Consider the following 144,179-nt stretch of genomic DNA (forward strand, 5'->3'; position numbering starts at 1 on the left):
ACTTATTGTAAGAATTCTTTCAACTCCTGATGAAGGAACAGCGCCCCGAAAGCTTGTGCTACCAAATAAACCTGTTGGACTTTAATCTGGTGTTGTGAGACTTCTTACTGTCCCCACCCCAGTTCAAAGCCAGCATCTCCACATCTTAATTTGTTGTGTAGGAGTTTGTTTCTTTAAATTGTAAGTGTTTTAATAAAGCTAAGTTTGAACCACAGTGCTTTACTTGTCTCATAAAATAAGACTACCTGGATTGTGATGGTGCAATTCTGAATAAGAAACTTGATGTGGAGATGCCGGCGTGGGACTGGGATGGGCACAGTAAGAAGTCTCATAGCACCAGGTTAAAGTCCAACAGGTTTATCTGGAATCACAAGCTTTATTTTTCTCATTCTCCCACTCACCAAATGAAGGAGCAGTGCTCTGAAAGTTTGTGATTCCAAATAAACCTGTTAACCTGGTGTTGTGAGACTTCTTACTGAATAATGAACTGGTCAAAGTGTCGGTTTCACATGCAACACTTTCCTCCTCACTCATCCCTCCCCTCCCTAAGTCATCACACCATCTTTGCCCTCACTACACTCAACTTCCTTTGCCGTTCTTCTACTCCCCTCCAATCCTTAAGTCTTCTACCCCCCGCCCCTTTCCTCTCTCCATTCCCTCTCCTCAGATGCACCATAGAAAGCATTCTTTCTGGTTGTATCACAGTTTGGTTTGGCTCCTGCTTTGCCCAAGACCGCAATAAACTACAACGTGCCGTGAATGTAGCCCAGTCCATCACACAAACCAACTTCCCATCCATTGACTCTGTCTACACTTCTCACTGCCTTGGAAAAGCAGCCAGCATAATTAAGGACCCCATGCACCCAAGACATTCACTCTTCTACCTTCTTCCTTCGGGGAAAAGATACTAAAGTCTGAGGTCACGTACCAACCAAGACCCAAGAACACTTTCTTCCCAGCCCCCATCAGACTTTTGAATGGACCTACCTTGCATTAAGTTGATCTTTCTCTACACCCTAGCTATGACTGTAACACTACATTCCCCACCCTCTCATTTCTTCTCTATGAATGGTATGTTTTGTCAATATAGTGCAGAAGAAACAATATTTTTCACTGTATGTTAATATATCTGATAATAATAAATCAAATCATATCACTCGCTGCTGTTCTGAATCATTTCTAACTGGAATTTGGTGACAATTTTTATTCTAAGAAAGATCTACAAAGAATTTAGGAAAAGTTTAAAGTGAGTCTATTAACAGATTATTTTGTCTTGTAAAGTCATCTTGTCCTGTAGTTCACCTAATTGAATTTTGGATTTTTCTTTACATGAACTATCCAGCCCATAGCAAGAGAACAGATGAAGTATTGACAGGTCCCCAATCCAGTGACCACCAACTATTCTTCCAAACACATCTCTCCTGTTCACTTAGTTTGGCTCTGAAAGGTCCGTACTTAATCAGGAGGTGAGGCACAACTGACATTGGTAGTTGAATTATGAAAGTAGTAACTAACCTGCCTCAGTAACAACGGGTCCCATTTATAACATCGTTCTAACCCAGTAAAACATCACAGAAATCTATTCAGGCAGAAATTTACATTGAGCCAAAGGAAAAGAAATTATTTTGATAGCTTGCTCAAAGAGGTGGACTGTCCTCAAGGAACAGAGAGGGGGGTGGTTGAGAGGCCGAGAAATCTCAGGAGGAAATTCTGCAGCTGAGACCAGAGTGGGCCAAATAGGAAGTGAGGGATGCACAAGAGGCCGGGAGCTGGGGTTGGGGGGGTGTGGGGCAAGGAACACTGAGATCTTGGAGGGTGGAGGGGGACGAGAGGCTATTGAGATAGGGAGGAAGAAGTCCATAGAGGGATTTGAATTGAAGGTTGAGAATTTTCAAGGCAATGCACTCGTGATTTAGTAGCTCTTAGACATTAGCGAGCACAGAGGTGATAGATAATTGGGACTTAGTGTCAGTTCAGATATGGGAGACACCATTTGAAATGAGCTCCAATTTTACAGGCTAGCCACACTGAGCCCCGCTGACAATGGCAGAGTCTGCAAGACATAACAGGACTACAAGATGAAGGCATGTAAAATAGCTGACTCCAAGACAGCCCTCCCTGATGAGCTCAATGCATTCTACGCCCATTTTGAGCACGAGGTCAGTGAGACCATGCCCTCCACCCTGGAAGCCCTGGAGTTGTGAGAGCAGCTTTCTCGAAGGTCAACCCACATAAAGTTACTGACCTGGATGGGGTACCGGGACGAGCACTCAGATCCTGCACGGATCATTGGTGGGAATATGCGCAGACATCTTCAACCTCTCTTTACAACAATCTGAGCTCCCTATCTGCTTTAAGAAGATGACTATCATCCCGGTACCTAAGTAAAATCAAGCAGTGTGCCTTAATGACTATCAGGCAGTGGCTCTGACATCCATCATTGTGAAGTGCTTCAAAAGGCTAGTCATGGCACGAATCAATTCCAGCCTCCGGGACTATCTGGATCCACTACAGTTTGCCTACTGCTACAACAGGTCCACAGCAGATCATACATCGCAATCAATAAGAACAGGCACCTCCCAAGAACATAAGAACATAAGAAATAGGAGCAGGAGTAGGCCATCTAGCCCTTCGAGCCTGCCCCGCCATTCAATAAGATCATGGCTGATCTGTCGTGGCTCAGTTCCACTTTCCCGCCCTCTCCCCATAACCCTTAATCCCCTCTCTTATCAAAAACCCATCAACCCGCGTCTTAAAAATATTTAGCGAGGCAGCCTCCACCACTTCAACGGGCAGAGAATTCCAGAGATTCACCACCCTTTGAGTGAAGAAGTTCCTCCTCAACTCTGTTCTAAACCGCCCCCCCTTTATCTTGAGGCTGTGCCCCCTAGTCCTACTGTCTTTTTTGAGCGGGAAGAGTCTCTCCACCTCTATCCTATCCATCCCATTCATCATCTTATACGTCTCAATGAGATCTCCCCTCATTCTTCTAAACTCTAACGAGTACAAGCCTAGTTTATTCAGCCTCTCCTCATAGCTCAACCCCCTCAACTCCGGTATCAGCCTAGTAAACCTCCTCTGCACTCCCTCCAAGGCCAAAATATCTTTGCGCAGGTGCGGCGCCCAAAACTGCACACAGTACTCCAGCTGCGGCCTCACCAATGCCCTATACAGCTGCAGCAAGACCTCCCTACTTTTATATTCAATCCCCCTCGCTATGAAGGCCAGCATCCCATTCGCCTTCCTGACCACCTGCTGCACCTGCAAGCTGGGTTTTTGCGACTCATGCACAAGGACCCCAAGGTCCCTCTGCACCGTCGCCTGCTGCAGCTTTTCGCCACGTAAGTAATAGTCCTTCCTACCATTCTTCCTACCAAAGTGGACGACCTCACACTTGCCAACATTAAATTCCATTTGCCATTTCCTGGCCCATTCGCCCAGCCTATCTAGATCCTTCTGCAGACTCTCCACACCCTCCGCACAATTTGCTGTTCCCCCAATCTTGGTGTCATCAGCAAATTTCGACACCCTACACTCGGTTCCCTCCTCCAGGTCATCTATATAAATGGTAAAAAGCTGAGGCCCCAGCACCGACCCCTGGGGCACTCCACTAGTCACCATCCGCCAATCCGAATAGCACCCGTTGACCCCCACTCTCTGCCTCCTATTTGACAACCAATCCTCTATCCACGCTAACACCCTACCCCCAACTCCATGCCCCCTGACCTTCTGCAATAACCTTTTGTGAGGTACTTTGTCAAACGCCTTCTGAAAATCCAGAAAGACCACATCCACCGGCTCTCCTCTATCCACTGCCCTAGACACATCCTCATAGAACTCCAGTAAATTTGTCAGACACGACTTCCCTTTAATGAAACCGTGCTGCGTCTGCTCTATCAAGCAATTCCCTTCAAGATGCCTCGCAATTTCCTCCTTAATGACGGATTCTAACATTTTACCTACCACAGACGTTAAACTTACCGGCCTATAATTCCCCGCCTTTTGCCTGGCACCCTTCTTAAACAACGGCGTCCTCCATGATCATTCTCAACACCGGTGCCCCACAAGGCTGTGTTCTCAGCCCCTTACCATACTCCTGATACACCTATGACTGTGTGGCCAAATTCCCCTCCAATTCAATTTTCAAGTTTGCTGGTGACATCAGCCTAATATCAGACAATGATGAGACAGAGTACAGGAATGAGATAGAGAATCTGGTGAACTGGTGTGGCGACAACTATCCCTCCCTCAATGTCAACAAAACAAATTGTCATCGACTTTAGGGGGCGTAAAGGAGAACATGCCCCTAATACATCAACAGGACAAAGTAGAAAGAGTCGAGAACTTCAAGTTTTTAGGTGCCCAGATCACCAATAACCTGTCCTAGTTCCCCCAATGCTGACACTATAGTTAAGAAAGCCCCTCAACTTTCTCAGTAGATTAAGGAAATGTGGCATGTCAGCTAAGACTCTCACCAACTTTTACAGATGCACCATAGAAAGCATTCTTTCTGGTTGTATCACAGCTTGGTCTGGGCTCCTGCTCTGCCCAAGACCGCAAGAAACCACAAAAGGTCGTGAATGTAGCCCAATCCATCATACAAACCAGCCACCAATCCATTGATTCTGTCTACAACTCCGGCTGTCTCAACAAAGCAGCCAGCATAATTAAGGACCCCACGCACCCTGGGCATTTTTTCTTTCATCTTCTGCCGTCGGAAAAGATACAAGAGTCTGAGGTCACGTACCAACCGACTCAAGAACAGTTTCTTCCCTGCTGCCATCAGATTTTTGAGTGGACCTACCTTGCATTAAGCTGATGTTCCTCCACACCCTGGCTTAAACTAAGACTACATTCTGCACTCTCTCATTTCCTTCTCTATGAATGGTATGCTTTGTCTGTATGCAAGAAACAATACTTTTCACTGCTCGCTAAAACATGTAACAATAATAAAACAAATCAAGTCAAATCAAAGTTAAGGGCTGTGCAACATAGCCGGACAGGAAAGTATTAGAATAATCAGGGGTTTGGAGGGTGGAGTGAAAACACGGATGCGGATTTTGGAAGGATTTCCCAAACAGCCAATGGGGTTCTTTTGAAGTAAAGTTGGTGATGTCAGAAACGCAGCAGCCAATTTGTGAACAGCAAGCTCCCACAAACAACAATGTGATAAAGAGCAGATAATTTGTTTAAGATTTTGGTTGAGGAATGAATATTGGTTGGTGGAACTTGAACATACAAGAGTGTTATTGAATGAGCCACATCTGGAATAATCTTGAAATGGGGAAGGCAAAATAAATACTGAAAAAAAGAATAATAATTCCCACTGTTTTTGAATTGGTGATGGGCTGTTACAAAATGTTCTGCCACAAAGTTCCTGTCCACCGTCTTGTCGTCAGGAATGTGATGGAACACACTCACCGGACAAGAGCAGCTCCAACAGCACTCAAGAAGCTGAACACCATCCAGATCAAAGCAGCCCACTTGATTGCTATCCCTTCCACTGACATTCACTCCCTCCACCACCGATGAACAATGGCAGCAGTGTGTACCAACTACAAGATTTATTGCAGCAACTCACCCAGGTTCCTTAGACAGCACCTTTCAAAAGCACTACCATCCACAAGGACAAGGGCAGCAGATACATGGAAACATCACCACCTGGAACTCCCCTCTAAGCCACTCGCCAACCTGACTTGGAAATATACTGCCGCTCCTTCGCTGTGATTGGGTCAAAATGCTGGAACTCCCTCCCTAACCGTGCAGCTCAGGGAATGCAACGGTTCAAGAAGGCAGCTCACCACCACCTAGGATAACTAGGGATGGGAAATAAATGCTGCATAGCCAGCAATGCCCACATCCTGTCAATTAATTTCTTTAAAAAAGGGAACTCTTCACCAAACTGTGGCCCGGTCTATGTCTCCTCCTCAAACAGTCTCGTGTTTGGTCTCTGGTCTCCAATGACATTCATGACTTGGGTTCAACAGCCAAGGCAAACAGAGTGAGCTGTGCTGAGCGGAATCCCAGAACAGACGAGCTTTATTCAGATTCCTTCTGTCAGTGTGAGTCCAGGGCTGTGAGTTTACTGTTCCCGTGTCAGCTTTGACAGATGTAGAAAGGGAAATTAGCTCCCAATAGATGCAGATTACGGGCATCACATCGGTGAGAGTAAACTAGCAGCAGCTGAATGCACCTGAGGTTCGGAACAACATCAACCTGCATTTATATAGCACCTTTAAATAATAGAACATCCCAAAATACTTCACAGGAGTGCTATCAGACAGAATGTGACACCAAAACATGTAAGGAATCTGGGAAGGGGTAAACTTTAAGCAACATTTAAAGGAGGAAGGAGAGTTGGTAAGCAGGAGCGTTTAGGCCATCGGCAGTTGAAGACACGATGGATAATGGTGGAGGTGGAAGAGGCCAGATTCAGAGGAGGGTTTGTGAAGCTAGAGGAACTTGTAGAGGTAGGAAGGGACCAACCCATGGAAGAATTTGAAAGCAAGAATACCAATTTTAAAATCAAGACATTGCTGTACCTGGATTATGTGACAGAATATGTGAATAACGCCTAGCTCATAAGAACATAAGAAATAGGAGCAGGAGTAGGCCACCTAGCCCTTCGAGCCTGCCCCGCCATTCAATAAGATCATAGCTGATCTGTCGTGGCTCAGTTCCACACTCCCGCCCTCTCCCCATAACCCTTAATCCCCTCGCTTATCAAAAACCCATCAACCCGCATCTTAAAAATATTTAGCGAGGCAGCCTCCACCACTTCAACGGGCAGAGAATTCCAGAGATTCACCACCCTTTGAGTGAAGAAGTTCCTCCTCAACTCCGTTCTAAACCGCCCCCCTTTTATCTTGAGGCTGTGCCCCCTAGTCCTACTGTCCTTTCTGAGCGGGAAGAGTCTCTCCACCTCTATCCTATCCATCCCATTCATCATCTTATACGTCTCAATGAGATCTCCCCTCATTCTTCTAAACTCTAACGAGTACAAGACTAGTTTATTCAGCCTCTCCTCATAGCTCAACCCCCTCAACTCTGGTATCAGCCTAGTAAACCTCCTCTGCACTCCCTCCAAGGCCAAAATATCCTTGCGTAAGTGCGGCGCCCAAAACTGCACACAGTACTCCAGCTGCGGCCTCACCAATGCCCTATACAGCTGCAGCAAGACCTCCCTACTTTTATATTCAGCTCAGTGAGACTATTTCCCCTGGCAGGACAGTCCAGGATATGTGGATGCCTGGGAGGTTTTGTGGCACAGAGCTAGCATCCTTATCTTTGGATCTGAAATCTTGGGTTCAAGTTCTACTTCAGAGATTCATGGCTTCGGAAGGTAACATGGCCAAACAGGTTTATTATCGGTCTGAAAATCTGCCTGATAACGTGTAGCAAGAGTTGGCAAGTTTTCTGGTCAGGCACTCTGCAGAAGGCAGTGGCAAACCACTGCAGTACTCTGCCAAACAGAACGAAAATAACAAATAGAATATTGATTAATGGTCCCATACACACAGACCAATCCAGTGGAAGTCCACAGTTGCCAACTCCCTCTTAGGGCCTGGTACCTGAACAAGGATAGAGTTGGTCATTTAGTTGAGGTGAAATGAATTGGGGAAGCAGGGGGTTGTTCACCTAGAACCATAGAAAATTACAGCTCAGAAACAGGCCTTTTGACCCTTCTTGTCTGTGCCAAACCATTTTTTGCCTAGTCCCTCTGACCTGCACTTGGACCATATCCCTCCACACCCCTCTCATCCATGAACCCGTCCAAGTTTTTCTTAAATGTTAGAAGTGACTCCACATTTACCACTTTATCCGGCAGCTCATTCCACACTCCCACCACTCTCTGTGTGAAGAATCCCCCCCCTAATATTCCCTTTAAACTTTTCTCCTTTCACCTTTAACCCATGTCCTCTGGTTTTTTTTCTCCCCTAGCCTCAGTGGAAAAAGCCTGCTTGCATTCACTCTATCGATACCCATCAAAATCTTATACACCTCTATCAAATCTCCCCTCATTCTTCTACGCTCCAGGGAATAAAGTCCTAACCTATTCAATTCTCCCAACCAATTCTCCCTTCGAGAAGGTGTTTTCAAAATGATGAAGGGTTGAGAATGAGTTTTATAAAAATTCATTTTATGGGTGGTGGGTGTCGCTGGCTGGACCAGCATTTATTACCCATCCCTAATTGCCCCTCAGAAGGTGGTGGTGGTGAGCTGCCTTCTTAAACCGCTGCAGTACATGTGGCATAGGTACACCCACAGTGCTGTTAGGGAGGGTGTTCCAGGATTTTGACTCAGCAACAGCGAAGGAACGACGATATATTTCCAAGTCAGGATGGTGAGTGCCTTGGAGGGGAACCTCCAGGTGCTGGTGTTCCCATGTAACTGTTGCTCTTGTCCTTCTAGATGGTAGTGGTCATGGGTTTGGAAGGTGCTGCCTAAGGAGTCTTGACAAGTTCCTGCAGTGCATCTTGTAGATGCTGCACACCACAGTTCGCCGATGAGTTGGAATCGAATATTTGTGAAAAGGTTGCCAATCTAGTTGGCTGCTTTGTTCTGGATGGTGTCAAGCTTCTTGAGTGTTGTTGGAGCTGCACCCATCCAGGCAAGGGGAAGAATATTCCATTAAAGTCCTGATTCGTGTCTTCTAAACGGTGGACAGGCTTTGGGGAGTGAGTAGGTGAGTTACTCCCTACAGGGTCCCTAGCCTTTGAGCTGTTGTGGTAACCACAGCGTTTATATGGCTAGTCCATAAGCGTAGAAAAGCTATTTCTCATGGACGAAGGATCGATAACTGGGCAGCCATACATTTAAATTGCTTCACAAAAGAACTGCAGGTGACTGGAAGAAAAACTTAGGCGAGTGATTTGAGTTTGGAATGTATTGTCTGAACATGGTGGAAAATCAATTGTCATCTCCAAAAGGGAATTGGATAAATGTTTGAAAGAGAGAGAAAAAAATACAGGGATATGGAGAAAGAGCAACTGGAGTGACATTAATTGGATTGTTCTTTGAAAGAGCTGGTGTGGACTTTAATGGACTGAATGGCCTCCTCCTCCAGTCTATTCTATGATTTTTCTTCATTCGGAAAGTTGTGAAGAGTGCTCAGTGGTTGAGATTATTCTTGACTGAGACCAATTGATTTTAAAGTACAAGGAGAATAAGGGGAATGGGGATCGGGTAGGAAAGAAGAGTTGAGGAGGGTAAGCCATGGCCTTATAGGGGCAGGCTTGAGGGCTGAGATGGCCTACTCCTGCTCCTATTTCCTCTATGTTTCTTCCCAGCTGAAACTCTCATTCCTGCTTTTGTTACTCCAGGTTCTCATGGCTACCCTCTCAGCTTCTTGTGAATGTTTCTTGCATCTTCCACAGTGCCTGTGTATCCTTTCTGCAAAATGGACACCAGAACTGTGTATAGTCATAGAGGTTTTCAGCGTGGAAACAGGCCCTTGTCTGTGCCCCCCAGTTTTTACCATTAAGCTAATCCCAATTGCCTACATTCGGCCCATATCCCTTTATATCATTTTACTCATGTAACTGTCTAAATGCTCTTTAAAAGACAAAATTGTACCCACCTCTACTACTACCTCTGACACCTTGTTCCAAATATTCACCACCCTCTGAGTGAAACAATTGCCCCTCTGGACCCATTTGTATCCCTTCCCTCTCACCTTAAACCTATACCTTCTAATTTTAGACTCCCCTTCCTTTGGGAAAAGAGGTTGACTATTTATCCTATCTATACCCCTCATTATTTTATAGACCTCTATATGTCACCGCTAAGCCTTCTACGTTCCAGGGAAAAAAGTCCCAGTCTATCCAGCCTCTCCTTATAACTCAAACCATCAAGTGTCCTGGTAGCCTCCTAGTAAATCTTTTCTGCACCTTTTCTAGGATTCTAGAACAGGACTCCAATCGGAATCTAACCCAGGTACACTGTCACTGGACTGATAATCCAGAGGTCCTGCCTAATGCCATGGGGAAGTGAGTTCAAATCCCACCACCGCAGCTGCTGAAATTTAAATTTGGTGAATAAATCTGGAAAACTAGCCTCTGTAATGACCATGAAACTGCCATTGATTGTTGTAAGGACACATCTGGTTCACTAATGTCCTTTAAGGAAGGAAATCTGCTGTCCTTACCCGGTCTGACCGACATGTGACTCTAGAGCCACAACAATGTGGTTGACTCTCAGCTGCCCTCTCAAATGGCTGAGCGAGACACTCAATTCATAGGCAATTAGGGATTGGTGACAAATGCTGGCCTTGATAGCGATGCCTACATCACATGAAAGAATATTTGATTTTGGATTTCCACTAGCTGTAGGTGCCAGTATTGGTTTTTCTGTCTGTGCTGTAATTCTAATCGACCAAATAAAAAATGTTTATGACTAATAGGCAGATGGAGCAATGATTTCTGACGTAAAATATGGCACAATTCTAACCCTCCGGGGTTGAGGCTGCAAGCAGACCAGTTTCTGAATAATTCCATCCAGTTGGAAGCAGAACCCTAACACAAGACTTCTTGTCAAAAGTTAATTGCAAGCTGTAAGCCCTTTCCTCCAATGACCACTTGGTGAGTTGCAAATCATTCCCAGATGTTTATTTATCCTATTGAATTAAAGGCGTGCACTTGGACCTGTTTCCTAGGCAACCGGTGAACTGCAGATCCTCAAGGATTCTGATACCCTGAGTCAGAGAATCTGCTTCCAAGCACAGCTGGAAAGTTGCCCCTAGTGTGGAACCATTTACAGAATTTACTTCATAAACCTGATTTTATTACTGAAATATCCAATTATTTCTTGGCTTTTTCGAGGTTTGAAAATGTAGATTTACAGATCTGTAAAGTTGATGCCAAATTTTAGGGTTTCAAAACCACAAATGTGTAAATTAAAAAGTATTTATTTCCCAACAAGCTAGGGTGGGATTGTGATTCATAATCAATGGATTACTCATCCAACAAAAAAATATGCATTTCTAACACACTTTTCATAACCTTAGGGAGTCGTCAAGTGTCATAGAGTCAGAGTCATAGAGTTTCACATCATTTGGCCCATCTGACTGTGCAGGCCATCAAACACTAATTGATTCTAATCCCATTTTCCAGCACTTGCCTCTGTAGCCTCGTGCTTCACAGCCAATGAAAGACTTCCGAGGATAAGGAGTAAACCATTTAGAACTGAGGTGAGGAGAAATTTCTTCACCCGGAGGGTGGTGAATGTGTGGAATTCACTACCACAGAATGTAATTGAGGCCAAAACATTTGATTTTAAGAAGAAATTAGATATAGATCTAGGGGGCTAAAGGGATCAAGGGACATTGTGGGGGGCAGGGGGGGGAGGTGGAGTCAGGATCAGGATACTGAATTTGATGATCAGCCATGATCAAAATGAATGGCGGAGCAGACTCGAACAGAATGGCCTTAAGGGAATTAAGGGTTATGGGGAGAAAGTGGGAAAGTGGGACTGATCCACTTCAGATCAGCCATGATCTTATTGAATGGCGGGGCAGGCTCGAAGGGCTAGATGGCCTACTCCTGCCCCTATTTCTTATGTTCCTCCTTCTTCTAGTTTCTATATTGAGCAGTTTAGCTGCTATTGTAATGCATGAAATGTGGTGGCCAATTTGGACGTTGCAAGCTCTCATAAGCAGCAACATAGTAAATGAGATAATCCAGTTGAATGATAAGTATACAGCCAGGACACCGGGGAGAACCATCCTTCTACTCTTCGAAACTTTGCCCTGGGATCCCGGGATTATTTATGCCCATCTGGATGGGTTCTAGTTTAATGTTTCATCCAATCACCTTTACTATTGTATCAGCCAGGCGAGCAGAGTGAACTGGCTCCGCATTTTAACCATCTGGTGGTCACAACAAAGGTTCAAAAATTTATTTTCCCCATAAATGCATTTTCCAATCTTGTTAATAAGAAGCCAATCAAACCAGGTTTTCATGAGTCAAAGAAATAGTGAGTTTATTTGTTTCTAAAAAAAGACACACATACAAATATCCAAAGATGTGTAGGTTAGGTGGATTGGCTATGCTAAATGTGCAGGGTTATGGAGATAGGGCAGAGGGGAGGTCCTGGATGGGATTCTCTTTTGGAGAGTTGGTGCAGACTCAATGGGTTGGATGGCTTCTTTCTGCACCTTAGGGATTCTGCAGTTGTGTGATTTCACCACCTCAGTGTTGACAGACTCAAAGCCTTATAACCAGGCTCAGATGGACCACAATTTCCCCCACAGTTAAAGACTGTTAAAGGCAGAAGCCGTTGTCTGGAGCTTCCTTTGAATTGCCACTGACTCAAACCCCTCTCAGCAACATTCATAGCTGGGGGTCCCTGGACAGGGAATATGTGGTGTCTGAGGGCACTGTTGAGACCTTCCATGTTCATTGGACACCACAGGGACTGGTGTGTGTTATTGACCCCTTCAACCACATTTTGATTTAACATTTTAAATTTCCTTTCTGCTTTGTCTTTTGCTTTGGACAGTTCCCTTTTTTGGGGGGGACTGCCCCTTTTAATTTATCCCTCAGTTTGTTTGATTAAGTTTACTTGGTTTGCCAAAAAGAATTACTCCAATCCCTCTCCCCTTTCTGGTCGATGGAAAGGTGGTAGGACTGGAGGGTCACAATGACATTATTGTTACTAGAGAGGCGGTGCTCGACAGACTGGAGGGACTGATTGTGGACAAGTCCCCAGGACCGGATGGAATGCATCCAAGGGTTCTGAAAGAAATGGCGGAGGTGATAGTGGATGCCTTAGTGGTTATTTTCCAAACGTCGCTGGATTCCGGGGAAGTGCCGGAAGATTGGAAAGCGGCTAACGTTACGCCGTTGTTTAAGAAGGGTGCCAGGCAAAGGGCAGGGAATTATAGGCCAGTTAGTTTAACGTCTGTTGTAGGTAAAATGTTAGAATCCGTCATCAAGGAGGAAATAGCGAGGCATCTTGAGGGGAATTGCTTGATAGAGCAGACGCAGCACGGTTTCGTTAAGGGGAAGTCGTGTCTGACAAATTTATTGGAGTTCTATGAGGATGTGTCTAGGGCAGTGGATAGAGGAGAGCTGGTAGATGTGGTCTTTCTTGATTTTCAGAAGGCGTTTGACAAAGTACCTCACAAGAGGTTATTGCAGAAGGTAAGGGGGCATGGAGTTGGGGGTAGGGTGTTAGCGTGGATAGAGGATTGGTTGTCAAATAGGAGACAGAGAGTGGGGGTTAATGGGTGCTATTCGGATTGGCGGTTGGTGACTAGTGGAGTGCCCCAGGGGTCAGTGCTGGGGCCTCAGCTATTTACCATTTATATAGATGATCTGGAGGAGGGAACCGAGTGTATGGTGTTGAAATTTGCTGATGACACCAAGATTTGTGGAACAGCAAATTGTGCGGAGGGTGTGGAGAGTCTGCAGAAGGATCTAGATAGGCTGGGCGAATGGGCCAGGAAATGGCAAATGGAATTTAATGTTGATAAGTGCGAGGTGGTCCACTTTGGTAGGAATAATGGTAGGAAGGACTATTACTTACGTGGCAAAAAACTGCAGCAGGTGACAGTGCAGAGGGACCTCAGGGTCCTTGTGCATGAGTCGCAAAAACCCAGCCTGCAGGTGCAGCAGGTGGTCAGGAAGGCGAATGGGATGCTGGCCTTCATAGCGAGGGGGATTGAATATAAAAGTAGGGAGGTCTTGCTGCAGCTGTATAGGGCATTGGTGAGGCCGCAGCTGGAGTACTGTGTGCAGTTTTGGTCACCGTACTTATGCAAGGATATTTTGGCCTTGGAGGGAGTGCAGAGGAGGTTTACTAGGCTGATACCGGAGTTGAGGGGGTTGAGCTATGAGGAGAGGCTGAATAAACTAGGCTTGTACTTGTTAGAGTTTAGAAGAATGAGGGGAGATCTCATTGAGACGTATAAGATGATGAATGGGATGGATAGGATAGAGGTGGAGAGACTCTTCCCGCTCAAAAAAGACAGTAGGACTAGGGGGCACAGCCTCAAGATAAAGGGGGGGCGGTTTAGAATGGAGTTGAGGAGGAACTTCTTCACTCAAAGGGTGGTGAATCTCTGGAATTCTCTGCCCATTGAAGTGGTGGAGGCTGCCTCGCTAAATATTTTTAAGACGCCTGTTGATGGGTTTTTGATAAGAGAGGGGATTAAGGGTTATGGGGAGAGGGCGGGAAAGTGGAACTGAGCCACGACAGATCAGCCATGATCTTATTGAATGGCGGGGCAGGCTCGAAGGGCTAGATGGCCTACTCCTGCTCCTATTTCTTATGTTATGTTCTTATGTCACTATCTCAGCTGGATTCAAACTGTTAACAACCACAGCAATATTCTGGGCGGAGTTTGTGACCTCACATCCTCTATCACCAAAACTACTTCCACCTCCATGGCATTACCCATCCCTGCTCCTGTTTACATCTGCCCTCATTTATACCTTTGCCCGCTCAGGCTAATGCTCTCCTGGCCAATAACCAATTGCCATCTATGAACCTTAGCTCACGCAAATATCTGCTGTTTGCTCAGAACACTATTCCAGAGATTAATCTTTAATTTCTGGAAATTGTCAGACAATCCTGGCAGGGTTGGTGCCGCTGTTGGAAGCCACAAGCAACCTGCTTCAAACTGCTACCTTGACAATTCTCCAACCAGAGCCCTATCTGCTCAGTTCATGTACACATCTTATTCCCTAATCAGTTTAAAAATTAATTTATGGGATGTGGGTGTCATTGGCCAGACCAGTATTACTGCACGTCCCTAATTGCCTTTGATGAGCTCTCCCTTGCCAATTTAGTTAATCCAGTCAACGTGCATATTAAAAATCACCCATGATTATTCCTGAACTTTTCTTACAAGCCCCGAGTATTTCCTGGTTTGTAATGTGCCTGACTACTGAACCGTTTGGGGACCTACTCCCACCAGGGACTTCTTTGCTATTTTTTATTCCTGTCCAGACTGATTCCAGATCTGGATCTCCTGTACTTTCATCATTTCCCGCTGCAGCACTGATCCATTCCTTCACTAGCAAAGCTACACCACCTCCTTTTCCTTTCTGTCTATCCTTCCAAAATACTGAGTGAGCAACTTTGGGTATTCAATTCTCAGACCAGGTCACCTGTAACAATGTCTCAATAATCAGCACCAAATTAAACCCCCTTGTCTCGATTGGTGCTGTTAATTCATTAATTTTGCTTTGTGCATTCAGCCCACAAAGCCTTTAAGTTTGTTCTATGCGGCTATTTCCACTCCCAGCAGTGATGGCCCCACGTCTGACTCTCTCATTATCCTGGTCCCTGTAGTGTGTCCTTCACAGGTCCGTCTCTGCTCTCTAGGAGGTAAGTGAAGGTCTCATGCCTGGCTCTCTACTTATTCTTTCCTCTGTACAGTGTGTTCCTTGTAGGTATGGCTATCTCTGCTCCTGAGATGATAAATACCTTTTGTTCTTAACATCTGAAATCTCTTGACGCTGTCAGAGTGTGCCATGACAAAACATTTCCTTTGGTTTACCTGCAACTTTAGAGGGCTTGAATCTAGATGACTGGAAATAGATCCTGGTGCAGAGGATGACCAGGACGTCTTCCACGTCTTGTGCTCTATGCATTCCACAACATGGTACTGACCCACTAACAAGACTGTTAGGTTTTGGATTAGTCTCATCTGCATCAATTGCCATATGCCAGAGAAGACAATTCCCCAACTCATTGAGGATAGGCTACCCAATGGCTACTCTGACATGGCTTGGCCAACCATCAAAAGCAGTTTGCCAGGGTTTCCCAAGGTGAAACAACGGGAGTCACAGGTGAGAACTGGGTAAAGGAAAAGAATTAAGAATGAGCGACTCCAAACTGTGCAGTGAACCCACCTGTGACAGGAGCTACCCCTCCCTTACATTCCCAAGGTTACAGGTAAGCATTCAGTTATTAAAATGTAAATTGGCTATAGAGACTAATGGGTATCAGTCTACGGTGAAACTCAAAGCCGATAATCTGCACCGATCACACAAGAGAAATTTCAGGATGAGCTGGTATGGAACATAAACAAAAAAGAGTCCCACTGTTACAGTGAAGTTTGAGGGTGGTTTGGAGCACATTGTTGAACTTTGCTTTGCGTTTGGATTATAGAATCATACAGTGCAGAAGGAGGCCATTTGGCCCATTGAGTCTGCACCGACTGCAATCCCACCCAAGCCCTACCCCCATGAACTCATGCAATTATCCTAGCTAGTCCCTCTGACAGCAAGGGGCAATGTAGCATGGACAATCCACTTAACCCGCACATCTTTGGACTGTGGGAGGAAACCAGAGTACCCACAAGAAATCCACTCACATACAGGGTGAATGTGCAAACTCCACACAGACAGTGGCCCAAGCTGGGAATTGAACTCGGGTCCCTGGTGCTGTGAGGCAGCAGTGCCAACCACTGTGCTGCCCAAGGTGGCACAGTGGTTAGTACTACTGCCTCAATGTTCATTGCTGACACTATACCTGAAATGGGAACACAAATACCAGCTGTAACAGCCCTCAATTTGATTGGAAGAATGTAAGGAATCAGCTGCTTCAGAACCCAGCGGTGTGATATGCTCAGAAAGAGCCATGGGGAAAGAACAGAATGGGTGGGGCTAATTGGATAACTCCTTCAAAGGGCTGGCATAGGCAAGATGGGCTGAACGGTTTCCTGTGCTGCAAGACGCACCTCTTGGAAAACAAAATGAACATGGAAATCTACAGTTTAAAAGTTAAAACGCAGGGAATATACAGCAATCACATGACCATCTAGAAATAGATTAGAAGATTTGCATTTTTGGTGAATTCATTAGAACCACTCATGGCCAAAAGATTAAGCTGTCTGTTCTGTGCCGATGATACCTTGTTTTTAAAGTTTAATCATCAGTGTCACAAGTAGGCTTACATTAAAACTGCAATAATGTTTCCACACTCTGGCGCCTGAGGGAGAATTTAGCATGGCCAATGCACCTAACCAGCATGTCTTTTGGATTATAGGAGGAAACCGAAGCATCTGGAGTAACCCCCATGCAGATGCGGAGAGAACGTGCAGACTCCACACACACAGTGACCCGAGCTGGGAATCAAACCCAAACCCTGGCACTGAGGCAGCAGTACTGACCACTGTGTTGCCCTTGGCATTTCTGATTTCTTTTCTGCATTTCTTCTCCAACCTATACCAGTGCTTTCAACATCATTGGAGTCCAGGAGTCAGTGCTGTCGCTCTGTGCTTTAAATGCTGTGAATTGAACCTCCGGCTAATAAGCGAAACCCATGGATCCTTGCAACACCGACCGACAACAAACTACACAAGACACATGTTTCAATCCATTGAATATCTCGAGAGATTTAATCTGTCAAAGTTTTCTACACACAGAGAACAGATGAGAAGTAAAGAGCTGAAACTCTACCCAGACATTACACAGATTGCTGTTACAAGCCGCTATTAAAAATTTCCCCATCCAAACGGATTTATCTCAAGCCTCAGAAAAATTCAGCTGTTTCAAAATGAAAGTCTTTGCAAATCTCTCGCTGCTGCATATTTAATAGGGATGGGCTGATTAGCCTTTGTGAAGGCTTTTTAATCGTCTGAAGTCGGGATGACTATTGTTGCTCTCTCACTGCTGTAGCAGGCGAAGGCATCAAACAAGCGTTTCCGCAGGTCACACATAAATCACTGCCGTCGAGAGATCAAAATCATGGAATGTAGGAATGGAAACACCACTCCAGCTTTAGTACTTGGGCCTCTTCACCTCAACGCTGTCAGACAAAACAGATAGCAGGATTAATCCTCCATAACTCAGCAACTGCAAAATCATTAAAAATATAACACGCTTCGAGACCTCATGGGGATACGCAGACTTGTAACAAAAACACGCATCAGGAGCAGGGGTTTAAAACAAGGGATGAATTAACTCATAAAAATAGACAATTAAATTTAAATATCTAAATTAAAACTTTGAACAAATCAAAGTTTTAGATAATCAGAACATTTGATGGTTGACACAACAAATAAATGAGAAGTTTATACCTGTGGATGTTGACTGTGCACGGATAGAAGTGAATTGGATAATGGGAGTTGCGGCTCACATGGATGAAAAGGGTGGGGGGAGGGTGGGTTGGGCACAGGTTTATGGTGATTAGTAGAAGGATTTATTAGGAAAAATATCCCAGAGGGTGGTAGGTGCCTGGAACTTGCTGCCCAGATTGATGGTTGAGGCTGAAATTCTTAACTTATTTTAAAAAGGATCTGGATCTGCGCCTGAAGTGCTGTAACCTGAAAGGCTATGGGCCAAGTGCTGGAAGGTGGGATTAAAATGGACAGCTTATTTTCAGCTGGCAGATATGATGGGCTGAATGGCCTCTTCTTCACTGTCATCTTGGAATTAAAGTCATGCGTTCAAATCCCACTCCAATGGCTTAAGCACAACAATCTAGGCCAACATTTCAAAGATATCACTGCTAGACAAAGGCCCTGTTTGTTCTCTCAGAGGGATGTATAAGAACCCACAGAGCTAATGGAAGAAAAGCAGGGGACATCTCCCCAGTGTCCTGGCTAATATTCAGCCAATAACACCATAACAGACTATCTAACCATTATTGCATTTTTTTAATGGGAGCTTGCTGTGCAAATTGATGGCTGCATTTCCTGCATTACAAAAATAAACGAGCTTCAAAAGTACTTCATTGGCTGTGTCTGCAGTGACCTGAGGTCACAAAAGATATTCATCAATGCAATTCTATCCACCAGTGGACTCATACATTTAATGATTCCTCAGTGTTGTATGCTTGGTAAATTAAAGTGCCATTCTAAAATAAATTTACACAAACGCACACACCATTTTCCATTCTGCGAAAGGGATTTTATAAACTACTTCAGGGAAAAGGTGCAATACTAGCGTCTTTAAAGGACAAGCACATTTAATTTTATTTTAAGGCTTTTACTGATCACTGATTTACTGTATCACAGCTTGGTATGGCTGCTGCTCCACCCAAGACCTCAGGAAACTACAAAAGATTGTGAAGGTAGCCCAATCCATTACACAAACCAGACTTCCATCCATCGACTGTCTACACTTCCTGCTGCCTTGGCAAAGCTGCCAGCATAATTAAGGACTCCCTGCACCCCGGGCATTCTCTCTTCCACCGGGGAAAAGATACAAAAGTCTGAGATCACATATCAACTGACTCAAGACATCTTCTTCCCTGCTGCCATCAGACTTTTGAATGGACCTACCTCGCATTATGTAGATCTTTCTCTGCACCCTAGCTATGACTGTAACATTACATTCTACACCTTCTCCTTTCTTCCTCTATGAACGGTGTGCTTTGTCTGTATGATGCGCAAGAAACAATACTTTTCACTGTATACTAATACATGTGACAATAATAAATCAAATCAAATGATGGGAAGCATTACATGTGGAGCCATATAGATCACAAAAGAACAGAGGATAAATCTTCAGGCTCTGGTGGGACAGTCAGGGCAGCATTAAGGCCCTGAAATTACTGCAATAGAGGCAAAACTCCTGCCTCTCACCATGATTCCAGTGGCTGTTGCTGGAATGGGGGTTTGACTCATTATCTGAAGTAGACAATCTACATGAGGGCAGGGATGGGGTGGCAACAGTGCGGGATGCTGAGTAACTAGTTTCCAATCGCTCTGGTGAAGAGGCAGCACAGACATGAGTGGGCTGAATGGCCTCCATCACAAGCCTGTATGGCTCAATCTGTTGACAAGCTGTATGTATTAACGGTGGGATGTCAGGCTAGGCTGTATTGCCACCTTTTGTGAAGAAGTCATCAACATTTGCATGCACAACCAGCCACTTGGGCTAACCACAAAAGGGAATCCAACACCTGAAGATTCAGAACGGAGCAAGAATCAGCAGCTTAAAGGAATGAAGTGTGGAAAATAGAATTTTAAGGATGACAGCAGCACTTACCCATCCGCCTCCAACTTCTTTCTCTTTTCAATGATCTAAAAGTGAAACAAAAAGATAGTTGCAGCTTTTATTTTACTTTTGTAGAGTCACAGAGGTTTACAGCATGGAAACAGGCCCTTCAGCCCAACTTGTCCATGCCACCCGTTTATTTTAACCCCAAAGCTAGTCCCAATTGCCCGTGTTTGGCCCATATCTCTCTATATCCATCTTACCATGCAACTATCTAAATGCTTTTTAAACAACAAAATTGTACCCGCCTCTACTACCTTTGGCAGCTCGTTCCAGACACTCACCACCCTCTATGTGAAAAATTTGGCCCTGCTGGACACTTTCGTATCTCTCCCCCTCACCTTAAAACTATGCCCTCTAATTTTACACTCCCTTATCTTTGGGAAAAGATATTCCCTATCTAGGGGTGATTGAAGGGCGACCTGATAGAAGTCTACAAGATTATGAGAGGCATGGACAGAGTGGCTAGTCAGAAGCTGTTTCCCAGGGTGGAAGGTTTAAAGGAAATGTACGAGGCAGATCTTTTACACAAAGAGTAGTGGGTGCCTGGAGCTTGTTGCCAGGGGAGGTAGTGGAATCGGATACGGTGGTGACTTTTAAGGGGCATCTTGACAAATACATGAATAGGATGGGAATAGAGGGATATGGGTAGGGAGTTTTAGTTAAGTTGGGCAGCATGGTCGGTCAGGCTTGGAGGGCCGAAGGGCCTGTTCCTGTGCTGTAATTTTCTTTGTTCGTTGTAGAGTTTGCACGTGTGATACTGTCAATGCGAAACAATACAGTGCTGAACTGGTCCGATGCTGGTGATCATGAACTACAAGATTTACTAGAACAATAACACGAATGAGGGATGTAAGAAGTTATGCTAAAATCAGTTTCACTGGGAGTACTGCCCCAATTTTGAACATTATGTTTTAGGAAGGATGCCAAGGCATTTACTAGAATGCTACCAGGAATAGGAAACTTCAGTTATGTGGAGAGCCTGGGGAAACTGGAATCACACAAACAAGTAATGTGGTGTATGAGTCTCAATGTTGGTGTGATGCCAGGTATGTCAGCTGTATGTCGCATTGACTGGTGGATTGTATCAAACAGTATGCCCCTCCGGCTATTGGCAACCAGCAAAAGTACTGGCCACAGCCAACCAACTCATGCTTACAAAACACAGTGTCCAACATTAGATGTGAATGCAAGATTGGATTGCAGTTGCTAAACAATCCTGATTGTGGTAAGAATTACACTAACAACCAATTTAAGATCATCAGTCACTGCTCACTTGTGTTCGAAACTACATATATCCATACTTAGGGCTCTGTCCTTTGCAGACAGAAGGAGCACGGCAATGAATCCCACATTTTTCAACTAAACTAAAGCAATTTCCTGGTTCATTCCCATTGCCTCTGATTAATCCGGGCATTGCCAATCTGCCTGATTTGAATTTAACAAAAGTTTGGTAGTTAACTATTCTTGCATTCTTCATTGCAATGCCTTTATCAGAGTCCATTTGCCAATGAATCAACTCTCTCTTCTCATGCAATATAAATGGCTGTTCCGTTTACAATTGGTGTTCTTGTGAATCTGTCCTGATGAGTGCAAGACTAAAAGCTTTAACAACATGTCTCTTTTTTCAACAATACTCAAGTTCTGTACTTCCAAGTGATTATTTTGTTTTTGGTTTCCAGCCAGTTTGTTCTGGTTTTAGGATGCTCAGTAACCTAGCTGAAGAAGCTGAGTGCAGACCTCATGCAGTCAGACTCCAGTGCTGTACTGTACACTGGTCCGGTTACAGTTGGAACACACTGTTCAGTTCTGCTTCAAAGCACACCAGGAAGCAGCCAAGCTTGGGAAGTAAGCAAAAGGTGGCCCACAATGTATTAGGGCTGAAGTTACACACAGCCACAAAGACAGAGAATGTTTGGTATATACATGAAATATCAAGAGTTAATCCTGAAGGCTATTTAAAGTTTATCCGGATTTGTAGACTAACAGTCATATTGGGCAAAATGACAAGGAAAGCCAGGAAAGAATTAATGTTTTTCTCATTAATTCTATTTAACCAAAAATGGATTGACAAAATACAGCGAATATGCACTAATGTTATAGCCACTAATTACATCACGACAAACTTTGGATGTCACACATGTATACTGTTGGATGAACTGGATGGCACATGGCAACCCAATAATAACCGACTCCCCAAAGCCTGTCCACCATCCACAAGTAACAGGTCAGGAATGTAATGGAATATCCTCCATTTGCCAGGATGAGTAGGTCATAGAAATCCTACAGTGAAAAAGGAGGCTATACGGCCCATCAAGTCTGCACACCCTCTCCAACAGAACATCCCATCCAGGCCCTATCCCTCACATTTATCTTGTTAATCCCCCTAACCCACACATCTTTGGACACTAAGGGCCAATTTTACATGGCCAATCCAACTAATCGGCACATCTTTGAACTGTGGAAGGAAACCACAGCACCTGGAGGACACCCATGCAGACACAGGAAGAACGTGCAAATTCCACACCGTTGCCCAAGGCTGGAACTGAACTCAGGCCCCTGGCGGTGTGAAGCAGTAGTTGGAGTACAGCTCCAATAACACTTCTTAAGAAGCTCAGTACCATTCAGGGCAATGCAGCCAGCTTGATTTTGCACCCCATTCACAAACATTCATTCCCTTCACCTCCAATGACAATGGCAGCGTCGTGTACCATTTTGAAGATTCACTGTAGGAACTCATCTAGCCTCCTTAGACAACACTTCCCAAACACATGACTACTACTATCTAGAAGGACAAGAGCAGCAGATACCTGGAGACATCACCATCTGGAAATTCCCCTCCTAGCCACTCACCATCCTGACTCGGAAATATATTGCTGTTCCTTCACTGTCATTAGATCAAAATCCTGAAATTCACTCCCTAACAACACTGTGGGTGTATCTATACCACAGGGACTGTGGTGGTTCAAGAAGGTGGCTCACCACTATCTTCTCAAAGGCAACTAGGGATGGATAATAACTGATGGCCAGCCAGTGATGCCCAGATCCCTTGAATCAATAAACTAAACTGGTCAATACAGAAACCAGATCCGTATCAGTATTGCAATAATAGACAGTTCTTTGACACATTTCACTTTCTAGCCCTCCCTGTGTATTAAATTACTGATCTTTGCATAAAATATTTTACTAAAATTGCACTGTTCATTTTAGTAACATCTCCAAGCCAACTGTGAAGCAATTCTAAACAGAAAAGCAGAGTAAGTGATTTCTGCTCATTTTTAGCTGATCCCAGGGTTCCAGCTTTGTGTGCGGGAAAGACTGAGGATAGTACATACCGCACTGATCTTCTTCCACTGACGATCCAGTTCCGCCTTTTCATTCGTTTCTTTGAAACGTCGAGTTTTGCGTCCCTCCGACATTTTGATGCCATACTGGAAAGCAGCTCTGGAGAAAGAGAACGAGAGAGAAATTTATTTTCATTAAGGACAGATAACGCTGATAGCAACTTATCAAGGCTGCTTCGATAGCACTTTCCAACACCTCAACCTCTATCATCTACAAGGACAAGGCTGTAAATTCAAGAGGACATCACCATCTACAAGTTTCCCACCCAAGCCACTCACCATCCTGACTTTATAATAAAATCGCTGTTCCTTCACTGTTGCCGAGTCAAAATTCTGTAACTCCCTTCCTAACAGCACGGTGGGTGTTCCCAAAACACATGGACCGCAATGGCTCAAGAAGCCAACTTCAAGGGCATTAGGAATGGGCAATATATGCTGGTCTAGCCAACAACGCTCTCATCCTATAAATGAATAAGAGGAGTACTAACATGTAGGACTGACTTGATACCAGACATTCAGTTGGTAACATTCTTAGCTCAGCTAGAATGTTGTGGGTTTAATTCTTACTCCAAATACTGGAGCACAAAATCCAGACTGACGCTCTGAAAGGGTTAATAAGTCACACAAGTTTGAAAATCTCACATTGGAAAAAAAGCAAATTACTGAGGATGCTGGAATCTGAAATCAAAAGAGAAAATGCTAGAAACTCTCAGCAGGTCTGGCAGCATCTGTTTTGACAAAGGGTCACCTGGACTCAAAACATCAGCTCTTTTCTCTCAAAGAACAAGGAAAATTACAGCGCAGGAACAGGCCCTTCGGCCCTCCAATCCTGCACCGACCATGCAGCCGACTGAGCTAAAGTTCCCTACCCTTTATTCCCATCCTAATCATGTATTTGTCGAGACACTCCTTAAAAGTCACTATCGTATCTGCTTCTGCTACCTCCCCCGGAACAGAGTTCCAGCACCCATCGGCCTCTGTGTAAAAAAAACTTGCCTCGTTTAAACCTTGGCCCTTACACCTTAAATCTATGCCCCCTAGTAACTGACTCTTCCACCCTGGGGAAAAAGTTTCTGACTATCCACTCTGTCCATGCTCCTTACAGACACTGCCAGATCTACTAAGATTTTCCAGCATTTTCTCTCTTTGGGTTAAAAATCTCAGGCTGAAAACTAAGGTTTTCTTGTAAGAGCCTTCATAGACAGACACCAAGGCCATTAGTCTGGCAAAACACATAAATCAGACATCAGTAAGTGGGAAATGGGAGTAATCCATAGATGCAGAAGTAAGCTGTACTATGACATTGTTACACTAATTGGATATTATAACAAAGTGATTGTGATTGGTTTATGTTAATTACTTGTAATTGATTTTGAAAACTTTAATTGCCTTTGCATCTTGGAACACGCCATTCTGGCTAGTTACAGGGATGCGATTATAGCTTCCCAGTGTCCTTGCTAACGCTTGTAATAAAACAGCTGTTTAAGACACTTTGTTTAGTTACTTGAGCGGTAAAGTTGTGATCAATTAAAAGGCTGATATCAAAGCCCAACAATTTGGCAACAGGGTGGAATGTCGCTCAGGCCAGCTGGGAATAGCGGTGAGTATGAATCATCTGATTGACACTCTGAGCTGAGCTATTGTAAACCTAACAATAGGAGCTGATTTAACGAGTGAAATCCGAGCCCAGAGTAAACCAGACAAAGGGAGTTTTATGCAGCAATAAAATGTGATTGCGCAGAGAGGTCAACAGACCATGGGCCCTGGTGAAACTAAAAAGGTGGTAAGCTGAAAAGGTATTATCTCAAGAAATGGGGAGGAAAAACAGCTTGTCCTTAGACAATTTTGACTAAGCTACACCATAGTTATAAGATCAATAAAAGTTTAAAGATAACCAATGAGTCCAAAGGAAAATTCGACTGTCTTAAAAATTTGGAACTTTGTGTTGAAGGTTTGAATTATTGATATAGAAGTAAATCAGACACTGGAAATCAGCTTAAAAATAACTTGCGTTGCTCTGTCACTTTAAGAAGCTGGAAGTGAAAGCGACTGGTTTAGAATTTACGAGCTGCAGTTATCTCCATATCGCACACTATGTTCTGTTTGGGGTCTGTAGAAAAGTTGGATATTCCAGCAAACAGTTGATTTGGTTTTAAATTGCTCTGAAACTCATGCCTGTATTAGTTTATAATGACAAATTAACGAGAAGCAATTAAACGTGCAAATTTTAAGCACTGGCTGGCGGAATGTGGAATAAGGGTGAAATGTGATAGCCTTAGTTGTAGATTAAAATTTGGGAAATTTGAAGTGATTATGAAAAACCTGTGTTGGATTGATCTCGGATCAAAACTTCTCGTCGGGTTAAAAGAGATATTCCTGATACAATTGGCAACGAAAACGTGGGGGCGATTCTCCCATCCCCACGCTCACATTTTTCGGCACATTGGGATGCGAGAATTGTGTGTCAGCTATTTCGCGGGATTCGCGTATGTGTTCTCGACACGAGACCGTGCTGGAAACCGGCAGGGAGAGGAGTTTAAATCTTTTTTTAATGTATTTTAGCATCTAGAGGGTTGGGTAACGGCGGTGGGGTGGGGGCGTGGTGCCCCCTGGGCATGAGGACATTGGCAGTGCCAGCCTGTGCCCCCATCACTGCCCAAGGGCCACCTTGGCACTGCCCAGCGGACTAAGAGTGCAGCATTGCGAGGGCCCTGGACTGGCCAGCAAATGGGGAGGCTGACAGATCGGGGCCACTGCGCAGGACTGGAACTTCAGACTGTGGCGTGGATAGACCCCGCCCCCCACCTCGCGAGCTTCTAATGAGATTCACGACTGTGACTTCTGCTTGGCACAGAGCGTGGACATTCGGGTCTGAAGTTGAACTGAAAAAAGTCGTGATTTCGACGAGTTTCCTCACCAATTCAGCACTTTTGAGAGAATTCTAGAATTAATTCTGAGAAAGGAGTTAGTCCTGATCATCCAAGAGCCAAGAAAGTGTTGGCATGATATTGAGACACTGTTCAAGAATGCACAAATTACATATGAAGTAACTGATATGCAAGAAACTAGGCTGACATCAAAGCCCGCAACACACTCCAATGCAGTACTCATGGATTGCTGCACTGTCAGGGGTGATACCTTTTGAATGAGACATTAAGCCAAAACACAGGCAAAAAGAAAAAGGTCCCAGACACTACGACAGAACAACAGGAAGATTCTCCCCAGTGTTCTGGCCAATTTTCAACTCGTAACCAAAGCTCACAAACAGATGTTCTGGCTGTTTATATTTAATTATTCATAGAATATGGGCATCACTGGCTAGACTAGCATTTATAGCCTACCTCTAACTGTCCTTGAACTGAGTAGCTTGCTAGACTGTTGCAGAAGGCATTTAACGTAAAGTCACAGACCAGGAAAGGAGAGCAGATTCCTTCTCTTTTATCATCACTGGATGAATGATTTCCATCTAAGTTAGGCTCCTAACCATCTGCCCACCTTGGACTTTTATTTGATGAGTGTCATAGTTTTGGGAGGTGCTGCCAAAGGAACCTTGGTGGTTTGCTGGGGTATATTGTACAGATAGTACACACTACAGCCAAGGTGCACAAGTGGCAGAGGAAGTGAATGCTTAAGGTGTTGCCTGGGGTGATTTGGCTTTTGTCTTGGATGATGTTGAGCAGCTGCATTCATCCAGGCAATATGGACAGTATTCTATCACACTCCGGACTTGAGCCTTCTATGCTGTGGAGAGGCTCCGAGGAGGCAGGTGAGACATTCACTGCAGGATTCCCAGTCTCTGACCCTTTGTAGCCATGGCATTTGTGTAGCTGGCCCAGTTCAGTTTCCCCGGAATGTTGATGGTGCAGGATTCAATGATGGTCATGGAATATCTGGAGAAAGTGATTAGATTCTCCCTCATCGGAGATGGTCAATGCCTGGCCCACACATGGCACCAATGTTACTGGCCACTTATCAGTGCAACTTGAATGTTGTCCAGGTTTGAGCAGAGCATAACAAGAAATGAGAGATTTGGTCTCAAACGGAATGGACTTCAGGGCTGTCTGAGACCCATGACTTGATGTTTTGACACTCTACAGTTACTATGTTCAACTTAGTAATATTTAGGATTGCTTCATAACTGATGGCAACCTTCCTGCAGCAATCAGTAAGATAATGAATCTTCTGAAAGCACTGTGTACTTACTTTGGTAATGCCTCTTTGTTGTTCATGTATTCACTGTATTCCTCCTGTGTGTCAAAATCCCAGCGCCCAAGGGGCCCTTTCTTATTACCCTACAGAAAAAAGGAATAGAAATCAAGAATTTGCTTAGCTTTCTCAGGCATTTCCATAGAGCTTGTTCCACAAGCACTTTAGCCAGCGCAGAAGGTATGCAGAGTCATAGAATCATACAGCACAGAAGAGGTCCTTTAGCCCATGGAGTCTGTATTGACACATTAGAAACATCTGAACTCCTACCAACTTCCATCTGCCAGAACATGGCTGATAGCCCTGAATGTTACAACGTGCCAAATGCTCATCGAGTACTTTTTAAAGGATGTGAGGCGACCCGTCTCCACCACCCTCTTAGGCAGCACATTCCAGACCGTCACTACCTTCTGGTTAATAAAGCTGTTCCTCATATTCACCATAAACCTCTTGCCTCTCAGCTTAAACCTATGTTCCCTCGTAACTGACCCTTTAACTAAGGGGAACAGCTGCTCCTTGACAACTCTGCCCATGTCTCATAATCTTGTACACCTTGATCAGGTCAGTCTTCAGTCTTCTCTGCTCCAATGAAAACAACCCAAGCCTATCCAACCTGTCTTCATAATTTAAATGCTCCATCCTAGGCAGCATCCTGGTGAATCTCCTCTGCGTCCCCTCCAGTACAATCACATTCTTCTGATAATGTGGCGACCAGAACTGCACATAGTACTCTACTGTGGCCTCACCAAAGTTCTATACAACTCCAACATGTCTTCCCTGCTTTTGTAATCTATGCCTCGACTGATATAATCAAGTGTCCATGTGCCCTTTTCACCACCCTACTAACATGCCCTTCTGCTTTTAGGAGACCTGTGGCAAGCGAAGGTCCCTTTGTTCCACAGAACCTCCTAGTATCCTACGATTCATTGAATATTTTCTTGTCAAATTACTCCTTCCAAGTGCAACACCTCACACTTTTCAGGGTTAAATTCCATCTGCCACTTATCTGTGGGGAAGGTTACAATTAATTCTGTACTGAATGAGCCAACCTGCTGAAAATATACATATAACTGAGCATTAAACAGGTTAACACACCAATAAAACATAAAGGAATTCTACGCAAGTAAATAATATTTAAATAGCATTTTAAAGTAGTTAAACATCTCAAAGTGCTTTACAGGAATGTAACCAGACACTGAGCCACATATGGAGATATTAGGACAAGGTCAAAGTGGTGGGTTTTAAAGACCTGCTTAGTTACTGCTCTGTGATTGTATAAGTGATTCTTGATATTTGCTTCTGTAAAGCAGTTTGAGGCATTTGCCATATTAAAAACATTACATAGATGAAATCAGTTATTGCTGCAAAGATTAGTTACATTTACAGTTCTCACAATGGAAACTCATCTGACTGTGTAATGTTACTGCAGAAACCTGTTAATCCCTGGAATACAGCACCATTTGGCGCTCGGACTTCAGTTGCCATTTCTCACCTGATCCATTTTACTGTAATCCACCTCTTCATCACTGTCAACAGCCATATCATCCAGCCTGTGACATGAGAAAATACTGACGTTAATAATACAAGTGATTCAACTGCATGGTCCAGTGATGATGTCAAGATGCCAGTGTTGGATTGGAGTGGGCATAGTAAGAAGTCTCATAACACCTGATGAAGGAGCAGCACTCCGAAAGCTTGTGATTTCAAATAAACCTGTTGGACTTTAACCTGGTGTTGCATGGTCCAGTGAGGGGGTGTTCAACACAATACAGGTGACATTGCATGCACTGCACATCATTTGATAAATTTATCCCATTTTTGATTTATGAGGCCGGTTTGCACTCATCAGATTTCATAATTAAGGAACGGGGCGGGTCTGGCCATCAATGTCTGTACTGGCTTTTTGAAAGAGTTGTCTAGTTTATCTCACTACCCCCGCTCTTTGCCCAAAGCCTTGCAATCTTCCCTGTCAGTATTTGATTAATTTCCTTTTGAAGTTTATTACTGAATCTATGTCTGCCATCTTTCAGGTAGTACATTCCAGAAGACAACAAGCCTCAATGTAAAAACATTTCATGTTCTCCCTTCTGGTTCATCTTTTGATAATCTTAACAATGGGATATTTGATTACCAACCCACCTACCATCAGAAACATCTTGCTCTTTCTATTAAAACTATTGATGCACTGTTATTTGGTGTTGCACATGAAGTTTACTCCAGAATTTGGAGCATCACTGGTCTATAGTTTTAGGCCAGGGATTTCTAACACTTACGTGGCTGGGTAACACTCTGCATAGCTGTCAGATGTTCCAAAGAAGTCTCCAAGACGTTTCTTCTCCTCTTGTCTCTTTGCCTTGAAACTCAGTTAAGGAAACATTGATACTGCCACTTGTACTCCTAAGTGCAACTCTACAGGGAAAGGGCTACATCATTTATCTTAGGCACAGCATAATTTATCTTAAATAAAAATTTAGAAGAAAAACCACTTTAATGCTCCATGATTTCACCAATCTATTTCTTTGGATATTAATAAGTTGGAAGTCACCGCTTGCCCATAGTCCAATCAAGATGGAAACGAGAGAGGCCATTCAGCACATTCCAGCTTTTTTCATTCAGAAAAAATCACTAGCCATCTCTATTCAAACCATAACATTTACTTAAAGGGATCAAACACTGAATTTGATGATCAGCCATCATCAAAATGAATAGTGGAGCAGGCTCGAACGGCCGAATGGTCTATTACTCCTGCTTCTATTTTCTATGTAACTGCTTCTTAAATCACTTTCTGTTTCCAGTTACACTATCCAGAAATTCATTCCATATGTTGATTTTTCCTGTGTTAAGATCAGTGTCTTGATGCCCAGTGCACAAGGTACAGAATAAGTTATGCACACTGTCTGGTGTTCTTCTCCTCACATTGAGTTTCTACAGTTCAGCAGCTTGGGGAAGATGCAGAAACAGTTGAGAGTGAAAATACCAAACACTGCATCAGGGTGAAAGTGCAAAGATTTGGCCCTCTTTGTATACTGTATTTGCTATGCGTAATGTGGTCTTCTCTACACGGAGGAGATTGGAAAACCATTTAGCTGGTCACCTCTATTCAGATGCTGGGCTTGACCCTAAGCTTCCAGTCATTGGTCATTTTAAGTCTCCATCCCAATCCCACTGTCCTCAGCCTCACTGTTCCTGTGAAGCTCAACTTTCTCAGAAGACTAAAGAAATTTGGCGTATCAGCTACGACTCTCACCAACTTTTACAGATGCACCATAAAAAAAGCATTCTTTCTGGTTGTATCACAGCTTAGTATGGCTCCTGCTCAGCCCAAGACCGCAAGGAACTACAAAAGGTCATGAATATAGCCCAATCCATCATACAAACTATCCTCCCATCCATTGACTATGTCTATATTTCCTGTTGCCTCGGCAAAACAGCCAACATAATTAAGGACCCCACACACTCCGGACATACTCTCTTCCACTTTCTTCCGTCAGGAAAAAGATACTAAAGTCTGAGGTTAAGTACCAACCGACTCAAGAACAGCTTCTTCCCTGCTGCTGTCAGACTTTTGAACAGACCTACCTAGCATTAAGTTGATCTTTCCCTACACCCGAGCTATGACTGTAACACTACATTCTGCACTCTCTCGTTTCCTTCTCTATGAACGGTAACTTTTGTCTGTATAGTGCGCAAGAAATAATAATTTTCATTCTATGTTAATGTGTGTGACAATAATAAGTCAAATTCCATCTTTAAATTAAGAACTTTACACCCTTCTGGATTCAATGTTTTCAACAATTCCCAGGTGCTGGCAGAGATTCTGCTGTCCATTTGATCTCCCCTGCCCTCAATCCTATCACACACCTTCTCCCTTTTGTCCTACCTTGCCTCCCCTACTTGCTTAAAACCTGTTACATCTGCAACACTGCTCAGTTGTGAGGGTCACCAGCCTGAAATGTTAACTCTGCTCCTTTCTCTTGACCTGACCTGTTGAGTATTTCCAGCATTTTCTACTCACATTTCAGATTTCCAGTATTAGCAAAATTTGACCTTTGAAAATAGAAAACACTTGGTCTGGATGGGTCTTAAAAAGTGAGGCAAAAAAAGATAAACACAGATATGAAATGACAGAGGGATCAATGGGCAACATTTGGGGGTAGAGAGATTCTTCCCCCTTAGAAAGGATAGCAGGACTAGAGGACACAGCCTCAAGATAAGGGGGGGGGGGGCAGTTTAGATCAGAGTTGTGGAGGAACTTCTTCACTCAAAGAGTGGTGAATCTCTGGAATTCTCTGCCCGTTGAAGTGGTGGAGGCTACCTCGCTAAATATATTTTAAGTCACGGGTAGATAGATTTCTGATAGACAGGGGAATTAAGGGTTATGGATTGAAAGCGGGAAAGTGGAACTGATCCACTTCAGATCAGCCATGATCTTATTGAATGGTGGGGCAGGCTCGAAGGGCTAGATGGCCTACTCCTGCTCCTATTTCTTACGTTCTTTCTTAGTCAATGCCAGTGACTGGGTAAATACCAAGCTGCCTGCAAGTCCTGTGACGTGTTAGGTGAACACTGATCGTACAAACTTAAACACAGCAACCACAGAACATTACCTTACAATCACTAAACACACTCTCCTGAAAGTCACCTGTCCGATATTGTGCATTTATTTAGTTTTTCATGTGATGTGGGCATCACTGGCTGGGCCAGCATTTATTGCCCATCTCTAATTGCCCCAGGACAGACCGACTTGCTCGGCTGCTGCAGAGGACAGTTGAGAGTCAACCGCATAGTTGTGGGTCTGGAGTCACATATGGGCCAGACCAGGTAAAGATGGCAGATTTTCTTTCCTAAAAGGACATTAGTGAACTAGATGGATTTTTAATTACAATCGATAATGATTTTGTGGTCACCTTGCTAAACACATTGAGAGTTATTCTGACAAAACTGTTGCTAAATTAACGCAGAGGAATTTGAAATTAGTAAACATATTCTTGTATTTTTTGGCTCACTCGAGACTTGGAGTATATAAGCCAGGTTGACAGACTCCCAGTGCAGTACTGAGAAAGCACTGGGCTGGTGGAAGTGCTATTTTTCAAATGGGCTATTAGAACTGTGGCCTCTATACCCTCTTTCTGGTTAAAGATCCCCGATGACACAAATGTGTCAGCGAATAGGGGACATTTCCTCAGAGTCCTGGCCAATACCTATCCCTCAAGCAGGTTTTCCTCAACGTTATTTAATTTCAAGCTGTGTAAACATGGGCTCCTGTTGCACAGAAAAGATATGATTCAGCGCCCTGCCATCCTCCAGCTCCTGCAAACTTCTCATTGATTGATTTAATCAGATCCTTTGCTGAGCCAGGACCTGTGTGAAACAAAAAAAAACTCATTAGTCAAGTCATAATACATTAGGGCATAGGAATCAGCGCTGGAAATGGAACATGTTTCAATTTTCAGATAGTCTCCATTGGCATCAAGATATAACAGGGTTAGATAAGGAGTAATCGCTTTTACACTGACCCCACAATATGTCGCAATCCCCAAGTTGGAGGGTGCCTGCCTCCCGATCACCAGTAGTAGGCCCTATTACTCTAAGAAGACACTTTTCCAGTGTCTCTCTCTGAGCAACCAACATATTTATTCATTCTCAACACACACTGACAAGACTAGCACTTAATGACCCATCTTTCATTGCCCAGTGATGGACTTTTTTCAACTGAGATGTCACTTCAAGGGTTAATTAAGAATGAAGCACGTTAGAGTGGGACAGAGGTCACATACAAACTAGAACAGGGTAAGGAGATGAGCTTTCTTTCCCTAAACCAGCTGGATTTCTACAACTGTCAGCTTCATGATAACTTCTACCAAGACAAGAAATTTGAAAAAAAGCAATTCAAATTCTCCACCTACTGTAGTGGGGAAGGAATTGAGCTCACATTCACAAAAATCATAGAAACCCCACAGTGCAGAAGGAGGCCATTTGGCCCATCGAGTCTGCAACCAACCACAATCCCACTCAGGCCCTACCCCCATATTCCTATTTACCCACTAATCCCTCTAATTTATGCATCTCAGGGCACTAAGGAGCAATTTTAGCTTAGCCAATCAACCTAACCCACACATCTTTGGACTGTGGGAGAAAACTGGAGCACCCAGAGGAAACCCACACAGACACAAGGAGAATATGCAATCTCCACACAGACAGCGAAGCCGGGAATCGAACCCAGGTTTCTAATAGACAGGGGAATTAAGGGTTATGGGGAGAAAGCGGGAAAGTGGAACTGATCCACTTCAGATCAGCCACGATCTTATTGAATGGCGGGGCAGGCTCGAAGGGCTAGATGGCCTACTCCTGCTCCTATTTCTTATGTTCTTATGTTTCTGCAGCTGTGAAGCAGCAGTGCTAACCATTGTGCTACCACACCGTCCAACTGTTCTCCAATTAATGCGGGATTCAAGATGTGTGCCCAGTGACATCACCATTACACTCTCACTCCTGCTGAACAATTTGCTGCTGTGCATACAAGGCCACAGTGACCTGGATCAAACTTGCTAAAATTCATGTTGCAAAGAATGTTACAGTGAGCACACAGAGGAGACATTCATTCCATGATCAGGCGCAGTTGGGTGTGAACCCAAAGGTAGATGAAAAGAATCCTGTGTGTAGTATCAAATGCTAAAAAAACTCTGCTGCTGGGGCAATTTTACAAAATATTAAACAAATTAGATAATTATCTTGCTAACTTACATTGTGAAAAAAATACATCCACAGTGAATGTGATTTGCAATAAAACTGAAACATTAAGTGTTCAACCACTGTTGCTTGCCATAGGGTGGGTATAAGGGATTTTGTCCCTAAAAGGGTATGGGGTTTGAGTTCAGTCAGGCAGCGTGGTTGGTGCAAGCTGGGAGGCCCGAAGGACCTGTTCCCGTGCTGTAATTTTCTTTGTTCTCTTTACTATTGCCTCTTGCTGTGGTACACCATTCTAAGATGCTAAACTACGATTCTATGATGGAAATGGTGCGACAGGGCAAAACAATAAGGGGAAAGAAGGAGAGAAAAATATTCAGAGAGAACTGTCAAGCTAGGACCCAGAACTCTACTTGATCTATGAATTAACCAGAGACGCCAGAAATGATAATTCAACCTCCCCCTAAAAAAAACACTACTCACCAGCCTCCAATTCTGCTGGCTATTTAAAGAAAAGAAAAGTGGAAACAAGTTAGTATTGTCACACTCATAATAACTACTGACATACTGCATGCATGCTAACTAACAAACTACAATTGCAGATTAAAAAAAAAACACAATTTAAACTACACACAGTGAAAAGGCATCATTTTGTAAGAAGCTCTCGCTCTGTTATTCCCAAGTGCTTGACACTTTGAAGGAAAAACAACACATTTATAATTTATTAGCGTCGCAAGCAGGCTTTCATTAACAATGGAATGAAGCAACCTGAAAATCACAGCAGTGGTTCAAAGTATACCTTCCGGTGACAGTATAAAACTAGAAGGGCACAATTTTGTTCAAACTTTTTAAACATTGAGTCAAACAGACAATCTGCATCACAGATTAAATCACCTTTGCCCCTTTCAATCTTTATTTTGCAGCTTTCTTTTTCTTTAAGCAATCTCAAAATATTTTGAAATTAGTCAATTTTTGAAATTTTTTGTTAGCAAAGACCCTGAAAAGTATTAAAAGATTATAATTAAAAACCTGCTATGTCTGGACAGATACTGATCTAAATAGCAGTGGCATCAAATTAGGTCTTGTATTTCGATGTATCTTGATGGACTGCAAACATTAAATGAGGAACCCACACTTGGGAAAATACTCTAACAGAAATGTCATGTCAATGTCAGGACCCATACATTTACTGTGGTCTTCACGTAAGCCCAATGCAGACATTTTTTTCAGAAGTAGCAATAGCAAACCGGCACGGTGGCACAGTTAGCACTGCTGCCTCACAACGCCAGGGACCCGGGTTCGATTCCGGCCTCGGGTCACTCTCTATGTGGCGTTTGCACATACTTCCTATGGTTTCCTCTGGCAGCTCAGGTTTCCTCCCACAGTCCAAAGCTGTAAAGGTTCGGATCATTGGCCATGCTAAATTGACCCTAGTGTCAGAGGATTAGCAGGGTAAATACGTAGGGTGACAGGATAGGGCCTGGGTAGGATTGTGGTTAGTGCAGACTTGATGGGCTGAATGGCCTCCTTTTGCACTGTAGGAATTCTATGATTCAAAAACATATTTATTGGATCCAGTTCAGATTAGAATGTCAATTTCTTTCAATCTGTTTCTCTCCTAATGCCTTCAGTTTGGCACAACACAGGAAACTCTGCTTCTTTATACCCAGAGACATTAATTTCAGAGACTTCAGCCCTAAAGGAAGGAACATAGGAGCAGGCCATCTGACCCATCAAACCTGCTTTGCTATTTACTTAATCCTGACCGACCATCTACCTCAACATCGCTTTCCTGCGCTGTTCTCATATCTCTTATGTCATGAGTATCCAAAACTCTACTGATGCCATGAATATGTGCAGTGACCTTGCACAGCCCCTCTGCTTCAGAAAATTCCAAAGATTCACCACCTTCTGAGAGAAGAAATACGTGATCTCAGTCCTGAATGGCCTGTCCCTTATGCTGAGATTGCACCCACTGGTTCTGAATCACCAGCCAGGGGAAACATCCTACCCACATCTACCCTGTCACATCCTGTAAGTTTCTAGGCTGATAGTGGTACCAGGAGAGTTCTGCGTGATCAGAAGTGCTGTCCTTAAATCGAGGCCATCTCTCCCTGATCTCAGCTGGATGATTAAGATCGCAATTTGCAGAAGAGCCTCCTCTCTTGGCACAATTGGCAGACTATCCCATTGCTGTTTGAGACAGTTTGTTGTGTGGAAACAGATTGCCATGTTTCATGCATAGAATAGAGATTACAATTGAAGAGGTACTTTATTCATTGTAAAGCACTTTAAGAGCTATGGTTAGGGGTGTAGGAACAGGAGTAGGCCATTCAGCCCCTCAAGCCCATTCCGCATTCAATAAGATTATGATTGATCTGTGGCCTAACCCCATGTAACTGCCCTAGTCCATATCCACCAATATCCCTGCTGAATGGAAAAATGTTTCTTGTAGACTTAAGCCTAACAATTGGACTAGCATCCACTGTTGTTTGAGGAAGAGGTTCTGAATGTTGCTATATATACACAGGTTCTTTCTTTCAAATTCATCTTTATTTTCAATTTATTTACAAATCTGTCCACTGCCTCATTCCTACCTACCTGCCTTCACCCTGCAATCTCTACCCATTGCCACTGTTATTTAGACTCTACTGCAATTTTCTGTGGTTGCCCAATCCCTGTTCTCCCTGCTTCGGCTATACCATCAGTGGGCCAGCCTCCAGCCATTGCACCCCACAGAACCCCTATAGCACAGGAGTCCTTCTGGCCCAACGAGTCTGCACCAACTCTCTGAAAGAACACCTTGCCCTATCCCTGTAACCCTGGGCGTTTTATCATGGCTGTCCATCTAACCTACATATCTTGGGACACTAAGGGGCTATTTAGCATGGTCAATCCACCTAACTTGCATATCGTTGGACTGTGGGAGGAAACCGGAGCACCTGGAAGAAACCACGCAGATACAGGGAGAAGGTGTCCACACAGACAGTGACCCAAGGCTAAAATCAAACCTGGATCCCTGGTGCTGTGAGGCAACAGCGCTAACCTCAGAGTCAGTGTGGTTGATTTAACCCCTTCCTAGAATTCTTCCTCCCCACGTCCTTTGTTGTGGGTCATGATCTATTTTCGTAAATGTCTGTCATGGCTGATCAGTCTCCTTTCTTGCTAACCTCCATTTCCAATCCATTACAGCCCACTCTTCCCTCATTCCTTTGTATTTACCCTGATTTAAGTTCAGCACAGGTATTTCTGACCCAGGTTTCTCACTTTCAAACTGAATGTAAAATTCTATCACATTATGGTCACTGTTCCAAGGGGATTTTTACTCAGAGACTGTTTATTAAATCCAACTTGTTACACATTAACAGCTCCAAAATAGCCTGATCCTTGGTTGGATCCATAACATATTGTTTTAGGAAACTGTCCCTAATACGGTCTATGAATTCTTCCTCGTGGCTACCTCTGCCAATTTGATTTTCTCAATCTAAATGAAGTTTAAAGTCACCTGTGATTAACGTACCGCTTTTTTGTTTTACGTGCCCTCATTATCTCCTGAGTTATTCTCCATCCTATAGTATCGCTATTGTTAGGGAACCTATTGACTACACCCACCTGTCTTCTTCCCCTTGTTATTTCTTATCTCCACCCATTCGGATTCTCCATTTTCTCATCCAAGACTATTCACTGCTATCGTACTTATTCCATCTTGTACTAATAAACCACCCACCATCCTTTCCTTCCTGCCTGTCCTTACGAAAAGTCATGTATTTAGTTCCCAGCTTTGATCTCTTTTTGACCACATCTCTGTAATGGCTAGAAAAGCACAGCCACTAACCTCAACTGATGCTGTGAATTCATTTAATTTGTGCCAAATACTACTTGCATTTAAATAAAGGGCCATTAATTTTTACCATTCCCTCCCCCCCCATGACCCTATTTACTGCTGATTTTTTTTTTAAGTGGTTGTAAAGTCAATCTCTGTCACACTCATGGGTAACATTACCTAAATAGCTGCCTTGTAACGCTGCCATATCTTTTAAATTGTAAGCCTATATATCCTCTCCACAGAACCATCCCCATTTCTATATAGTTTAAAGCCTTTTCTACTTCCTCAGTTATGCGGTTTGCAAGAATACTGGTTCCAGCACAGTTCAGATGCAGGTTGTCAATATTTTATATTCTCATGTTTTATTTTTTCATTTAGAACGAGGCCATTCATTTCCTACCAGCTAACAGTGTCCTTTATAGTTTACACATAGCTACAACTTAATCAAATGTATCCATAATTCATAGATTCTTGGCATAACTGCTGCTTTTAAAATGATTAATTTGACCTCAAATTTTGTCACACAGATATGGCTGTTGGAAAAACACAAACTAATTTGCAGATTTTACAGAATGTTTTTGTGTTTGAAAGATAAATAGACAAAATTCTATTCATTTTCATTATAGCTCTGTAACAAAAATGACACTGTTGGTCATTAAGTTTCTGTCAAGCGCACTCAATAGTTCCTGCCCTTAGGAATGTGACCAACATGCTGTCTGATGGGGCATCAATCCCTGCATGGGGGGAAAGGTTGGGGTGTTGGTGAACATTTAGCCCCTTCTGATAACAGCATTCCCTTCCCTGGCTTGTTTTTTTTTAAAAAAGTAAAAGCACTGAGTGTCTTTGACAGGATCAAACCCCACACCTGACAAACAGTGAATCAAGGCCCAGAAATAGGGTGGCACATTGGTTAGCACTGTTGCCTCCCAGCGCCAGGAACCCAGGCCCAATTCCAGCCTCGGGTCACTGTCTGTGAGAAGTTTGCATGTTCTCCTCCTGTCTGTGTGGGTTTCCTCCGGGTGCTCCGGTTTCCTCCCATAATCCAAAGAGGTGCCGGTTAGATTGGTTGGCCATGGTAAATTGTCTCATAATGTCAGGGGGAATGGTAGGGTAAATACATGGGGTGAAAGGAACAGGGCCTGCATGAGATTGTGGTCACTGCAGACTTGATGGGCCCAAATGGCTTCCTTCTGCACTGTAGGGATTCTATGAAACACATGGAGGGTCCACTAGATCAGTTGCTGGCCACAAATGGAGGGACAGCTAAGGTATGAATGGCTACTGGACCACATTAAAAAGCTTCAGTGCCAAAAGTTAGAATCTTGCAGCACAGTTAACACCGAGTGATCCAAGCCTACCTCATCGTCCACTCTTGGCTTCTCGAAGTAGTTGTGTCTGGACTTTTTCTCCTCATCCCTTTCTCTCTCCCTTTCTCGTTCCCGTTCTCTCTCCCTTTCTCTTTCCCTCTCCCGTTCCCGCTCACGTTCTCTCTCCTTCTCACGGTACTTTTCACGCTCCTTTTCGCGAACAACCTTTGCAGTTGTTGGGACATAGTCACCAATGTCATCAAAGATGCTGGAAGTAAATGTTAAAAGGTAAACATGCACGAACTCACAATGCTGTGTAAAAAGTGAAGTAAATTTCTCTTTAAAAAAATTGCTACAATGTTATACATCATTATGCAAAATGTCCTGCCATAATGTGGGTCAGAGAGTGGGGGAAAAGAGATGGTTCAGCACTCAGAAGCTGTGGACAGAGAGGAGGTAGAGGGGATGGGAGGCGAGGAGCAAAGAGTGTGTGAGTGAGGAAACAAATCTTGGTTTGAGAGGGCTGCACTCCCTCAGCACTAGGAGGGTGTGCCTCGATTGTCTCGAGATAGTCTCTGGAGTAGAACTTGAACACTGCCTTCTAACTCAGAAGCGAGTGCATTCCTCATAGAACATCAGGATTGATGTTTGGCATGGTTGCCCACAATAGAGTAGAAATGGTTCAGTTAGCTTTGGCCAGAATTGTTAAAATTCTGTATTCTGGACTACAAGCATTTCCGTTCCAACTAGCTCCAACACATCGTTCTCCTAATTATTCATGAGCAATTTCCTGCCTGTCTGTATATCACACTGAAGTGCTGTCAGTATTGGATGCTCCCCAGTTACAGCTACTTGCACCATTAGTAAACCGTGGATGTAATACATTTACTTGACTGTCATTCTTCTCCTTGACTTCTCATAGGATTTATCTATTATTCTGATCTCCATGCATCCTCTGAACTTTACCCTGAGTCGAAAATCTTTTACAACCCCCTCAGTTTTTTAAAGAAAGAGCAAGTGTTGCAAATAAAAAACTCATATTTGAAGGGTTAATTCCAACAGTTGTAGAGACAGTACTGGGTGGGCTGGAGCACACAAACCAGACAGAAGTGAAATTATTATTTGGTCAGCGGCGCTGCCTTTCCAGACATACTGAACTGAGGCACTGCCCAAAGATCCCTTGCTGACATTCAAAGGGGAACAGGGAAGTTCCCCTGGTGTTCTTGGCTCCTGTTCTTCCTTTTGCCAACACCAATGAAACAGATGATACGGTCAGTCGTTGAATTGCTCTTTTTGTTTGCTCCTTTCCTGCATAACTGTGACTGCAATTCCAAATTAAGTTATCGTATCCGTCTTGACTCAGCAGAAAGCATTCTCACCATAGTGTCAGTAGATTGAGAGTTTTAGTCCCAATCCAGAGAATAAAGGTCAGAATTTAAGCTGATGCTCATAATGCAATAACTGAGGGAGTTGTTGCACTCTCAGGGTTGCTGCATTTCAGATGAGACTGACAAGGCTCCGTCATTCTGCTCAGGTGGACATAAAAAAAATCCATTTTGAAGAAGACAGAGAAATAGAGTTAATGTTTGAGCTCATCTGACTCTTCTTCAGAACTCTGAAAAAGTCCTACAGGCTCGAAACATGCTGTAAGAAGTCTCACAACACCAGGTTAAAGTCCACTAGGTTTATCTGAAATCATGAGCTTTTGGAGTGCTGCTCCTTCATCAGGTGACTCGTGATTCCAGATAAACCTATTGGACTTAAACCTGGTATTGAGAGACTTCTTGCTTTGCCCATCCCAGTCCAACACTGACATCTCCACATCATGGCTACTTTTGACTCTACAGGTGGTGTCAGACTTCTTGAGTTTCTCCAGCATTTTCGTTTTTTATTTCAGATTTCCAGCTTTTATTTGAGAGTTCTGTCTAGAGTCCTAATCAATACTTATCCCTCATTCAACGTCACAAAGCAAATTGTTTGGTCATTATCACACTGCCTTTTGTGGGAACATTGTGTGTGCAAGTTAGCTGTTGTGTTTCCTCCAGTAAACAGTATACTTTGAAGTCACTTCATTGACTAAAGCACATTGGACAATCTAAGGTTGTGAAGGGTGCTATAGAAATGCACATCTTTTATTTCTTGATGTGGTTTTAAAGTACTTTGGGTATCCTAAGGATATGAGAAAGATTATAAAACTGATTTTTTCCTTCATGTGGCAGTGTTCGGTAATACAGTCACACTAGTCTTGTTGCAGGCTTGTGCTCACAAACATACTATTTTTAACATACACTGATCACCTTGTTGAACTAATGACAATATGTGCTACTTGCAGTCAGTCACTGGGAACTTTTAACATATCTGTCCTTCAGCCCATAAAGATCTCTCCTTCACCAACTCCCCACCCCACAACAAAAATAAAAAGGTACCTTATATCAGCCTCTGGTGGTCTCTTTTCATCACCCCCCAATTTGCCTGAGAAAAGAAAGAAAGATGAAAATTAAATCAATGACGACTCCCTGTCACGACTTCTGGAAATATTTTCCCCTTTGCATTTATAAAACAAGAGGTTCAGATGGCACTGATCTGGGGTGAGATGTGCTATTAAGCTACATGGTTAGGTATATGATCCAAGTCTCTACACTGCTGAACTGGTCAATACACCATGTGCGCTTATACCTTCCTGCAGCAGCTGAATATTAATCATTCACTGCTGTTATAGGGTTTCAGTAAATTGTAATGGTGTGCGACTGTGTGAATATTTTGAACCATTCTTCGTGTACTGTGAATAACACATAGCGATAGAATTTTGTTTCTTGTTCAAATAGATGTGGCCCATGTCTGCAGCATGCATTTTAAACTAAAATCACAATGGTGAAGGACTGCTTGCTGCCTGTTCATTTCTGATTATATTTTGAGCTAAACTAGGAAGCGTAGGGGAAGTCACAAGTCTCATAACCAAGGTGTGAAGAAAAAAATTACTGTTCCTTTTTTAAAAACAGAACCTGGAGGTCACAGTCTGAAGATTCAGGGTAGACCATTTAGGACAGAGATGAGGAGACATTTCTTCAACCAAGAAGTGGTGAGCCTGTGGAATTCATTACCACAGGAAATGGTTGATGCCAAAACATTGAATGTACTCAAAAGGTGGCTGGATATAGCACTTGGGGTGAATGGGATCAAAGTTTATGGGGAGAAAGCAGGATTAGGCTATCGAATTGGATGATCAGCCATGACTGAGATAAATGGCAGAGCAAGCTCAAAGGGCCAAATGGCCACCTCCTCCTACTCCTAGCCCCAAAAGCTAGTGGCGTTTGCTACAAATAAACCTGTTGGATTTTAACCTGGTGTTGTGAGACTTCTTTCTATGTAAAAACAACTAATTTAAATGCTTTATATTTATAAGGCGAGTTAAAATAAAATCTATACTATAGGGTTAAGCTCAAAGCCTCATTAGCAAGATGAACCGATCTTAAAAATGAAATCTTGTGGATGAATCTAGAACTGAGGGGCACATTTTCGAACAAGGAGCCTCCCATTTAAGGTGAAAATGAGGAGGAATTTCTCCTTTTCAAGGATTGTTCGTTTTTGGAATTTATAAATCAAGGCTGAGTTAGGTAGATTTTTGATTGATAAGGGAAGGCAAGGGTTATGACAGGAGTTAAGGCCACAATCAAATTAGCCACGATCTTAGTGAATAGCAAAGCAGGCTCGAACGTGACTGTTCCTTCCTATTTATTATGCTTTTTAAAAATTAAGTCAATGAAAACATAGTTCAGGCTGCATTCTCAGTTTAGCGAAGGTGTCTGAATTTCCAACAGCCACTTAGAGTTAAGCTTTATAATGAATGCGAGGCGAGTTTTAAAACAGGAGCTACAGAAACTGATTAAAAACATACAATCATTCAACACAGGAGACCACTGGGCCCTTCATACCTGGGCTACTTGTTTGAAACAGCAGTCATATGCAGCCTGCCACTCTCACTTTTTGTCTGAAACCCTACAATTCATCGAGCAACTGTCCAACTCCCTTTAAAATTATTTATTAAATTAGCTTCAGCCACCTTTTCAGGTGAAGTATTCCAGATCCTAACAGATCCCAGTGGAAAGATTCCTTTTCATCTCAATCTTTTGCCAAGGTTTTTAAATCTATGACCCCTGGTTACTGATGGAATAAAGCTTTGACATCTTTCCTGAAATGCAGTGCTCAGAAAGGTTGAGGTTTTCAAAGCCTACCAGCAACATCTTGCTTTTTGCGTTACCTTTATCCTTCTTTTTCAGCTTCTTGTTCCGAGTACCCTGGCGCAGGTAGGACAGGATCTGAGTCAGTTTATTGATTACAATGTCATTCGTGGTCAAGGTTGTCTGCGCCTGGGAAGGAAGCACAGATTGATCGTGACAAGGTAACATAAATTTCGCCAATGGTACAAAGTAACTAAAACCAACATAATGCACAATCCCATGGGGCTCAAAACCTCCTGCAGCAGGGCATCTCGCAGACTGTATCTTTAAATGTTTCCCTGAACCATGCAGCTCAAATATAGTCTGCACTATAACTTGCTGGAAATGCAGCGCCGAAAATGGCCTTTCAGGACCTGAGCTCTTAGTGAACGATAGCATAAACAACGATGGATGCAGCAGCAGATGGACCTGGGTGCATGTTTGCATAAATAATTGAAGGTGGCAGGACAGGTGGAGAGAGATACATACTGTATCCTGGGCTTTATTAATATGGATCTAGAGTAAAGAACAAGGAGATTATGTTGAACTCATACACGTTGCTGGCTGAGTATTACATCCAGTGCTTGAACATGTCACCTCAGCTAGGGTACTCCACCCAGTTCTGGGTGCCACATTTTAGGTAGGCATTAAGACAGGAGTATCAAAATGATTCATGAGACTAGTTCCAGGGATGTGGAACTTCAGTTATGATGATAGGTTTGAGAATTTAGGCCTGCTTTCCTTGGTGATAAGAAGGCAGAGAGGAGATTTGATGTAATCAAAATCATGAGGCATCTGACCAGTGCAGATAAGGCAAAATTGTTCCCAGTTGCGAAAGCATCAAGAACAAGATGGCACAGATTTGAAATAATTCATAAAAAAGATAGGAGGATTAGGATTTCACATAGCCAATGTTTCGGGTCTGGAATGCACCGCTTGAGATTGTGGTGGAGGCAAGTTCAATTGAAGCATTCAAACAGGAATTAGACTGTTATCTGGAAAGGAGGAATGTTCAGGGTTTTGGGAAGATAGCAGTGAAATGGAATTAGATGAGTTGTTTATTCAAAGAGCAGAGGCAGACATGATGAGCTAAACGGCCCGTCCTGCATTGTAATAATTCTGTGAATATATCTGCATCAGTTCCATCCTGTCTCTGTTGTTTATATTTTCATAACTGGGTCTCTGGATTTCACATCAGCCAACAGGGGACAAAGAGCCAGATGTAAACCCAATAGCATGATTCAGACACATCGCTCTCCCAAAACCGAGCATTAAAGGGAAACTCCCCAAGGTTTTGAGGCTCCTTTAAAGCACGCCCAGACAAAGGAAAGTTGCCTATTGTACAGCTAATCTTCACCTCCATGGTGGGACAGTCAGCTTTGCTCCTGATTAGAGTTGTAGGTACATCGGTGTCTGCATACTCATCATCCAGATCCACAACATATGCCATGCGCCCTGGCAGAAACAGCTCGTTACGCTCTTGGGGTTTAATTTTAAATAGGATACGGTATGCGTTACGCCCTGGAAAGGAACAGAAGATCAAGGCTGAGTTGTTAGATCAATACTAAACCATACTGAATTCCTAACATGATTAAAACATTGCCTTTATTCGTCTTAATGTTGAGACAATGGCATCTGTCCACAACGAACACAGAGCGATTGGGATGGGGTCATTACTGAACATAACCAGCATAGGGAACATCGTGAGTTTGTTGTGGATAGATGTGTTCATAAGTTCACAAAATATAAGAGCAGAATTAGGCCATTCACCCACTGAATCTGCTGTGCCATTCAATCATGGCTGATATGATTCTCATCCCCATTTTCCTGCCCTCTCCCTAAAACCCTTCAACCCATTATCAATTAAAAATCTGTCTAAATCCTCCTTAAATTTACTCACTGTCCCAGACGGTTATTGAGGAACCAGCCTGGGTTTCCAATTGTAACACTCATGGTGACTGATTAAAAAGAATGGATTGTTATTAGGAAAAGGAGGAGGCTGTTCAGCGTTGAGCCAGTTCCATCATTTAATTAGATCAAGGCCAAACTCTCTCTTAATCCCATCTACCCCTTAGTTCCATACTCCTTAATACCTTTGCCAAACAAAAATCTAACAAACAAGGCTTTGACATTTTTATCAACTTCACCCAGCCTCAAAGGCTTTGTGGTGGAGACAGTGTTCCAGATTTCCACTACCCCGTGTAAAGAAATGCTTCCTGACATCTCCCTTGAACACTCATTTTAAGGTTATGCTCCGTCGACACTGCCACCTGAGAAAACAAATTCTATCCACGCTTATCTAATCATCTTAAAACACTCAAATCGGAGTTTCACCCTCTCAATTCAAAGCCTTGACTCTATGTGAGTGGAATAATTTAACTCTTTTTGTCTCATTTAATATTGTTGGCAATACAACTAGTGAGCCAAGGCTGCATTCTGCAAAGTGAGCCATGGAGTACACAGCTTAATGATCTGGCTAGTAGACTGGATACGACACAGGATCATTTATGAAATGATCAGGAGCACTAATAACCCAATTGCCAAGACATCCAAAGCTATCGCTGCTTACCTAAACGTGTCTTAAATTCAATTTTGTTTTCTGGGTCTTCATCTTTTCTGAAAAATAAGTTTAAAAAATTGGCGATTAACATCCTTAGTGAAAGCTCTTGGTGATGATTCCCAGAAAGGAACATTTCAAATTAAAAAGCAAAGATAAAACTAGCTCCAACTGAATGGTCTTATTAAAAACATTCAAATGCTATCCAGCTCTCTCTACAGTTTGATCACACTCACGTCGACAGATTGGGTCAAACTAAATTTATGAAACTAAAACTTATATGTAGCACTGAGTGATTAGTGTAGACAATTCCTGATGTGTAGTATCACAGGAACAGTGAGAAGCTATTTAGCTGCTTGAGCTTGTTTCACCATTCACTCATATCATGTTAAATCTGTGTATTAATTTCATTAAACCACCTTGGTTCCACATCAACAATCTCAATTTTGAAATTTTCAGTTGACCCACTGAGATAATTCCACATTTCCATTGCTCTTTGTGTGAAGAAGTGCTTTCTGACATCATCCCTGAACGGTCTAGCTCCAAATTTTAATGTTATGCCCCTTATTCTAGACTCCCCCCTACTAAAAGAAAATGGTTTCTCTCTACCTACCTACCTATCTAATGAAATAATCCAGTTTATCAGTAAACTTAGTTTACCCCTTACTCAAAATTCGAAGGAATACAAGTGGATGCAACTTATCTCTTGTAACTTAATGCTTTAACTCAACCTTTCCCCTCAATGTACTGTTTTTTTTAAAGAAGTTTATTAATTAGTCACAAGTAAGGCATACATTAACATTACAATTAAGCTACTGTGAAATTCCCCTACTTGCCACACTCTGGCGCCTGTTCGGGTCAATCCACCTAACCAGCACGTCTTTCAGGCTATAGGAGGAAACTGGAGCACCCGAAGGAAACCCACGCAGACACGGGGAGAACATGCAAACTCCACACAGACGGTGACCCGAGCTGGGAATTGAAGCCAGGTCCCTGGTGCTGTGAGACAACAGTGCTAACCACTGTGCTGTGTAATTTTAACAGATTCTTTAAACTGTCAATGAGCATCAAGCAGCTTTCAGTTTGGTTAAACGCAAATCCATTTTTTAAAAAAGTAAACAAAATTACAGGGTGCAGGATCAGACTGACACATTGAATTTCTCCTCTCCAGTTAGCTATTGGAAGTGTTGATTGGCATGAAACATTGACATGTTGTTCACATGTTCCCTTGTGGATACTTGGTACAAAACAGTTTCCATTTTGTGCTTATCCTTAGTTTCAAATCAACTGCTATCTTTTTAAGGCTTTAATCACCTCGATTGTTTTCTTGCTGTTAAAATACAGAGAAGATTTTACAAGTCCACCACTGAAGTTCTGGAATTCTGCCACTCCTTATTCGTTTAAAAATCACCTATTTTAAAAGTTACATAGACGATTCTTGACTCTCATTTGAAATAATGCTGAAGTTGCGATAATCTGTCTTCCGTGACTACCATTTTTTCAATTAAAGGCTTTAGAAACACCAGATCAATGTTACACACTGCTGCTCATGGTTTCCTTGACAAACAGTGACATGAAGTGGTCATGAGTTCCATTAATCAATTCTGACTTTAACCACTTGTGTTTCTCCCCCAGTTTATATTTAATTGATTGAATCTGCTTATTAAAGCAACTATGTTGCTCTCAAATAACCTTTCTTGTTTCCGGCAGTCGATAGTATATCCCTCATGTTCGTCTACCTTTTTTACCTCCAACATGAGCCTTTCTGTTGGGATGGTAAGATGAAGTTTAATACCAAATTCATCAGTTCTAATGTCTTCCATCGCTGTCAATACTTGTATTGGACAATGGAAATTGAAGGAGGAAACGGAATGGACTGAGGTCAGCATGGACTCAACAGGCCAAACGATTTCCTGTGTCATACTGACTTTGCCCTCTTGCAAATTTTATCTTGCTCAAAATATTCTCAATACACGAACAAAGTTTGCACAGCCAAAGTCAATTAAATGCAGTTCTGGATTTTCCTTTCATAAGACGTAGGAGCAGAGGTAAGCCATTTGGCCCATCGAGTGTGCTGTGCCATTCAATGAGATTATGACTGATCAGAAATGATAATCCTCAACTCCACTTAACCTCCTTATCCCCATAACTGTCAATTCTTTTATGGCTTATAAATCTGTCTATCTCAGCCTTGAACATACTTAATGCCCCAGCCTCTACACCTTCTTTAGTAAAGGAACTCTACAGATTCACTACCCTCAGAAGAAATTCCTCCTCACCTCCACCTTAAATGGGCAACCTTTACTGAGATTATGCCCTCTGGTCCTCGACTCTCCAACAAGGGGAAACCACCTCATGTGACCTACCCTGTCAAGCCCCCTGAGAATCCTACATGTCTCAGTACAATTACTCTCATTCCATTAAACGCCAATGAGGACAGACCCAACCTACTCAACTTTTCCTCATAAGAAAATCTCTCACACCCAGGACCAACCCAGTGAACCTTCCCTGGATGGCCTCCAATGCCAGTATCACTTTCCTTAGAATGAGGACAACAAAGATTTATGAAGTAGTGTGATATCAGACTTCAACGTCCAATTCTTCCTTTTCAACACTGTAATTTCAAATCACTTACTTCACTTCTTTCTGCACTTTCTCAATCATATCTTCTTCTTCTCTCTCTTTGCTGGTGATTTCTGCACGGACCTATTAAAAACATTGGGTGGAATTAGTTAGCCCGGCTTGAAACGTTTCCCAATTTGATCACTAAAAACATGCAAGAGCCAGATGCACCAAAGGGTGGAAATGTCAGCGAACAGATTCATTAACTCTTACACTCCCAGCAGCTGAAGAAACCTAGCTCTGTCAAAATGAAGGCTCCCTCTCCCAATTAAAAAGATAGTGAGATACCGGGGGGTTATTCCCGTGGTATACAAACATCCTGATGGTCAGGATTGCCAATATCTGGTGCTGGAAGAGTCTTCCAGCACTGGATGGGTGACAGAATGAAGACTCAGATGACAAAGAATGAAGAAAATTACAGCACAGGAACAGGCCCTTTGGCCCTCCAAGACTGCACCAACCATCCTGCCCGACTTAACTAAAACCGCCTTCCCTTCTGGGGACCATATCCCTCTATCCCCATCTCATTCACGTACTTGTCAAGACATCCCTTAAAAGTCACTACCATGTCTGCTTCCACTACATCCCCCGGCAACAAGTTCCAGGCACCCACTACTCTCTGTGTAGAAAAGTCTGCCTCATATCTCTGTTAAACATTGCCCCTCGCACCTTAAGCCTGCGCCCCTTAGTAATTGATTCTTCCACCCTGGGAAAAAGCTTCTGACTATCCATTCTGTCCATGCCTCTTATAGACTTAATCTTGTAGGCTTCTATCAGGTCTCCCCTCAACCTCCGTTGCTCCAGTGAGAACAAACCAAGTTTCTCCAACCTCTCCTCATAGCTAATGCCCTCCACACCAGGCAACATCCTGGTAAATCTTTTCTGTACCCTCTCCAAAGCCTCCACATCCTTCTGGTAGTGTGGCGACCAGAATTGAACACTATATTCCAAGTGTGGCCTAACTAAGGTTCTATAAAACTGCAACATGACTTGCTGATTTTTAAACTCTACCCCGGCCAACGAAGGCAAGCATGTGGTATGCCTTCTTGACTACCTTCTCCACATGCATTGCTACTTTCAGTGACCTGTGTACCTGTATACCCAGGTCCGGGTATCAATACTCTTAAGGGTTCTGCCATTTACTGTATATTTCCTATCTGTATTAAACGTTACAAAATGCATTACCTCACATTTGTCCGAATTGAACTCCATCTGCCATCTCTTTGCCCAAGTCTCCAACCGATCTATATCCTGCTGTATCCTCGAATGGTCCTCATCACTATCTGCAAATCCACCAACCTTCGTGTTGTCCGCAAACTTACTAATCAATCCAGTTACATTTCCTTCAAATCATTTATGTATATTACAAACAGCAAATGTTCCAGCACTGATCCCTGAGGAACACCACTTGTCACAGCCCTCCATTCAGAAACACACCCTTCCACTGCTACCCTCTGTCTTCTTTGACTGAGCCAGTTTTGTATCCACCTTGCCAGTTCACTTCTGATCCCATGCGACTTCACCTTCTGCACCAGTCTGCCATGAGGGACCTTGTCAAAGGCCTGACTGAAGTCCATGTAGATAACATCCACCACCCTACTCTCATCAATCATCTTCATCACTTCCTCAAAAAACTCAATCAAGCTTGAGAGACATGACCTCTCCTTCACAAAACCATGTTGCCGCTCACTAATGACCATGAGAAACAAGGTTGAGAACTCATCCCTAGTAAAATTCTCCTTCATTTCCTTTCCCAGGTTTACTCTAACCAAAAGTTGGATCTCATGACAGTTCACAGCAACAGAAAGGTTTGCATCTATTGAGCATCTTTTGTCACCTCAGAATGTCTCAACACACCTGGCAGCCAACAAATTACTTTTGCGCCATAGCCACTGTTGTAATTAAGGGAAAAGCAATAGTCAATTTGCAAGTCCCCACAAACATCCACATTCAGACAATCAAATTTTTTTTCTGGATACTGGTTGAGGGAGAAATACTAGGGCCAGGACAATGGGAGGAACACTCCTACTGTTTTCTGTGATGGAGTCTTTTATGTTCACCTGAGGGCCTCAGTTTAATTCATCCACATCCTCAGGGCAGAACCTCTGATAGGACAACACACCCTCAGTACTGCATGGAAGATTATATACTTAAGACTCTATAGTGGAATTCTCAACCTTCTGACCGAGGCATAGCGGACACTTAAAGAACAAGAGATGCAAATAGTTTCCCTTTCCAGTGCAGCTGATGGAAGAACTGCATCTGATACGTCAGCCATACCCAGAAGGTATGTGAACACAGTTCCTTTCCCTGGGCTTTAGCTGGTATTTCTCTCTCCAAGTGGAAGGGTGCTAACCTTTTGCAGCAGGGCGAAGTCCAATCCTTTCACCAAGTGAGTGTGCTCCATGTCACCACCCAAGAACTTGGACTCCTGAATCAGTTGGCGTCGCTTCTCAGCAGCAGATTTATCGCTGTGTCAGAAAGAAAGGAGAAAAAAAAATGAACTGATGTCTTTCAGAACTTAAAAAGGGCATAATCTTTGTTCAATGTGTTTATAAATGCAAAAAATAATTATCTTACAGATATGCATACCTTTAAAAAGAAAATAATAATTTTATAATTGCCACTGTAATATTCAAAGTTGGGTCCAGAATGTCCCAGAAAGACTGAGAGTGAACAATTTTAAACCACCTTAGGTGTAAACAAACTTTCACCGGCCCCTTTTCCACACATCTAGGAAGCTTTGCCATCCACTTGGGCTATAGATGTTCTCAGCCATCAGCGGTCACTGTCACGGTGGAGATGTCGGGGTTGGACTGGGGTGGGCACAGTCAGAGATCTCACAACACCAGGTTAAAGTGCAACAGGTTTATTTGGAATCACGAGCTTTTGGAGCACTGCTCCTTCATCAGGTGATGAAACACTGCCTTTGTTCCACAAAAATCACAAAAGCTTGTGATTCTAAATAAACCTATTGAACTTTAATCTGGTGTTCTTATTCTGCTCACTTTAAACAAGAAACAGCTGTACCGTGAGGGACCTTATCAAAGGCCTTACTGAAGTCCATGTAGAAAACATCCACTGCCCTACCCTCATCAATCATCTTCATCACTTCCTCAAAAAACTTGATCAAGCTTGTGAGACATGACCTCCCTTAAAGCAGGTTTGTGCAAAAGTGATTTAACTCCTAGGATTTCTAGAGAACAGCAATGCTCCTCAGTAGAATGACCGTTTGCCCAATTATTACAAGTTCCATTCTGACTTGCAGCTTTATTCAAACCAGCCAGTAACAACCACACCATTTCCAATGAGAAATCAAAAGGGCCTGGACACACAAGAGGCAACTAAACACTAACAAGGTGATTTTTACACATGATTGTCCTTGCATTTAGTGCATCTTGATGGGATGGGGAATTAGTTGTATGAGCACAGCCATTTCTGCTGATGTGTCACACAATTGAAGACTCTGAAACTGACATTAGTTCAAATGGAAATCTGTTGTCACTTTCTGGTTGATATAAAACCTATATTAAGTGGCAAAGACCAATGTACGCTGTAAAATGTCTTCTTATTCACAGCCAGTTTTATTCAAGGCACAGTACCTTTACATTATTTTTACACATCATTTAGCACAGTAAAATATCTGCACATGGTGCTTTTCAGGTTGCTACATGGATATGTAGGTGAGCAATTCAGCAGGAAGATTGCTGAGGATTATGTCAGTGCTTTGACAGAGTTAATGGAATCAGTAATGTTTCTATACTTACGCCTCAGCAGTTGGCCCCACTGCTCTGTAGTTTGCTGTTGTGCTGATAAGCTCGGTTTCTTCATAATCTTTGTTCACACCATCTCGTCGCTCCCTTGCTCGATCACGGTATTTCTCTGCTAGCTCACGCTCCCGTTCCAACTCCTGCTGTCGTAGCTTTGCGTAATAGCTGGAAGTGAATCAGACGAAATGTCTTACACACAGAGACTTCCATCTCTTTGACCATGGCCCAAATTGAGCTCAGCACTCTGGAGTGAAAGTATTTCCCCCATCTGCTAGCTACAAGAGTACTAAACCAAGTGCGTTCGTACAGCATCCACCTAGTTTCAAGTCAGGGTGATGGGTAGCTTGGAGGTGAACTTTAAAGTATTGGTGCTCCCATGCACTGTTGCTCTTACATTTCTATATGGTAGCGGTCGTGGCTTTGAAAAGTGATGTTGATGCAGCCTTGTATATTTGACACACAGAACAGCTTATGTATTTTACACACAGCTGCCATTATGTACCGGTGTTGGGGAGAGTGAAAAGTTAAGGTAGTGATTGGGGTGCCAATGAATCAGACAGCTTTGCCCTGAATGGTGGCTAGTTGTTGGAGCTGCATCATTCCAAGCAAGTGGAGAGTATTCCATCACACTCCTGACTTGTGCCTTGTAGATGATGGGCAGGCTTTTGGGGATCAGGACGTGAGTTATGCGCTGCTTGAGGGGAGACACTGGCATAATGGTAATGCCATTGGACTAGTCATCCAGAGGCCCAGAAAAATGCTGTTGGGATATTGGATTCAAATCCCACCAGAGCAGCTGCCGGAATTTAAACACAATAAATAAATCTAGAGTTGAAAAGCTAGTCTCAGTAATGTGACCATGAAGCCATCATTGATTGCCATAAAAATCCACCTGATTTGGTAATGTCCTTTAAGGAAAGAAATCTGCCATCCTTACCCAGTCAGGCCTAAATGTGACCCCAACCTCACAGAAAAGTGGCCAACTCTTAACTGCCTACGAAACGGCCTAGCAAGCCACTCAATTCAAGAACAAGTAGGGATGGACACAAATACTGGCCTTGCATTTGCTTGTGACCCCCACTTCCCATAAAAAAAATTCTCAGTCTGTGGCCTACTTTATTTAAATTGCTGATCTGGTCCAGTTCAGGTACTGTCCAATGGTAACTCGCAAGATGTTCATACTGGGAGATTCAGTGATGGTAACATTTCCCTCAATATTTCTGTCTGCTTCCAAGGTCAAAGATTGACATTTCCTAACCACTGCCCTCCTGATCTATATCCATAGAACCATAGAACACCACAGCACAGAAACAGGCCTTTTGGCCCTTCTTGGCTGTGCCAAACCATTTTTCTGCTAAGTCCCACTGATCCCACACTTGGACCATATCCCTCTCATCTATGTACCTGTCCAAGATTTTCTTAAATGTTAAAAGTGAGCCTGCATTTACCACTTCACCTGGCAGCTCATTCCACACTCCCACCACTCTGTGTGAAAACCTCCCCCCCCCAATTATTCCCTTTAAACTTTTCCCCCTTCACCCTCAACCCACGTCCTCTAGTTTTTTTTCTCCGCTAGCCTCAGTGGAAAAAGCCTGCTTGCATTCACTCTATCTATACACATCATAATTTTATAATCCTCTATCAAAGCTCCCCTCATTCTTCTACGCTCCAGGGAATAAAGTCCTAATCTATTCAACCTTTCAATATCCCCATTCACGTTCCCCTAATCTAGCTGGTGCCCTGCACTCTAGACCTTTGACTTTTTACCTATGTTGCTCACTGCAGGGAGTGGGTGGGAAATCACCATCAGCGTAGTGTGTAGATGTGAATCTTTCCAAATAACTTCTCACACTCTATGGGAATTTCTTGACCATACACAACTGTGAGGGGGAGGGAGAAAGCTCAGCGTATTCCATCAAGCATACCTTTTCTTTTTCCTCCTGCGAGCAGCTGGATCGTCCTCCTCATTGTATTCTCTTGGCATCCTGTAGCAAGATATTAACCAAGTTAGATCACAAACGTGTAGCATATGTTCACCTTATCCATCAGATTGATTAAACATCAATGGGAAACGGTCAAAGTAAGATCCCAGATCACGTTATAATAGAATTCACAGGGCCACTTGTCCCAACTGGTCTTTTCTGATACTTATTCTCCACAACAGCTTCTTCTCTCCTCTCTTTATCTAACTCTATCAACATGTCCTTCTGTTCCTATTCACCACAATCATTTGCTGTGGTACAGAAGTTCCCATTCTGAGTAAAGAGGTTTCTCCTGAATTCCTTTTGTTAATTAATTTAGAAGTGGCTGTATTTCTCGATTGCTATCTAGTGCATGCTGATGTCTGGAGTCTTGTACACACCTCATGGGCCTGCCTGTGGTAGAACCTTCCCAGGCAGCTGACCTTAAGTGAAGTGGAGACTATGACTGAAGTTGCAATTTAATGAGAGTCCATGGTACTGCTCTCTAGGTTTGTCTGTGACGAAACCCTGTATTTTTAATGCTAGCTACTGCTAATATCTGGATGATTCTGGGTGGATAAGTTTGACAAATTATGGTTAACACTAAAAACTCCCACATCATCTTCAAGACTTGAATCCCTTACTCACAACACTGAAGCAGAAGGACCTCACGGATTGCAGACATCGTGTTGCTTGCATCCAGATTTCCAAGATGCTCTCCAGGAATACCAAGTGGAGAAGCTGAAGGGTTTCTACACTTCACAGAATCTCTACAGTGTAGAAGGTGGCCATTTGGCCCATTGTGTCTGCACTGAGCACAATCCCACCTAGGCCCTAACCCCACATACTTCCCCTGCTCATCCCCTGACAACAGGGTCAATTTATCCTGGCCAATCAACCTAACTCGCACATCTTTGGACCATGGGAGAAAATGAGGGGGTGATGGGGTGAAAAGGGGAAGGGTCTGTACTGCTGACCCCTTTTGCTGGACTCCTTCCTTCCCTCCCTCCCCAGAAAGGGGTGGAAATTCCTCACAATCGGTATTCCCTTCACAGCAGCCTGTCAGATTGGGCAGCAGGACGGGATGAGGACGATTATTACCTCCTATGGAGAGCTTCAACCCAGGCTTCATGTGAATCCAATCCCAGTGTTCAAACTGGCGCTTTACTCAGCCAGAATCTCCACCTATTTACTAATCCAGTCCTTCAGATCTAGCCCATCCCTCACAAGGACGGGATTAAAAACCTACAGGACTAATAATTGCACATTTTGCTGCAAGTTAATCATAAATGAACAACTATTACTTTGAATCCCCAAGTTAAACCCAAACGCAAGTTTCTTCACCCCTTCACTGTTCCATTGTACTCACTCATGTTGGCGGGTTTTCGAAGGTGGCGCTGAAGATGGCGTTGACCTTGGGGTCATCAACAACTTTCGGAAGTCCTCATTGGTTAGCTTCGATCTATGAACGGCAACATTACAATTTAAATAACAGTATAACAACATTCTGCCGTGTAGGTGACATCCCGTAGTTAGATCAACCATACCACCCTATACAAACAGGTACATACGCTTAGCTAATCCCACCCTCTAGCTCTCAGTCCCTGGCGCTGTGAGGCAGCAGTGCTAACTACTGTGCCACTGTGCTGTGTAATATTAACAGATGCTTTAAAAAAAATTAGGAGCCGGTTCCATATTTCAACCAAATATTAATCAGTTCCTTCTTTCTGTTACATATACTATGTATACTGAAATCCATCCATTAGCTTCTGGGATATATTGTTTATAGTCAAACAGACCAACACCTTCAGAGGTAGAGGTAATAATTCGCAAATGAACTAGAGGGGAGATAAGGATTTTTTAAATGATGATTTGGAAGGCATTGCCTTTAAGGCAGATTCAATAATAACTGAGAAAAGTAGCTGAATGGGAAAATAAACCTGAAGGAGTGTGGGTCAATTAGGCAGTTCTTTCAGAGAATTGGTGCTGACACACTGTTAAATTACTGAGCTCTTTGTCCAGCTGTGGCTAATACTCACTGATTCAGAGATCGAGTATCTTCTATCTCATGCGAATCTGGAGCCAGAGGATTCGAAAACGGTTCACCTGTGGAAAGAAATCAGGTAGGGTTTTTTTTAAGAACAATCCTTTCTATTTCTGCTTATGGAGGACTAGGTCTAAACCCATGCTGGAGGAGCAAGTTTCGGCATGGGGGGACTGTCACAGACAGATGGTTAAAAACATCCTTTCCGATATATGAACATTTACAGCAGAGAAGGTGGGGACAGGGCTTTCCAATCTAATCTCACCCTCTAGCTCTCGGTCTGTAGTCTTTTGTACGTAATGGTTCCTTGAGTGCATCGTGATGAGGGTTTCTGCTGCTACTACCCTTTCCCGACAGTAAATTCAAAACTCTTGCCACGCGCTGGATGAAAACATTACTCAATTCCCCTCGAATCCTCTGCCAATATTTTAAATTGATGTTCCCTAGTTATTAACTCAGGGAAATGGTCTTTGGAATCTACTTGGTTCAGGCCACTCAATTCTATATAACCAATTCAATCTCTCTTCAGTTTCTACTTTCCAAGAGAAACAAACTCAGTCCAATCTTGCTTCATGGATAAAATCCTCCATTCCTGGCAATATCCTCCTAATTGCCATCTGTACTCTGTCAGGTACAATCACATCCTTCCTATAATGCAGCAGCAGAACTGTATGATGTGCTTCACTTCTCCTTATAGTCCTTATACACTGATGACTGTGTGGCCAAATTCCTCTCCAATTCGATTTTCAAGTATGCTGATGACACCACTGTAGTAGGTCGCATCTCAAACAATGATGAGACAGAGTACAGAATGAGATAGAGAATCTGGTGAACTGGTGCGGCAACAATAATCTCTCCCTCAATGTCAACAAAATGAAGGAGATTGTCATCGACTTCAGGAAGCGTAAAGAACATTCCCCTATCTACATCGATGGGGACGAAGTAGAAAGGGTCAAGAGCTTCAAGTTTTTAGGTGTCCAGATCACCAATAATCTGTCGTGGTCCCCCCATGCCGACACTATATTTAAGAAAAACCACCAACACCTCTACTGTCTCAGAAGACTAAATACGTTCGACATGTCAGCCATGACTTCACTAACTTTTACAGATGCACCATAGAAAGCATTCTTTCTGTTTGTATCACAGCTTGGTACGGCTCCTGCTCTGCCCATGACTGCAAGGAACTACAAAAGGTTGTGAATGTAGCCCAATCCATCACGCAACCAGTCTCCCATCCATTGACTTTGTCTATACTTCCCGCTGCCTTGGCAAAGCAGCCAGCATAATTAAGGACCCTACACATCCCAGACATTCTCTCTTTCACCTTCTTCCTTCAGGACAAAGATACAAAAGTCTGAGGTCATGTACCAACTGACTCAAGAATAGGTTCTTCCCTGCTGCTGTCAGACTTTTGAATGGACTTAGCTTGCATTAAGTTGATCTTTCTCTACACCCTAGCTATGACTGTAACACTACATTCTGCACCCTCTCGTTTCCTTTTCCATGAATGATATGCTTTGTCAGTGTAATGCACAAGAAATAATACTTTTCATTGTAATGTTAACACATGTGACAATAATAAATCAAAATCAAATTTCTTTAGATCGTTATCTCCACTTGAAGGCAGATGGTACCTCACTTTAAAGTTTCATCTGAAAATTAGCACTTCCAAAAGTGAGGTGCCCCCTTTGTACTGGCCCTCTGACAGTGCAACACTTTATCAGTATGACCCTCTGACAGTGTTTTGATTTATTATTTGTCACATGAAATAGGATACAGTGAAAAGTATTGTTTCTTGCGCACTGTATAGACCAAGCATACCATTCATAAAGTACACAGTGGAGAAGAAAGGAGAGGAGAGAATACAGTGATGCAAGTACAGGTAGGGCAAAGTGAAAGTTCAGCTTAATATACAGGAAGACCATTCAAAAGTCCAATGGCAGCAGTGAAGAAGTTGTTCTTGATTAGATGGTACACGATATCAGACTTATGTATTTTTTCCCAACGGAAGAAGGTGAAAGAGAGTACGCCTGGGGTGCGTGGGGTTCTTAATTATGCTGGCTGCTTTGCCGAAGCGGTGGGAAGTGTAGATGGAGTCAATGGATGGGAGGCTAGTTTGAGAGATGGACTGAGCTTCGTTCACGACTCTTTGTAATTTGTTGTGGTCTTGGTTAGAGCAGGAGTCACATCAGGCTGTGATACATGCAGAAAGGATGTGTCCTATTATGCATCTGTAAAGGTTGGAAAGTTTTGTAGCTGACATGCCAAATTTACTTCGTCTCCTGAGAAAGTAGAGGAGTTGGTGGGCTTTCTTAACTGTAGCACCAGCGGTCAGAGACCAGGACAGATTGTTGGATTTCTGAACACCTTGAAATTTGAAGCTCTTGACATTCTCCACTTCACCCCCGTTGATGTAAATGCATTATTTCCTGCATTACGCTTCCTGAAGTCGATGGTTAGCTTCTTCATCTTACTGACAGTGAGGGAGAGATTATTGTCGTTGCACCAGTTCACCAGATTCTCTACTGCTTTCCTGTAGTACTCCCTCAGCACCGACCCACTGGCAGTGCCGCACTCCCTCAGCACCGACCCACTGGCAGTGCCGCACTCCCTCAGCACCGACCCACTGGCAGTGCCGCACTCCCTCAGCACCGACCCACTGGCAGTGCCGCACTCCCTCAGCACCGACCCACTGGCAGTGCCGCACTCCCTCAGCACCGACCCACTGGCAGTGCCGCACTCCCTCAGCACCGACCCACTGGCAGTGCCGCACTCCCTCAGCACCGACCCACTGGCAGTGCCGCACTCCCTCAGCACCGACCCACTGGCAGTGCCGCACTCCCTCAGCACCGACCCACTGGCAGTGCCGCACTCCCTCAGCACCGACCCACTGGCAGTGCCGCACTCCCTCAGCACCGACCCACTGGCAGTGCCGCACTCCCTCAGCACCGACCCACTGGCAGTGCCGCACTCCCTCAGCACCGACCCACTGGCAGTGCCACACTCCCTCAGTCGGGCTGTCAATCTGGATTTATTTTGTGCCTCTGCTGTGGGGCCGATGATCTTCCCCGAGAGTAGGGAGAGGGTTTCTATACTGAGCAGGAAGGGGAGATGAATTGGCGCCGGCAGCAGCCGCTGATCCCGGGCCTAATGGAGGAGACCGCGGCCACTGTCCAAATCCCAGGCCCAGGCCCAGGCCTCAGGCTTTCCGAACCGCTACACCCAGCGGGAAGCCGAGCCCTGCGCCGCTAGTCACTTACTGTCTCTCTCCGGCATCTTGGACACGGTGCCGACCCCCTCACTCACAACAGAATTATACTTTGTCTATCCCGAGAAAAGGATCACCAAACAAGACAAACTGCAGAACTCCTCCCAACTCTGTAACTATCCCACAATCCCCAGCGAGTCCTCCGTGTCGAATCCAAACATCCCAGCGAGCCCTCCCAACTCCGAACCTATCCCACAATCCCCACCGAGTCCTCCCAACTCCGTACCTATCCCACAATCTGCAGCAACTCATCCCGCCTCCATCAGCACACGATTGGCGAAGCATGGTCAGGTTCCCCATTTCTATTGGTGTATGCTGGTATCAATCATCAACTGATGCTATTGGTGCTGGTGCCCCGCCCATTCTCTACGTCCATTGGTTATCTGCACCGTCAATCACGGTACATGTCGCGCCCCTGCCGCCCATAGGCTGAGACGGTGACCTCACCGCTGCTGACTGGCTGAGTTCTGCTGTCAATCACCCGGGCGGCTGGATCGGATTGGTGGAGGTGCCGGGACCAGCCCAAGGGGAGCAAGATGGCGGCGGCTGGTGCTGTGGTCAGAGGTATCGGCTCCAAACTCAGTAAGAACCTACGGGAACTCCGTATCCACCTGTGCCAGAGCTCGCGTGCCAGCCAGGGCACCAGGTCAGTGGCAGCGGGGCCTCCGCGGGAAGGATGCAGCTCCTGGGGTCCGGGCAGGGAGGAGGCTGTGTCTGTGAAGGGCACCGGGAGGGTGATGGAGTCCCAGTGAGGAGCAGAGCAGCCGGCTCCAGCTCCGGGAGAATGAACAGCCCCGTCTAAAGAAATAAGCGCAACGATTCCAGGCTGACAACGTTAAGGGAGTGCTGCACTGTCAGAGGGTCAGCGCTGAGGGAGTGCCGCACTGTCAGAGGGTCAAGGTTTTAGAAAAAATTATTAGGGATAGGATTTATAGTTATTTGGAGTGTAATGAATTGATTAGAAATAGTCAGCATGGTTTTGTAGCAGGTAGGTCGTGCCTTACTAACCTTATTGAGTTTTTTGAGAAGGTGACCAAAGAGGTGGATGGGGGCAAGGCAGTTGACGTGGTATACATGGATTTTAGTAAGGCGTTCGATAAGGTTCACCATGGTAGGCTTCTGCAGAAAATGCAGATGTATGGGATTGTGGGTAATCTAGGAAGTTGGATCAGGAATTGGCTATCAGATAGGAGACAGAGGGTGGTGGTGGATGGTAAATATTCATCATGGAGTGCAGTTACGAGTGGTGTGCCTCAGGGATCTGTTTTGGGGCCACTGTTGTTTGTAATTTTTATTAATGATCTGGATGAGGGTATAGTTGGGTGGATTAGTAAATTTGCTGATGACACCAAAGTTGGAGGTGTGGTAGATTGTGAGGAAGGGTGTCATAGTCTGCAGGGAGACTTAGATAGGTTGCAGAGCTGGGCCGAGAGGTGGCGGATGGAATTTAATGCGGAGAAGTGTGAGGTAATTCACTTTGGTAGGAGCAACAGATGTGTCGAGTATAGGGCTAACGGGAGGACTTTGAATAGTGTGGATGAACAGAGGGATCTAGGTGTGTGTGTACATAGATCCCTGAAAGTTGGGAATCAAGTAGATAAGGTTGTCAAGAAGGCGTACGGTGTCTTGGCGTTTATTGGTAGGGGGATTGAATTTAGGAGTCGCAGTGTAATGTTGCAACTGTACACTACTCTAGTGCGGCCGCACTTGGAGTACTGTGTGCAGTTCTGGTCCCCGCATTACAAGAAGGATGTGGAGGCGTTGGAGAGGGTGCAGAGGAGGTTTACTAGGATGTTGCCTGGTATGGTGGGGAGGTCCTATGAGGAGAGACTGAGGGATTTAGGGTTGTTTTCGTTGGAAAGAAGGCGGCTAAGAGGGGATCTTATTGAAACATATAAGATGATTAGAGGTTTAGATAGGGTGGATAGTGATAGCCTTTTTCCTCGGATGGAGAAAGCTAGCACGAGGGGGCATGGCTTTAAATTAAGGGGGGGTAGCTACAGGACGGATGTCAGGGGTAGGTTCTTTACCCAGCGGGTGGTGAGGGATTGGAATGCCCTGCCTGCTGCAGTTGTAAATGCGTCTAGTTTGGGGGCGTTTAAGAGATCTCTGGATAGGTTTATGGACGAAAAGGGATTGGTATAGGCTAGTGGGTCATTGTTTTTGTAACTGGTCGGCGCAACATCGTGGGCCGAAGGGCCTGTTCTGCGCTGTAATGTTCTATGTTCTATGTTCTATGTCAGCGCTGAGGGAGTGCCGCACTGTCAGAGGGTCAGCGCTGAGGGAGTGCCGCACTGTCAGAGGGTCAGCGCTGAGGGAGTGCCGCACTGTCAGAGGGTCAGCGCTGAGGGAGTGCCGCACTGTCAGAGGGTCAGCGCTGAGGGAGTGCCGCACTGTCAGAGGGTCAGCGCTGAGGGAGTGCCGCACTGTCAGAGGGTCAGCGCTGAGGGAGTGCCGCACTGTCAGGGGGTCAGCGCTGAGGGAGTGCCGCACTGTCAGGGGGTCAGCGCTGAGGGAGTGCCGCACTGTCAGGGGGTCAGCGCTGAGGGAGTGCCGCACTGTCAGGGGGTCAGCGCTGAGGGAGTGCCGCACTGTCAGGGGGTCAGCGCTGAGGGAGTGCCGCACTGTCAGGGGGTCAGCGCTGAGGGAGTGCCGCACTGTCAGGGGGTCAGCGCTGAGGGAGTGCCGCACTGTCAGGGGGTCAGCGCTGAGGGAGTGCCGCACTGTCAGAGGGTCAGCGCTGAGGGAGTGCCGCACTGTCAGAGGGTCAGCGCTGAGGGAGTGCCGCACTGTCAGAGGGTCAGCGCTGAGGGAGTGCCGCACTGTCAGAGGGTCAGCGCTGAGGGAGTGCCGCACTGTCAGAGGGTCAGCGCTGAGGGAGTGCCGCACTGTCAGAGGGTCAGCGCTGAGGGAGTGCCGCACTGTCAGAGGGTCAGCGCTGAGGGAGTGCCGCACTGTCAGAGGGTCAGCGCTGAGGGAGTGCCGCACTGTCAGAGGGTCAGCGCTGAGGGAGTGCGACACTGTCAGAGGGTCATGCTGAGGGAGCATTGGGGGATGAGTGTTGAAAGGATTTTATAGGTTGTTTCTCCAAGGCATGGTGCTACCTGCTGCGTCTCAAGGTCTCTTATTGATTCAATAACCTTCCTATTTCCTTGTCATGTTGCTGCACTTTCTTCTTGGGAAATTGTGGCTCTTTGGCTGATTTTTCCTCCATGTGATTGAAGGTGTAATACGTTTTTGGTCTGACGATGGGGGGCAGGTTTCCTTCATTTGACTAAATACCATCAAAGACCCAACCTAAATACTAAAGGAACATCCTGGTCTAAATATCCAGTGTGGTAGGGAAAAAATAAATAGGAAAACACAAGCAAAGAGCAGGGAGATGTTTACTATGAATTATGTTTGTTCTAGCATGAAGTTAGTTGAGTATTACTCAGTACTGTAATGTCAGAGTTGCTAGCTTTTGAATGAGACAATACACTGAGGCTCCATCTGCCCTTTGATCTGGATGTAAAAGATCCCTCGCCCGTTATTTCGTAAAAGATCTGGAGAGCTCTCTCTGGTGTTCTGGTGTCAACATATATCCCTCAACAAGCACCTTACAGGCTACATGGTAAAGATGAGTAAAATCGCCAGCAACAATGCACCCCTCTCTGATGAGCTCAACGCATTCTATGCTTGCTTTGAGCAAGAGGTCAGTGAGAGGATGTCATCCTCCTTGTCAACCTCAGTTGAGCCAGTATCTGAGGTCACCATTTGCAGCTTTCAGATTGACCTTCTTGAAAGTTAACCCAGGTAAAGCAATTAGCCTGGATGAGAATGTAGATCCTTCGTGAACTAGATTGTGAGGATATTCGCACACATTTTTAACTTCTCCTTACACCAATCTGCTTCAAGAAGACAACCATCATCCCTGTACCAAAGAAAAGCCAGGCAGTGTGCCTTAATAACTATCGCCCAGTGGCTCTGACATCCATCACCATGAAGTTCTTCGAAAGCTTAATCATGAAGCATTTCAACTCCGGTCCCCCAGGTTGCCTGGATGCACTACAGCTTGCCTATTTTCACAATAGGTCCCCAGCAGATGCCATCTCCCTGGCCCTACATTCAATCCTGGAATACCTGGACAACAAGGACTTATGTCAGACTCCTTTTCGTTGACTACAGTTCAACCTTCAACACCATTATTCTTACAAAACTCATCTCCAAACTCCATGGCCTGAGCCTCGGCTCCTCCCTTTGTGACTGGATCCTAGACTTCCGCACCCACAGATTGCAATCAGTAAGGATAGGCAACAACACCTTCTCCATGATAATCTGCAGCATGGGTGCCCCACAAGGCTGTGTCCTCAGCCCCTTACTATGGTAGTAATCTCTCCCTCAATGTCTATTAATGAAGGAATTAGTTGCTTCCTGAAGTTGACATAGTGCTCCTGTCTACATCAAAGGGGATGAAGTGGAAATGGTCGAGAACTGCAGTTTTCTGAGTGTCCAGATCACCAACAACCTGTCTTGGTCCTGCCACACTGACATTATAGTTAAGAAACCCACCAACGCCTCTACTTTCACATAAGGTTCAGGAAATTTGGCAAGACCGCTACGACTCTCACCAAGTTTTGCAGATGCACCATCAGAAGCATCCTTTTTGGATGGCATGGCTCATGCTCTAACCAAGACCATAAGAAATTACAAACACTTATGAACGTAGACCATCATGCAAACCAGCCTCCCATTCATTGACTCTGTCTACACTTCCCGCTGCCTCTGAAAACCAGGCAGCAATAACCAAGGACCCCAGACATACTCTCACCCATCTTCTTCAGTCAGGAAAAAGATACAAAAATCTGAAAACGCATACCAGCCGACTCAAGAACAGTTCCTTCCTTACTGCCATCAGACTTTTAAATGGTCCTATTGTATATGAAGCTAATCTTTCTCTTCACTCTATCTGTAACTGCAACACTATATTCTGCACCCTATCCTTCCCTCCTCCCTTATGTACTCTATGATGCTTTGTCTGAAAGTGCGCAAGAAACAATATTTTTCTCTCTATCTGAATACATGTGACAATAATAATCAACATTACTAAAACAGTTAATCTGATCAGTATCTCACTGCTGTTTGTGAGATATTTGAACATAAATTGCAGCATTTCCTAGAATTGAACAATGTGGTGTTGAGAATTGGCTGAAAAGAAGAATTGAGAAGGGAGATCTAGAGGTGAACGCTGAGAAACAAGACATGAAACTGGCCCTGAGGACAAATGATTGCTATAATGCACTTAACCAACACATGGCCAAAGTGATTGAGAAAATGTTTGTGTTGCAGCACCTTTGGATTGATAATTCCTGTGACAATTTATCAGACCATTGCGATATTAGCTGCAGTCAGCTGTTCTGTCATTTGAAGAAAGGATGAATTCCTTGCCAGTTTAAAATTGCTATGAGAGATGTGTGGATAATATTGTTCAGAGTTTAGCTTTGCCAGATTTGCAAGTGTTAGTAGTGGCTCGGTTAATAGCGTGCGCTGCACTTGAGTCAGGCTGCAGGTTCAAGCCTGTGCTTTGGAGCAGATAATTTAGGCTAACGCTTGGTGCAATGCTGAGGGAGCCCTGCAGTGTCTGAGTTGCTGTCCTTCAGATGAGAGGTCAGTCTGTGGTGCTGTCTGCTCCTCCGGGGGGACGTAAAAGATCCTATAGCAAAATTCAAAGAGGAAAGGAGTTTTACCCTGTGACCTGGCCAATGTTTATTCCTTAACCATGACCTAGAATAATTGATCTGGTCAGATAGCTCATCGCTATGAGAGAAATAAATAATTAACAGAAAGCTACCAGACAAGGTAAATGGGATGTTGGCCTTAATTTTAAAGGGAATGGAATATAAAAATAAGGAAATCTTGCTAAAGGTGTACAAGGCATTAGTTAGACCACACATGGAGTGCTGTGAACAGTTTTGGTTCCCTTATCTGAAGAAAGATACACTGTCATTGGAGGCAATCCAGAGAAGGTTCACTAGGCTGATCCCAGGCAGGGAGGGATTTTCTCATGAGAAACAGTTAAGTAATTGGGCTGTCCTCCTTGGAGTTTAGAAGAGAGGTGACTTTATTGAGACATATCAGATTCTCAGGGGGCTTGACAGGGTAGATGCTGAAAGGTTGTTTTCCCCTTGTGGGAGATTTTAGGACCACAGGGCACAATCTCAGAGTAAGGCTGTCACCCAGTTAAGACAGAAATGAGGAGGAATTTCTTTTGAGGGCAGTGAATCTGTGTAATTCTCTACCACAGAAGGCTGTGGAGGCTGGGTCGTTAAGTATGTTCAAGGCTGAGAGAGACTGATTTTTAATCAGTAAAGGAATAACGGTTATGGGGCTAAGGCAGGAAAGTGGAGTCGATGATTACCGTATCAGATCAATCATGATCTCATTGAATGGTGGAGCAAACCCGATGGGCTGAATGGCCTAACTCTGCTACATCTTATTGTCTTTCTTTGTGCACGTTGGCTGTGAGGTTTTATGAGTTATGCAGTTCAAAAGTTTTAGGAACTGTAAAGCACTTTGGGATGTCTTGAGGTTGTGCAGACATGATGTGGAGATGCCTGCATTGGACTGGGATGGGCACAGTGAGAAGCCTCACAACACTGGGTTAAAGTCCAACAGTTTAGAGCTTTCGGAGTGCTGCCCTTTCTTCAGATGAGTGGAGAGGTGGGTTCACAAACACGGCATATATTGACAGAGACTCAATTGCAAGATAATGATTGGAATGTGAGTCTTTACAGGTAAACAATTCTTTACAAGTAGAAAGCGGAGAAGATACGACATCTTCTCCGGAACCTTCAACATGTCATCGGTGAAGACGAACATATCGTCAAGGCCATCACCACAACCGCACAACCTCAAACAGATCATTGACTGCAGCAAACTACCCAGCCTTCAGGAGAACAGTGACCATGACACCATACAACCCTGCCATAGCAACCTCTGCAAGATGTGTTGAATCATCTACATGGATACCACCATCACATGTGAGAACACTACTCACCAGGTACACGTACGTACCCTTGCGACTTGGCCGATGTTGTCTACCTCATATGCTGATGTCCTGAGGCATGGTACATTGGTGAGACCATACAGACGCCATGCCAATGGATGAACAGACACTGCACAACAATCACTAGGCAGGAGTGATCCCTTCCTGTTGGGGAACACTTTTAACAGTCAAGAGCATTCAGCCTCAGACCTTTGGGTAAGCGTTCTCCTAAGGTGGCCTTCAGCACACGCAATGCAGAATTGCCGAGCAGAAACTGATAGCCAAGTTCAGCACGCGTGAGGAAGGTCTCAACTGGGATCTGGGTTCATGTCACTCTGTGTAAGCTCCCCATCCCCCCATTTGACCTGGGCTTGCAAAATCTTATTAACTGTCCTGGCTTGAGACAATTCACACCTCTTTAACCTGTGTTTAACGCTCTCTCCACTCGCATTGTCTGTACCTGTAAAGACTTGATTACCTGTAAAGTCTCACATTCCAATCATTACCTTGCAATTGTATCTCAGTCTACATATGCAGTGTTTGTGAACCCAACTCTCCAGTCACCTGAGGAAGCAGCAGCGCTCCGAAAGTTCGTGATACCAAATAAACCTGTTGGACTTTAACCTGGTCGTGAAACTTTTTATTATGCAATCACAGGGGATAACACTGTCTCTTCGAGCATAGTGTTAGTTTTGGGTGTTTTAAACCATCACAAAAACAAGTTAAAGGAATATTCAACACAGATTTCAGATAATTAGTAAAAAAACCAGAAACAACATGAAAATGAAAATATTATGCAGCAAGTTATAATCTGGGATGCAGTGTCTGATTGGGTAGTGGAATAAGACTCAAATACTTGCAGGATGAAAACATTCAGGGCTTTGAGGGAAAGAGCTAGGTGTGAAACTAATATCTCAAAAGAACTAGTATATCATTCAGTGATCCTGTAGAGTGACTGTTGGTGTCTTTGGTTCAATCAGGGAATTCATTGAGCAGAACTATGTGGCACTGAAGAAGGCGAATCCAGAATTTCCTATTCTCATCCGGGAGTGTGCCGGTGTACAGTCTAAAGCCTGGGCTCGATATGGTAAGGAATTCTGAACTACAGATCCCATACAAAAAAGTACCTTAAATCGGGCAAATGGATTGATGTGGCTTTAGACTATTTATTTTGCTTCCAGAGTTTCAATCCAGCCCTGACTGAGGGGAGAGTGTGATTAGTTAGATAGATCCTGGTTGTCTGCTGTGCTGTCAGCTTGTATAACTCTACTCTGCTGGCTGGGTCGTCCAATTGTAATGTATTTGGGTGGTCTGATCCAACTGGATGGGATCCAGATCTGTCTCATATTTATCAGGGATTTATCCCTGACACCACAGGATGGCTGAAATGGGAAATAAAACAATTAATAAGATAGGCACTTTTGAGGTGGGAGTTAAGAATTTGGTGGAAGTGATGTGAAGGTTACCTCTATCCCTAACCATAGCGTATCTGCACAACTTGCGGTTACCCAAAGTGTTCCACTCCCCAGCAGTCATCACCCTCATCCTAATATTCGGTTGTCAAATTACTAACAAGTTTCATCACCACCACCACCTATCCTTGTTGACCCACACTGGCTCCCAGTCCACAAACACCTTGATTTGCAAATGCTCGTTCTTGTCCCTTCGTGACCTCGCTCCTCTCCATCCCTGTAAACTCCTCCAACCTTTCAAGTTCTCTGCACTCCTTCAATTCAGATTTCCTGCAGCTCCCTGATCTCAATAACTCCACTCTGGCTGTGATTTTATGTGGCTAAGCACTGGAATTCCCCCCCTAAAGCCCTTCTCTTCCTTTTAAGACATGTTTTAAAACCTTTCTTTTTGACCAAGCTTTTGGGTATTTGGTTATTCTATCCTAACAGCTCCCTGTGCATCTCTGTCATGTTTCATCAAGATTCCCTTAACTACCTTAGGGGTTATATAAATGCAAGTTATGACTTATTACTCATTTGGCTTATCATTCAGTTTAGAATATTTCTTCTAACAGATGGGGAAATGTCTTGTTTCATACAGATTTCAGCTACAATCTATCAGTAAAGTTGTAAATAAATTTTTATCCAGATGTTGGGGGCAGGTTTCCTTCTAAGTAAATAACCATCTAAGGATCCAGTCTACATGCTACAGAAAGTTCGGGTGGAACTGTACAGTGTAGAAGGGGAAAAATAAATTGGAAAACACAATTAAAGAACAGGAAAATATTTATTTTGAATTATATTTGCTTTACCATGCAGTTGGTTTGAAGTAGAGTACTGCACTCTCAGTTGACATCCTTTAGTATTAAACCTACCTTCTCAGACTGACATTAAAGATCCCTCAACCAATATGTTTTGCAGATCTGGGGAGTTCTCTGTCGTATTTGTCCCTCAATCAACATCACTAAACTGGATAATCTGCTCCATATCTCCATACAGTGCAGAAGGAGGCGATCCAGCCCATCAGGTCTGCACCAACCACAATCCCACCCAGGACCTACCTCCATAACCTCATGTATCTATCTTAGCTAGTCCCCCTGACACTAAGGGGCAATTTAGCATGGCCAATCCACCTAACCGGCACACCTTTGGACTGTGGAAGGGAACCCACGCAAACAGCAGGAGAACGTGCAAACTCCACACCGACAGTAACCCAAGCTGGGAATCGAACCTGGGTCTGTGGCACTGTGAGGCAACAGTGCTAACCACTATGCCACCAGCTTGTGTGATATTTGTACATAAGTTGTCATGCGCTTCCTATATTTGAAGCGAGAATGCTGTTTGAAACTGTGTCATTGGCTGTAAAATGCTTTGGGACATCATGAGATCATAAAAGATGCTGTCAAAACACAAGTTCCTATTCCATTACCCCCCTCCCCCCATTTCCACACTATAAACAGAGGGAAAATGCAGGTAAATTGCTATTTCTTCCAAGCGTGACACTTCAGTGAAACTGCTTGACTAAACACCAAGCTCTGCAATAAATGAGATAACAGCATTGAGCTGCTCACGATGCTTGTTTTTCTTTATTTCCTTCCTGTTCCAGAGTTCGGAAGAGAGAGAAATGTACCGTTGGATAATTTAGACTCCGAGCAGGTGGCAAAGGCACTTGAGTCTCTGATTACCAAACCGTGAACTGTGGAGCAATTCAACTGTGAAGGAAAAAGCTTAATAAAAAATAATAGCATGGGAATGTTTCTCTTCCACCGTCTTGCCTGGTTTCCCAGTGGAGAGATATGCAACTGTAAAATAAATCTAAATTAAAATGCATTCGAGTCCTGTGCGCTGTGTCAGTTTCTATGGTCGTTTTCCAACTGCTACCGACTTTAACATCATGCTCATAAGCAAACTGAAGCTGGATAAAATATTCAACTTGTCCCCACTGGCCTGACTATATATACCATGATTGCTTTCATTGCTGCAGTTTCCCATTACTGGTGTCAGATTTAAAGCCAATTTGTGTTGTGAGTTGCATTGGGATTTCTCAACCTCATTCCACTTAGTTTCTTTAATGGGTTTCAGAGATCTTTATCCCAGTTGCCTGGAGTGGATTGAAAGTTAGTTTAACTTCTTTCATATCTAAAAACTGAAATACTAAACACTCTCGGAAGTAATTCCAGTGGTGAAGATGTCTCAGGGGCCTAACTCTTACACTGCACAGTTCTTGTTTTGAGAGCTATCACCTCTATTTAATACTATATTTTTAATACAACTGTGTACACCCAAAAGCCTTAGATGAAGCTTCTTTGCCTACTTGTGTTTCTGAAGGTTAGTAATGCAGGCCCACTAGTCTTGCTTGGTGGAAACTGAGGAAACACAGAAAAAAGTAGGCCATTCAGCCCTTTGAGTCTGCTTCACCATTCATTTCAATCAGATTCAATAGCCTGATTTCCCCACCCACCCCAATCTCTCTAGATCCCTTTAACCCTAAGAGCTATATCTAATTATTTCTTGAAATCACACTATGTTTTGCCCTCAACTACTGTGGTAGTGAATTCCACACACTCTCTGGGTGAAGAAATTTCTCCTCACCTGAGTCCTAAAAAGTTTACCCCTTATTCTCAAACTATGACCCCCACCATCAGGAACATTCTTCCTGAATCCTCCACTCTGTCTAACCTGTTAAAATTTTATAAGTTTCTATGAGATCCCTTCTCACTCTTGTAAACTCCAGTGAATATAATCCTAACTGACTTAGTCTATCCTCATAGGACAGACCTGCCATCCCAGGAATCAGCCTAGTACACCTTTACTGCAGTCCATTATGGCATTGGTGTACCTTTAGGAGATGTTTTAAGATCATTGTTTCTCAGCTCATAACTTTAGCTGATGTCATTATGGCACCAGTTTGACTGGAGATGTCCTTTTATTGCTGATTAAATAGGTTATTTTTACATACTTTATGACTCCCCATTGTTACAGGAAAAACTGATTAGCGGGTCAGGTAGTAGTAGTTTCTTATTTTCAGTTTGGAGTGGTAGTTTTGAGTTTTTGAAGGGGGCATCAAGTTGAAAATAAGTCTCTCCCCAGTTTTGGAAATTTTGTTGGTGATCAGAAAGGAAGGCCTTGCCTTTATGAACAGGGGAATCTGCTGTTGGGAGCTTGCCTAGAGTGCCTGGTGTTTTGAGAAGCTGTTCTGATGTCAAGCTGTTCTGAGTCTATCCAGAGAACTGCAGACTTCATCGAAAGGACTCAATTCCAGTATCACGTGAGCATTAGTCAATGCTGTATTAAATCTGTTTATGGAATTAGTTTGATTAGGATAGCTCCTATATTCATTAAGGGTTATACATTATTGTGGTTGTTTGTAATAGAAGTTTTTGCTGATATTCTTACTATATATGTTAACTATATTCTGAAATAAACTTTGATAAAAGCTCCCTAGTGGGTCATTTGAATCATACTCGAGGTGAAATATATCATGACTTATCCTAGCCAAATTCAAGCAAAACGTATGATTCAGACAGCCTCCATAAAACATTTCGGAGTTTTGATCTGACCTATAACATGGAGATACCGGTGTTCGACTTGAGTAAACATGATAAGAAGTCTCACAACATCAGATTAAAGTCCAAAGGTTTATTTGGTAGCACAAGCTTTTGGAGCATTGCTCCTTCTTTAGGTGAGTGAAGAGTTGTGTTCACAAACAGGGCACACAAAGACACAGACTCAATTTATAAGATTCCAACCATTATCTTATAAATTGAGTCTGTGTCTTTTTATGCCCTGTTTGTGAACACAACTCTTCACTTACTTAAAGGAGTAATGCTCCAAAACCTTGTGCTACCAAATAAACCTGTTGGACTTCAACCTAATGTTGAGACACTATTTACTGTGCTGACCTATACATCACCTATAGCAAGGACACCCTTCCTCGGATAAGGACACCAAAACTGCATGCAACACTCCAGGTGTGGCGAATCAATGCCCTATCTGATCGCAGCAAAACATCCCTATCCTCAAATCCTCTCGCTATGAAACTGCTATGGAGAATATCACCCCATTCCCTGTAGCAGCAATAGGTGAAATCTCAATCACGACTTTTAAACACCCACCACGACTTCAGAGCTGGGTTATTCTCAAGATCGATCCCCCTTGCGACTGCATCTTACACAAATTGTAACTTCATTCAGAACACTGCTGCTTATTTTCTCTACCAAACTCCATTAGCTTCCTGCCCTCAGGATAGCAGCTTCAGAAATACTTAACCTCAAAATCATTACAGGATCTTGCCTGACCTGCTGCACAGAATCTGTCTCCTCTAGTTGGGGCCCCATCTTCCAACCAGCATAAACTCAAACTCATCTAGAACTCTGCTGCCTGAATCCTAACTTGCACCACGTCCCAATCGCTCATTATCCCTGTGCTGTATTGATTCCTGGTCTGGCAAAAACTCTTATTAAATAAGAAAAATCATCATTGTTTCCTAATCCCATCGTAGCCTCGCCCCTTTGTAACCTCCTCCAGCCCTATAGCCCTCAGATCTTGGCACTCCTTCAACTTTGACTTGATGGGGAGTCAATGAACAAAGAAAATTACTGCACAGGAACAGGCCCTTTGCCCTCCAAGCCTACATCGACCATGCTGCCTGACTGAACTAAAACCCCCCCTACCCTTCCAGGGACCATATCCCTCTATTCCCATCCTATTCATGTATTTATCAAGACACCCCTTAAAAGTCACTACCATATTTGCTTCCACTACCTCTCCCAGCAATGAGTTCCAGGCACCCGCTACTCTGTGTAAAAAATCTGCCTCATACATATCCTTTAAACCTTGTCCCTCGCACTTTAAAGCTATGCCCCCTAGTAACTGACTCTTCCACTCTGGGAAAAAAAGCTTCTGACTCTCCACTCTGTCCACGCCTCTCATAATCCCTAAGTTTCCTCACTTGCTGCCTTAGCCTTCAGCTGCTTGGGTCACAGGCTCCAGAAAACCGAACCAGCGGAGTGCCTCAAGGATCTGTTCTGGGACCCTTGTTGTTTGTCATTTTCATAAATGACCTGGATGAGGAAGTGGAGGGATGGGTAAGTAAGTTCGCTGATGACACGAAGGTCGGTGGTGTTGTGGATGGTCTGGAAGGATGGCAAAAGTTGCAGCAGGACATAGATAGGATGCAGGACTGGGCAGAGAAGTGGCAGATGGACTTCAACGCGGATAAATGTGTAGTCGTCCATTTTGGCAGAACCAACGGGATGAACGAGTACACTATCAAGGGCAGAAGTCTGAGTAGTGTTGAGGAGCAGAAGGATCTTGGGGTCCGGGTCCACAGGACTCTTAAATCGGCCTCGCAGGTGGAGGAGGTGGTCAAGAAGGCGTATGGTGTACTGGCCTTCATTAATCGAGGGATTGAGTTTAGGAGTCGGGAGGTAATGCTGGAACTTTATAAGACCCTTGTCAGGCCTCATTTGGAGTATTGTGCGCAGTTCTGGTCGCCTCACTATAGGAAAGATGTAGAAGCTATTGAAAGGGTGCAGAGGAGATTTACAAGGATGTTGCCTGGACTGGGAGGCATGCCTTATGAAGTTAGGTTGAGGGAGCTGGGACTCTTTTCCCTGGAGAGACGAAGGTTGAGAGGCGACCTGATAGAAGTTTACAAAATGTTGAGAGGAATAGATAGGGTGGACTCTCAGAGGCTATTTCCCCGGTTTGAAATGGTCGCTACGAGAGGACACAGATTTAAGGTGCGGGGAGGGAGGTTCAGAAGTGATGTTAGGGGTAAGTTTTTCACTCAGAGGGTGGTGAGTGAATGGAATCGGCTGCCGTCAGTGGTGGTGGAGGCGAACTCGCTGGGGTCTTTTAAAAGACTTCTGGATGAGTATATGGGGTTTAATGAGATTGAGGGTTATAGATAGGTCTGTAGGTTGGTAGGTGATGTGATCGGCGCAACTTGTGGGCCGAAGGGCCTGTTTGTGCTGTAGTGTTCTATGTTCTATGTTCTAACCCAGGCTGACATTGCAGTACTCCCTCAGCTTGGTGCTGGATGGTCAACAGTGCCACCTTTCAGATGGGACACTAAAACATGGCACCATCTGCCCTCTAGTGAGCACAATCCCAGGACACTTATTCCAAAGAAAAGCAGACATTCCCTCCAGGCTGTTGGACAATACCCATCAAACAACACAAAGCATTAACTCAACGTTATAGAATCTCACTGTGCACATATTAGCCATTAGGCTTCCCTAAACTACAACAGCGACTGCACTTCAAGAATGATGCATTGGGTGTAAAATGATTTGGGACATCCAAATTTGGGACGTCAAAATTACTACATAAGTGCACAATCTTTATTTCTCTCCGATCTTTTGTTCAATATCCATTACATCAACATGAAAATGCCATTGGACATTTTATTCTGTGAAAATCAGGGCATTAACGGTAACTTCTCGTCAAAGCACAACGATGGCCATTGTTTGAACGACAAAAGGCCCGACATTCAATATTCAGATGTCCAAAATTAGCCGAAAGGGAAAGGATATTGACAGATTCAAGAACTTTCCCATCTCCAAACATCTTGGCGCCTGTAATAAAAAAGAATTGCAAACATTTACTTTATTAAATAAAGAAACTGCCATGATATATCTCTGAATGACACTCATTCATTTGATGATTATTTCATGGAACAAGGGATACTGAAATGTTATTGCAATCTACTAAAATCACACTCAGATCTTTCTCGCTGGCTTTTGGCATTTTAACCATTCAATTTGTGGGTTGGGGAGGAAGTCTTCGGTTCCCTGTGCAGCTCCACATTAACAGAATATATAAATATCAATTTTGTTGCCATCATCATCATCAAGCAAGAGTCTGAAAAAGTACTCTGTTGATGTTCAAGCTATCTCTAGAATATGTAGAATCATTCGAGTAGGAAATGGACTGTGTCTCAAGTGTTGCAGTGGGGACCATTTCTGAATGTGCAGCATATTGTTAAAGCATAGAGAAAAGCTTTACTCTGTGCTACACCAGATGTGGGAGTGCTTGGAATTTGATGCACAGTCACCCAAGGCCAGAACTGAACCTGGGACTCTGTCACTGTGAGGCAGCAGTGCTAACCACTGTGCCACCCATTATCTACCAAGCTGTCCTGCCAAGTTCCCTGCATAAAGCCTTTCCAACTTTGATGATAGCTCCATAAGTAAGCACAATAAGAAGTCTCACAACACCAGGTTAAAGTCCAACAGGCTTATTCAGTATCACGAGCTCCTTCATCAGGTGAATGGGGTTCACAAACACGGCACATATAGACACAGACCCAATTGCAAGATAATGGTTGGAATGTGAATCTTTACAGATAATCAAGTCTTTCCAGGTACAGACAATGCGAGTGGAGAGAGGGATAATCACAAGTTAAAGAGATGTGAATTGTCTCAAACCAGGACAATTACTAGGATTTTGCAAGCCCAGACCAAATGGTGTGGGTTACATGTAGTGTGGCATGAACCTAAGATCCCGGTTGAGGCTGTCCTCGTGTGCGGAAGTTCTTGCAATCGAGTCTTTGTCTATATATGCCGTGTTTGTGAACCCAACTCTCCACTCACCTGAGAAAGGAGCAGTGCTCTGAAAGCTCGTGACACCAAATAAATCTGTTGGACTTTAACCTGGTGTTGAGAGACTGCTTACTGTGCCCATCCCAGTCCAACACCGGCATTCAACATCATGACTCCATAAGTGATTCTTCTTAAAGCTGAACTCATAATTTAGGCAGATTAAATTGTTATGTTTCTAAATATCAGATTCCGCATTGATTGGCTTTGAAATCCTGTTTCTGGTCAACACTGCCCTAAACGTTTTAAAATGTCTTCCCGCCTGGGAAGTACAAGTCTCTTAAATTTTAATACTGAGACTTTGGAGGTTTGTAAACTTCATTGATGCTTTTGGCACCCACTGACAGGATCAGGGTCAGTTGCATATCCACTGATAGCCACAGTGCAGATCAAGAACACAAGTACAACTGTTCTGGAAGCCTTTCTAGTCAGCAGCGGGAGTCACTGTTAAATAAGGAATTTCCTAAACAGGATTTTGGTCGCCGTTATTTCGCAACGATATTTTGGCCTTGGAGGGAGTGCAGAGGAGGTTTACTAGGCTGATACCGGAGTTGAGGGGGTTGAGCTATGAGGAGAGGCTGAATAAACTAGGCTTGTACTCGTTAGAGTTTAGAAGAATGAGGGGAGATCTCATTGAGACGTATAAGATGATGAATGGGATGGATAGGATAGAGGTGGAGAGACTCTTCCCGCTCAGAAAGGACAGTAGGACTAGGGGGCACAGCCTCAAGATAAAGAGGGGGGCGGTTTAGAACAGAGTTGAGGAGGAACTTCTTCACTGAAGGGGTGGTGAATCTCTGGAATTCTCTGCCCGTTGAGGTGGTGGAGGCTGCCTCGCTAAATATTTTTAAGACGCGGGTTGATGGGTTTTTGATAAGCGAGGGGATTAAGGGTTATGGGGAAGAGGGCGGGAATGTGGAACTGAGCCACGACAGATCAGCCATGATCTTACTGAATGGCGGGGCAGGCTCGAAGGGCTAGATGGCCTACTCCTGCTCCTATTTCTTATGTTCTTATTATTTGGTATTGCTGCATATGGAAGTGGAATGATCCAGTATTAAGGTCAGTAAATGAGGTAACTGATGATTTCCACACATCATGCATTAATTCTCTCTCACCTGGTCACTGGAACTATGGTGGACTGAGTTATGGCTTTCACAGCTGGTCTGGGACATGCACACACAGCAAGGGATCTGCCACATCTTGAGAGTCAGCAGGACAGATACCAAGAAAACCACTTTGTGACAAGGAATCCCCAAGTTCCCCAACTCAGATTCCTGCCCATAAGTGGACACAGGCACTGTTGTTTTCAAATCCAGCTTGCCCCTCAGAGACTTGGTTGGGTACAATTGAGTTTGGTATTCATTGTTTTAATATTGTAAAACTTCAATAGACAAATTCATACAAAATAGTATTTACTTTGTAAACAACTATTAGAACAATTTATATTTACATGATAAAAGATTTCAACGTGCTTCACAGGAGCTTTACAATACAAGACACATCTCGATTAGAAGCTTGGTTGAAGAGGTAGGTTTTAAGGGTGTCTTAAAGGAGAGAAGTTAAATGAAGAGGTGTGTATGGGAATTGAGCAGGTAGGGTCAATGCAACTAAGGATACCCATCCATGGTGGGCAGATTCATAAAGCCAGAATTACATCAGCCTAGGTATTGGAGATCTAGAAACAACTATAGCATCTCGGTGCACAGTGGTTAGCACTGCTGCCTCACAGCACCAGGGGCCCCGATTCAATTCTGGCCTTTGGGTCACTGTCTGTGTGGAATTTGCATGTTCTCCCCAGGTCTGCGTAGGTTTCCTCTGGGTGCTCTGGTTTCCTCCCTCCGGGTTAGGTCGATTGCCCGTGCTAAATTGCCCCTTTGTGTCGGAGGACTAGCAGGGTAAATACATGGAGTTACAGGTATAGGGCCAGGGTGTGATTGTTGTCAGTGCAGGCTCGATGTGCTGAATGGCCTGTGTCTGGCACTGTTGGGATTTGATGAGATAGGGAGAAGTGAGGCCATGGAGGGATTTGAAAACAAGGACGAGAATTTTAAAATCACAATTTAGCTTGATCAATGTGGGTCAGCTAACACAGGATGAGAGAGAGGGGAATAGGGCTAGGGGAATTTTACAATAACTTAATTGCAGTGTTAACGTAAGCCGACTTGTGACTAACTAACTTTAATTTTTACTTTATTTGATGTGGGTTAAGACTCACACAGTGGAGTTTTGGATGACAGAGAGCAAAATGTGGGACAGCTGCCAGAGTGCATTAGGACAGTCAAGTGTAGAGGCTACAAAGGAAGGATTGAGGGTTTCAGCAGCAGATGAACTGAGGCAGAGGTGAAATCGGGCAATGTTGTGGAGGTTAAAATAGACTGCTTTGTGGTGGCATAAATTTGTGGTTAGAAAATCATCTCCAGATTCAAAGAAAGAGTCTGGTTTAGTCTGAGACTGTTGCCATGAGAGGGATGGAGTTGGTAACTGGAGACAGAGTGGGAAGAAGCCAATTCATCAAGAGGGCACAAATCATTTCTGCAATCTATACTGGGACTCCAACATCCTTGGGATTTACCAGCATTGGGTTGAGGTTGAGATTTAGTATCTGTGTGACCTGTTCTCTCTCAGTTTTGTGTGGAATACTGACTAAAGCCCAGTCAAGTACAAGTGTTCAAGCGTCTGGTGGAAAATCCAGCTTTGTGGTACATAAAAGATTCCGACGGTCATTTGAGCTGAGTTGTACAAGTTCCTAGGTTTGACTCCCAGCTGAAGTGAAGATCAATTCAGCCACAATCGGCCCCCGAGATGGAGGCGGGAAAATCAGTCCGGACGCTACATACAGATATTCAAAAAAGGCCGATGCAGTTGAGGGCCTGGCACAGTCTCCGGCAACAAGCCCCAGGGAGTAACGGGCACTTGTCAAGGCTGCCCAGGCTAGACCCCGGCACGTATTCAACGTCCTCTTGGAATAGCGATGTTGGAGGAGCCGGGGGTAAAGGAGATTGACCTGGAAGATGTGACAGGTAACGAGGTCTCACTTTCCATATTCTGCCAGTAAATGAGCTTCATTACTATTCTGGCCAATCCCAACAGCCTGGGATGATGTCAAACAGCCTGGAGAGAAAAAGGAAATAATTAGTCGGAAGGCAACTGAATGGAATGTTTAATGACTGAAGTTTATGTACTATCAATGAGTTTCTCATCTGATAACTGGTTGCCATGGATACAACAGAAAGGTCTTTAATCTCTGGCATTCGATAATCCCCTTTTCAGTTTCCCACTCAGGACTGTGCCTTAGTGTTGCAGTCCCCGAGGGACCGTGCGGAGAATGCAGAGAATCATTTCACTAGAAAGGTACCAGGGGTCGGTCAGCACGGCAGCAAAACGCAGCCCCAAACAGATGGGATGAAAGGCTTCTCGAGCAGCTGCCAGAGCGAGAAATCTTTCATCCCCATCTGTCAGCCTTCACTGCCAACAAATCACCCACCACACCCCCCCCCTCCTCAAAATTACAGCATTGCTTTTTTTTTGGGAAATTGGCAAGAATTATGCTGCGAGTTCCTCACAATGCTTTACTCTCCAAACACATCCCAGCGTTCCAGCTGCAGATCCAACACCGAACACCAGGAAATAGCTCAGTCGTATAAGAGAAAACACAGCGGCTCTCACTACCTCGGGTGCAGAGCGCTTCAAAACATTGGCGGATGTACTGTTTAAATTGTAGCCACAAAGAAAATGTGGCACTCAATTTGCGCACAGTGCAGCGCAGAGGTGGGATGTTATATTTTTCTTTACACGACAGAGACACTTCCCACTGTTCAGCAAATAAATTGCCCCCTACTGTCAGGATGAGCTAGAGTAAGCACATGGAGTTATGGGGATAGGGCCTTGGTGGGATTGTGGCCAGTGCAGACTCGATGGGCCGAATGGCCCCCTTCTGCACTGTAGGGATTCTATGTGACAATAACTGCAGTTAGAAAAAAAATGTTCCTTTCTCACATGTTTGAAGAGTTGAAACTCCCACAATCAGCAATGTGATAATGACCGTGATGTTGGATGAAGGATGGCCAGAACGTCAAGGAGACCCTGCTCTTCAAAATGCAAACTTTCACAAGAGCCCGAGAGGGGCAGGGGGGACCTCAGTTTGCCTCATATGAAAGGTAAAACCTCAGGCATGGTAACGCACCCTTCAGTAAGGCACTGGAAATGTCAGCCTGGGCTACACACTGAAGAATCTGGAATGGGATCCTGAACCCACAATCTTCAGATACAGAGGCAAGAGAGATCCCACTGAGCACAGCTGATGGATCAGCATATTCCCACATGGACCCTAACTTTACTGGAATGAAAAAAAGAGAGAAAGTGCTGGAAGCACTCATCAGGTCAGGCAGCATCTGTAGGGGGAGGGCAAGGGGAGAGAGGGCTGGGCTGGGCGAGGCGAGGGGAGAGGAGAGACCGAGCGGGGAGGGGGAGGGGGAGAATAAGCTGGTGTTTCAGTCCAACGAGTACTCCCTCTTGAGGAAGGTTTTATAAAAGCTGCTTAGCATTTCCAGTTTTGATTTCACATTTCCAGCCTCAGCTGTATTGGACCTTGGATTAAGCTGACCGGGTTTAGGGAATGTGCCCCTATTTCAAGCACTTATTTGGAGTCAAAGAATTGACTCTGCTTGAGCTGATCATTAAAAATGCTAGACATCACAGTGGTTAGCACTGCTGCCTCATAGCACCAGGGACCCGGGTTCGATTCCTGGCTTGGGTCACTGTCTGTGTGGAGTCTGCACATTCTTCCCGTGTCAGTGTGGGTTTCCTCGGGGTGCTCCAGTTTCCTCCCACAGTCTGAAAGATGTGCTGGTTAGGGTGCATTGACCCAAACAGGCGCTACTAGGGGAATTTCACAGTAACTTCACTGCAGTGTTCATGTAAGCCTTACTCGTGACCAATAAATAAACTTCACTTTTTAGATCCTGTGCTTCTCTTCCTGTAATGGTTAAAGGCTGATTTGATCAAACTTTTCAAAATATTAAGGAATAGATAGAGAGAAACTATTTCCCCTGGTTGGGGAGTCTGGGACCAGGGGAACTGGCCTAAATATCAGTGGCAGATCTTCTCGGAGTCAGGGAGGAGCGCAAAGAGTAAACTTGGTAGATTTTTGTTAACCAATGGTATTAAAGGATCTGGAACAAAGGCAGGTATATGGGGCTCGGTTACAGATCAGTCAGGGTCTCACTGAAAGGTGGAACTGTCCATCAGACTCACCATGGACTACTCCCCAGAATCAGTTGCATTCTTGGACACACGCATCTCCATTAAGGACGGTCACCTCAACACCTCACTGTACCACAAGCCCACAGACAATCTCACAATGCTCCACTTCTCCAGTTTCCACCCTAAACATGTTAAAGAAGCCATTCCCTATGGACAAGCCCTCCGTATACACAGGATTTGCTCAGATGAGGAGGATCATGACAGACACCTCCAGACCCTGAAAGATGCCCTCATAAGAACAGGATATGGTGCTCGACTCATAGATCGGCAGTTCCGATGCGCCACAGCGAAAAACCGCACCGATCTCCTCAGAAGGCAAACACAGGACACAGTGGACAGAGTACCCTTCGTCGTCCAGTACTTCTCCGGAGTCTTCAACATATCATTGATGAAGACGAACATCTCGCCAGGGCTATCCCCACACCCCCACTTCTTGCTTTCAGACAACCACACAACCTCAAACAGACCATTGTTCGCAGCAAACTACCCAGCCTTCAGGAGAACAGTGACCACAATACCACACAACCCTGCCACAGCAACCTCTGCAAGACATGCCGGATCATCGACATGGATACCATCATCACACGTGAGAATACCATCCACCAGGTACATGGTAAATACTCTTGCAACTCGGCCAACATTGTCTACCTGATACGTTGCAAGAAAGGATGTCCCGAAGCATGGTACATTGGGGAGACCATGCAGACGCTACGACAACGGATGAATGAACATCGCTCGACAGTCACCAGGCAAGACTGTTCCCTTCCTGTTAGTGAACACTTCAGTGGTCACGGGCATTCAGCCTCTGACCTTCGGGTAAGCATTCTCCAAGGCGGCCTTCACGACACACGACAGCGCAGAGTCGCTGAACAGAGACTGATAGCCAAGTTCCGCACACATGAGGACGGTCTCAACAGGGATCTTGGGTTCATGTCGCACTATCTGTAACCCCCGTGACTTGCCTGGGTTTGCAAAACCTCACTTACTGTACTGTCTGGAGACAATACACATCTCTTTAAACTGTGATCAGTGCTCCTTCCACTCACATTATCAGCCACTTCAGGTCTTGAACAGCAGGTTAGGTGTAAGGATTCGCATTCTAATCAGTAATCTCTAAACTGTCTGTGCTTTATATGCTCTGTCTGAGGCCAGAACTCTCCATTCACCTGACGAAGGGACTAACCCCGAAAGCTTGTGAGTATATTATCAAATAAATAGGTTGGACTAAAACCTGGTGTTGTCAGACTTTTTACTGTGTTTACGCCAGTCCAACGCCGGCATACCCACATCTATGGAGTTGCCCAGTTGTTCCATCAGCACTGAATCCTTACCTTGTGTGTAAAGTATCTGTCCATTAAATAGTTGGCTCGGACCCGGATCTCCTCATTGCTGTTGTACTGGATCGCCTCAAGGGCAGAGATCCCACTTTGATTTGCAAACAACACATAGGCCTGTCAGAGTTGGAGATTTACCAATCAAATATCAAATGGGCATAATAAAAAGTGTGCAGAATGTATCATTGAATTTACAAACTAAAACACTGTGTCATAGGACATGCGGTAAAAAGACTGAGGATCTGACCCGAGACCAGTCTGCAGTTCTACAGGAACATTTCCGTACCATTCTCTTATATTCTTTTGCAACTGAGTGCTTTAAAAGGAAACGTTTTTGGACTGTGCATGTTACTGGCAAAGCCAGCATTTATTTTCCACCTGAACTGCCCTTGGGACATGATGGTGACACGCCTTCTTCAACCTTTGCACTCTGAGCAATGTAAGTACATCCTCAGTGCTGAGAGGAAAGGAGTTCCAGGATTTTGACGGTCAAGGAATAAACAAAATGATGAGGGGAAGAGATAGACAGGATTAAATTGTTTCCCTTGGTGAAGAATTCTAGAACTGGGGACATTGACTCAAGACAAGGGGCAGTAGGTGAAGAGGAGACATGAGGAAGAACTTTTTTGTTTTTATGCAGGGGACGGTGGGTGTCTGGAATTCGCTGTCTGAGTTGGGGGTGGAGGCAGAGCCCTCAACTCTTTTATAAACTATCTGCATCTGCAAGTTCAGCTACAAGGCTGTGGACCAGGTGCAGGAAGGTGAGATTAGAAAGGGCAACTGGGTGTCCTCAGTCTAGCATAACAAGATGGATCGAATGGCCTCCTGTGCTGTAATTTTTTTAGGGCTCTAATGTTCAAACACTGAACCGTTTAAGGAATATGAGAACTGGTGACAAATTAAGAAGGGGTTTGATAAGGCAGACACAGATGTTTTCACTTCCCAAGAAAACAAGGCAGTGAACATAGAGCAGTCACAAATGAATTCAATGTGAATTTTGGCAGAAATGTCTTTATCACAAGAAATTGAGGCAGATTACAGATACGCATAATGGCTAAAGTAGTACAGGAGGGACAAATGAACAGAAGGTTATGCCGATTGGGGTGGGATGAATTAAGGTGGGAGGAGGCTCCTGTGGGGCATAAACACTAGCATGAACTAAAAGGGCTGAATGGCCTGTTTCTCTGCTTCTCGTGGAGTGGATGCTTCCTCTTGTGGAACATTCTAGGACGAGAGGTCATAATATTTGGATAAGGGGTAGCAAATTTAAAACAGAGTTGAGGAGAAACTACTTCTCCCAAAAACCATAAGACCATAACGCATAGGAGCAGAATTAGGCCACTCAGCCCATCAAGTCTGCTCCGCCATTCAATCATGGCTGATATTTTTCTTATCCCCATTCTCCTGCCTATTCCCCATAACCCCTGATCCCCTTATCAATCAAGAACCTATCTACCTCTGTCTTAAAGACACTCAATGACCTGGCCTAAAAGGGTTGTGACTCTGTAGAATTCACTGCCCCAAAGTGTGGTGGATGCCGGGACAGTGAGCAAACTTGAGGAGTTAGACAGATTTTTACTTGGTAATGGGTTGAAGGGTTATGGGGAGAAGACAGGAGAATGGGGATGAGGAGCATATCACCCGTGATCAAATGGCAGAGCAGACACGATGGGCTGAATAGCCTAGTACCGCTCCTATATCACATGAACATTCATTATAAAAATATTGAAGAAGCCACAAGCCAACCAGGGCTGAAAATCTGTAAGGATTAACCCTATAAATGCAAACAGCAGCAAGCACACGTGGGAGTCTCTGAGCCTGAGCTCTGGCCAGTTGCCTCTTCATTTGCCAGGTTCAGGTTAGCAGGAAGTATGCACCCCTGTAGGGGGACACTAAGCACTGCATAATCTACCTATTGTGCATCTCTCAGCAGTTAGATGAAGCAGGCACTTGGGCACAAGGCGCCTGTCAGATACAAAACTGAATGAATGAAAATAAATAAAGCCCTTGTGCAGCACAGAACAACAACGTACCAATTTCAACAACATCTGAAAATCCATTGGGATAGCCTGATGAGACACCCACCAGGCTCCCAGAGCAATCTTAATTGTTATGTTACAATGGTGGTGCCCACAAGGAGCCCAGGACCACTAGTGGCCTATCATAGAATCCCTACAGTGTAGGAGGCTGCCATTCGACCCATCGAGCCTGCACCAACCACAATTCCACACAGGCCCTATTCTTGTAACCCCCACATACTTACCCCACTAATCTCACTGACACTAGGGTCAATCGTCCTAACCTGCATCTCTTTGGACTGAGGGGAAACCGGAGCAGCCGGAGGAAACCCAAGTAGACATGGGGAGCATGTGCAAACTCCACAGACAGTGGCCCGAGGCTGGAATTGAACCTGGGTCCCTGGCGCTCTGAGGCAGCAGTGCTAACCACTGTGCCGCTCGGTTGCTGCTCTTCACTTGTCATTCTGTGTGTCTTGGGCCTTAAGAATCTGAGTTGTGAGGAGGAAGCAAAGAGGCTTCAAGGGAGTGTAGGCTAAGCGAGTGGACAAGAACATGGCAGAGGTAATATAATGTGGAAAAATGTAAAATTACCAAATCTGGTAGGAAAAACAGAAATGCAGAGCATTTTTAAAATGATGAGAGAGATTTTCAAGTGTTGAATGTTCAAAGGGACTGGAGTGTCCTTGTTCATGAGTCAGGTGAAGCAAACAGGTAGGAAGGCAGATGGTATGTTGACATTTCATTTCTTACAAGAGGATTTGAGAAGAGAAGTAAAGGTATTTTGCTACAATTGTGTAGAGCCTTGATGAGACCAGTCCTGGAATATTGCGTACGGTTATGGTCGCCTACAAGGAAGGATGTAGGAGCCATAGAGGAAATGCAACAAACGTCCACCAGACTAATCCCTGAGAAAACTGGGCACGGGCAGCATGGTAGCACAGTGGTTAGCACTGCTGCTTCACAGCTCCAGGGAACAGGGTTCAATTCTCGGCTCAGATAACTGTCTGGGTGGAGTTTGCATATTCTCCCAGGTCTGTGTGGGTTTCCTCCCTCAGTCCAAAGATGTGTGGGTTAGGTTGATTGGCCATGCTAAGAAATTGCCCCTTAGTTCCATGGATGCGTAGGTTAAAGGGATTAGTGGGGTAAAATATGTAGGGATATAGGTGTAGGGCCTGCGAGAGATTGTGTTCGATGCAAACTCGATGGGCCAAATGGCCTCTTTCTGCACTTAGGGTTTCTATGATTTCTAATCCCTGGGATAGAACATAGAACACTACAACACAAACAGGCCCTTTGGCCCACGAGTTGCACCGATCACATCAACACCTATCTATAACCCCCAATCCCATAAAACCCCATATACTCATCCAGAAGTCTTTTAAAAGACCCCAGCGAGTTCACCTCCACCACCACTGACGGCAGCCGATTCCGTTCACTCACCACCCTCTGAGTGAAAAACTTACCCCTAACATCACTTCTGTACTTTCCTCCCCGCACCTTAAACCTGTGTCCTCTCGTAGCGACCATTTCAACCTGGGGAAATAGCCTCTGAGAATCCACCCTATCTATTCCTCTCAACATTTATGGGATGATGGGATTGTCCAGTGAGGGGAGATTGAGGTGAGTGGTCCTGTATTTCTAGAATTTAGAGGAAGGAGTGACAATCTCCCTGAAACATACAAAATTCAGAGCTTGACAGGGTAGATGCAGGCAGGAGGTTTCCCCTGGCTGGGGGAGCAGGAGGGTCTAGAATGAGGGGCACAGTTTCTGAAATAAGCGGCATGCCATTTAAAATTGAGATGGGGGGGAATTTCTTCACTCAAATGATGGTGAATCTTTGGGACTATCTACTCCAGAAGCTGTCGAGGGTTATTGAGTTTGTTCAAGACACACATGGATAGATTTCTAGTTACTAAAGACGCTAAGCAATATTAGCATAGTGCTGGACAATTGACCAATTGAGAATTGAGGTAGAAGATCAGGTGTGAAGCAGGCACGAGGAGCTGATTGGCCTACCCCTGCTTCTGTTTCCTATTGCCCCTGTCCATTGTTGGTCTTTACTGTTCCATTATTGGCCACACTCCCTGGGCTGGAAAACTCTAGAGCTCTGCCCTGAAGTGCTCTCTCTCGTGACTCAAACCCTTCATCTGTACCTCCAGACTTGACAGTTTTAATACTCTGCGGGATGGCCTTCACCTTGTTGCCTCTGTAAACGCGAGATCATGCCACTAATTTAGTGATGAACGTTCTGACATGGTGACATCCCTTCACCTCAGGATGCCTTTTCATGGCAATCCCTTTCCAAATCTAAAAGCCAGACAACAGCAGCATGTGCCAGCAGCTCGGAAGGGCATCTTTAAGGATTCAAGTCAGCGCACGTACATTTTCTAGCATTTGAATCAAAGTCTGACTAGGGACACTATTTAATGATCAGTTTTTGCCATCTGTTCAAGTGGTACTTGAAAGGGATTCATAAATTTTAAAAAGGAGGCATGCAGGGAGCAGGAAATTGAACGTTTGTGTCTGTCCCTGAATACTTTTTATATATAATGAAACTCGGTACTGACTGGCAGAGCTCCAGTCAAAGCAATGGGGGAGCAAAACCCTACAGATGGGCCAAAGCTTGCTTGATCAATGCATCTTGCAGCTTACCTGGCTGGTTAGAGTCTTTCCTGCACCCTTCAGTTCAAAATGTGTGCAAGTCATAAGTTGCCAGGAATGTGAATTGGCAATGGGGCATCTGGACCACCAGACTATCCTCTTTATCAATGAGAACTAAGGCTCAAGTGAGGGCCTTACAGCTGGGGAGAAAATAGACTGAATCATTATCACTGCAATGAAGTTATGTGAAAATCCCTGAGTGGCCACACTCCGGTGCCTATTCGGGTACACTGAGGGAGAATTTAGCACGCCAATGCACCTAACCAGCATGTCTTTCAGACTGTGGGAGGAAACCAGAGTACCCAGAGAAACCCACGCAGACACAGGGAGAACGTGCAAATTCCACACTGACAGTGACCCAAGCTGGGAACCAAACCCGGTCCCTGGCGCTGAGAGGCAGCAGTGCTAATCACTGTGCCATTATACAGCAGCAGGCCATTAGATCCTAAAGAAAGATAAAAGTTCAGTTCAATTTTTCTCCTTTAAGGGCTCGTACCTCACAGGCTGGGTTGCAGCACCCCAACTATTGGGGCTGATAGCCCACTCAGCACCGGGACCCTCTCAATCAGAATTCCTCAATACCACACAAATGTGACACTATCCAGGACAAAGCAGCAACCCTGCCCCCATCCCTCCCCAACTCCCGCTTGACTGGCATTCCATCCAACAGATTAAATATTTACTCCTCCAGCACCACAGCTCTGTGGCACCATTTACAAAACGCACTGCAGTAACTCCCAGGACCTGTTCCACGTAGGACAGGAGCAGCCAATGAATGAACATCATAATCTTCAAGTTCCCTTCAAAGTCACACCCTCTTCTGACTGAAAAGTATATTTGTCATTGCTGGGTCAATTTTCTGGAACTCGTTCCCTAATCTACACCACAGCCTTTCACCAAATTGCTTCAAATGTGTAAGTTAGGTGGATTCCCAAAGTGTGCAAGTTAGATGAATCAGTCCTCCATCATCTTCTCAAGGGCAATTAGGGATGGGCAATAAATACTGGAATTGTCAGTGATGCCCATATCTCACAATTACACACAAATACACTGCAAGTGTGGGTACTAACTAACAGATGTGAAATGAACCCTGGGCAGCACAAGGAACAGCAGAAGAGATGATTTTGGGAATCAAAAAGAATGGAGCAGCACGGTGGTTGGCACAGTGCCAGGGACCCGGGTTCGATTCCCAGCTTCAGGTCACTGTGTGTGGAATTTGCACATTCTCACCGTGTCTGCATGGGTTTCCTCCGGGTGCTCCAGTTTCTTCCCACAGATATGCGGGTTAAGTAGATTAGGAATGGTAAATTGTCCCTTAGTGTCAGGGGGACTAGCAGGGTAAATATACGGGGTAGGATTGTTGGTCCTGCAGGCTTGATGGGCCGAATGGCCTCCTTCTGCACTGTAGTGATTCTGTGACTATGCACTGGACTGTTTTGTAGGGGAACCTGTTAATACTGATTTAAAATTTCAAAAGAAGCATGCCAAACACTAAAATATAAATTGTGGCAATTAACTGACAATGAGCATGTGGAGAGTTCATTAAAACACGAACAGTACTAAGACTAAACAACCAGCTTTACATGAGCAACAAGAAATGGTCTCACCTGCTGACAATGTGAAAGAATCAGGTTCAGTACTTCAAGTGTCAGACGCACAGCTTCTGAGTCTGCTGTCCTAAGGGTGGTACAAAGGGCAGGAAAAATGTCTGTCTGAAGTTGCAGCTTCTCACAGTACTCAGGCCCCATCTCCGCAAAATTACCCAACAGCATCAAAACCTGTGTTGAGCACACACAAGCACACTCTCTCAAACATCGAGTGACATGAAGATTACACTAAATTAACAGCAGAAAATCAGGCTTTTCGGCCTAACTGGCCATGCCTGTGTTTATAAAATCATACAATCTGCAGTGCAGAAGGAAGCCATTTGGCCCGTTGAGTCTGCACTGACTACAATCCCACCCAGACCCTAACCCCATAATCCTATGCATTTAAGATATCTAGTCCCCTGGCACTAAGGGGCAATTTAGTATGGCCAATCCACCTAACCTGCACATCTTTGGACTGTGGGAGGAAACCGGAGCACCTGGAGGAAACCCACACAGACACATGGAGAATGTGCAAACTCCAGACAGTGACCCAAGCCGTGAATTGAACCCCGGTCCCTGAAGCTTGAGGAAACAGAGCTAACCACTGTGCCACTCACGGTCCTCCACGAGTCTCCACCCATCCCTCTCAAAGAATCCTATTATTTTGTCATTTGTAGATTTATTCAGTTCCACTTTAATGCATCATGCTATTCATTCAACCACTCCATGGATAATGATTTATACCTTTAAAGAATGTTAAAACATAGAAGCAAGAGTGGACCACACGGTCCATCGAGCCTGCTCCACCATTCAACATGATCATGGCTGATCTCTGGCTTCTGCTCTGCATATCGCTTAATTCCCTGAGATACCAAAAATCTGTCAACCCCAGCCTTAAACATACTCAACAATGAAGCATCCACAGCTCTCTGGGATAGAGAATTCCAAAGATTCACAACGCTGTTCGAGTGAAAACATTTCTCATCTCAGGGGTAGCATGGTGGTTAGCACTGCTGCCTCATAGCGCCAGGGACCCAGGTCACTGTCTGTGTGGAGTTTGCACATTCTCCCCATGTCTGCATGGGTTTCCTCTGGGTGCTCCAGTTTCTTCCCACATTCTGAAAGATGTGCTCATTGGGTGCATTGACCTGAACAGGTGCTGGAGTGTGGCGACTAGGGGAATTTCACAGTAATGTCATTGCAGTGTTAATACAAGACTTACTTGTGACAAATAAATAGACTTTAAATGAGACTGTGGCCGCGTGTTATTAATTCCCTGACCAGCGGAAACATGTCTATGTCCACCTTGTCAGGACTATTCTGACCACTCTGATTGAAGGAGTTTCTCCTGAGTTCCCTGCTGGATTTATAGCAAATGGGATGGGAGTTATTGCTCATGCGGAGCTAAAACCTCCACCAGGACAGGTTGGGCTAATTGGTCTACTTCTCCCTTATAGTGTCCACGTAAAGATAGGAAAGATCAAAATGCAATTGGACGAGAGCCTGGGAGAGTAAAGAGTGGGTGTTGATTGGCCAAAAGATCTTTTCTTGCCCCCTTTTAACATATACAAATGTACAACAACAACTTGCATTTAGACAGTACGCTGCAGTAGTTATCAGGCAAAATGTGATGCCAAGTCACGTTAGTTTGGGTGGTCAAAAGCTGGTGAGAGAGGGTTTAGGAAAGGATTTCAGAGTTTAGCCCACTGGTTAAGTAATGAAATTCAGGAATGTGCAAGGGTTCAGAGTTGGAAGAGTGCAGGCATCTGAGAAGTTTGTTTATTAGCGTCACAAGTAGGTTTACATTAACACTGCATCAAAATTACTGTGAAAATTCCCTAGTTGCACCAATTTGGGTACACTGAGGGGCAATTTAGCATGGCCAATGCGCATCTTGACTAGCATGTATTTCGGACTGTGCAAGGAAATCGGAGTACCCGGAGGAAACCCATGCAGACACAAGGAGAACTTGCAGACTCAGCACAGATAGTGGTCCAAGCTGGGAATCGAACCCGGGTCCCTGTTGCTGAAGGCAGCAGTGCTAACCACTGTGCCACCCATCAGGAATGGCTGTAAGGAGATTGGGAGGCGTGAGAGCATGGAAGGATTTGGAAACCAGAATATATAATTTGTAGTGTCAGGCAAATTCAAATATACAGCAAGGTGCAAACTTACCAGAGTATTTATCCCACCAGAGAAAGGGATAAGCTGGAGCAAGACTGGAACCAGATTAAGGTAGAAGATGGCCGAGCAGAATTGTTCATCACCAGCTACAGTGAGTAACATTGTCATTAAAAATACACAAACACAGACACACAAACTAACATTCTGTAGGCTTTTCCTATCACATGGTGCACACTAGCAACAGAATTTAGAATAAAATTGAGATTCAACAGCAGAATTGAAAGGCTACACTTAGCAGGAAAGGATGAATAGGCTGCAGTGGGTCTGATCGCAAACATTGATGAGATGGAATACAGGGAAGAGAGAATCTGGTGAACTGGTGCGACGACAATAATCTCTCCCTCAATGTCAGAAAAATGAGGAAGATAGTCATCAGCTTCAGGAAGCATAATGGAGGACATGCCCCCGTGTTTATCAACAGGATGAAGTGGAAGTGGTCAAGAGCTTTAAGCTTCTAGGTGTCCAACATCAACACCAACAACCTGCCCTGGTCCCTCCACACTGACGCTATAGTTAAGAAAGCCCACCAACGTCTCTGCTTTCTTGGGAAGCTAAGGAAATTTGGCCTGTCTGCTACGACTCTAACTTTTACAGATGCATTGTAGAAAGCATCTTTTCTGAGTGCATCACAGCTTGGTATGGTTCTTGCTCTGAGCAAGGCCGCAAGAAATGGCAAAGGGTTATGAACATCGCCCAGTCTATCACGCAAACCTCCCATCCATTGACTCTGTCAACATTTCCCGTCACCTCAGAAAACCAGTGTTACAGTCATAGCTCGGGTGTAGAGAAGGATCAACTTAGTGTGAGATAATACCGTTCAAAAGTCTGACAACAGCAGGGAAGAAGCTGAGTTGGTTGGTACATGACCTCAGACTTTTGTACCTTTTTCCTTATGGAAGAAGGTGGAAGAGAGAATGTCCAGTATGTCTGTCTTTTTGTGGATAACTAAGTCCTTTATCTCCAGGTCCAATTCCTTATTAAAATTATTAATGGAATGAGCTTCGATCACCTTTTCATGTAGGTACATTTCTTGCCAGTGATTTTAAATCTATGACTGTTGGTAATCAACCAATTCACCAAAAGGAAATATTTGACGCTATCCACTCTATCACAACCTATCATCTTGAACATCTCCCTGCTACCCCTTAAACTTCTATATTTCAAAGAGAAGGGCTGTAACTTTTTCCAATCTCTTCTCATAACTGAAGTATCTCATCTCTGACAACACTCGAATCTGACATCTGACTGAATAGCTGAAAAGACTCGAGGGGCTCGAAGGTTCTAAGTTTGCACATACTGAGATAAAAATTTCACCCAATTACAGTGACGTAGAATTCACCAGACTCAAGGAAGATACATTACACAAGGGCACAGAACGGAAGTAAAATACACACAGTGCTGGAAATCTAAAATAAAACCAGAATATTCCATAAATGCAACACAGATTGGCAGCATTGGCAAATATCAATTCTGACAAAAAGTTATCAACCTGAAAAGTTAACTCTGATTCTCTCTCCTTTTCCACCAGTACGATGTTTGTGGTAGGAATGTTTCCCTGTTTATAGTTAATGCAGCTTCTGTTAATTATTTTGACATAGACTCACCGGTGAGGTTGTTGAGAAGCCAGAGGCATTCCCGAGTCACAAATGGACGTGACTGCAGAAACCGGCTGGCGAACGTGCTCAGTGCCCACAGCACATCCCTAGCATGCGAATGGACTTTGGACCGGGCTGGTCCATCGCCCACAATCAGGTTTCCCAAGCAACGGGCCACGGGGTAGATCAGCTGAAGTGGCAGGAAGAGAAACGTGAGATTTAGAATTTGAGCCAGATAAATGTTCTGCAAGTGTGGGGATGGTTTTAACATCAGCTGAAATGGATGGCTGAATTCTGCTTTGTCTAAATCAGCACTTTCAAGACACATTTTCCCATTCTAACTCCATCAGACTTCCTGGATGAAAACTGGAGGGTACAAGGTCTGTTGAACTTGCCTGGGGGAGGGGGAGGAGTGTATGGTGGTAACAGAGCCTTCAGTTGTTGACTGGGGGAACAGGAAGAAGTTGAGTGTACCCACCCCACCCTTGTGGCGGGATGGTGGGGGAAGGGAGCAGGGTGGGGGCGGGGGGCTAATAAAAAGACATCTTTTTACAGGCTTTTTTTTGCAGCAGCAATTGGACCTCAAGGAGCAGTCCATTAGGCCAAACCCTTCAACAAAATAAAACCCCCAGTAATTTACAGGGGTCTCGCAGTGCTCTGAGAAATCAGTCTGAGCTCCAAGGTAGTGATTGCTGCTTCGGAACACTCAACCCCAAAATCTCGTTTCCACAGGATCGTGACCTGCTGCACCTGTAGGCTGGGTTTTTGCGACTCATGCACAAGGACCCCCAGGTCCCTCTGCACCATCGCATGCTGCAGCTTTTCGCCCTGTAAGTAGTAGTCCTTCCTACCATTATTCCTACCAAAGTGGATAACCTCACACTTGCCAACATGGTATTCCATCTGCCAAGTCCTCGCCCACTCGTTGCAGGCGACGGTACAGAGGGACCTGGGGGTCCTTTTGCATGAGTCGCAAAAACCCAGCCTACAGGTGCAGCAGGTGGTCAGGAAGGCAAATGGGATGCTGGCCTTCATAGCGAGGGGGATTGAATATAAAAGTAGGGAGGTCTTGCTGCAACCGTACAGGGCATTGGTGAGGCCGCAGCTGGAGTACTGTGTGCAGTTTTGGTCGCCGCACCTGCGCAAGGATATTTTGGCCTTGGAGGGAGTGCAAAGGAGGTTCACTAGGCTGATACCAGAGTTGAGGGGATTGAGCTATGAGGAGAGGCTAAATAAACTAGGCTTGTACTCGTTAGAGTTTAGAAGGATGAGGGGAGATCTCATTGAGACATATAAGATGATGAAAGGGATGGATAGGGTAGAGGTGGAGAGGTTCTTCCCACTCAGAAAGGACAGCATGACTAGAGGGCACAGCCTCAAGATAAGAGGGGGGTGCAGTTTAGAACGGAGTTGAGGAGGAACTTCTTCACTCAAAGGGTGGTGAATCTCTGGAATTCTCTGCCCATTGAGGCTACCTCGCTAAATATATTTAAGACGCGGGTAGATAGGTTTTTGGTAGGCAAGGGGATTAAGGGTTATGGGGAGAAAGCGGGAAAGTGGAACTGAGCCACTTCAGATCAGCCATGATCTTATTGAATGGCGGGGCAGGCTCGAGGGGCTAGATGGCCTACTCCTGCTCCTATTTCTTATGTGACCGAAGTTTAAATAGTTTTCTCAGCGCATATAAAGGGTCAGTTTCCATGACTGATGAAGTGGGATTGTTTGGGTGCGAGGTCCTCTTCCATTTTGAGTTGCTATTGTTGTCCTCCACCTCTGCCCCCCCCACCCCCAACCGTCGCCATCTCACCTTCAATCAACAACAATACTAAGAGATCATCTGGTTATCACACTGCTGTGTGGGGGAACTTGCTGTGAGCAAATCAGGTAAAGGAACAGCGCTCCAAAAGCTCGTGATTCCAGATAAATCTGTTGGACTTTAACCTGGTGTTGAGAGACTTCTTATTGTGTTAAAAATTTACAACAGTGTAAGACAGGCTAGCTTTTACGTAGCATTTTAAACAACTATCGGGCATCCCAAAATACCTTATAGCTTATTAAAATATGTTCAAAATGTAGTCACCATTGCAATGTTGGAAATATGGCAGTACTGCACTTGAGTATCCACCTTGATTTTTGGGTTCAAGTCCTAGAATGGGATTTGAAGCCACAACCTTCTGATTAAGAAGCAACAGTGCTCACAACCAAGGGACGATATTGTGATTACACAAGAAAAAACACAACAGTTTTTCACTAGTTGCTTTGGGAGGTTGTGAAATAGACAATTTGAGTCTTTCCTCTTTTCTCTCTGTTGTACACGGACATTTTCCCAGCACTGAACAGCTAGCGACACAAGGGGATAAGTTAATGATCTCCCAGCTCTACTTACCAATTCCACACCATCTGTTGTTATGCCTGACTCAATGGCTTTGCCCAGTGCAATCAGCAGTATTACAGCTTGGCGTACGAGGTTCTGGGAGATCACGCACTCACAGTTTACACTACTGCAACAGAGACAACAGACTGTTTTGATTAACCGACCCTCTTGTGGTTTCCTTAAAGACAAATTAAAGGAAAGCCCAGCTCTCAGAATGCACAGCACGTACGGGCAACGGGCAGCAGTGATACAGAGTGAACAGGCTGCTGATCAATATCTCAGGAGTAAACACAGGCCTTCGAGCAGAACTGGTTATATGCAGTTGGAGAAACCTCTTGGACCACACACCCCAGTACAATTGCACACTTACACTGCATGGTTTGACTTTGGGTTATAGTTATAGTGTAAATGCAGTTTGTATCTGGAGTCAAGGCCCTAATTGTAAAGAGAAGAAGCTCTCTTGTTGATGGAGTCACTTTTGAGTCTTTGAATTTGAGGTTCAGTGCATGAACCCACAGTGTGAACGCAACCGTATTAAATTACCCAAAGCAGAAAGGCTTAGAGGGAACAACAGGTAAAGACCAAACCTGCAAAGCAGCGTGGAATCAATCAGTGATTTTACAGATCAGGGTTAGTGCAGTGCAGGAATCGCCGCTGCTCCACTCATCACTTCAGACCTCAGTCATTTTCTTTTATTAATTCATGGGACATGGGCATTGATGGCTGGGCCAGCATTTATTGCCCATCCCTAATTGCCCTTGGAGGGTAGTTGAGAGTCAACTACATTGCTGTGGCTCTGGAGTCACATGTACACCAGACCACGCAAAGACGCCAGATTTCCTTCCCTAAAGGACATTAGAGAACCAGATAGGTTTTTCCAACAATCAACAATGGTCATCAGTAGATTCTTAATTCCAGATATTTTTTATTGAATTCAAATTCCACTATCTCCCATGGGATTTGAATCCAGCTCCACAGAACATTAGCTAAATATCTGGTTTAATAGCTTTGCAATAATAGCACTAAACCATTTCCTCTCCACCCAGCTTGGACACTCCTGCACCCAGGGCTATGAGCACAAGGATCCTTACAAACAGGATTCAGGATAGGAAAACCAAATGAGAATCCGGGTTTTACATCTGGCACACTGAATGTAGATTGTGACAATGCATTTTACAAAACTTGGATAAGCCATAATTAAGAGTTGTGTGGGCAGATTGGGTATTGTTTATTAGACATGATAATGATATCAATTTACTATCACGGTACCAGGGATGGAAGGGCATTGTTATGGTGAAGGAGAGAACAAAAATATTTTTGCTCCTTTTGCAGAAATGGTTACTTCCTATGAAGGAGCCCAGCAAGTTACTGAGCTTACAGAACAACATAGTTTGGGTAAAAATTATAAGCCTTGCTGGTGATACCCATATCTCAAGATTATTGTTAAAAAAATTACATTTTAGCACACGTTTGAAAAATATTAAAAAGTTGAAAGTGTGATGTGTGGAGAACTGGGATTAGAATAGTTAAGCTCTGATGTGAACTTTACACCGATAACATGTTGAAGAATCCTTGCGCTGTTACTGAGAATCTAAGTCAGCAGGGATACCAGTATACTGGGTAAATAGGACAGGGAGTGCAATGGGGTGTGAAACAAGGGAGTGCAACCCAGTGGAAATGACTATTGGCTTTTTACCTACTCACGATGTAATGCAAGCACCAGGCACACTCCACAGCTGTCTGCATCCCAAACTCACAGTCCAGGTCCAACAAATGGATCAAATGTGGAGTCAGATTGGCTTCCAGAACAGCACTGCGAGAAAACAAATACATTGGTTAGCAATGGAGAGGAAAGGAGACTGTGAATCCACAGCTCCCAGGACAACGTCCAACGGAATGAACCTGCATCTACATAGTGCCTTTCCTAACCTCTGGAAGTCACAGAGGCCGATTGCATTTCAGATAGGTTTGTGGATACAGAGCAGAGCAGGTGTGATGAGAGGCAGAGGGCGCGGCAGGGGAGGTAGGTGAGCTGTTTTAACAAAAGAAATGCTGTTTGTTGTTCCAGCCCTGTAACTATTCTGTAAATAGTGCATCACACAGTGCACCATCACCCTCTAGTGACAGGAAATCAGCATCACAACTAAATGACACAAACTCCTTCCAACTGAGAAGCACTACAAAATTGAAGGTGCTTAAAAACCCAAAATAAAAAAGAGGCGGAAATATTCCCAACAAGTCAGTCAGCATTTGTAAAGTGAAATGACTTGCTAAAATTTCTACTCTGCATTCTTCAACAGAACTGAAGTTTTAAAAGATGATTAGACAAACTTGTCTGGCACTTTATATGGCCTCAGGTTACAGCCAAAGGAATAGCTTTTGGTTGAAGTGTAATCTCTGTTGTGCTGTCAGAAGCACAGCTGTTTGGGCACAGCAAGCACCCACGGGGATTTTGAGAAGATTAACTGTCTTAATAATCATACCCGAGGAATAAATAATGAATGGGAAACAGGGGAGAACTCCTTTCCCCCTTTCTGTTCTTGCAGACACTGATATCTAATCTGAATTGAAGTCAAACAGTGAGCCTGGCGGGTGCCTCTGGACCCATGGGACACAAAGCCCTCCACTACTGAGAGCTGGCAGAGGAGGGGCAGGGCAGACAGGTCCACCGTGCTCACCGGAATCACAGCAGCTTCAACAGTGCAACCTTCCCTCGGCACTGCATTTGGAGTCTCAGCCTAGATGCTTTGCTTAAGTATCTGGACAAGCCCCACTGTCCTCTAACTCAGAGGCCAGAGAGAACAGCCCACTGAGCCACAGCTGACATCCTATGGCTGTCACTGCAAATCACCACTTGAAAAAGGAAAGGGACAGGTAAGAAGAGAAACAAGACAAATTCTAATCAGAAGGAGTTATAGGGCTGAATGACCTGAAAACTGCTCAGAGAATTGAGGTGGTCAGACAGCAAGGGGAAAAGATAAAATTGATAAAACTAGCAGATAGCATGACGATACTGTGCCTTTAAGGACTCTGCTTGCCATGTTTCTTTTGCTGGATCTGTTTAAGCAGTTTTTTAAATTACCTGTGCTGCTGTGTCTGTGGGAGTTTGCGCATTCTCCCTATGCTTGCTTGGGTTTTCTCCGGTTTCCTCCCACACCCCAAAGATGTGCTATTAGGCTGATTGGAGGTAATAAATTGTCCCTAAATTAGTTTTCCCTCAATGTGGAATGCCATAAGCATAGATAAGGGTCATGGGTGGAGGGGGGACTGGTAATGTTAAAATGGCGGCACGGGCTCTTTGGGCCAAAGGGCCTGTTTCCTGGGCTGTTTTTGTTCTTTATATCTGGCAGCTTTGTACTGTCGCTGCAGCAGTATAATTGTCCCTAATTGTTATAATGTTTGTTTAATCCAAACAAATGGTGTTCTGCTGTTTTTAGTGTTTTCCCCTGGGGTTTTGCAGAGTAGGCCTTGAATAGGTAAATTAACAATAATTTCAGCTGACTAGCTGGAGCCAAGCTTATACAGAAAAATCAAGTCAAATGCTGCTGGGAGTTATTAGAGAGCAGTGCCTCTCTGGAGTTGGAGACCAGAATCTGCCAGGAAATAAGTCTCTTTCCCTGAGATTCGAATGTTGGGAGTGGATCTTTCTCCGGAGATTGCTATATGAGAGTCAGAAGACAGGTGTCTGGATCTCTGTCCAGAGGTGCTAAAAGGCTGGAAATCTAGCATCCATGTGAACATTTTTTTTGTACTTATTCAAAAAAAGGATTCATGTCTATGAGGATTCTAGAGATGGATAGCTGCTAAAAATTATACTTTGTCATATTTAAGAATTTTAATTGCTAAAAGTTATGCTAATTCATTGTTATATTCTAACTGTGTTCTTAAATGAAGTTTGTTTTAATGAGAGCTTCCTCGTGGGTCAGTTGAATCATACCTGGAGTGAAACACCTTATGCTCATCCTAATGCCAAAATCAAAAATAAAAATTGGGGTCTAGGCTAACTCCATAAAATACTTCGAAGTTTCTGATCTGATCCTTAACGACAGTTAGGGGTGGCACAGTGGCACAATGGTTAGCACTGCTGCCTCACAGCACCAGGAACCCAGGTTCGCTTCCCAGCTTAGGTCACTGTGCAGAGTCTGCACATTCTCCCTGTATCTGCATGGGTTTCCTCTGGGCTCCTCCCACAGCCCGAAAGACATGCTGGTTAGATGCATTGGCTATGCTAAATTCTCTCTCAGTGCACCTGAACAGGTGCCAGAGTGTGGCGAGTAGGGGATTTTCACAGTAACTTCATTGCAGTGTTAATGTAAGCCTATTTGTGATACTAATAAACAAAAATTTTAAGCCAGTTGAAAAGTAAAAATGCACAAGACCAGCCGGTACGAATAAAAAGGAAAAAAAGTGATAAAATGCAGCCCAGGTTTTACTTATACTTCCTGAACATCATGAGCAAAAAAAACCAACCAGGTTTCTGTTAAAAATCCAGTAGTTTTCATACCTGTTATTACCAGTCATTAAACCACAAACAACCGGATTTATAGAATTGGTGTATTGCTCAATGCTCCAGATTGGGGCTTGCAATATCTATTAGCTCGATGCCATTCAAAACTCCACAAGACTACAGCAAGACTTCTTTATTTTTGTACTCCAATCCTCTTGCAATAAAGGCCAATATACCATTCACCTTCCAACTTGCTTTCCGCACCTGCATGCTAGCTTTCAGCGCTCCTTGTACAGACACACCCAAGTCTCTTCGAACATCAACACTTACAAATTTCTCACCCTTAGAAAAATATTCTGCTTTCCTATTCTTATGACCAAAGTGAATAAACCATTCACTATATTATGTTCCATCTGTCATCTGGTTGCCTGCTCACCTAACATGTTTAAATCTTTTTGTAGTCTGTATCCTCCCTACAGCTTACCTTTCCCCATAGCTTACTATCAACGATTACGCATTACTCTGTCTCGTCATCTAAGTCATTAACATCGTTGCCAAAGCACTAATCCTTGTGGCATTCCACTAGTCACTGCCTGCCAACTTGAAAAGCCCTGCTAATGCCCACTCTTATTTTTCTATCCATTAACTAATCCTCTACCTGTGCTAAAATATTAACCCCATCTCCACAAGCTCTTGATTTGCCTATTGTACTTTTGTCCGGCATCTCATCCTACTATGCGATGGACAGCTGTTCCCACATCAAAGAGCAAGAGTTCATGCTGTTGGGAACAAATTAGAGACAGGTAAAGTGGCACAAATGACAAAGGAAAGTAAGTGGATGCCAGTGTAAACTAGAACATAAATGAGAGACAGTGCAAAGAAGTAAAGAGATTAGTCACAGAATTCCTAGTCGGGAGACTTGGCATTGATTTACTTCCCAAATCACGACCGTGTTTTCAGGAAAACAGGATTTATCCCGGAATGCTCCGTGTTTAATTTCATCTGGTGATGGCAGCTGGAGGAGGGCATCATGTGGAACAATATAGGTGCAGGTGAAGGAAAAATGAACAAGTGACGGGAGGATGGGAGGAGATTCATGCGGTACAAAAATACTAGCAGAGGCCAGTTGGGCCAAATGGCATAGTTCTGTGCTATAAAATCATAGAATCCCTACAGTGCAGAAGGAGACCATTTGGCCCATCAATCCTACACTGGCAATAATCCCACCCAGGCCCTATCCCCATAACCCCATATATTTGCCCTCGCATTCGCCCGACATTAAGGGGCAATTTTGCATGGCCAATCAAACTAACCCCCACATCTTTGGAGTACAGAAGGGAACAGGGGCACCTGGAGGAAACCCACACAGACATGGGGAGAATGTGCAGGCTCCGCACAGACACATCCAAAGCTGGAATTGAATCTGGGTCCAGGCGCCGTGTGCACCGTGCTGCCCAAATGTTATGAAACTCTACTGGACTTTTCAGGGTGGAAGAGACATGCATTAATTCTGAGCTCACACATGTGCTGGTCCTGCCTAGGAGTTAACTTACGGGATGATTTTCTCTCCTGCTTCCTTGGCCTGCAGCATTTGTGACAGTGAATAGGCTGCTGCCTCCACCACAGCCCCATGAGGTGACTGAAAGAGACAGACAATTGTTTTACACATTACATTTACATACTGGCTGTCAGAAGAAATGGCCCAAGGCACCTGGCACTCAGCAAGGCTGAAGACAGAAAGCAAGCGCAGATAGACATTAATTTTTAAGAATATTTTGAAGGATGAGTGAAACACCAAAGCATAAAGGACTACAGGAGGAAAAAGCACTTTCATTCATATGGAGCGTTACAATCTCCGCAGAGACCCATAGCAGTTTGAAAAGAAATTCACACTTCTGGTTATTAGTTGAAAGAATAACATACTAAGATTTAAAACTTTTACTGCACCAATAACTAAGGACAAAACAGTACTAATTAAACACTATTATCTTTTTGTAGTTAAATTATACTTTAAACAGAACATAACTTGCCCTTTTTTACTTTTAAGCCCCAATTTTGTTACGTCATGCTGTCTCTCAAGTAGGCATTCATTGTCCAGGAACCGGTCCAAAATGTTTTGTTGTTCCCAATAGATTACTTCTGTTCCCCACCACCCTGTCCCCCCCGCCAAACTCATGAATGTGTTCCTGAGAATTCTCTCTCAGGCTTCTGCTAGGCAAATCCTCCAGTCTTACTTTATCTCCTCACAAACTAGATTTTTAAACTGAGCGCTAACTCCTTACTGCGTTCTGCTGAAGAACAATAGTCAGCATTTTCCCTGCTTAAGGTGCAGGCCTGGCCAACATCTAACTTCTTGCTTTTCCGATTGCAGTCATTTGCAGGTCAATCAAGACCAAGACTGCAACTCCCACTCTGCCTGTGGTACCTGTGAGTTTACAGGGAACTCTTTAATCCAACTCCAAAATGCTGCGTTTACTTGTGCAATAACACTGGGGGAGCTCTTTCTGCATTGGTCTGAGGCAGTTCAGCTGCAAAATATGAGAAATGCTTTTGTGTAATTGGTGTCTTGTATCGCATTTTATCATTTGCCATGAGACAAACAGCCTAAATCAAGTTTTGAGATGCAAATGTTAATCCCCCGACACCAACATCAATTTCGTATAACCCGCATATCATAGGACTGTGGAAGGAAACCGGAACACCTGGAAGAAACCCATGCAGACACGGGGAGAAAGTGCAAACTCTGCACAGATAGTGACCCGAGGCTGGAATTGAACCTGGGTCCCTGGAGCTGCGAGGCAGCAATGCTAACCACTGTGCCATCCATGTTGATGATTCTGCTTTTCCCATGTACACCTCCTCTTGACCCATCTTTTGTGAAAATCCCCCAGTTGCCACACTCTGGCACCTATTCGGGTACACTACGGGAGGATTTAGCATGGCCAATGCGCCTAACCAGCACATCTTTTGAACTTTTGGAGAAAGCCAGAGCACCCGGAGGAAACCCACACAGACATGCAGATTCCGCACAGACATTGACCCAAGTTGGGAATTAAACCCGGGTTCCTGGCGCTTTGAGCCAGCAGTGCAAACTAACTTTTCACAGTAGCTTTATTGCTGTGTGTTAATGGAAACCTACTTGTGACACTAATAAATAATTCTTTTAAAAAAAACTTGTGTCCTTTTACTTCTTTTATTTGTTCACGGAACATGGGCACCACTGACTAGACCAACATTTATTACCCATCCTAAACTTCCCCTTCAAAAGGTGGCGGTGAGCTACCTTTTTGATCTGCTGCAGTCCCTGTGGTATAGGTACACCCACAGTGCTGTTAGGGAGGTAGTTCCAGGATTTGGACCCAGCAACAGTGAAGGAACAGCTGATATATTTCTGAATTGGGAAAGTGTATGGCATTGAGGGGAACCTGCAGGTGGTGGAGTTCCTATGTACCCAAGTAGAAATGATAGTCACCTATCTCAAATTACCACTGCTTTTCATCTTAGAAACAAATGGATCAACTCCAGCACAGCTATTTATGACTTAACACCAATAACACCTCGCTGGGTTTTAGGAGACTGAGGGCCTCTTGATTGTAGAGTTAGCCTCTCATTGTCTCTGGGTGTTAACATTTGGCACCTCGTCTCCAATAACACAATGTGAATTTCCCTTTGATCTCTCAACTAAATTGCCCAGATTCACTGTCAGAGACTCCAGTATAGGTCGTATGACTCTTTTCATTTAACCTACATGTATTGAAACAGTTCCAAAGTAGGATAATCTTATAATCCAAAAAATATTATCCTAAAATTCTATAAACTTCACGCTTGTGCCAAGAATTATTCACAACTTGAACTGCTTTACAGCCAATGAACTACTTTTAAAATATGGCCAGTGAAAAATGATAGCGGTAATGAGTTTAATGCAAGTACAGGGGCTGGGAGGAAGGGGAGAAGAACAATAAAATGCAAGATTAAGGCAGGATGGAAGGTACAAGAGATTAAATGACAAAAAGGGATGACGGAGCAAGGCAAAAGGAGATGGGAATGAGACAAATGCTCCTTCAATAGTACTTTCCAAATCCGTGACCTCTGCCACCTAGAAGGGCAAGAACAGATGCATGGGAACGCCACTACTTGATACATCCCCTCCAAGCAACACATCACCCTGACTGGGAATTATACTACCATTCCCACACTGTCGATTTATCCTATCACAGATCTTTTGTTTGTTCTTCCTCACATCCCTTTTCCCTCCCTCTGGAATTACAAATTACCTGTTGCATCTTGAATGCTTTCCAGTTCTGATGCAGGATCACCAATCTGAAACATGAACTCTCGTTCCCTTTCCACAGATGCTGCCTGACCTGCCGAGTGTTACCCGATTACACTGCAGATTTTGCCTTTTGAATCATCAGCACTGCCATTATTATGCACAAATGAAAGAAATACACTTTTAGTCACGTTGGTTTGGAGTTCAACTTTGGCCAGTAGATATGGAGAACTCTCCTCAAATCGTGACATGGGATCTTTTACATTCACCTGAATGGACAGATGGGGCCTCAGTTTAACATTTGACAGGAATTCAATTCCCTTTAATACCCAACTAGTTGACACTGCAGTACCAACGTGCCTCCAATTCTTTTGCAGTGCATCAGCAATTTATTAATGACAACCTTTCAAAACGTTTGCTTGAGTTAACTTGAAGAGTCTGACTTGTACATGGCCCCAAGTGGAAACCTCTGTATTGCTGCACGGCCATTCAGTTGAGGGTACGCAGATCAGGACCACATGAAGCGTCAGCCTAAATAATGCAGTCAAGCCTAATGTAGGGTTTGAACCCTCAACCAATAGCTCAGAGTCAAGGCTGCTATCAAATGCACATCTAAATCCAATACAAGGAAGACTCTCCCTATAGGGCACGATCCTTAGTTGCTCACTTAACCAGAGAACAGGTGTGTCAGCTGCAGTGCAGCTTGTAAGGTTCTCAGCTCAGTTGTGGGTTCAAGTCTCATTCCAGAGACCGGAGCACAAAATCTAAGCTGACACTGACATACCCAATGCAGCTCCCATGAAGTGATGCACTGTTGGATGAGACATTAAACTGACGCCCAGTTTTCCCTTTCGAATGGTCATAAAAGATTCCACGGCAATATTTCAAAGAGTGGGATGGCACGGTGGCACAGTGGTTAGCACTGCTGCCTCGCAGCTCCAGGGACCCGGGTTCGATTCCCAGCTTGGGTCACTGTCTGTGTGGAGTTTGCATGTTTTCCCCGTGTCTGCATGGGTTTCCTCCAGGTGCTCTGGTTTCCTCCCACAAAGATGTGTGGGTTAGGTTGATTGGCCATGATAAATTAGAATTAAAAAGCCTACAGTACAGAAGGCGGCCATTCAGCCCATCGAGTGTGCACCAACCACCATCCCACCCAGGCCCTACCCCCACATCCCAACATACTTTACCCAATAATCCCTCTAGCCTATGCATCTCAGGACACTAAGGGGCAATTTTAGCATAAATTGCCCCTTAGTGTCGGGGGATTAGGAGGGTAAATATGTGGGGTTACGGGGATAGGGCCTGGGTGGGCTTGTTGTTGGTGCATGCTCGATGGGCCAAATGGCCTCCCTCTGCAGTGTAGGGATTCTATGATTCTACACTGAAACTAAACAGAAAAACACAGAATGCGGAGTTTGTTAGGCATACAGGCTGCATAGGGACTGAAATCAGACGGTCAATCAGCACCCTCCCTTGCTAGAGTTCATAGAGCCCAGTTTAAATACATGGCTAAGTAATTACGTTGCGCAGTTCTGAATAAATTAATAGTTTCATTTGCAATTATGATAACGAGTAATTTTGCCAATTATGTCTCACCTGTAAACAGATTGCCAGAGCTTGAATTACACCTTGTAGCAGAAGTTGATTCCGAACTGCTTCATTCTCAGCTGCCAGGTTTCCCAGTATGTACAGACACAGCTCCTGCGTGTTCCCCAAAAAACAGAACAGTTTATTATCAGAGGCATACAGTGCCAATGTACTTTGCAAACATCAGTTCAGGTTCCAAAAGTGAATTCTGCGATGGTTATAAGAACATAAAAACATAAGAAATAGGAGCAGGAGTAGGCCATCTAGCCCTTCGAGCCTGCCCCGCCATTCAATAAGATCATGGCTGATCTGTCGTGGCTCAGTTCCACTTTCCCGCCCTCTCCCCATAACCCTTAATCCCCTCTCTTATCAAGAACCCATCAACCCGCTTCTTAAAAATATTTAGTGAGGCAGCCTCCACCACTTCAACGGGCAGAGAATTCCAGAGATTCACCACCCTTTGAGTGAAGAAGTTCCTCCTCAACTCCGTTCTAAACCGCCTCCCCTTTATCTTGAGGCTGTGCCCCCTAGTCCTACTGTCTTTTTTGAGCGGGAAGAGTCTCTCCGCCTCTACCCTATCCATCCCATTCATCATCTTATACGTCTCAATGAGATCTCCCCTCATTCTTCTAAACTCTAACGAGTACAAGCCTAGTTTATTCAGCCTCTCCTCATAGCTCAATCCCCTCAACTCCGGTATCAGCCTAGTAAACCTCCTCTGCACTCCCTCCAGGGCCAAAATATCCTTGCGCAGGTGCGGCGCCCAAAACTGCACACAGTACTCCAGCTGCGGCCTCACCAATGCCCTATACAGCTGCAGCAAGACACCCCTACTTTTATATTCAATCCCCCTCGCTATGAAGGCCAGCATCCCATTCGCCTTCCTGACCACCTGCTGCACCTGCAAGCTGGGTTTTTGCGACTCATGCACAAGGACCCCGAGGTCCCTCTGCACCGTCGCCTGCTGCAGTTTTTCGCCACGTAAGTAATAGTCCTTCCTACCATTCTTCCTACCAAAGTGGACCACCTCACACTTGCCAACATTAAATTCCATTTGCCATTTCCTGGCCCATTCGCCCAGCCTATCTAGATCCTTCTGCAGACTCTCCACACCCTCCGCACAATTTGCCTTTCCCCCAATCTTGGTGTCATCAGCAAATTTCGACACCCTGCACTCGGTTCCCTCCTCCAGATCATCTATATAAATGGTAAATAGCTGAGGCCCCAGCACTGACCCCTGGGGCACCCCACTAGTCACCAACCGCCAATCCGAATAGCACCCATTGACCCCCACTCTCTGCCTCCTATTTGACAACCAATCCTCTATCCACGCTAACACCCTACCCCCCAACTCCATGTCCCCTGACCTTCTGCAATAACCTCTTGTGAGGTACCTTGTCAAACGCCTTCTGAAAATCCAGAAAGACCACATCCACCGGCTCTCCTCTATCCACTGCCCTAGACACATCCTCATAGAACTCCAGTAAATTTGTCAGACACGACTTCCCTTTAATGAAACCGTGTTGCGTCTGCCCTATCAAGCAATTCCCTTCAAGATGCCTCGCAATTTCCTCCTTAATGACGGATTCTAACATTTTACCTACCACAGACGTTAAACTAACCGGCCTATAATTCCCCGCCTTTTGCCTGGCACCCTTCTTAAATTTGGTAAATTTAATTCTCAATGTAATACCGAGCCATTTATCAGGGTGCCCTGTTTATGCATTGGTCACATCTCACACCATGAAATGTACCCAGGTTCTGATGTTGTGAGAATCAACATGGAGAACCATAACTGCCTCAATTAGCACAGAGAACCTAAGGAGTACGCGATTCAACAACTCAATTTGCGCTCTTTAGTGGGACTTGAACCTGCAACATTTAGATTTGGAGACAAGAACAACATCCACTGAGACACAGCTGATACTGAAAGGTACTGTAACAGTGTTCTGCAATTGACAACTCACCGTGAACTTTGCACTCTGGCCCGAGAGGTACGTCAGAAGGTAAGGTGTTGCTGGTAAACAGACAAGTGAGATGCTGGGATCATCCGAGTGGGAGAGTTCGAGTAAACACTGTGCAGCCTCAAGCTGAACTGATGCCAGGTTGCTGGTGAAGAGGCCGATGAGCACACGGATACTATTTTCAAACCTACACAGGGGCAGAAAACAACATGGAGTTTGCCAGTTTCAAAAAACCTTCAGTTTATCAGGCTAACAGACTGTACAGTTACATTGATCTTCGATATAGATTATGTGCCCAACAGGGGCAGGATGCCAAGTGTTAGAGGAATCCTGTTTTTTCCTATTTCAACGGTCCAGCTTAGTTACTACTTATTGCAGGTCATGATGTGGAGATGCTGACGTTGGACTGGGGTAAACACAGTATGAAGTCTCACAGCACCAGGTTAAAGTCCAACAGGTTTATTTGGTAGTAAATGCCACTAACTTTCAGGGCACTGCTCCTTCGTCAAGTAAATGGGAGTTCTGTTCACAAACAGGGGATATAAAGACACAAACTCAATGTACAAAATAATGATTGGAATGCGAGTCTTTAAAGATAATCAAGTCTTAAAGGTACAGAGGACGTGAGTGGAGAGAATCCACTCACATTATCTATAACTTTAAGACTTGATTACCTGTAAAGACTCACATTCCAACCATTATTTTGTAAATTGAGTTTGTGTCTTTATATGCTCTGTTTGTGAACAGAAGTCCCATTTACCTGACGAAGGGGGCAGGGCTCCGAAAGCTAGTGGCATTTGCTATCAAATAAACCTGTTGGACTTTAACCTCGTGTTGTGAGACTTCTTACTGAGTTGCAGGTCAGGCATAGCTGTGTAACACAGTTTCTGCCGATAACGAAAGGAATGCCACTCAGCCAGAATTAGATTATACGCTGGGCAGCCAGTAGACCTGAAGCCAAGATAACAATTTGGTGCTAATCTGTGCTATTATAGGAGGAGTTCTGTGCTCTAAGCTCATCAATTACAATAACTTGCATTTCTGTAGTATTTTGGTGTAGTTAAAAAGTCCCAAGGCACTTCACAGAAGTGATTATCAAACAAAATTTCACACAGAGCCACAAAGACAAATTAGGACAGGTGTTCAAAGATGTTGGTTTTAAGAAGCATTTTAAAAGGGGGAGGGAAAGGTATAAAGGGAGGTGCAGACTTTTAGGGAGGGTGTCCTGGTGCTAAGGCATGACCATCAAAGATGATGCAATGCAAAGCATACACACAAGAGACGAGAATTGGAGGAGCGCAGAGACCTCAAGAGTCATATGAGTTTAGAGTTAGGGAGGGATGATATACCGAAGGGATTTGGCTGCCTTTAAGAGCCTGGGCTGAATTTGAATCTCAGGTTCATGAAGAGAAAGGCAGTGTTTAATTCGCTGAACCACTCAGTCTCCCAGCTCTGCTTTTGCTTGACAGGCAGCTATCAGGACCAATGAGACAGTTCCGTAAACCCAGACGGAAGGGTTACTGATAAACCCACAGGTGGGCAGTGGGCTGCAATGGGAGGTCACAAGTCCTGCCAGGTTGCTGTTCGAAAGATAACCTGATGTTCTTCAGGGGAGGAAATGTGACACCTGAATTTGGTCCATTCTTACTCATGACTCTAGTCCCACACTGAGACTGGGTCAAGATGACCTGAAATTGCTAAGTAAAAACACTCAGGTGTGTGAAGATGACTTGTTCACCAGCCTTTCACAGCCCAACTCAGCTGAGTTTGTCCATAAGTTTGTCCATTATGCTGCTTTGTCCATAAGGAGACAGAGAACAAACTGGAAGGAATAAGGGACCAGGAAATAGATGGAGAAATTGCATTGAGGTGACACTGGAAGTGAGCTGACTGTTTGAGAAACCAGAAATGTCACCGAACGGCCGGTACCTGACAAACATCTGCTGTGCCTCCTTCAGTTGCAGCACTTGACGTAGAGAGCGTAAAGCAGCAAGACGATCATCCGACCCATGCTGAATCCTCTGGTACAGCTGCAAAACCTACAGCAATTGTGAACACAAGGCAAGTCAGATAGGACATGTTAATGAACAAGTTACACTTTCAGATTGAACACACTCTATGAACATGTATCCCAGGCACAGGATCAGATGGACAAGTGAACCGACTGCATCTCACCTCCTCCTGAGTGACTGAAGCCTCTCTGATCTCCATTTCTTCTCCATCATCCTGCAGATCCCTCGGCAATCTTTTGCTAACCAGCTGCTTTTCTTTGCGTGCTTTCCGCAGAGCTGTACATAGAAAGGGGAATTTAAGCTGCATGCCATGAAGCAATTTAGCATGAAATTTAGAAAAACAGTAACTTGGGGACACATTGAAAGCTTGCAGTGTAATTATACAAGTTTCTTTAATTTACTGCCATCAATACAAGGGGAAGTATTTGCACTTCTGCAAATATTATGTATTGTATTTAAATAAGAAGAGATTCATAAAAATAGACAGTAACTACAAAGTACAGCAAAAATTTAGAAGAAAACAATGCAAATAGAACATCAAATTTAAAAATAAAATCACAAATTGTGTGGCAAATTAGGGTGGCACGGTAGCACAGTGGTTAGCACTGCTGCTTCACAGCTCCAGGGTCCTGGGTTCGATTCCTAACTCGGGTCACTGTCTGTGTGGAGTTTGCACGTTCTTGTGCCTGCGTGGGCTTCCTCCGGTACTCCGGTTTCCTCCCACAGTCCAAAGCTGTGCGGGTTAGGTTGATTGGCCATGCCAAGAAATTGTCCCTTAGTATCCAGGGATGTGTAGGTTAGAGGGGTTAGTGGGTATAATATGTAGGGATATGGGAGTAGGTCCTGGGTGGGACTGTGTTCAGTGAAGACTCAACGGGCTGAAGGGCCTCTTTCTGCACTGTAGGATTCTACGACAAATTACACTACAAGAAAAAAACATGCTGATTCGTTGGCAGATGAACTCTAATTGGCCAAGACGCTGCCAATGAGAAAACAACAGCGAGCTATAGGCTCCTCAAGTCTCCATGACTATGGTGATGGTGGTGTAACATATGGTTCTTTGTGTTGGAGGAGAATGTTTCAAAATTCAGCTTTAAGCTACAGGCAGTCAGTATGTCTGGTGGGAATGCAACTCGGATGCTGGGAGAGAAGGATAATTTCTTATTTTAGTCTTGCAAGTGGTTAAGTAGAGGCGATGGACTTTTGTTTACTTAGGTTCCCCTGGAATTTCTGATGGGTGATTGACAGGATCATGTGATGATGTGTAGCAGAGAAAAAAACAATTTTGCAGGAAGTAATTTAGTTGCAGCTGATGCCTAGATCAAGTTAGAAGGATTTAGCAGGCTTCTGGAAATCTCTCTCTCTGAAAGCTTCAAGACTGTTAAATTTTAAAGCAAGTACGCCTGGGTTTGCTAACTGTATTTAAAAGTAGATTTGATTTTATGCATGAATAGGGCTAATTTGGACCTGGAACTGTCATAAGATTGAAAGTAAAGTTATTTCCTTTCATTTCTAAATATTATTCAACTGTTAAGAGGAAGATGATGAAGAGGAAGAGGGTGCTGAGGAGGAAGATGATGCAAGTGGACTTGCAGTGAAACATCCAGCTGAGGAGCAGGATGACATTGAAAAATAGAGGCAAAAGTCAGAAAATGGCGAGTCAATAGAACCCAAGGTAGAAGCTTAAGCATTCTGGTTAAGCCGTTTCAAATGTTAGAGTTATATTTAAACTGCGCTATTAAATAAAGTTTGTTTCACTCTAAAGAATCCCTACTTTGTCAGTGGAATTGTTCCAGGAAGGAAGTATCCTTTCCCCACGTTTACGCCAAAAGAAAAGTTGTTGAGGTCCAGCCTGGCTTCCTAATGTAACATGGATCTCTGGTCCAGCACCTTAACTCAATTCAAAAATGCATATATTTCATTTGTTGGCAGAAAATGGGGCCTTGCATAAGAAAGTAAATTGCTTTTAGCAGCACAAATGAGCCACATTACAAGCACGGCTGATTAGCTTAAATTGGTTATTGGTGTAGTACTCAGCACACTCAGGGTTGTTCAACAAGTGCTACCCAATTGCTGAATCACATCTAAGTGTAACCATTTTAGTTTAGGTTCATCAAGCTTGGGTTTCAACAAACGCTGTTTGATTTGATTAGCCAAATACTGGGAAACACGGCCCACCTACCAGCCTATCACATCTATGATGGTTTTAAAATGAAGCCTACAGTCCTTAGAGATTCACACAAACAGCTATATCCCAGAAGATGTGAGCACTACAGGATGCCATGTTATAATACCCTAAACAGCCGTCCCATGATGTCACATGATCATTCTCTTAAAGTGCCCCATTCCACTGCAAGGCTTCTAGTAAGCAAACACTAGAGACACCTTCAATTCACAACATTTTCCTTCCCTTTAAACTGAAATGTTCCTGACACAATAAACAGTATAACAGTAACAATAAATTAGTTACATAAACAATGAACAATAAGAACATAAGAAATAGGAGCAGGAGTAGGCCATCTAGCCCTTCGAGCCTGCCCCGCCATTCAATAAGATCATGGCTGATCTGAAGTGGCTCAGTTCCACTTTCCCGCTTTCTCCCCATAACCCTTAATTCCCCTTGCCTACCAAAAACCTATCTACCCGCGTCTTAAATATATTTAGCGAGGTAGCCTCCACCACTTCAATAGTTAATATGTCAGATGTTTCGGAGGCCGTTGCTGCCTGCGAAGCTCAGGTGTCTGTTTTTTAGTGCTTGCTGCAACCGCTTGCATCTTTGGTTTGGTTTAGACATCATCTGTGGTTGTCATAACTGGAGTCTACATAGTGTTCGGAGGTTGACTGGCTCCCAAGTGCTGGACTGCTTCCCCTGATTTGGTTAGTGTCAGACTCTCGGGACGGTCTAGGTTGTCTCTTGGCACAGCTGGATTTGGGGTATTTTCCGGACAAACCAAGTAAACAAACTCAAATTACATTCGGACAAAGAAAAAACTTCGTTGGTTGTCTCAGGCAGATTGGTTCTTGTCCCCAAAAGTTGATCCCCGTGCCTCCTCCATATTACGTCGTCTCCTGTTGTGGTGCTAATTGCGGCAGGTCCTGCACTTTTGCACAGGACAAACATATTCTCCGCGATTTCAGCATCTATCCCTGGTGACCAAAAATAGCTTTGGCCTATCTCCTTCATCCTTACAACATCACAGTGGTGTACTGGATCATTTCCAGTATGGTCTTAACTTGCCCTGTGGTGGCATGAGTATTATATACTTGCGCAACGTAGAAAATGCTTATTTTGGTCAGGGTAGCTGGGAGGATCCATCTGCATTCCCATGAAGATCTGACTGATGATACTTGATCGTGTAGTGTGTGCTGACAACAGCATCCTGCTTGCTGCCAGTGATGGTATCCCAGCATGCAGTCCAAAACTTGTTAGCGGACAGCAGTCCGCCAATAAAGTGGATTTCTGCTATGCAGGAATTGGTAGAACCATTTTATTCTGAAAATAATTCCTCCAGCTTCTTTACCTATCTGCGCATAATTGTTATTGGTCTTATTCAAGGTGTTAAACGCGAAGGCTGCTGGCTTCTCCTCACCTGCAGGCATTGTGTGTAAAACCACCACCCCAACTCAACAAGGTGATGTGTTACAGGCCCAGCTGCAGGGGTAAATCTGAATCAAAGTGTGTCTGGACTTCTAACTTTAATAGTGCCTCCTTGGCTTGTACGAAGGCTTTCTTCCACTCACCACCCACTTCTATTTTGACGCAGTAAATTGTGTAAGGGTGTTAAAATAGCAGCTAGGGACAAGCTTCTGTAGTAACTTAGTTTTTTTAAAATTCATTCATGGGACACGGGCATCACTGGCATGCCCATCCCTAGCTGTCCTTTGAGGGCAACTGAGAGTCAACCACATTGTTGTGGCTCTGGAGTCACACGTAGGCCAGACCGGGTAAGGATGGCAGATTTCCTTCCTTAAAGGACATTGTTAGAAAAACCCAGCGGGTTCACCAATCAACAATGGTTTCATGGTCATCAGTAGATTCTTAATTCCAGATTTTTTTTTATTGAATTCAAATTCCACCATCTGTTGCGGCGGGATTTGAACCAGCATCCCTAGAACCTTAACTGAGTTTCTAAATTAATAGTCCAGCGATACCAGTAGGCCATCACCTGCCCTAAGTAAGATCGAAGTTGATTGACAGTTTGAGATGTGGGTGCCTTCATAATGGCTTTGACTTTTGAAGGCGAATTATGAATTGATGATATTACCAAGATATTTGATCAAAGATTGAAAAATTCACATCCGTCTTTCTGGTCACTTTATCCATAATCTTCTCATCTCTGGAACGTGACATCTAGGTTGTGGCATCTTCCTCACTCTTACCAGTAACCAAGATGTCATCCAGGTAATACTGGACTCAGTCTAATCTGTTTAAAATATGATCCATAGTTCATTGGAACAAGGCTGATGCAGAAGCAATGCCAAATGGGAATCGTTGTATCGAAATAACCGTGTGTGTATCTCACAATTTCAGGAATTGTTGTGAATCCTGATCCACATTCATTTGAAGATATGCTTGATAGAAGTCAATTTTACTGAAGTGTTGGCTGCCAGCCAACCTGGTGGATAAGTCATCAATGTGCAGGACCCTCTGCTCTGCAGAGTACAGGACTAACAGTGACTTTAAAATCACCACAAATACACACAGATCTATTTTCATCACCGGTACGATCGGTGTTGCCCAATCACTCACATTAACAGGTTCGAGGACTCCTGTTCTGACCAGCCATCCAAATTCTACCTCTATCTTGGGTCAGATTATGTACGGCACTGACCTAGACATCTCATTTGACTTTCTTCCTTAATCCTCAGCTTTACAGAGATACCTTCCATGCTTCCCAGCTCACTGTTGAAGACAATGTTTATTCAAGATGTTGGGTAGGCCTGATTTGAAATCTGTCATGAGATTTACCTTCGGCCAATTTTTAATCTGATTTTTTTTCCCCCAGCCAAGTTCTTCCCATTTGTGCTGGATAGTTTCCTCTTACTATGCGCAAAGAAAATTCTGCCAATTCGTCCATTCAATTCCTCTGTTACATCAATATGGCCCCTCAACAGAACCACTTCAGTGCAAGTGTATAACACTACCTTCAAGGGTTTCAGAGCAATATGTTGGAACTTTTCTTGATAAAACAATCTCTGGGCAGTGTGGTCAGCCAACACCTACGTGAGAAACGTGTCCCAGAACGCACAGATTTCTACAATGTTATCCTCAGCAAAATGTGCCAAGACAGGGTCTGCCCTCGTCAGCAGTGACTGTTCTCCAGGTGCACCATGACCACGATCCCTGCTGTCAAAGCCCATTTGCAACTGCACACTGAAATCAAGTGGCACCCACATGCAGCATGAAAGAGTGGAAAGCGATATTATGACTGAAATGCTTAGACTGTGGCCTTTAACATCTGGTCAAATGGTCAGGATCCAGACCACATGTGGCCACAACAAACTGGCAGTGGTACACAGCCATGCCCCACAGCCAAACAGCTGTATAGTCACCTCAAATGGTGCTCATTGTGTACCTACTGCAGATATCTGAACCACCGCTAATCATCTCAAAAGCCCAGGCAGCTAGCCTGCATTCCAGTCTCCTATGCCAAAAAGGGCAGCACTGTGGTAAGCACTACTGCCTCACAATGCCAGGAACCTAGGTTCAATTCCTGGATTAGAATCATAGAATCTCACAGTGCAAAAGAAGGCTATTTGGCCCATCAATTTTGCGCCGACCTCAATCTCCCTCAGACCCTATTCTCATAGCCAAATGTACGACCCTAGCTCGTCCCCTGACGCTAAGGGGCAATTTAGCGTGGCCGATCCACCTTGGATCACCGTCTGTGTGGAGTTTGCACATTCTCCCCGTGTCTGCGTGGGTTTCCTCCAGGTGCTCTGATTTCTTCCCACATTCTGAAAGATGTACTGGTTAGGTAGATTGACCCAAACAGACGCTGGAGTGTGGCGATGAGGGGATTATCACAGTAACTTCATTGCAGTGTTAATATAAGCCTAATAAATAAACTGTAACTTTACATTAAATAGAACAACACAGTAAGCCGTGCAGCCACGGGATACACGGCAGGGCTGCCACCCGCACTGAGGACACCAACACGAATGGAGGAATAAGGGGGTGGAGGAGGGAAGTGAAGAGGGGGGTGTGGAGGGTGGAGGGTGAGGGGGGTGGAGGGTGAGGGGTGGAGGGAAGTGGAGAGGGGGGATGTGGAGGAGGGGGGTGGGGGGTGGAGGAGGGGGGTGGGGGGTGGTGGAGGGGGGTGGGGGGTGGTGGAGGGGGGTGGGGGGTGGTGGAGGGAAGTGGAGAGGGGGGAGGAGGGGTGGGGGGTGGTGGAGGGGGGGGGGAGGAGGGTCAATCCATCGATACCACCCCCCCGCCCCGGGCTCCCCCCTCACCCCTCTCCTCCTGCCGCCTCCGGGCTTTAATCTCCTCCACGCCGCAGGCTCGGTTCCGGCTGCGAATCCCGGGCCCTCTCCCCCGGATCATGCCGGCGGTCTGTGCTTTGCCCGGTCCCCGGGTTTGACCCTCACTCCCAGCCCAGGGCCCGGCCTCCGGCGCTGCTCACATCTCGCTCCCGGCGCACACTGATGACGCACAGCCCGCTGACCTCCCGCTGCAGCGCCACCCGCAGCCCCGGAGGCCCCATTGCAGCTCACACTCCCTCACCAACTGCATTGACGTAGCGCCTTCAGCATGGTCCAGCGGTCCAAACACCTTTACAAAGTAAAGTCAAATAACAGGACAGGGTGACCAATTCAATTCTGGCCTTGTCTTTCTGTGTGGAGTTTGCACATTCTCCCCGTGTCTTCATGGGTTTCCCCCAGGTGCTCTGGTTTCCCACCACAGTTCAAAAGATGTGCTGGTTAGATGGATTGGCCATGCTAAATTGTTCCTTAGTATCTCAAAATGCATAGTAAAGGAGGATTTGTGGGGTAAATACATGTGGTTACGGGGATAGGCTGGCCAAGGTAAGATGCTCTGTCAGAGAGTCAGTGCAAACTTGATGGGCTGAATGGCTTCCTTCCGCACTGTAGGGATTCTATGAAAGAACATAGAACATAGAACATTACAGCGCAGAACAGGCCCTTTGGCCCACGATGTTGCGCCGACCAGTTTTTTTTAAAAAAAACACTGACCCACTAATCTAAACCAATCCTTTTTCGTCCATAAACCTATCCACAGCTCTCTTAAACGCCCCCAAACTAGGCGCATTTACAACCGCAGCAGGCAGGGCATTCCAATCCCTCACCACCCTCTGGGTAAAGAACCTACCCCTGACATCCGTCCTATAACTACCACCCCTTAATTTAAAGCCATGCCCCCTCGTGCTAGCATTCTCCATCTGAGGAAAAAGGCTATCACTATCCACCCTATCTAAACCTCTAATCATCTTATATGTTTCAATAAGATCCCCTCTTAGCCTCCTTCTTTCCAGCGAAAACAACCCCAAATCCCTCAGTCTCTCCTCATATGACCTCCAAAAGCCTAGGTTTTAAGCAGTAACTTTGAAAAATAAAAGATTTGTTCTGTCATGCTTTTTAAAACCTTGGAGCATCCCAAAGCACTTCACAGCCAATGAATTGCATTTTGAAATACAGTCACTTGTAATGTTGGAAACGTGGGGCAGCACGGTGGCACAGCAGTTAGTACTGCTGCCTCACAGTACCAGGGACCTGGGTTAAATTCCTGGCTTGGGTCATTGTCTGTGTGCAGTTTGCACAGTCTCCCCATGTTGGCTTAGGTTTCCTCTGGATGCTCTGGTTTCCTCCCACAGTCTGAAGGAGCGTGGGTTAGGTGTGTTGACCTGAACAGGTGGTGGACTGTGGTGCTCTTCACAGCAACTTCATTGCAGTGTTAATGCAAGCCTCACTTGTGACTAATAAATAAACTTTAAAATGGCAGCCAATTTGCACACAGCAGCTCCCACAAATTGTAACGATCCAATGTTTTTATGATGTTCATTAAAGAATGAATATTGGCCAGGATACCAGGGATAACTCTGTGACACTTTTTCCGAATAGTGCCATGGAATATTTTGCACCAACCTGAGAGGGCAGAGGAAGATTTAACATCTGACCTAAAACGTCTTCCAACATTCACTCCATGCTGCACCGCAGTATTAGCCTTGACTTTTAGTTTTGGAGAGGGAGCTGAACCACCACATTATATATCAGACACATGAGTGCCCTGAGTTGAGCTGGCACTCAGAGAAAGACAGTGAAGTAAAAAGATTTAAGAAGGGAATGTAGGGGAAACACTGGAAGCTGAAGGCACAACCACCAATGCTATTTTTGGAACCCACTTGTACTATTTTGGGGCCCCTTATGGTTGAGCAATTATAATTGGGAATGCTCAAAGGGCCAGAATTAGAGCAGCTAATGTCAGAGTGTTTTGGGGCTGGAGGAGATTACAAGGATGAGGAGGGCAGAGGCCTGGAAGGATTTTGAAACCTAGCCAGGGAACATTAAAATACCGAATTGGATGGTTGCTAAACAGCATCAACAACAGGGACGGCACAATGGCACAGTGATTAGTGCAGCTGCCTCACAGAACCAGGGACCCGGGTTTGATTCCCAGCTTGGGGTCACTGTCTGTGTGGAATTTGCATGTTGCCTGAGTGGGTTTCCTCCGGGTGCTCCAGTTCCCTCCCTTGATCCAAAGATGTGCAGATTAGGTGGATTGGCCATGATAAATTGCTGCTAGTTTTGGGGGGATTAGCAGGGTAAATATGTGAGATTATGGGGATAGGATAGGATTGTTGTCGCTGCAGGCTTGATGGGCCGAATGGCCTCCTTCTGTACGGTAGGGATTCTATGAACAAGCCTTTTTACCCCCATCTCCGATGATTTTACAATCAACAAACAAAAAGAAATTTAACTTAATTCATCAAATGAAAATATAAAAGTACATTTTTTTAATGACCCAATGATCCCTCAGGTTAGTTGCTCGGAGCTGGGTTCTGAATATTAATCTTTACTTCCTGGAGAACGGGAGGAAAATACCAGAGGCTTTGAAACCCAAACCAAACCTTTCTCTTTCTCACCTAAATCGATTAAAGATGGTCGGTGGAAAGATGTGAGGAAGCAAGGCTGGAATTTTCTCATCAGTGCTCTCACTGGATGAGGCTGCAGGCCAGGAGCATGTCAGAAGAAGCCCAGCCACAGGGAACACAAGCAGCGGAAAGTCAGGCGGTTCAGCTCCACTCCAGAACACAGTCAAAGTTAACATTTTGTAATGAGATTCTACATTCTCTGCCAAAATGGTGCACTTCACTCAAGATTCGTGTGAGGGGGTGGGAAGTGTACCACCACTCCTGAAGGGGGAAGTAAATCATAAAACACCACCTGTTTACAGCTGAGTGTTGGGAGGAGAAATTTGTCCAGCTAAAGATAATTCCCTTCTATCCAGAACAATAATGTTAGAATATCATTAAGGTTGTAGCAATGAGGCAAATTCAGATGATGTACAACAATGTGAGACTTGAAGTAAACGAATGTAACTCTATATCCATAAGATAAAGACTTGGGGGAGCTATAGTATAAGGGTCTGGTATATACAGGGTTGGTGTGGGCAGTATGGTGGCACAGTGGTTAGCACTGCTGCCTCACAGTGCCAGGGAGCCAGTTCAATTCCCGGTTTGGCCCACTATCTGTGTGGAGTTTGCACGTTCTCCCTCTGCCGGTGTGGGTTTCCTCCGAGTGCTCCAGTTTCCTCCCACAGACCAAAGATATATGGGTTAGGTTGATTGGCCATGGTAAATTGCCCCATAGTGTCAGGGGAAGTAGCAGGGTAAATACATAGGGTTAAGGGGATATGACTTTTGTGGGATTGTGGTTGGTGCAGACCCAATGGGCCGAATGGCTTCTTTATGTAGGGATTCTATGTGGAACTGAGCACAATATCACTCACGCAGAAATGTAGGAAGGAGCATGAACCTAGACCTAAGGTTAGTGTGATGTTAGTCAGAGACATGTTAAGACCTAGGGATGAAAACATAGAAAATAGGAGCAGGAGGAGACCATATGGCTCTTTGGGCCAGGTTCACCGTTCATTATGATCATGGATGATCATCCTGATCCTGCCTTCCCCCATGTCCTATAGAAACATAGATAACAAGAATGGGCAATAAATCTGATGTGGATGTGCTGGCGTTGGACTGGGGTAAACACAGTAAAAAGTCTGACAACACCAAGTTTAAGTCCAACCGATTTATTTGATAGTACACTCACTAGCTTTCGGGGTTAGTCCCTTCATCAGGTGAATGCTGGCCAGCCAGTGAAGCCCAGGTCCCACAAATGAATAAAAAAACTCTTTGGCTGTACACTTTACTGTGTATAAGTACAGAGTTACAAGTCATTAATGAAGACTTGATATCACACCATAGACTATGAAGACTTCTTTAGTGAACACGTTCTGCAAGCAAAATCGCTCCTAGATCTTACTTGGCAGGAACTATCGGAAATGGATTGATTCTGGTCGAGTTATAAACGGTTTGGACAGATTCCTGGAGGTTTAATCCAAGTATCTTTTGCCTGATACCATTCCATTGGTGATCCAGAACATCCAACTGCATAGTTCCACAGCAACTGGAAACCAAACCGACCTTTGTCTGTCAAGAAAAAAGCCATTTTGTTGCCAGAGCCAATATTTTCATCAACTGAGCAGCCAAGTTGTTGAAATAAAATGAAAAAGAAGTTTTATCTTAATGCCTGCTGTGATTTCCATCCTGGGCTGTTCACTCTTTAATCATTCTTTGAATGTCTTGAACAATCCTGGCAGGTTTGTAACGTTCATTACAAGGGTGCAAAATTGGGGCAAGTGTTTCGGTCTCGCTGCCTTAGCTTTTCTCAGTTCAGCCTCTATCCGGCTCAGTTGAAAGGACTTCTACGCTTTCCAAGTTATCTCCACTGAACCACGAGTGACCTCTTAGGCTTACACACTCGAAGCACAAAAAATATGCCTCAAACTAAGGGCCATATTTTGAAAGCAGCGGGGTAGAGAAAAGCATTCACTACATTTCAAGAAAGAGAAATGAAGCATTTGTGGAAGTGTCCTGGGGGAGCAGGAAAATTGTAAATGGAAGAAAAGAAAGTTCAGTTACAAAGGATGAGGAAAGCTTTGGAGTAGTTTGGAGTGAGAGGATGATAGACAGCGGAACAGAACAAAATGAAACAAGTTATTTATAATTTAACCAGCTGGCTTTTCTATTGTAAGCTAATTCCCTGCCTGCTAAAAAATTGATTGTAAATTTGTAGCAGCCGAACGCCGTCTTTTAATTATTAACCTGTTGAGTATTGACTTGTATTTGCAGACTCCCATTTCAAAGAACTAAAGGCACTGGATGCTGCTTAAGAATACAAAAGTGGAACAAGCCAGCATTTTCTCCAGTGACTGGGCAATCACCGGACTGAGTAATGTTTTCATCCATTTATTACTTAACGTCTGCTTCCAGAAAGAATTTTAAGTTTGATAAATATTAGATTGAAAACAAAAAAAAATGTTAAAATGTATAGTAGACCTGTCAGCTTGGGCAAGATGATCAGCATCAACCTGCTTTTATATAGCACCTGAAACATATCGAGGCTCGTTACAGAAGCATTAGCAAAAAAACACAACATTGAACCAAAGAAGGAGCGATTTGGACAGATGACCCAAAGCTTAAGCAAAGAGGTAAGTTTGAAGAAATTTGGGAATAACCTATTTTGCTTTGTTCTGTCTCCCTCTCTGCCCGGGGGAGTATGAAACCTCCACATAGAAGAAAACAAAGTCCTGTTATAAAAGTTGAGGAAAGTTCCGAGTAGTTTGGAGTGAGAGGATGAGGGACATTTTTCTTTTTGAGGGATATATATTTGCACAGGACTTTGGGCAGGAGTTCCCTGCTCTCCTTTAAAAGAATGAGTGCCATAGGATCTTTCATATCCACCTGAGAATGGCACGTCCGGTAGAGCAACATCTGCTCACGGATCGCCAGCCTAAATTCTGTGCTCAAGTCCCTGGAATGAGACTTGAACTCACAGCCTTTGATTCTGAAATTATCGAACTCAATGTTCAGTCTGGAACATTGGGGTGGCACGTTGGCACAGTGGTTAGCACTGTTGCCTCACAGCACCGGCGACCCGGGTTCAATTCCTGGCCTGGGTCACTGTCTGTGTGGAGTTTGCACGTTCTCCCCATGTCTGCATGGGCTTCTTCCGGGATCTCCGGTTTCCTCCCACAGTCCGAAAGATGTGCGGGTTAGGTGGATTGACCAGGCTAAATTGCCCCCCAGTGTCAGCAGGGCTAGCTAGAGTAAAATGAATGGGATTATGGGAACAGAGCCTGGGTGGGATTGTGGTCGGTGCAGACATGGTGGTCCGAAGGGCCTCCTTCTGCACGTAGATTCTATAATAAGGCTATAAAGTGCACAATCGGAATATTGGGCACTTTACACCTTCTGGACTGAACATTGAGTTCAACAATTTCAGAGCATAAACTCTCCCCTCCACCTTCATCCCATTTCACTTATTTTATTTCATTCATCCATTTTATCACCCTTCTTTCTCACTCCCATTTTTCCACTTCTCCATTCCAGTTCTCCTTCTTGCCCTGACTGCCCCACCCCCTCTCCCCCTTTCAGGGCAATTGCCACATTCCTCAGGCAGTCCCTTAACTATCTGCACCTCTTGTTCTGCCATTCACACATTCTGATCACTTAATGGACACTTTTAACACCTCTCAGCCTTCTGAATCCTCATTTACATTCCCTTTGTCCCATTCCAACACTCTGCCTCCACTGTCCTGACCCCCATAATATAATTGTAAATGTAAATATAAATCTGCTGATTCTCTTTGCTCTTTGTTCTTAGTCATCTCGACTCGAAACATTGGCTCAATCCTCTCTCCATAAATGCTGTCAGACCTGCTGAGATTTTCCAACATTTTCTGTTTTTGTGAATCTATAATCCAGTTTAGAAAGCAATCTAGTTAATCCCACTACTCGTCTTAACCCCACCTCTCCTTCTCTCTCATATTCTTTCATTTTAAAACATTAGCTGATAAAGTATTTCTCAAAAGGTTAAGGCAGTCTATCTCTGCAACATTTAGAGTAATTTTATTACATTCCTCACATGGAGAATGTTTCGTTTTTAATGCACTCTAATTTAGATATAAATTGGACAAACCAAAATAGTAATGGTGGTGGAGGAAGAGTTTGTGGAGTGTATACTGATTAGTTTTTTAGACCAATATGTTGAGGAACTAACCAGGGAACAAATGATTCTAGACTAGGTGCAATGAGAAAGAATTAATTAACAATCTTGTTGTGCAAGGTCCCTTGGGGAACGATGATCATAATATGATAGAATTCTCCATTAAGATAGAGAGTGAAGTATCCAAATCTAAAACTAGGGCTCTGAATATAAATAAAGGGAACTATGAGGGTGCAAATTGGCAAGGATAGATCGGGGAACTTACTAAAGTTATCAGCAAATTCCAGGTTTTGATACATCTGTCATCCCTGTTCCCAGGGCACAGGAACAGTCAATGCAAAGATTAAGCAAAGCATTAGATGTGTACCTAATATAGCAACTTTACAGACATGTTACTCTCCAGGCATTATGAGAAAGTTTGGATATAAATGTAGAGAATAGGTAAAGGGAATCTATTCCCACAAACAGGACGATCTTGAACAAGGTGGCATAACCTTAGAATTAGTGTTGAACCATCCAAGGGTCAGTGTTAGGAAACACTTCTCCATATAGTGGCAATCTGTTATTCTCCCCTTTAAAAAGCTGAGGGGGCAGGAATCAATTAAAATCTTCAAAACGGAGATTGACAGAGCAAGGTTATGGAACCAGCATGGGTCGGTGCAATTAAAAGAAAGATCAGCCATGATCAAATTGAATGGTAGAACAGGCTCGAGGGGCCTCTTCCTATGCTGTTTAGTTGGGAGGTCAGGCTATTTGTGACCCCTGTGCTGACTGTCACCAGAACAGAAAGGTTCGGCAGTCTTTAAACAGACAGCCTGAAACAAAATGGATTTTCACGTTAAAAAATGGATTCCTCGCTTGCTTATCTTTTGTTTCAGACGCTGGAACAAGCTCCCGTGCAGGTTGCTGTCGGATTCCAGGATGTTCCAGGTGAGAAGGTTTTATCTTCTGAATCTAGTGATTTGGGATTTTGTCCCATGTTGTGTACATATCACATTTAACTGTGAGAACATTCTGAGAATAAGCAGTTTTGCTCCTTGTGGCAAGGGTGTTTTAGAGGGTTTAGGTTGGCTCCCTGATGTTGTATCATCATAAAACCGTGGCAGTGTGGCCTGAGGCCATTCAGCCCATCAAGTCTGCACCTCCTCTCTGAAGCATTTTACCCAGCTCCTATCCCCACATATTTACCCCGCTATTCCTCTGACCTATATATCTTGGGTCATTAAGGGACAATTTAAGCACGGCCAATCCACCTAACCTGCACATATTTGGACTATGGGAGGAAATCAGAGTGCCCGGAGGAAACCCACACAGACATAGGGACAATGCACAAACTCCACACAGACAAGGCTGGAATTGAACCTGGGTCCCTGGCACAGTGAGGCAGCAGTGCTAACCACTGTGCCACCTTGCTGCCCCTGTGAATTGCTGATGCTGCAGGTGGATAGCAGTGTAAGGGGATCTGACAAAGCTAGCTACACTATCCAGGGCTTTCTTGAGTAGCAATGGCAACTGCACCAATTCAGCGAGTGTTTATTACCACAAGCACAAGCCTGTGAACCATTTTGGGATTTGAAAAGGTCAATATGAATGTACGTTCTTTCTTAATTCCTGACACAAATAAAAACCCCGCATTGTATTTGAAATTTTAAGGAATTATAACTAGTGTATACATTTCATGAAATGACACTATTTAACACTTACCCTTTAAACTGGACATAACATCAGTATGGGCTGTCAATCAGACATGTTTGAAAAGGTTACAGTACGGGTTGTGGGACATTAGCATTTTCATTGACCTCTCTCTGAATTTTTGTTTGGTTTTATAGACGGGGATGAGGGAAGGTTGATCTCAGTGACAGTCAGAGATTCCAAAAGTCTGTCCATCATAAGTCAGAATGCAGGAGAAAAGGTCAGTCAAAAATGGCCAGTTGAACTCTTGGCATAAACTTGATATTTTAATTAAGATTGATGTTATTTGGTGCCTCCTTCCATATGCTCCATTCACACTCCAAAAAAATTGTCCTGAACATTCTGCCTCCTCCCTACAATCCCACTGTATAAATGGAACAGATTGGAATATCGAAGTAGGGAAGTCTTGCTGCAGCTGTGCAAGACATTGGTGAGACCACATAGAATGCCTACAATGCAGAAGAAGGCCATTCAGCCCATTGAGTCTGTACCGACCACAATCCCACCCAGTACACATTTACCTTGCGAATCCCCATACACACACCAGAGTCAATTTAGCATGGCCAATCAACCCAACCCACACATCTTTGGACTGTGGGAGGAAACCGGAGCATCCGGAGAAAACCCACGCTGACACAGAGAGAATGTGCAAAATCCACATGGACAGTGACCAAGGCCAGAATTGAACATTGGTCCCTGGCACTGTGAGGCAACAGCGCTAACTGCTGTGCCACCGGACCACAACATCTGGAGTTCTGTGTGCAGTTATGCGCTTTTTATTTAAAGAGGGATATATTTGTATTGGAAACAGTTCAAAGAAGCAAGGGAGATGACAATGGGAAGGAAGGTTTGGAGTTTAAAGGGTTTGGGAATTGATGTAGAACCTGCTCTATGATAATAATCTGGTTACACCAAGCATGAACTCTGAAGGACCACAGTGCCTCATATTTGGTTCATAAAATCATGGAATAATAGAATCCTACAGCGCAGAAAGAGGTCATTTGGCCCATTACGTATGCACTGACTGCAATCCCACCCAGGCCCTATCCCCTTAACCCCATGCATTTACCCTAGCTAGTCTCCCTGACACTAAGGGACAATTTACCATGACCAATCTACCTAACCCACACACCTTTGGAGTGTGGGAGGAAACCCACGCAGACATGGGGAGAACATGCAAAATCCACACAGACAGTGACCCAACTGAGAATCGAACCTGGGGTCCCTTGTGCTGTGAGGCAGCAGTGGTAAACCACTGTGCCACCGTGCTGCCCCTTGGAAGGCCCTGGCCCTGAGCCCTGCAGCATCCTGTGTTAATCTGGCTCTGTAGATTGCACAATGGAGTGGAAGGCGCGAGTTTTCTGAATCATTGGTGGGGCTGCACTCACAAAACTCTGTCTTTTCCAGGAACAAACATTCAAATATGACGCGGTATTCAACCAGAACACTGACCAGGTGAGACAACAAAATGTAGCGCCTCCAGCCAGATTATTTCACCAATTTCAAACAATTCTAATACTTGTTCAACTAAATAGTTGTAAGTTGTGTGATCCCTGATTATTGTCTCAGAAACTTCACACTAAGCCTAATGGGCCAAATGCTGGTAAGTTCGGTTAGGTGGGAGGTCAGGTGTTCCTTGCATGTCGGTGCAGACTCGATGACCTCTTCTGCACTGCATGATTCTAAACACACGATTAAAGTCAGCATATAGGAAAAAGAGGGTGAAATTGGGCCTGGTTGAGAACCCAAAAAAACTAACAGTGAATTGGCTGAACTCCAATCTCCTGCGTTTGCTCAATATGCCCTAATACCTTAGGCTAAGAACAACTTATTTCACCTGAAAAGCTGCAATTGACCCCTCATCATCCACAGCTCTTTGAGGAAGAGACTTCCTGACTTCCTTAGTTATAGGAAAAGGTAACTTGGCCCAAGAGGGCAATGCCAGGGTTTGTGCTCCACATCATCCATCTTCACCTCATGCTATCAACATATCCTTCAATTCCTTCTTCCCTTATATAGATCCTCCTTATGTATCAGTCACTGCAACCTCTGTGGATCGAGTTCTGCATTCTTAGCACTCAGAAAGAGGTTTCTCCTGAATTTTATTTTAGATTTTAGTGACTACCTTTATATATGTTAGTTCTGGTCTCTCCTGAAAATGGAACTCAGTGGCTGGAATCTTACCACCATTCAAACCGGCAGGATTTTCCAATCTCGCTGCAGTGAAGGGAGATTCGGCTGGCCACCAAATTCTCTGACTTCGCTGCAGCGGGATGTAGTGTGAATGACAGGTAAGATTGCGCTCTGTGTCTATACTCTAAAACCCATTCACAATCTTGTACATCTTAATAAGAACATAAGAAATAGGAGCAGGAGTAGGCCACCTAGCCCTTTGAGCCTGCCCTGCCATTCAATAAGATCATGGCTGATCTGAAGTGGATCTGTTCCACTTACCTGCTTTCTCCCCATAACCCTTAATTCCCCTGTCTATCAGAAATCTATCTACCCATGACTTAAATATATTCAACGAGGTAGCCTCCACCACTTCAATGGGCAGAGAATTCCAGAGATTCACCACCCTTTGAGTGAAGAAGTTCCTCCTCAACTCCATTCTAAAGTGCCCTCCCCTTATTTTGAGGCTGTGCCCTCTAGTTCTCCTTGATGCCGAGAGGTTGTTTTCCCCTAGTGGGAGAGTCTAGGTCCAGTGAGTAAAATCCCATTCAAGACAGAGATGAGGAGAAATTTCTTCTCTGAGGGGATTGAACCTATGGAATTCTTTACCGCAGAGGGCTGGAGCAGCTGGGTCATTAAGTATGCTCAAGGCTGAGATAGACAGATTTCTAACCAGTAAGGGGATCAAGGATTATGGAGATAAGGCAGGAAGGTGGAGCTGCCTCCGTAACTTCACCCTTTTTTTGCCCTGAGTATTGCCCCTGGAGTGATCATAGTGGACTATTGGATGTATCATTCTTCAAATTACATCAAACCAAGATCTGTCTGTCTGTCTGGGTTGACTTCAGATGAGAAAAGTAAGGAATTCTTCTGAGGTTGGGAACCAACATTCCCCCTTCAATCAGCACAACAGCGACAACAACAGAAAAAAACAATGGCATTTATTTAGCACTCTTAACGTTGTAAAATATCCAAAGGCACTGCCCAGGATCCTTATCCAGCAGTTTTTAGGATGAGCCACGGACAGACACATTAGAACAGGTGAGCAAAATAACAGATTTTAAGGAGTGTGTTAAAGGTGGTGAAGTAGATGGAGGTTTAGAGAGGGAATTCTAGAGCTTGGATTATGATAACTGTACAGCTTAACTGATCAATCAGCTTACTGCTGTTTGTGGAGCACCCCTGGGAGGGCATCACTGCTGTGAGGCCCACGTAACTACAGTCAATGAACTACACAAAATAGTTCAATGTGTGAAAAGCAATTAATTGAAATTGCTCAAAGCTCGGACTTTGAAATCAGCAGATTTAAAAAAATCATTAATTATAGTAAACCACAGCATAGCGCTTGTGTTCCTAAACTAATAATACTGAGGCTTGAATTTTTGATCCAGAGACACGAGTTCAAATCTCACCACAGCAGTGGAGAAATGTAAAGTAAATTAGTTTTAAAAGTGTGAAATAAACAGTTACTGCCAGTAACGGTGACCATATAACTGTTGGGTTGTCAAACATATTCATTTGGGGCGGCGTGGTAGCGCAGTGGTTAGCACCGCTGCTTCACAGCTTCAGGGACCTGGGTTCGATTCCCCACTCAGGTCACTGTCTGTGTGGAGTTTGCATGTTCTCCCCGTGTCTGCATGGGTTTCCTCGGAGTACTCCGGTTTTCTCCCACAGTTCAAAGATGTGCAGGTTAGGTTGATTGGCCATGGTAAATTGCTCCTTAGTGTCCTGGGATGTGTAGGTTACAGGGATTAATGGGGTAAATATGTAGAGTTACCGGAATAGGGCCTGTGTGGGATTGTTGTCGCTGTAGACTTGATGGGCTGAATGGCCTCCTCCTGCACTGTAGGGATTCTATGATTCATCTAGTTCACGAATGTCCTTTAAGGAAGGAAATCTGCTGTCCTTATCTGGTCTGGCTGACATCTGACTTCAGAGCCACAGCAATGTGATTGTCTCTCAACTGCCCTCTGAAATGACCTACAATTCCCCCAGTTGTTAAGAAGGTGATAAGCACAACATCATCTCAAGGTAATAGGGATGGACCACACTGGATTTGTCAGCGAGCTTCACACCTGTGGATAAAGAAGGATAAGGAATTATTGAACCATCCAAAATAGTCAACGCTCTTAGTATGTATCTTAGCCATCGAGTTGCACAGTAAAGGCAAGTTTTGTGTGCCATTGATCAAGTTAAGCGCGGAGGTTTATTTAATGTGGTTTCAGTACAGCACCTGTTTACCGAATGAACCAAAATAAGACATTCCTCTAATGGCATTGTTTCTACGATGTTGTACATTAGGAGGTAGTCTACGAGGGATTGGTCAAACCACTGCTTTCCAGGGCAAAGCTGGGGTACAATGTGGCTCTGGTGGTGTCTGGCACATATGCGTCTGGTAAGAGCAGGCTGCTAAGAGGAGATGAGAAGCAGGATGGCATCATGTATAAGGTAAGACTCCATCTGTTCCACACTACCCATGGACAGAGTTCATCAGAACCACCAATGTAAGAGGAATTTCCTGAGGTGTCCCACTGGGAGTCTTGTACTGAGTGATCCCACTCAATCAATACATAGTCAGCATGTAGTTAAAGAATGAAAAGGAATTTATTTGCTAATGCATGCTTTAGGAGAGAGTGCAGTCATGAGGAGTCAACTACTCTGTCTGAGATAATATCACAATCGTAAAATTGTTATATTATTCTGAACATTTCAATATCCCGCCCAGCATTGTCACACAGACTGGAGGGTCCAATTACAATATTACATATTATTACCTTAGCCAATAACATTCAATCAGTCAACAGGTGATCATTAGCTCATAACACCTGTAGATTCCTCCCTCATTCCTGGGAAACCACATCAATCTGGTAACCATGGCTACCACTTGCAGCTGCGAACTGTAATTGGCAAAAGGAGTAATTCTCTTGCTCAAACTGGGGCCCCTTTTATCAGCTAAGAAATTTCTTCAGCCTTGCTACCCATGAATGAATTCACTCCTTTACATACTAGGTCTATGATTAAACTTGCTTTCGGCATATCCAGAACAGGCAAGAGAAGCTGCCTTTCTATGCTCCATTGTATTAAAAAAATTTGATCTGTCTACCACTGTGTTTCCCATCATGCTGCATTCAGAATGAAGTTGGCCAAGAGGCACAATATATATATGTTGAAAATACAGTTTAAGCTTATAATACTTGGTTAATTTGTGGTTATACACTTTATAACATCTTTACATATTTTGTTCCAGGCACATTGTGAATTCTCACTATATATATGTAAAGCACTATAATTACCTCAACCTAGACTACTTATTTTAGCAAAACTAAATGAAGAGTCTCATACTAAGAATTCTATACTAGCCCCACCCCCCACATCAACCAGCATGTGTCATTAAGCCCAGCATTTCGTTATCTTTGCCAATGTTGAGGCATTATGTTGTCTAATTTATTTGTTTGCATGTTAGGAAATAGATGGCAATTATATTGTTCAAGGAACATTTAAGTGCCTCCCTCCTCTTGCACCTGAGCACTTAACTACTCAAGCCCTTGGTTGAAGTCATTGTCATTGTCCAACATTTGAGGCCTTGTGGCCTTTTTATGAATAGAATTATATTGAAAGCTCAGAAGCAGGTCACCAGGTCTCACGAGACTTGTGCCCTACACAAGCCTCCTTCCATTCCTACACCTACACGCATGTAGGTGTAACATTTTGTTGCTTTCTCCAGCACAAATCAATCTAACTTCCCCTTAAATATATCAATTTCATTCACTTCAGCTACCATCTTATTCAATAGGGCCGGCTCACTTATGACTTCAGACCCAAAGCAATGTGGTTCACTGTTAACTGCCCTCTGAAATGGCCTGGCAAGCCTTTCAGTGGACAAGAAGGTAGCTCACCACCTTTTCGAGGGCAATTAGGAATGAATAATAGTTGTGCACCTTGCCAGTGAAACCTGCATCTAGTGAATGAACTTTAAAGTATTAACGTTTACCACGTTGCTGGGTGTCAACTTTATGACTTAGTGGATAATTCACTCAACGCTGAGTCCGAAATTGAGGGTTCCAAGTCCCACTCCCGGGGACTTGAGTGCGGAATCTGGGCTGACTCTCTATGTGTAGTACTGAGGGAGTGCTGTTCTGTTGGAGGCACTGTTTCTCAGCTAACACAAGGTCCCAGCTGCCCTCTCAATGCACAGAAAAGACCTCAGAACACTTCAAGAAGGGCAGGGGACTTGTTCCAGTCAATGTTCATCCCCCAAACAACGTCACTAAAAAAATGTATGTTCTGATCATTATTACATTCCTGCGTGTGGGAGAATGCTGTGTAAACTGGGTGCCATGTTTCCTACTTAACAATAATGGCTACATTTTAAAAGGGCCTCATTGTTCGAGCAACTTTTGGCATGTCCTGAGGTAGTGGAAGGCACTATAGAAATGCAAGTATTTATTCTACCGGCTCCTCTTCTTGTGAAACATTTATAAGATTAAGGGCTGATAAATCATTATTTTCTACAGCTAATGAAGGACTTATTTGAAGATCTGGAAAAGAGTGAAGATCACCAGAATCGACTCATCACCGTTTCAAATATTCAGGTAAAAACTTAAAAGCCAATTACTGTGGATGCTGGAATCCGAACCAAAAACAGAAAATGCTGAAAAATCTCAGCAGGTCTGGCAGCATCTCTGGAGAGAGAACAGAGCCAACATTTCACGTCTAGATGTTTTGAAGGGTTCTGATGAAGGGTCACCCAGACTCGAAACATCAGCTCTATTCTCTCTCCAAGACGCTGCCAGACCTGCTGAGATTTTCCAGCATTTTCTTGTCTTGCCTCAGGGTGAAATCAGTTGGATTCTATAATTATTTTCTAAAATTGGTTGAACGAAAGCTCAGAATTCATCACAATCATCACCCTAAGTGGATACAGGAAACCGGCAGGTCACTGCCTGTGCTAAATCTGCCATGTCCCTATTGCAGGCATGATGTGGAGATGCCGGCGTTGGACTGGGGTAAACACAGTAAGAAGTCTGACAACACCAGGTTCAAGTCCAACCGATTTATTTGATAGTAAACTCACAAGCTTTCGAGGTTAACCTCTTCGTCAGGTGAAAAGAGAGCTCTGGCCTCAGACAGAGCATATAAAGCACAGACAGTTTACAGATTACTGATTAGAATGCGAATCTTTACACCAGTGTAATCAGTAATCTGTAAACTGTCTGTGCTGTTATATGCTCTGTCTGAGGCCAGAGCTCTCCTTTCACCTGACGAAGAGGGGAACCTCGAAAGCTTGTGAGTTTACTATCAAATAAATCGGTTGGACTTGAACCTGGTGTTGTCAGACTTCTTACTGTGTATATCCCTATTGCAACAGACCTGGAAACCTGGGGTGACACATCATTTAAATCGTCTTTCTGGCTTTCTGTTGGGAAAATGGCAGATAACAGGGATAAGCCTGAGGGAAATATGGTGTAGCACAGAAAGAGGCCACTCAGCCCTTCTTGCCTGCACTGATATGGTCTTTCCATGGTGCTGAATCCAATTGGATGTGCAAATGGTAACATCAGGATACCATGGTCACCTCCTCCCCACAGTTGCACCTGGTGTGATTTGCCTGCGTGCTATCATCATGTAAAGGTGCTCCGCAGAGCAAAGGTTAATGTGAGACAGGTGAATAGCCCCACCCACAGCATGATGTATAGAGACACATGGTAAGATGTCCTGAGAGAAAACAATCTTGGCAAAATCTGTCAGCAGCCTACCTGCACGGAATATCCCATCCATGACCATACTGTGGATCTGTGAATAGTTAAGACTAGCAATAAACAGTTCATATTTAAACATATACGCTTCAACTCCCCCCATTGAGACATCGAACAAGTTTATAATACAATACATTAAAAACAGCATCCGTATTATGATATGAATTGTGAAGTTGAGTTTGTAAAGATGTAAAGAATGTAAAAATGCTAGAGGTGAGAAACATTACGTGGTCCCTTTAAAAGCTGGTTCTGGAGGTTTAAAATGCAAAGTATGTACTGAATCCAAGCTGAAACGTTTGTATCCAAGGCCAGACAACAGGGTTGCCTTGGTAACAGGCTTCAGGCATTTGGATGGTTGAATTTTGCCCTATCAAATTAAAGCAGACACTCAGCTACCAAAAACCATTAAGATTTGAATTTGATGATGTTGAAAAAATTTGGACCAACCCTGTTGTAAGAAAATTGATAGGTCATCACAGGTACAAAAGATACGGCAAGGGGCAAAAACGGGAATTAGAAAATGCCACCTCTCAAAACTCGAGAGGGAGAGATCAGAGGGAGAGAGCAGTTCTGCACCCCACCAACTTTATATATTTCTTCAGATAACGCACCCTCTAACCAGCAAAAGGTACCAAATCAAAAAGAACTCACAGAAAGAGAAATCAACCGAAAAACTCCAGAAGGTCCCAAAGGACACAAAATCTGGCTATATATTTTTTTGAGATTGTTTAAATTCTATTTTTTTTTGTTAATGAATGGGCATTGCATTTATTTGAACAGCATTCCAGTAGAATCTTATTTTATTCGTTGTGTTATTTGTTTAGTTCAAGTTCCCAATTAGTTAAACAATTAAATTATTAAATGTTCATTTTAAAGTGAGTACCAGATATTTCTATATATCACTTACTGAAGGACAGTTCACATCTTCCCACGCACGTTTAACAGATTACGAGGCGAGGTATTCCTCTTTGGGAGATATGGCATTATGTCTAAAAAGGGAACAACCTCCGATCGTAAGAACCATATAAGATGACCACTGGATAGCCGCCAAAAGTCCGAAAAGTGCAGAAAATTACAGAACCAGAACTGAGAAGCTGCTGACAGCCTGAAGTTAAAGAGAAAGTTACTGTCTTAAAGCAGCAATACATTTATAGCAGTAATTCCAAGAAAATGGCTATGGACAGAGAATGAGGAAAGCCAGATGCAGTTGTAATAAGGAAATGACTACACCAGACACAGAAGTGGTCTAGCAAACTCCCAATAAAGCATTGAGGGCAACAAGTAACCCCAGAGAGAGAGGACAACTCTGTCGAGGGCAACTGATGACTCTAGGGCTTGGAGCTGTGAGACTGAGAGATATTTAAATCATAGAGTTACACACTGACTCCCTCAGTTTCTGTAATTTCCTCCAATAAGGTCTACATGCTCCACCAATCCAGACATCTTGTGCATTTCTGACTTTCTTCAGTCTAGCATTATTGGCCATGCCTTCAGCTGCCTGGAGCCTATACTTTAGAATTTCCATCTTAAACCTCTCCAAGGCCTTCAACATCTCTCCATCAAGACACTTCTTAAGACCTCATTGCCCAGATCTTTGTTCTCCTGTCCTGATATCTCAGTATCAAATACTGTCTGATAGTCACTTCTCTGAAACACCTCAGAGCACGTTACTGTGTTAGAGACACTATATAAATGCAGGTTTTTGTTGTTGTACCTGTTCACTAACCCACTCATTTACAATCCTTCAGTTTCACACTGATGGTTCCACTGTGGATCTGCTCAACCCACATGACAGAGAAATACATTGTCTGCACCACCCAGTACTGGGACTGTAAGTTAGACCTCTAAGAGTGATACTTGATTCTCTATGAAATAAGAGTCTCTGATCTGTATGTATCATGTGTTATAGCATGCGTGTTTGTAGATGTGTTTCATGAGCTACAGCAGGTATGTTTGAAGATTTCATGCGTAACATCATACATGGGTGGCATGGTGGTGTCTGCGCCTTCTCCCCATATCTGCGTGAGTTTCCTCCAGGTGCTCCAGTTTCCTCCCACAATTTGAAAGACGTTGGTTAGGTGCATTGGCCGTGCTAAATTCTCCCTCAGTGCACCCGAACATGCGCCAGAGTGTAGCGACTGGCGGATTTACACAGTAACTTCATTGCAGTGTTAATGTAAGCCTATTTGTGACACTAATAAATAAACTTAAACATCTTGATATGTAACAGATGTGCATGTATCAGGGATTACTGCAGCATAACATGTGATCAGTATGGTTTAATGGGAAACTAATGATTCCCTGATCCTATACAATTTGTACTGGAGTTGAGGATGTGTGATTGGTGTGCCCATTGAGTCATTATGACCCAGAAGGAAACCATGCGGCCTTTGGGCCTTCACAATGTATGCTGGTCAGATTTGGTCAACTTCTGTCCACAGCAAAGAGTATTCTGCATTTCATTTAAATTATTGTTGTTTCACTTCCCACACTTAGTTGTGTGCAAAGCAGAGTTTCACCTGCTCCATAATAAATTTTCCTTGGAGCAGGTCGCTAGTCTGTAGCCAGAGGCTTACAGTTTGAGGGGTGCCACACTACACCAAGCATGGCTGACCAGGAGTCTCTCCTGCTCTTACCGTCAGCCATTGGCGTGTTTCGGAGGAGTTTGCAGGTTGACACTCAATTTGTTTGGCCGCATTATGAACATACATTCCTTGGCCATCAAGTCCTGGGGTGGGACTCAAACCGTTAACTTCAGGCTCTGAGCAGGAATGCTACCCATTGTGCCACTAGACCTTCCTCGTGTAAACAATTGGTGCTTGCTCTTGGTTAAATAGTGCTTTGTTAATTGTATTGTTAAGATAAAGGAGAAACTGGTGGAGGGTATTGATTGGTGAAATATTGTAAGCATATATAAATAGAGACTGCTGGGGCACTGTGCGTTGATTGGCAGTTAGGAGTTACCAAATGCTGCATTCTGTAATTAAACCTACTATCAAGAAAAGATTTGTGTCTAGATTCATCCTTTACTATCCAGCTTGGGATCGATAAGAAACAGCTTTCAAAAACCACAACGACAAATTTCACTTAGTAACCATTTAAGTCAGTCAAAGATATTACAACTTCTTACTGCAACCAAAGATGGATAAAATGGAGTTAAGATACAGATTAAGCACAGTGATCTTCTAAATTCATCACGATTGCCTAAAGGAGGCTGACAGGGATTCCCCAGATTATTTCACAACTTGATCTTATAGAGTTATACTTATAGAGTTATACTTACTTATAGACTTATAGAGACTTACAAGATAATGAAGGGGCTGGATAGGGTAGAGGTAGAGAGATTCTTCCCGCTTAGAAAGGATAGCAGGACTAGAGGGCACAGCCTCAAAATAAGGGTGGGGGGGGCAGTTTAGAATGGAGTTGAGGAGGAACTTCTTCATTCAAAGGGTGGTGAATCTCTGGAATTCTCTGCCCGTTGAAGTGGTGGAGGCTACCTAGTTGAGTATATTTAAGACATGGGTAGATAGGTTTCTGATAGACAAGAGAATTAAGGGTTATTGGGAGAAAGTGGGAAAGTGGAACTGATTCACTTCAGATCAGCCATGATCTCGTTGAATGGTGGGGCAGGCTCAAAGGGCTAGATGGCCGACTCCTGCTCCTGTTTCTTATGTTATGTTCTTATCTGGGTTTTTAGTCTGATTTTATGCTTCCTTCAGGAGATTGTTTGATTTCAGTTGGAGTGGGGAGTCTATGGGTGGAATTTTACTGGCACGTCTGCCCGAGATTTGTACGATCCCACCTGAGGCCAATGGAGAATGCTGTTGTCCCAGCCTTGTCTAGAATCGGGGCGGACGTGCTGGTGAAATTCTAGCCTATGTGTTATGATTCAATAGGTACCAATTGTGGCACACTGGATGGACCAGCACGTCAGATCCTATCTGTTATTTCTTGTGTACTTGTAATTGAATGGTGGAGACAGACTCATGAAGTTCAATGGTCTATTACTACAAGAGTGGTTGTAGAAGAGGTTAAAATGCCAGAGGTTAAATATGGAGTGGTTAGGGTGGGGAATAAACTGGGATTGTTCTCCCTGGAAAGGCAGTGACTGAGAGGAGACCTGATAGAAGTTTATCAAAATTATGAGAGGTATGCATAAGGTGAACAGTTGGAAGATTTTTCCCAGGGTAGAAATGACAATTACAAGGCGGGGCACAGGTTCAGGGTAAGGGGGGAAATGTTCAGTGGAAATATGTGGGGAAAGTTTTTTTACAAAGAAGGTGGTGGGGACCTGGAATGCACTGCCAAGTAAGGTGTTGAGGCAGATACATTAGCAACGTTTAAGACTTATCTGAATAGACACATAGAGGGATACAGGTGGTTGGTCTAGATAGAACAATGTGATCGGCGCAGGCTTGGAGGGCCGAAGGGCCTTTTCCTGTGCTGTGCTGTTCATTGATCTTTGAATGTTACAATAATAAATGAATGTTTTGCTGAGAGTTTCATGATAGAGGATTCAGAGTCAACGGAACAGAGAGAGCGGATAACATGTGGAGACCGAGGAAAAGGAAGTCCTGTGGAGCTGATGATGGGAATGGTGAGGGAACCAGGGAAGGAGATTTAATGAACACTGGCTGACACAAGGTGCACTGTGAGATAACACAGGATAACATGTATGCAAATAACTATACAATAAAAAGGAGACATGTCTAATCCAACCAATTAAAGGCCCATTAGCCATATTTACACAATACTAGGTGAAGCAAAGGGTCCCCATTCTAAGGGGTAGCCCTTGTATAAAAATGACATTGTCCAATGTAATTCTTGAATCACTGCAGTCCACGTGTTGTGGGTTTATCCACAATGCCATTGAGGAGGGAATTCCAGGATTTTGACCCAGCGACTGCGAAGAAACGGTGATATATTTCCAAGTCAAGATGATAAGTGGCTTGGAGGGGAATTTGCAGGTGGTAGTGTTCCCATGTAACTGCTGTCCTTGCCTTTCTAGATGGAAGTGGTTGTGGGTTTGGAAGGTGCTGTCTAAGGATCTTTGGTGAATTGCTGCAGTGCATCTTGTAGATCGTACACACTGCTGCTACTGAGCATCGAGGGTGAAGGGATTGACTGTTGGTAGATGTGGTGCCAATCCTGGATTGTCCTGGATGGTGTCAAACTTTTTGAATGCTGTTGGAGTTACACCCATCCAGGCAAATGGGCAGATTTCCATCAAACTCCTGACTTGTGCCTTGTGGATGGTGGACAGGCTTTGGAGGATCAGGAGGTGAGCTACTCGCTGCAGTCGTCCTAACCTCTGACTTGCTTTTGTAGCCACTATTTTTATGTGATGAATATAGTTGAGTTTCTGTTCATTGGGAGCCCGTGGTGTTGACAGTGGGGGGTTCAGCGATGGTAACACCATTGAATGTCAAGGAGCGATGGTTAAAGTGTCTCTTATTGGTGATGGTCATTGCCTGGCATTTGTGTGGCGCGATTGAGTTAGTATATAGATTAGCAAGACTGATCTATTGGATTAGGGATTCAGAGATTCAAAAAGTAATTTTCCAGATTATTTCTGATATTGATGAAAATATTACCAACACACAGTGTAAGTATTGGAGCGGATACAGTGAAGAGGCTAAGTAGCAGTGGGTAACGCACAATAGGTCAAAAATCGCAAACTATACCATCCAGATAGAAGGGGAAGTGGGGAACTCCACAAAGTGCAACAAAATTCAAAAGGGAAGGTAGATCTTGAAAACTGAAGGTGTCAACAGAACAGGAACAGTCCATTCAGCCCCTTGAGTCTATTCCCTATTTAATAAGATCATGCATTATCTGTATTTCAGTTCCATTCAAATGGCCATTTTTTTATTTGCCAAAGAACAGCAAGAAATGTAGGTTCCATGAACTGAGAGAACTTACATTCCTTTGAACTCATTTGATTCCAGAATCACAGAGGAGCTCAGTGAGATTGTTGTGAGCGGTTATGAAGATGCTTGGCACTTGTACCTACAGGGGACGAAGGCTGAGGAACTGGCAGGACCACACCTGGACAGGTAGCTATGTGTGAGGTATGAACGCTGTTATAATGTTCTGACATATTCAGATGTTCAGTTTAACATTCTGCTGTTCTGATTGTGTAAACTTCAGGTAAACACAAAGCAGTGGCGGTGCCTGGCACACTGCACTCACAAGGACTGAAACCTCTGGCATGGGCAGATCCCATAGTGGACCCTCCAACAACAAAGATGTTCCGTTTTGGATGGTGTTGATTGAGAAGTGAATGTTAGTTAAGACATCAGCAGAAGTCTCTCCACTTCTCTGAACAATGCTACTGTATCTTTCATAGGTACAGGTAGAGGTTGACAGGATTACAGCTTAGTATCTCACCTGACAGTCAGTCCCTCTGACACTGCAACATTCCCTCAGCACTGCGCTGGGGAACCAGCCTAAATAATGTGATCTGGAATTGAATTGACTTGGACTCAATAATAAATGTCATTATTATTGATCAAAGCTGACATGGTGATGAGAGGATAGGGTACCAATTGTAAAACATAAATTACAGAAATGATTTTCCTTTCTAAATCCAGGTGCAGTACATTATTTACAATTACACTGGAGCAGCAGGAGACTGGTGGGAGCTGTATTCATTCATCTATCCGTATCTTTGACCTTACAGGAGAGGCTGAGAAAGATGCAGAGAATGGGTACGTCTGGAAACACTAACCCCTCTTTGCCAACAGTTCATCCAACATTTCTCAGCTTGCCTTCTTAGTTATGTTCCGTCAGTCCTCACAACTTTAAAGGAACCTTATCCTCACTGCGGATGTACTATTGCCAAACTTGTAGATGACACAGAATTAGATGGAAAGGCAAAGAGGCAACGCTTCTACTTTCTCAGAAGACAAAGGAAATTTGGCATGTCCACTCCAACTCTCACCAACTTTTACAGATGCATCATGGAAAGCATTCTTTCTGGTTGTATCACAGCTTGGTATGGTTCCTGCTCTGCCTAAGATCATAAGAAACTACAAAGGGTTGTGAGTGAAGCCTAGTCTATCACTCAAACCAGCCTCCCATCCATTGACTCTGTCTACACTTTCTGCTGCCCCAGAAAAGCATCCAGCATAACTAAGGACCCCATGCACCCCGGACATTCTCTCTTCCACCTTCTTCCATTGGGAAAAAGATACAAAACCCTGAGGTCACGTACCAATGGACTCAAGGTCAGCTTCTTCCCTGCTGCCATCAGATATTGAATGGACTTACCTTGCACTAAGCTGAACTTTCTCTACACCCTAGCTATGACTGTAACACTACATTCTGCACTGTCTTGTTTCCTTCTCTATGAATGGTTTGTTTTGTCTGTATAGCATGCAAGAAACAATACTTTTCACTGTATGTTAATGCATGTGACAATAATAAATCAAATCAAGGTTGCAAGATGGATACAGGTTCCAAAGAGATATTGATAGGTTAGGTAAGTTGGCAAAAAATTAACAAATGTAGTAATGTGTGAAGAAGTAAAGTTGTCGATTTTGGAAGGAAGAACAAAAGAACAGAGTATTATTTAAATGGAGAAAAACTTGCAGAAAGCTGCAGCAGAAAGGGACCTGGGGGTTCTTGTGCACAAAACACTGAACATTAGCACACAGGTACAGCAGGGAATCAGGAAGTTTAATGGAATGTTGGCTCTTATTTCAAGGGGGTTGGAGTAAAAGACTTGGGAAGTTTTGCTGCAACTGTACAAGCTACTGGTGAGACCACATCTGGAGTTCTGGGAGCAGTTTTGGTCCCCTTATTTAAGGAAAGACATTATTTCATTGGAGGCATTTCAGGGAAGGTTCACTAGGATGATTACCGGTATGGAGGGACTGTCTTATCAGGAAAGATTAAACATGTTGGGATTCTACTGACTGGAATTTAGAAGAATGAGAGGTGATCTGATTGAAACATTTTGGATTCTTAAGGGTCTTGACAGAGTAAATGCTGAGAGGATGTTTCTCCTCATCGGAGAGTTTAGGATCAGAGGGCGCAGTCTCAGAATAAAGGGGCACCAATTTAAGACAGAGAAGAGGGAGAATTTCTTCTCTTAGAGGGTAGAGAGTCTTTGGAACTCTTTGCCACAGACAGCTGTGGGGGCAGAATCCTTGTGTGTATTTAAGGCTGAGATAGATCAGTAAGGGAATTAAAGATTACAGGAAAAGCACAGGAGAGCGAATGTGAGGAACGTCAGATCAGCCCTGATTTTACTGAATGGTGGAGCAGGCTTGAGGGGCCGAATGGCCTATTCCTGTTCCTACTTCTTAAGGCCTTATTTGTTAGAATTTCTATAGAATAAAAGCCTCATGCAAGACTTCAGGTTATTGTTAAGTGGCAGTCAACTGTGTGAACAGGTTAAAGCTATATTGATCCGTCCTCAGACACATTGCATATTCCAGTAATTGCGGTGATATTGTGTCTCTCTACAGCGCTACCCCGTTAGTGAACACACTCAATACAGAGCCCAGCCATGGATGCATCGGGACTCTGCTAAGCCAGGCTCTGGGAGGAAACAGTTACACACTACTGATCTACTGTCTGAACCAGACAGGTAATCTCACCTCTGTCACAGAAAGAACTTGCATTTCGATAGCAACTTTCACATCTGCTAGATCTCCCAAAGAGCATCACAGTTAGTGAATTACTTATTTTGAAGTCCAGCTGTTATTCACACATTCATCAAGGCAGTCAACATTTACACAGCAAGATCCCACCAACAGTAAATGAATACACTTCAAGAAGTGCTGTGTGAAGTGTTCTAGGTTACATGCCCCGAGACTGTTAAAGGTACTGGTCATTTCCTTTATAGAATCACAGAGTCTCTACAGAGCAGAAGGAGACAGTTCAGCCCATCGCATCTGCACTGGCTCAGTGAAGGAGCATTTGTTATTCCCTTTTGTTGCAGTGTTGGTGGAAGGATATTGATTGAGTGGGATACCAGGAAGAATTCCAATGCTCCCTCAATATTGCAGTGGGAACTATCCGGTCTATTTAAGAGGATTCAGTTCAATGCTCTGGCAGTGCAGCACTTCCCCAGTACTGCACTGGGACTCTAAAATGACCTGGCCATTGTAGTGCAAGTTGTGGGATCTTGCTATGTGTAAAAAGGCTATTGTGTTCCCCACAACACAAACTACACTTCCAACTTACCTCACTGGCTGTACAGCACTTTGTAACATCCTGAGAGGCACCATGGGATTAACAGTTTAACAACCACTCGATTACATCTCTCAGCATTTCATAATTACAGCCAAAAAGTGGATAACAAAAGTAACAAAGAGCAGTGGGATCGTCAGCCAGTGAATCTGCTCACCATGGTGTTGGTTGAGGGAGAAATGTTGGCCGAGGCAATTGGACAACTCCAGAGTCAAACCTTCCATTGGATTTTTTGCATCTCACTGAAGCATTCATAGAATCACAGAATCCCTACAGTACAGAAGGAGGCCATTCGGCCCATCAAACCTGCACTGACAACAATCCACCCAGGCCCTATCTCCATAACTACATATATTTACCCTACTAATTCCCCAGACACAATTATCATGGCCAATCCACTTAACCTGCACATCCTTCGATGAGTACATGGGATTTAATGGGATTGAGGGTTATAGATAGGCCTGCTAGGTAGGGATATGATCAGCGTAACTTGTGGGCCGAAGGGCCTGTTTGTGCTGTAGTGTTCTATGTTCTATGAGTGTGAGAGTGTGGCTTTGCGGGGAACTTTCAGATGGTGATGTGTCCATGTGCTTGCTACCCTTATGCTTCTAGATAGTAGTGGTCGAATGTTTGGAAGGTGCTGTCCAATGAGGCCCTGGTGAGTTTCTGCAGTGAATCTTGTAGATGGTTCACACAGCTGCCATTGTGCATCAGTGGTGGAGGCAGTGAATGTTTAAGACAGTGGAAGGGATGCTATTCGGGCTGCTTTGTCCTGGATGGGGTTTCGGGCTTCTTGAGTGTTGTTGGAGTTGCAATCATCCAGGCAAATGGAGAGTGCTCCTGACTCCTGCCTTGTAGATGGTAGACAGGCTTTGGGGAGTCAGGAGATAAGTTATTCACTGTAGGATTCCCAGTCTCTGACTTGCTATTTTATGCTATTTATATAATTAAAAATTGATAGAATTAATGGTTTAATGAGTGACTATACTGATGTACCCTGTGACCACCAGGATGGTATAAAGTGAACTGGTTGGACCTTTGGTCTTGTCCAACAATTCCTATGTTTCTGTGTTCCTTTCTTTCAACTCTGATGAAGGGTCATCTAGACTTGAAAATGTTGGCTCTGTTCTCTCTCCACAGATGCTGTCAGACTTGCTGAAATTTTCCGGCGTTTTTCTGTTTTTGTTTCAGATTCCAACATCCGCAGTAATTTGCACCTATCCCATGTTTCTGTGCTCTCTCCCATCTCTCAAACAGAATCCTGGCCTGGACAGACACTCTCTGCTCTGATGCTCGCTCGAGGGCTAATGGAGATCACAAACCATGTCGCTCCGAATTGCTGGGATTACAAAGAACTCGTGCAGCACCTCAGATCCGGCATCAGAGAAGTAAGGATGAAACTCAGTTCAAACGGTGACTTCTGCAGCGAGGATGTAAAACAGTTGGGAAGCCTCGTGCGGGAATTACAGGCGAGTGGAGACCTCACTGGTTCATGCACCAATTCATAAAGTCTTTTCACTGTTATATTTTCTATTGGACACCAACATTACAAGCATTCAGAGTGCAGATGATACCCTCTGATAAATGCCTTACCCCAAGCTCAGGGAGACAAATCTAGGCCCTGGTGCTTCTCCTGTTTCCAGGCTCCTTATTTCTCCTCCTCACCACTTTAACCCACCTACTGTCATCCTGCGAGTGCTCAGAATTGGGAACCAGAATCACAGTGGGGTCAACCTTTTTATCCGGATTCAGCAAAGCTTTTTTTGTACTCTAATCTCTTTATTTTTTCAATCTCCCCCATTGAAAGCTCAGATTTCTGCACGATACACTTTACAAGCACAACTTTGTCAGATAATTACACACAACTTAGCCGTTCATCTCAGCCAACTAATTCCCTTTCTTGTAACCAGGTCCTATGTAATATCTAGACAGCAACTTTCAAAAGACTTGAATTTCACAAGCACTGCAAACAACAGTCCCACGTACAGATGAGAATACCTTGAACAAACAGTGACATGTTCTATTGTGTGATTCCTGGAATGGGATTTTCCGGCCACACTCTCCCCAAGAGCGGAAAATCCCATCCAAGGTCAACGGACGTTTTGCATGGTCTGCTCCCACCTGCTATGATTCCCGTGGCAGGCAGAAAGGGAAAATTCCGCCCCTGATTTAATTTTCACGTTTAAAAATGGCAAAACTTTTCAATAAGCTAGCACTAACCAATCCACTTGCAATAATGTACTATTTCTATCAATTTGTTAACAGAGAAATTATTCCTTGCATTGAGTGATAAATACTTTCTAATTTTCAAGTTAAACTTAGCCACAGTTACACATGACCAGCGTGGAGCATATAACGGGAGAATAAAAGATTGCAGATGCTGGACATCTGAAATGTAAGCAGAAAATGCTGGAAATATTCAGTCAGCAGTCCAGGCAGCATCTGTGGAGAGAGAAACAGAGTTAATGGCTGGGATTTTACCAGCACGCTGGCCGGAGGCTCATAAGAACACGCCCGAGGCCAACGGAGAATGCCGTTCTGTGAGCCTCCCGATTTCGAGGCAGGTGTGTTGGTAATATCAGAGCCCAATGATTTATGTCCATGATCTGTATTAGTTCCGACAACGGTCACTGACCTGTCTGCACAGATACTGCCAAAGGTGCTGAACATTTCCAACACGTCCTGTTTCCAGTGAAGCAAAGAAACCCACTTTTCCCAGCCCTTAATCAGTCAGACTCTTGTGAGCCACTTGCTGTCTTCCTGCAGCAAGTATCCGAGATCTGCTCTGGTAAAACATCAAACATGAATTTAAAAAAAAGTTAAAAATGACAATCAAAAAGTGCCAAGCTGCACTGCTAGCTCATCAAACCAATTTTTACTTATTCACTTCTGAATCAGAGATAGAGAGACACACACAGCTCTGATTCCTGATGATCAGAGAAGGGACAGGAGAATAGTGTTGAGCTA

At 44.1% G+C, this 144,179-nt stretch overlaps 3 protein-coding genes across 5 annotated transcripts; 1 reads left to right on the forward strand and 2 right to left on the reverse strand.

The window, feature by feature from the left end:
• Positions 1–17,327: 17,327 nt before the first annotated feature.
• On the reverse strand, positions 17,328–59,927 carry ik (IK cytokine). Its single transcript, XM_080201246.1, has 20 exons — positions 59,757–59,927; positions 56,492–56,558; positions 55,822–55,914; positions 54,417–54,476; positions 52,489–52,656; positions 51,078–51,192; positions 48,735–48,805; positions 46,112–46,158; positions 44,900–45,063; positions 43,584–43,692; positions 41,752–41,797; positions 39,377–39,593; positions 34,676–34,694; positions 32,788–32,866; positions 29,779–29,859; positions 28,998–29,055; positions 27,503–27,591; positions 23,291–23,399; positions 19,947–19,981; positions 17,328–17,760 (listed from the first exon to the last, which is right to left on the reverse strand). The coding sequence occupies exons 1-20, from the start codon at positions 59,770–59,772 to the stop codon at positions 17,733–17,735; spliced, it is 1,671 nt and encodes a 556-aa protein (XP_080057372.1). The 5' UTR covers positions 59,773–59,927; the 3' UTR covers positions 17,328–17,732.
• A 334-nt stretch (positions 59,928–60,261) lies between these two features.
• Positions 60,262–70,069, forward strand: ndufa2 (NADH:ubiquinone oxidoreductase subunit A2). The gene is made up of 3 exons (XM_080201029.1): positions 60,262–60,410; positions 67,769–67,875; positions 69,846–70,069. The coding sequence occupies exons 1-3, from the start codon at positions 60,301–60,303 to the stop codon at positions 69,932–69,934; spliced, it is 306 nt and encodes a 101-aa protein (XP_080057155.1). The 5' UTR covers positions 60,262–60,300; the 3' UTR covers positions 69,935–70,069.
• A 6,882-nt stretch (positions 70,070–76,951) lies between these two features.
• On the reverse strand, positions 76,952–115,777 carry tmco6 (transmembrane and coiled-coil domains 6). Of its 3 annotated transcripts, none has more exons than XM_080201247.1 (13): positions 115,600–115,777; positions 109,307–109,419; positions 109,061–109,170; positions 107,135–107,318; positions 105,177–105,281; positions 100,864–100,949; positions 96,560–96,676; positions 94,876–95,041; positions 92,499–92,679; positions 90,886–90,980; positions 88,729–88,899; positions 82,440–82,559; positions 76,952–78,957 (listed from the first exon to the last, which is right to left on the reverse strand). In XM_080201247.1, exons 1-13 carry the CDS (start codon positions 115,688–115,690, stop codon positions 78,949–78,951), a joined length of 1,548 nt encoding a protein of 515 aa, XP_080057373.1. In that variant the 5' UTR covers positions 115,691–115,777; the 3' UTR covers positions 76,952–78,948. The 3 variants fall into 3 exon arrangements, with proteins under 3 accessions (XP_080057373.1, XP_080057374.1, XP_080057375.1); XM_080201248.1 differs by having other exon boundaries at positions 76,953–78,957; positions 94,876–94,990; XM_080201249.1 differs by lacking the exons at positions 76,952–78,957; positions 82,440–82,559 and adding an exon at positions 87,180–87,261.
• Between the last annotated feature and the right edge of the window lie 28,402 nt (positions 115,778–144,179).

Source organism: Carcharhinus amblyrhynchos, chromosome 13, assembly GCF_965287045.1.
Source record: "Carcharhinus amblyrhynchos chromosome 13, sCarAmb.v2.hapA, whole genome shotgun sequence".
Lineage (NCBI taxonomy): Eukaryota > Metazoa > Chordata > Chondrichthyes > Carcharhiniformes > Carcharhinidae > Carcharhinus > Carcharhinus amblyrhynchos.

Bases quoted from the DNA above. Each gene is read 5' to 3' on its own strand.
- ik (XM_080201246.1), bottom strand. The intron at 51,193-52,488 runs GTAAGTATAGAA...TTTCTGACACAG, and splicing joins GTGGGGCCAACTGCTGAGGC to CGATAAATCTGCTGCTGAGA. The intron at 39,594-41,751 runs GTACCTTTTTAT...ATTTACTTCCAG, and splicing joins CCACCAGAGGCTGATATAAG to CATCTTTGATGACATTGGTG.
- ndufa2 (XM_080201029.1), top strand. From the start codon at position 60,301: ATGGCGGCGGCTGGTGCTGTGGTCAGAGGTATCGGCTCCAAACTCAGT. The intron at 60,411-67,768 runs GTCAGTGGCAGC...TGGTTCAATCAG, and splicing joins CGTGCCAGCCAGGGCACCAG to GGAATTCATTGAGCAGAACT. The intron at 67,876-69,845 runs GTAAGGAATTCT...TTCCTGTTCCAG, and splicing joins TAAAGCCTGGGCTCGATATG to AGTTCGGAAGAGAGAGAAAT.
- tmco6 (XM_080201247.1), bottom strand. From the start codon at position 115,690: ATGATCCGGGGGAGAGGGCCCGGGATTCGCAGCCGGAACCGAGCCTGC. The intron at 109,171-109,306 runs GTGAGATGCAGT...CAATTGCTGTAG, and splicing joins CTTCAGTCACTCAGGAGGAG to GTTTTGCAGCTGTACCAGAG. The intron at 95,042-96,559 runs GTAAAAAGCCAA...TTTGTCTTTAAG, and splicing joins TTGCATTACATCGTGAGTAG to GAAACCACAAGAGGGTCGGT.